Below are 144179 nucleotides of genomic sequence, written 5' to 3' on the forward strand. Positions count from 1 at the left end.
GGGAGGCTCGAAGACTTTTAAGGAAAAAAGCACGGTAAGGACTATGCTTTTACTTAGAGAGAAACAAGGAGCTATTGAAAGAGTCATACATCATTTAACAAGGACTTACCTGATTCTTAATGTGCCAAGCTTTATGCTAGATGCTGAAGACATGAGAAGAGAAAGGTTTAGAAAAGGCAAAAACTGGACTCTTCAACCTAAAGTGGTAGCACAGGTCTTCATTCAGTAATCCAATGGTGCGCCAAGCCTCATTTGGGAATACAGAAATGAGGGTAATAGGGACTAAAAATAAATAAATAAATAAATAAACAAACAAACAAACAAATAAATAAATAAATGCCTCAACCTTTTACTTACATGCAGATAATGAATTTTTCTCACAATAATGCCAAAGATACAGACAATCCTAAAGTCTAAATCAACAGTGAAGAATCAAATTAAGTTAAAAATCATTTTAGTCTTCACCATACCTCACTGGATTCCAAATATTTAAATCTGAAGAGATGGGAAGATGGCATCAGAGCAGGTTCCTTGCTTCCCTCCCAAGAGGACAATCTAAGGTGGGACAGAGGGATCATGAATGGACTCTGAAGATCCCATGACTTCGGGTGAAACTAAAGCACCTACTGCACATTGGACACCAACCCTGACTGCAACAGATGGTACACTGAGGAAATTCAACTCTATACAACCAAAGGGGGATGAAGAGAGGCACCTAAAGACTGCACCTGGGACAGGAACAGGCAGCGCAAGCCTGTGCACCCATGTTTGCTTGCAGTCATAAGGAGGGGAGAACTGACTGGTGTGGAGTCACAACTTTGAATGTCAGGAGATAAATGCAGAGATGCTAAGGTGAGCTAGCATTCAGGGTCCCCAAAAGAGAAGACAGTGCAAAGTATCACTGCCCCTATCCTCCTCAGGACTCAATCTAATTCTGTGAAGAAGTACTAAAAACCCAGCTTACAGATGTGAAGAAGAAAATCTGAAAGCCCAGAGATAAGAGTTATCAGTGTCACAAAAGTAATTTGCCCCCATGTACCACCTTCACCAACAACTGGATCCCTCTACCCCCCTCCCAATTCAGTACCTGTAAATCAGTTCTCTCTCATATACAGCAACACCTGCTGAAACTGAGTATTTTACACCCTCAGGAAAATTAAATAAATAGCAACGAAGAAAACTACAAAACAGGAAGAAGTAAAAATACAACATAATGTACCTTGAATCCTCAAGGGAATATTTCACCACATACAGAGAAAACAAATCTCCAGAATCCAACCACAAAAAAAAAAAAAAAAAAAAAGAATGGAAGAAAATTCAGAAAAGCTGATCAAATATACACAAGAAAACTCAGAAAAACAAATGAATATCCAAAGAAGTGAGATTACTCAACAGAATATAGAAACTGAAGTTTTGTGAGAAAATAATGGAGATACAGGATGTAAAAAGATCAAGAGAGGAGATTTTAAAATTCTGAAGTGAGCTATAGCAGCAGAATAGACCAAATGGAAGACTGAGCCACTGACCTTGAAGAAGTAAATGCATAAGGAATCCAGGTGGAAGAGAAAAAAAGAAATACAGAAACAAGAAAGTGAAGAAGCACTTTCCTTTCTATAAGGAAAGGAAATATAAGAATAAAGGTATTCCAGAGGGGCAAAGAAAGGGAGACAAGAACAGAGAATTTACTTATAGAAATTAAGAGGAAAACTTCCAAAGCCTGGAGAAGGAACTAAATATACAAGTTGATGAGGCTTAAAGAATACTTGGTTACCTCAATGTAAAGAGATCTACCCCAAGCCTTATAGTAGTGAAACTTCCAAGAGTTCAAGACAAAGAATATTAAAGCAGGCTCAGAGGAAGAAGCAAAAATAATGGTAATCCCAGCAGACATACATCTCACTTCTCTGAAGAAACACTGCAGGCAAGGGGAAAATGGAATGAAAATACAAAATATATAAAAAGCATCAGCCAAGAATACCATATCCTTCAAGACTCTCCTTCAAATATAAGGGAGAAATAAAGGTCTTTTTAGACAACAGAAACTGAAGTAATTTGTGAAGACTAGACTTTCCCAAAAAGAAAGGAGCACTCAAATTAAAATCAAAGAGAATAAAATCCACAAAGAATTGAAAAAGGAAATAGATAGAACCAGAAAACTAAAGGCAAAATAGCAGTAGCAGATCCTCAAATACCAACAATCACTCTAAATGTAAATGGACTGAGCTAACCAATCAAAAGGCACAGGTTTATCAGAAAACAAACCCAACTTTCTACTATCTCCAGGAAACACACCTGAGCTAAAAGATAAAGAGGTTCAGAGTAAATGGCTGAGGAAAAATCCTCCAGTAAATGGAACCAAAAGAAAGGCAGAGAAAAACCATATCAGATAAAATAGATTTATATCAGATTTATATAAGATTATTTACAATTCAAGCTAAAAGAGATAACAAGAGACAGGGAAGGACACTATAAAATGAAGGGAACTATGTATCAGGAAGACATAACACTCATTAATATATATTCACCAAACAAAGGAGCATCAAAATTTATAAGGTAAATATTATCATCTCAAAACAGATATTGGAAACAACACAATGGATAGGGACTTTAATACCCCATTTTCACTGATGGAAAACCAAACAGGAAATAAACAAGGAAACAATAGCTTTCAACAAAGAATTAGACCAAATGGGCTTAACAGAGATTTTCAGAGCACTATAGAAAAGCTGAATATGCCCTCAGAAAAGCTAAATACACATTTTTCTAAAGTGCACATGGGACATTCTCCAGGATAGACCACATACTGGGACATAAAATAAATTCATGATTAAAATGATGTCAAGTTTCTTCCCTGGTCACAAAAGTATCAATCTATAAATCAACCACAAAAAGCAGGAAAAACTTCTAATATGTGGAAATTAAACAACATACTACTGAATGACAGTTGGGTTAATGAGAAAGTCAAAGAAAAATTTAAAAATACCTAGAGACACAACCTACCAGAACATATGGGACACAACAAAAGCAGTACAAAGGAATTATATAGCAACACAAGCCCAAATCAAGAAACAAGAAAAAGTGCAAATAAACAATCTTATCTCTCACCTTAAGGAAACTGAAAGGTGAACAAATGAAAACAAAAACAAGTAAAAGGAAGAAAATACTAAAAATTAGAATAAAATAAGTTAAGCCAAAATCAAAAAGTCCAAATGATTAATGAAACCAAAAGCTGGTTCTTTGGGGAATAAAACAAAATAGACAAATCTCTAGCCAGGCTCACAAAGGAAAAAAGGGAGAGCCATAAACAGAATCAGAAACAAAAGAAGGGAAGTTATAACAGACACTTCAGGAATAGAGAGGATCAAAAGAGTTCACTACAAAATCTGTATGCTAATAAGTTGAATAACCTAGAAGAGATGGATAAATTCTTAGAAATACAAAACCAGTAGAGACTGAATCTAAAAGAAACAGAATATCTGAACAGATCAACTACAAGCAATGAAATTAAAACAGTAATCAAATGTCTCCCAATAAACAAAAGTCTATGACCAGTTTCACTAGTAAGTTCTACCAAACCTTCAAAGATGAACTAATACTTATTGTTCTCAAACTCTTCCCAAAAAATGAGAAACACAGTTTATGAGGCCAAAATTACCATGATAACAAAGATACCACAAAAAAGAAAATTACACACCAATTTCTCTGATGAATATAGATACAAAAGTCTTAGCAAACTGAATTCAACGATGCAATAAATGGATCACACATCATGTCCAAGTAGGATTTATTGCAGGGATGGTTCAACATCTAAAAATCAATGTAATTCACTTCATCAACAAAAGGAAAGATATAAATTATATGATCATATCAAAAAATGCTGAGAAAGCATTTGATGAGATTCTGCATCCACTTAGGATAAAGACCCTCAAAAATGGGGACAGATGGAAAATACCCTCACATAATAAAGGCCGTACATAACAAACCCATAGTTAATACTCAATGGTGAAAAACTGGAAGCTTTTCCGCTACGATCTGGTACAAGACAAGGATGTCTACTTTCACCATCATCATTCAACAAGGTATTAGAAGTCTAGCTAGAGCAATTAAATGAGAAGGACTTAAAATCTAAATTGGAGAGGAAAAATAAAAGTTTTAATTATTTGCAAACAACATAATATACATAGAAAACCCTGAGGATTCCACTTAAAAAACTAATTGAAACACTAATATCAGTTCAGCAAAATTGCAGGTTACAAAATCATTACACAAAACAGTATGGCACTTGAACAAAAAAATACACACAGACTAATGGAAGAGAATTGAGAGCCCAGAATAAAATCACATCAATATGGACAGATAATCTAAAACAAAGGAACCAAAAGTATATACTGGAAAAAGGAAAGTTTCTTCAATAAATGGTACTGGGAAAATTGGACAGCTAACTTAAGCCAAATGGATAAAAGCCTTGACTGTAAGACAAGAAACCATAAAATATGGAGATGAAAACTTAGGCAAAATACTCCACAACATAGGATTTAGGGATGTCTTTGTGGATTCATCTCCAATAGCAAGAAAAACAAAAGAGAGTATTAATAATTGAAACTACATCAAACTAAAAAGTTCTGCAGAGCAAAAGAAACTATCACTAAAATCAGAAAAGACCCTACTGAATGGAAGAAAATATATGCACACAATACAGCCAACAAAGGGCTGGCATCAAAGATTTACAAAGAATTCATACAACTCAAAAAAAAAAAAAGAATCCAATCAAAAAAATGGGCAAAAGAGCTAAATAGGCAGTTCTCCAAAGAAGACATACAGATGGTCAACAGGCACATGAAAAAACACTCATCTTCACTTATCATCAGGGAAATGCAAATCAAAACCACAATGAGATACTGTCTCACACAAGTGAGAACTTTTTTTTTGATTTTCCAGAAACAATATTTAGGCTTACCACATCAAAAAGATCAGAAACAAGAAGTGTTATTAGCAAGGATATGGAGAAAAGGAACACTCATGCACTGTTGGTGGGAATGTAGACTGGTCCAACTCCTATGGAAAACAGGATGGAGATTTTTCAAAATATTTAAAATAGAGATACCAAATGATCTAACAATTCTACTCTTAAGTATCTACCCAAGAACGCAAGCACATAAAAATGAAGGAATATATGCACTCATGTTCACTGCAGAACTATTTACTATAGCCAAGCTATGGAAACAACCTAAGTACCCAAAGACATGAGTGGATTACGAAGATGTGTTAAATACACACAATGGAATATTTCCCAGCTATAAAATGAATAAACTCTTGACTTCTGCAACAACATGGATGGAAATGGAGGGGACTATGCTAAGCAAAATAAGTCAAAAGGAGAAAGACAAACGTCACTTATGCATGGAATATGAGAAACAAAGGATCAGATAAAACCATACCAATTAAGGGGGGCGGAGCAACATGGCGGCGAGGAGACTCTGCGAGTAAGATCTCCCATTAAAAAAAGTTAATAGGGAGGAAAAGCGGCAGTTCCCAGTGAGAACTGGGACACGGAAGATAAACGGGTGACTCCAGCAAACTACCCGAAGAAGAAAGTGGCCATAAAAGAGGACTAGAAGGGAGGGAAGCACAGAACCCTGCTCCCCTCCCCCGCCCACAGAGGCGGCACTCTCCACCCGCAGAGAGGAGGAAAACAACAAACCAAAACGACCAACAAGAACAAACGACGCAGCAAGCGGGACTGTGAGTGGAAAGGAACTATTGCAGCCACCACACCCCGTGAACGGGAGCTGTGGAGAAGGCGCCATTAGAGAAGAACAAAGACCCCGGGAGAAGCGCACACAGCCCGGGCTGCCGGTAAGCTTGCGCAGAAAAGCGGCGCGCTTGAAAAGCAAATGCAGACCTGGATCGAGGCTGCCCAGGTACCTGCGCCTGCGACCTAGGCTTGCGGGGAGACGCACGGAGGTCCTCACTGAGGTGAAGGTCCCTCCCTGAGTAAGCAGGAACCAGACGCCCAGGCACGGGAGCGGTGCAAAAGGCGCCATTCCCGCGCCACTGAACTGGGCTACAGCCCGCGTCCTGGAACTGAGGGCTTTGAACTGAGACCCGAGGCACGAAAATTCGGGGTGTGGGTTCTCCACGACGGTGGGGCACAAGGCAGACACAGCACCCCAAAGCTGTTGAGGTGTACCCTACCATTCCCGCTCTGTTCCCTGTCCCACGGGGTGGGGGGAGGCGAAAAACAGCCCCCCAAGGACAATAGGAGAGATCTCTGGCGCCACCTAGCGACCAGGAAAAAAAAGTCACTAACACCCCATAGAACAGGAAATTTCTTAAGACTGCTTGAAAAGGGCAGAAGGCTTCTGGAGGACCCAGTGGCCAGCCGGGAAGTTAGCCCACGCCAGGCCCCTTCCGACCAGCAGTCTGAGCCCACAGAGGGAGCAGGCACCCACGTCCGGGGCAGACCGGGTGCGCAGAAGAGTATGCCTGAAACCGGAGGCGCAGGGACTGCATCCCGCTTCGCCATTTGAGAACAGGGACATTTCTTCAGTAAAAACTGCCTAAAACCAGCAGAAAGCTCCCCCAGAAGACAGAGATGGCTCCTGGAAGAGCCAGAGGGGAGCGGAGAAGTTCACCCAAGATGCCAGTCAGTCCGAGCAACACAGTGTCCCAACGCATATAACAAATTAGAAAACTGACAGTAGGGAGCAGAAGAACCACATGCAACCTAACAACTCCTCAGGAAAGAAGCACACCACAAAAAGAAAACCACTCCCCAGATTGCAACGACAGCAACTTGGAAGAACTTCTGAGCCTTCCAGAAAGAGAATTTAAAATTGCCATGATTAAAAAAGTGATAGATCAGAAGAAGGAAATTGAGTCCCTAAAGAGGGAAAACAATGGTCAGAAGAATGAAATTGAGTCCCTAAAGAGGGAAGTAAAAGAAATGCAGGAGATCAAAGAATTAATGGAGGAACTAAAGAACTCTGGGAAAAGCAATGAAAGCAGAATAGATGAAATGGAAGAACGAATAAGTACTCTTGAAGACACAGAAATAAAAAGAACCAAAACAGAAAAGGAAAGAGAAATACGAAAGAAAAAGAATGAAGAAAGACTTCGGGAACTATCTGACTCCATGAGGAAAGGAAATATAAGAGTTATAGGAATTCCAGAAGGAGAGGAGAGAGATGTAGGAACAGAGAAAATATTCCAGGAGATAATTGAAGAGAACTTCCCAAATGCGAAGAAGGAGCTGAAAATTGATATACAAGAAGCAAGAAGAACACCAAACTTCCACGACGAAAGGAAAAACACAGCAAGACACATAATAGTAAAGCTCCCAAGAATCCAGGACAAGGAAAAAATAATGAAGCTGACAAGAGGGAAGAAACAGATAACATTCAAAGGAAAGCCAATCAGGCTGACATCAGACTTCTCTGAAGAAACACTACGGGCAAGGAGAGAGTGGAGGGACATAGTCAACAGACTCCAATAAAACAGATGCCAACCAAGAATACTCTATCCCGCAAAGCTCTCTTTCCTCCATGAAGAAAGAATATGGACCTTCCCAGACAAAGAGAAACTCCAGAATTTCATTATGACTAAACCCCCACTCCAAAAAATACTACAAGGAATCCTAAAGCCAGAACCTCAGAGGGACGAATAACAATGAAAGAAGACCAAAAAAAAAAAAAGTTATTAAAAGAATAAATAAATAAAATCAAAGGAAAGACAAACATAATGGCAAATACAAATGCTAACATATCAATATTAACTCTAAATGTAAATGGACTAAACTCTTCAATAAAAAGACACAGAGTTGCAGCCTGGATTAAGAAACAAAACCCAACCTTTTGCTGTTTCCAGGAAACACATTTAGCTACAAAAGATAAAAATAGGCTCAAAGTCAAAGGATGGAAAACAATCCTACAAGCAAATGGGCCAAAAAAGAAAGCAGGAACAGCTATACTTATATCAGATAAAACAGACTTCAAACTCAAAAAAATAAAAAGAGACCCCAATGATCACTACATTATGATTAAGGGGACAATACTTCAAGAAGAAATAACACTCATTAACATATACTCACCAAACGAAAGAGCACCAAAATATATCAGACAACTGTTGTCCTCTCTGAAAACAGACATCAGAGAAAACACATACATAGTGGGAGACTTCAACACACCACTATCAACAATGGATAGATCAACAAGACAAAAAATAAGTAAAGAAACTAAAGCTCTAAATAAGGACCTAGAGCATTTGGGCTTAACAGACATCTATAGAACACTAAACCCAAAAAAAACGGAGTACACATTTTTCTCAAGCGCACACGGATCATTCTCCAGGATCGATCACATACTGGGGCACAAGACAAACATCAACAGATACACCAAGATTGAAATCATACCAACCATCTTTTCTGACCACGAAGGCATCAAACTAGAAATAAATCATAAAAAGAAGGCAAGGAACTATCCTACCTCATGGAGATTAAAAGCCACACTACTGGAAGACCACTGGACTAACGAGGAGATCAAAGAAGAAATTAAAAAATTCTTTGAATTGAAGGACAATGTATGGGATGCAGCAAATGTATGGGATGCAGCAAAAGCAGTAATAAGAGGAAAATATATAGCAATAGAAGCTCACATCAAAAAACAAGAAAGAACTCAAAGAAACAACCTAATCTCGAAGCTCAAAGATCTAGAAAAAGAACAACAAAAAAAACCCAAAACCAGTAGAAGAAAAGAAATAATAAAAACCAAAACAGAAATAAATGAAATTGAAACTAAAAAAACAATCCAAAAGATCAATGAAACCAAGAGCTGGTTCTTTGAAAAAATAAATAAAATAGACAAACCCCTAGCCAGGCTCACAAAGGAAAAAAGGGAGAAAGCACAAATACACAGGATCATAAATGAAAGAGGAGAAATCACAACGGACACAGCAGAAATCAAAAGAATAATCAGTAACTACTATGAACAGTTATATGGAAACAAGTCCAACAATCTAGAGGAGATGGACAAATTCCGACAACTCTACAATCACCCAAAGCTAGATAAAGAAGAAAAAGAACACCTAAACAGACCAATTACAAGCAGCAAAATTGAAATGGTAATCAAAAACCTCCCCAAAAACAAAAGCCCAGGACCTGATGGATTTACAAATGAATTCTACCAAACATTCAGAGACGAATTAGTGCCTATCCTTCACAAACTCTTCCAAAACATTGAGAAGGAAGGGACAATACCAAACACGTTCTATGAAGCCAATATTACACTAATACCAAAACCGAATAAGGACAACACAAAAAAGGAAAACTATAGGCCAATCTCCCTAATGAACACTGATGCAAAAATCCTCAATAAAATTTTAGCTATCAGAATCCAACAATGTATCCATAAGATAATTCACCACGACCAAGTTGGATTCATTCCAGGGGCACAAGGATGGTTTAACATCCAAAAATCAATCAACGTTATCCAACACATCAACAAAAAGAAATATAAAAACGATATGATAATATCAATAGATGCTGAGAAAGCTTTCGACAAAGTGCAACACCCATTCATGATAAAAGCCCTTGAAATTCTTGGGATACAAGGAACATACCTCAACATCATAAAGGCCATCTATGACAATCCAACAGCCAGTATCATTCTCAATGGTGAAAAGCTGAAAGCAATTCCATTAAGATCTGGAACAAGACAAGGATGTCCACTCTCACCACTGCTTTTCAATATAATACTGGAAGTCCTAGCCAGAGCAATAAGACAAGAGAAAGACATCCAAGGAATCCAAATAGGAAAACAAGAAGTCAAACTATCACTATTTGCAGATGATATGATAATATACATAGAGAACCCCAAAATCTCCACAGAAAAACTAATTCAACTCATCAATTCAGTAAAGTGGCAGGATACAAAATCACCACGCAAAAGTCAGTAGCCTTCCTATACACAAACAATAAATCTGAAGAAGAAGAAATCAAAAAACCATCCCTTTTATTATCGAAACAAAAAAAAATCAAATATTTTGGAATAAATCTAACAAAAGAGGTAAAGGAACTATACAAAGAAAACTATAAAACACTGTTAAAAGAAATAGAAGAAGACACAAAGAAATGGAAAGACATCCCCTGCTCATGGATTGGAAGAATAAACATTATTAAAATGGCCATCCTACCAAAAGCAATATACAGATTCAATGCTATTCCAATCAAAATCTCAATGTCATTCTTCAAAGAAATAGAACAATTATTGATGAAATTCATATGGAATCACCAAAAACCCTGAATAGCCAAAGCTCTACTGAAAAAAAAAAGAAGGGAATGGAGGCATCACACTCCCAGACTTCAAACTATACTACAAAGCCATAATCATCAAAACTGCATGGTATTGGAACAAGAACAGACATACAGACCAATGGAATCGAATAGAAAATCCAGAAATAAACCCACAGATTTATGGTCAACTAATCTTTGACAAAGGAGCAAAGACTATGCATTAGAGCAAAGAAAGTTTGTTCAATAAATGGTGCTGGGAAAACGCTACATGCAAAAGAATGAAGCTTGACCACTACCTCACACCATACACAAAAATCAACTCAAAATGGATTAAAGAACTAGACATAAGACCTGAAACCATAAAATACATAGAAGGAAATATAGGCGAAACACTACGGGATTTGCACATCAAAGACATCTTTACAGACACATCACCCAAAGCAGTGATAGTGAAGACAAAGATAAACAGCTGGGACTACATCAAATTAAAGAGCTTCTGCACAGCAAAAGAGACAATAACAAAAACAAAGAGAAACCCCACCAACTGGGAGAACATTTTTGTACCCAACACTAATGATAAAGGACTGATCACAAAAATCTGCAAAGAGCTGATGAGACTCAACAACAACAAAGAAAATAATCCAGTCAAAAAATGGGCAGAAGAGCTAAAAAGAAACTTCTCTGAAGAGGAAATGCAAATGGCCAACAGACATATGAAAAAATGTTCAACATCACTTGTAATCAGGGAAATGCAAATCAAAACTACCATGAGATACCATCTCACACCAGTGAGAATGGCACATATTAAAAAAAATAGCAACAACAAATGTTGGCGAGGGTGTGGAGAAAAAGGAACTCTCCTGCACTGTTGTTGGGAGTGCAAACTGGTCCAACCACTATGGAGAGCTGTGTGGAGATTTCTGGACCTACTAAACATAGAGCTTCCATATGATCCAGCAATTCCACTCCTAGGTATTTACCCAAAGGACACAGAAACATCAATTCCAAAGAGCACCTGCACACCTATGTTTATAGCAGCACTGTTTACAATAGCTAAGCTTTGGAAACAACCCAAATGCCCAAAAATAGATGACTGGATCAAGAAGATGTGGTACATATATACCATGGAATATTACTTAGCATTCAAAAAAGATAAACACATGCAATTTGCAGCAACATGGATGGCGCTGGAAGGGATCATGCTCAGCAAAATAAGCCAAAAAGAAAAAGAAAAATACCGGATGGTCTCACTCACAGCAGGAATCTAGAAAACTTAAATAAGGGACCAGGAAAATGAATATAAGAAAGTGAAAATCAAAATCAACAAACTATGAACCAGAGACACTTTTTGGGGGGTGGGCGGCGGGAGGGGAAGGATTGTGGTCAGAATGGGGCGTTTGCAATTGTATGGGGGAATATAAAAATAAAATTTATTATTTAAAAAAATAATAAAAATAAATTTAAAAAAAATAAAATAAAAAAATGAGATACTAGAAAATGAAATGGTATAAACACATTTTTATTTATAGTATCAGCAGACAAGACAAATTGTATTTCAGTAAAAGTAATCTGAACTAATGCAACACTGGAAAAAATGAATTAGGAAAACCTGCTTTGAAAGTATGCAGACAGGAGATTAATATAGAGAATGACAATTACTTGTATCACTTTTGTCATTTGCAATCATAACTAAGAAGTGTATTGTTAAATCATAATTTCCCCTTCAAAAAAGTCTATAAAAAAAAACCATACCAATTAAAAATTTGACTATAGAACAAAGGCTACTAGAAGGGGAGCTGGGGAGAGGAGAGCAAAGTTGGGAGGGAGTATTATGGTGGAGAATTTTTAGTGCCTGGGTTGTGGGTGTGGGGGTAGTAATATATACCTAAAGGGTGTGGTCCATGCCTCTAAATCATAACAGTATCAGAAACCAATCTTATCTCAACAAAAAATATTTAAATCTATTATGATAGTTTCATAGAAACTAGAGTGATTTAAAACCATGAAACCCTGCTTCCCAACATTTGATTGGCAAAATGTTTACTATTAATTGATATATTGATATGTATTTGTCATTTTGATAAACTTTTGAATCAATAACAAACTTCTATTCTTGATCTTCCATGAAACCCCTGGATTACTGAATCTTCTAATACTGCCTCTGTAACTCCTCCATTATAGTAGTAATTTTTGATGAGAAATGTGTATAGATACATACATCTATACACACACATATAAATATATGAAAATTTCATATATGTGCTTATACATATATAGAGACTGGGTTATGATCAAAATATGTTTGTATATATACATATATATATATCACATCTATAACTTTTTGATTTTCCAGAAATAATATTTAGGCTTACAATGTAAGCTACATTCTATCTTCTGTTGCACATCACTTTTTTAGTGTTAGTTGGAACCTAATAAATTTAATTTCATGATCTGCCAATGAGTTGTGATCTGAAGTTCTAAAACACTGGCCTAGGCACTTAAATAATTAAGGTACAGTTAATTTAATAACCATAATAAACTGATAATCCCACAGTATCAGCCATCCCCTTTGTCCACCTACCCCTCCCAAATTGCAGGGAATAGTAAGTTCTAGTGACTAACAAGACATGAGGATGATTCCTTACAGCACAGCCCTGTGAGACTTGCAGACTAGCCAGAAAGTAGCTAACTGTTGTCTGCTAGAGCCACACAGAACACACCTAATCTGCACTATCTGTGCATAACTTTTCAAATAAAGTCTGGGATTGAATATTCTGAAATAGTTTAGCAAGACACCTTCTACTGCTAATGGATCTCTCCTTTGGCTTTCAATACTTAGGTAAACTTATAAATGGCCATAAAAATAGATCCGTAACTATGAACTCTAGAGCAGGGCAGATTCAAACTCAACAGGCCTGCAGTATACCCCAAGATTCTGGATTTCCAACAAACTCCCACCAGATACCAAAGGCGTGGGACTATAACAAACTCTAGACAGCCCTGGGTCATTTATAGATCAGCGTGGCCCTCCCCCATGCTTCAGCAATGTGTATCAAATACACAGCAGACTCCTCAACAGAGAGCACTTGCTGTGAAGTGGTTGTTTGGGTGACATTCAATGCATGCTAATGTGGGCTTCAGTGATGGCAGTCTATCAACTGCAGTGGTGGAAAGGCCATCAGCAAAGAGTGGAGTAAAGCACACAAGTGAGGGAGTAAAAAAAATGCAGAAATCACTGGAAAGTAGGGCAGTCCTAGAAACTGTTCAAGGATGAGAAAGAAGAGAGCATCTATTTGGAAGAAACTCACATACTACCAACTTGGATACACTGAAAGTGACTTGTGTTATGTCAAAGAGGCTCACTAGGGGTCCAGCAGGATGGAAAACATGTGTTGATGATAAAACCATCTTTCAAAATAATTTTACTTGAACAAAAATGTTCCAAATAGTTTCACATTAATTGATCATTTTCACTGAAACTAGATATATGCTTCTACTACCTTCTTAGAGCTCAAGTTCAGAAACACATCTGATTGCAAATATTATCATTAGCCAAATACTTGCATTCCATTAGGTCACAGGTTTATTGCTGGCTCTTTTTTTTTAATTAGCAATTTCCTCTTTATTTTACAATATTCTTAGTAAATATTTCCCAGCATTTTCTCCATGAGCTCATAAAATAATAACCATTGCAGTCGAAACTCTACCCATTTGCATGCCACTATTAACCAACAAAAGTCTGGACATGCCCTTCTACATGTTACTAAATTCATAATGGTAAAAAACTTTTCAAGAAGGATAAAGCTACACTAACATAGCCTTCTCTTACTTGAAGTTATGTGATCTTTTCCCATTCTTGGGGTTTCATTAAACTAAGAAGCACAGAACATTGTAAACTTATTTGATAGTTTCCATACTTGCTGCCAAATTTCCATTTCTGCAAAACCAATTTCAACCAAAAAAAAAAAAAAAGCAAAGCTCACTTTCTAGTTTTTCACATTGTCCAATTTACTCAGAAGTGGGGTAAAAAGTTGGAAGGATAGTTGGAAGAAAGGAAACCAATCCTTGGCAAATAATGTAAATATCAATATATTATCTTTATTTTTAAAATCACTGCATTGCCTCAGAATCATTTCCTCCACCCAGTCATGGAACTTTTTAAAAACATGGACACTGACAAACAATGACCTTGTTATAAGCCAAAGTTAAGCTATTTTTAGGAATTTACTACCTGTTTGCTGAAGGACTTATGAAAATCCTTCCAAACCACTAACTTTGTTAAGAATTTTTATAGATTTACAATATATGCTGCATAGCGTCTAAATATTTCAGGGTTTTATTTTGTAACCTTTAATAAAGTAATACAATCTAAAATTAACCACATAGGTAAATGAAAGGGAAGCCAAAAGGGAAAGAGCTTGGTGAATTTTGTGCAGCAACACTACCTTACAAGGGAAGCCAAACAAATGCCAGGATGCAATATGTGTGTTCTGCATCAGCTACAAAGTACCAGACAGAAAATTCATTTTGAAAGGACAACATTTTGCATCCAATGACTTATTAAATTATCTTCCTTCCTCAGTGTCTTCAACAGTAAAAGCAGACATGCAGAGAAAGCCCAATAAGCACCACCATTTAAGCTTTTCAGATGAAATATAGTCCCATTTAGCCAGACTCCAAACAGCAGAGAAATTCAAATAACTGGAAGTTTTGTGGGAAGCACAATAAGGAAAGTAATTACAACACAAGACCATAACACACAAGATGGTTGGCCAACTTGCCAATGGCAGTGGCTGCTAGGACCAGGCGGGCTCGGGAAGGGGAAGGATCAAGTTAAGAGGAGAACAGGATCAAATGGAAGGAGGGGAGGGATGAAGGAGGAAAATGAAGTTCAGGGAAGAGATGCACTGAGAGGAAAGGCAAAGAGTCAGCACTGTCTGCAATCCAACAACTGAGATTCAAGATACTCTGCCACGTGATCATGTAAACAAAGGAAATCAGCATTAATACTGTGATCTTAGCCCTAGAAGGATAATCTCTCCATGAACATTGTAACAGAGTACAAGAATTAAAAAGAAAAAAAAAACTGATGAAAGAATGCATAGGTTCACACATTACCTTAAATCAAATTCAGAAAGGACAGTGACTCAGTCTGCTCAGTCTGCTCAGTCAGAGCAGGCTGTTATGATGCCCAGGAGAGCTATGAGACAATGCTCATGCATCAGTGGTCTCCAGTAAGTCAACGTAAGTGAGATGCCCCTACCTCAGATATCAGCTTCTCAGAAAGCAAAAGATGAGAGGAACAATGATGTAGCTGAACTGCAGACAATGTCTGAAGTGAAAAGTCTGTTCATCTCAAGCTCATGGCAAGGGAAGACCAAGCTGAAGGGCAGGATGTGATATATAGTGCTAGATTTCAGCCAAAGCAGACTGCCCACCTTGAGCAGGTAAGCAACACACAGGTTGCTCTCAGTAAGTGCACAACTGTACCTACTCTCTCCTGGAAAGTCTTACAATCCTGATAAAACCATCCTTGTTCTCCTGAGCTACCACCCCAAACATTTCTCTAACAATTTAAAAGTACACAGCAAAATAAAAGTGTGTATCTATATACAATTACATATGTATATTTGTGACTGTGCAGGAAATGTTACTAATACCCCTTACTTAGTCCCCAAGACCCATGGATCTTGCTTGAGAATCCCTCTTTTAAAGATGCACACATATGTGCATTTTAATTTAACACCTGAGCTACTAACAGTTCTCATCATGAGGTAATTTAAGTACTTCACTGGGTTGTTAGAAGAATTAATGAAAACATTGTATGTGAAAGCATTTGCAACTTATAAAGCATTACAAGTATATAGTAACAATCAATGAATGAAGGGATTGTTTTTTAAAAGAAAAAACAAAGCCCGGAGTTTGGTGCCTTCCTTGGTTTATTACATCAGTACAAGTGCAGGGCACAGGCCATGTGCAAGATGAAGAGAGCTATACCCTACCCTCAAGTAGTCCACAGTCCAGCCATGAATCTGGAACCTGGCAGCAGAATGACTGATCAATACTATTTATGTGGCAAATGGCTTTTCAGTTCCCAGATCCAGAGGGGAGGGGTACCCGGGCAAGCGCCTCTCTCTCACGGCCTACGGAACAACCACAAAAAAAGTGCCAGTGTTCTGACTAAAACCACACTCCTGGGGGCCATATCAGCTCCCCTAAGTCAGAATCTCCTGTGGAGGGGTCTAGGAATATGAATTTTTAACAAATTCCCCAAATAACTCTCAAAAATACAAGTATTTGAAAAACAGAAGTCTAAACCCAAATTGAACAGTTCTATGTGAGGGAATGAGAAAGGAGGCCCAGGGGATAGAGGCTAGAGGAGAGGGCAGCAGCCACAGAGATGGAGGAAATGGAAACAGGAGGAGCAGCTCTTCATAGAGGACAGTGCTCAGGGGAGCAGACTAAGGGTTCTCCAGGGCTAACAATGTGGGCCCCACCTATATCTGGGGTGACTTCAGCAGACCCTCACTGAGGGACCCATCACCAGGACCCATCAACAATAAAGCAAGGGGAGGAGAGTGAGTTTTGAGTCCTGGGGTACACACCTCATCTCCAAATAATTGATACAAGCTACCTCCCCTTTCTTAGTTAGGCAGGAGTCAAGTGAGATCTAACTGCTCTGGACCCACAGAGATGCAGCATGCTTGCTCCTGTGCGCTTGACAGATTCACTCCTGTTACATGCCTCAACAGGATGAAGACGAAATGAGCCCAGAAAAGTGCTCACCTCGCCAGGGGATATATTCTTGCAGGCCAAGAGGGGAGGAGAGGATTCCAGGCAGAGGTGAAATGGGGAGCAGAGGGAGAGGGTGCTAGAGGCAGAGGCCTAGACCAGGCTGCTGTGACCCTGTGGCCACACAGGCAGGTCTTTCATTTACCTTTTGAAGCAAGGCAGTGACAGGTCAACTGTGCCAGCCAGGGAGTTCTCAGAGGGTCCCAGACCAGGAACATCAGCACCCTGGGAACTGGCAAGAATGCAAAGTCTCAGGCTCCACTCTACACCTTCCAAATCAGAAACTACCAAATCAGATGTGCATAAAGAAAGGAGGGAGGCAGAACAACCCCAGGTATCTGACTTTGGAATCTCTGGATTGTAAGGAGCCCTCCACAAGAATCTAAATATATACTGAATGAAGTCTGAGGAAAAAGGAAGGTTGAAGGCAGAGCAATTTGTTTGGAGGCTGTTACAAAAATTCAAACAAGAAATACTAACTATATTAGTATTTAACTATAAAGTAGTATTTAACTAGAGATTAAAATATACTGTAACTATAGGTTTAGAGAAAAAATGATGAGAAAAAGTAGAAGGAAAATTATGAGACTTGGTTTTGAAGAGACAAGATGTGCAGAGAGGGAGGGAGGCAGAATAACCCCCAGTTTCTGCTCTGAAAATCAGCTTTAAATTAGGAATATGAAAAGAGAGATCTCAAGTCATTGTACAGATAAATTGGCAACATCTGCCTAAAACTTGAAATATTCAGGTCTATTTATAAGGCACCTCCGTATCTTTCAGATTCAGGAAGATTATATTTTAAATGCTTTTCTAAAACAGCACATGTGTTTTCTTCAGATAGTCTTCAAAAACCTTTTTTTCAGAAATTCATCTTGGGAAGCATTATAGACAAAAATCAGTCAGATTCTAGTCTTTGAAGAAGGAAAAGCTATAGAGAAATTATTTCACAGAATCCTAAGCACAGACATATGCAGAGAAAAGTACTAAACAGTGCTTAATGTTCATCACAACTTTTAATAGAATGAAAACAGTACAGTGTCTAATATAAAACACAAGTTAAAGAACTTTCTACCCAAGAATGTAATTTGGGCTGTGGATATTTATGAAAATAAGTACATTCTAAATTAGCTACACTCTTAAAGGGATGCTAGATAATTACACAATGGTAAACACTTCAAAAATCATTCAAAATGCTGTTGTACTTATGATTAAATATGGGTGTGTCTGGTGTCCTGAGAACTCCCTTTTAAAACAGTAGCAAGGCCTACTCTGAGGCTGCAACTCTGGGGATCTGGAAAGACATCCAACATCTCCAGGCCCTACCCTTTCCTCAGCCACATAATGCAGAATAGCCATCTGGCAGGACTGTGAGGTATGTTGTCTGCCCTGGAAAGACATCAGTTGTACAGGACCATTACGGAAACTTTTCTCACCCGTACTTGCCCCTGCTCTTGAAAATGACATTCAATCAATTAATAGCAACAAACATAGCCACACTGGTTATGGGCCATACTGTATACAACAACTGCCTGATAGACTTTTTCTGGGGTTGTATCCCCAAAAACTATATAGTGTCCCCCAAAACTATAAAGCAAGTTAACTGTATTTACAGCCTATGCACCTGTAAGACCTGCTGTGCCCATGAGACCTACTGTGCCTACCAGGCCCAGATTCACAGGCCCCAGTTGAGCACTTCTAGCCATACCCAAAATCCAGTTTCACCTGCAAGGGCCTGCCTTTAGGCCTAAGGTACACCCACAGGCTCCAGCAAACAGACCCATAAGACACATACTAAAAGCACCTTCAGCACTCCAACTAGTCCAGCTCACCTCCTGAAAGCTAGCTCACTAAGGGGCATGCCTCCAGCAGTTGACACCATAGGCTACTCTTGGTACTATGCGCTTCTGCTGGCCCAGTGAACACCACTATGGTGTGCAGATTACACGTACCACAATAACTTCATGCAGTCACTCACCAAGGCAGGATCCAATGCAACAAAAATGCCACCACCTAGCAAGACTAACAAAACCTATCCATAGAACTTCCCTGCAAAAATGTAGGTGGATGCAAGAAACAGAATGGATACACCTGGAGTCCCTAACTTGGGGAGCCAGGAAGACAGTGCTCTGGACATCATGTGACATCATCACTGGCATAATACCAAGCCCTGAGTACTGGACAGGTAGTTATGCGGCAAAAACATAGAGGTAAACAAAGACAACTAGATAAAATGATGAAACATATCACTCCCTAAATGAAAAATTAAAATATTAAAATTCTGGGAAAAGAACCCAAAGAAATGAAGATATGCAAACCACCTGAGGAAAAATTCAAGGTCAAGATTATAAAGATGCTCACAATGGGGGCATCCCTGGTGGCGCAGTGGGTTGAGCGCTGCACTGTGAAGCTGTCCACAGCTTCTGCAGTGCCAGTTCAATCCCTGCCAGCTGGCGAGAATCCTACATAGCGCAGCAGACCTCTCCTGTCGCGCCCGCTGCTCCCCTCAGCAGTGTATTTCTGTCATCTGCCTGTTCTCCTCCCTGCTCTGTCTCTGGTGAATCCTCTCACCCTCCCGCACCTCTGGCCTGTACCCCAGCTCTTATATAAAAATAAATAAAAAATCTTAAAAAAAAAGTTTCAAAAAAAAAGATGCTCACATGTCATGAAAAGAATGGATGAACTAAGAAATTAAGGAACCTCCAAACATAAGTCAATGAGTTGAAGAAAACAACAACAGAAGTATAAAATACAATAAAGGGGTCCAAGAGTAAACTGGATAAAGCAGAGAAATGAATAGTGGGTTGGAAGGCAAAGCAACAGAAACCAACTGTAGAAAGCAGCAAATTAAAAAAGAATTTTAAAAAATGAAGAGAACTTAAGAGACCTCTCACATGAAAAGGAGCAAAATTCACATTACAAGGTTTCCACAAGAAGAGAGAAAGGGACAGAAAAAATATTTAATGAAATAATCACTGAGAAATTCCAGAAATGGGGAACGCAAACAGACATTCAGGTACAAGAAATCAAGAAAGTTCTCAAAAAAAAGGAATCCAGAGACACACACAAGAAATATTACAGGGCCTCCCCGGTGGCACAGCGGTTGAGCACTGGGTTGCAAAGCTGCCTGCAGCCTCTGCAGCGCCAGTTTGATCCCCAGCTGCTCCCCGGCCACTGGAAGAGGGTCCCACATGGCGCGCAGACCTCTCTTGCTGCCCACTGCTCCCCTCAGCAGTGTACTTCGGTCCTTCTGCCTGCTCTGCTCCCCACTCTGGCTCTGGTAAATTCTCTCACCCTCCTGTGCTTCTGACTGTACTCATTGCCATTTGTTTGTATAAATAAATAAATAAATAAATAAATAAATATCTTTAAAAAAAAGAAATATTACAATTAAAATGGCAGAAATTAAATATAGAGAGGACCTTAAAAGCAGCTAGAGAAAAGCATATGTCACATACAAGAGAAACCTTATAATGCTATTAACAAGCTTCTCAACAGAAACATTGCAAGCCAGAAGACAGTGACATGGCATGCTCAAAATAAACATTCAACCAAGAATACTATAGCCAGCAAGACTGTCATTAAGATTTGAAGGAAAGGTCAAGAGATTTCCACACAAGCAAAAACAGAGGGAATTTACCATTACTAAGTTGACATTGCAAGGAATACTAAAGAGACAATTCTAAGCTGAAAAGGAAAGCCACTAAATAAAAGAAAGAACAGAAAGGGGGGAAAGAACCTTAATTTAAAAAGTACTCAGTAAAAATAGTGGGCAGAATATTTATAATGGGATGACAGTAGTAAAAATTAACTAAAAATACATCGAGTCAAAGGAGAAATAGAAAGATGTTAAATAAGATAAAAAATATATAGAACATGTGAACTGGTGGTGGAAATTCTATGGGGACTACAACTGAGAAAAAAAAGAAAAAAATTAAAAAAAAAAAACAAAGAAAGAAAGAAAAATAATGTAAAATATATATAAATAAATTTTTAAAATGAAAAAAATATATGAGCAGGGGGGAGGGGGAGGAAATGCCCAGTTCTGAAATGTATCCAAATATAAGTTGTGATCAACTCAATACAGTTTCAGTCAAGAAAAATATATAATATAAAGATGTAAAATAAAACACCAAAAACATAAGGGCGAGTAACATAAAAATTTTAGGAATATATTAAAAATACAAGTACCAGAGGTTATATTGATCAATTCAGACAAATATATACAGATAAGATCTTATTTTTTAACTTTATAGTAACCACAAGGTAAAAAATATTAAGAAAAATACAAAATAAGATGAGAAAGGAACCTAAACATACTATTAAAGAAAAACATACAACCTCAAAGGAAGAGTATAAAATAAGAAAGAAACAGATAGGAACAATTAATACAACCAGAAATGAACTAGGAAAATGGCAATGAGTACATATATATCAATTATCACTATAAATGTAAATGGACTAAATGCTCCAATCAAAAGACACAGAGTGGCTGAACAGATTAAAAACAAGATCCAACTATATGTTACCCATAAGAGACTCACTCCAGAGATAAGTACACTAGCAGACTGAAAATGAATGTGTATGGGGGAAAATATTCCACGTATATAGCGTTGAAAAGAAAGCTAGGACAACTATATACATATACGACAAAACAGACCTCAAAACAAACACTGTAATAAAAGAAAACAAAGATTATATAAAGAAAAGGGTGCCATCCATCAAGAAAATATGTCATTGACATACATAAACCCAACATAGGCGCACCAAGATTTGTAAAGCAACATTAACAGAACTAAAAAGAGAAACTGATAGTAACACAATAATGTTATAGTAGAGGACTTTGGATGGATTATTTATTAAAAAAAATCAGTCTTTCAAACGATACATTATATCAAATGGACAAAACAGATATATACTGGATATTCCATCCCAAAACAGCAGAATATACATTCTTCTCAAGTGCATATAGAACATTTTCAAGGACAGATCACATGGTGGAACACAAAACAAATCTCAATATTTTTTTTAAAGTAAAAATCACACAAAATATATTCTCCAACCACAATCATATGAAATTGGAAATTAACTATAAGAAGAAAAATGGAAAAACTACAAATACAAGGACACTAAACAACATGCCACTGAACAACTACTGGGTAATTGAAGAAATCAAAGGAGAAATCAAAATGTATCTGGAGAGACCAGGCGCACAGGGAGTGCGTCCTGCATCGCCATTTTAGAACAGGGACATTTCTTCAGTAAAGACAGCTTGAAACCGGCAGAAGGCTCCCAGAGGAGCCAGAGGTGAGCTGGGAAGTTCGCCCATGCCAGGCCCCTTCTGGCCTGCAGTCCGAGACCAGAGAGGGAGCAGGAACCCACCGCCGGGGCAGACCAGGCATGCAGAGGAGTGCGAAACCGCATCGCCTTTTTAGAACAGGGACCTTTCTTCAATAAAGCCTACTTGAAACCAGCAGATGGTTCCTGGAAGAGCCAGAGGTGAGCAGGGAAGTTCGTGCAAGATGCCGGCCAGTACCATCAACACAGTGTCCCAATGCATACAGCAAATTAGAAAACAGACAGTAGGGAGCAGAAAAACCACACGCAACCCAGCAACTCCTCAGGAAAAAAGCACACCACAAAAAGAAAACGACCCCCCAGATTGCAACGACAGTAACTTGGAAGAACTTCTGAGCCTTTCAGAAAGAGAATTTAAAATTGCCATGATTAAAAAACTGACAGAAGTCATAAAGAAAAACAACGATAAGGGAAAAATAATCAATGATCAGAAAAATGAAATTGAGTCCCTAAAGAGGGAAGTAAAAGAAATGCAGGAGATCAAAGAATTAATGGAGGCACTAAAGAACTCTGGGAAAAGCAATCAAAGCAGAATAGATGAAATGGAAGAACAAATAAGTACACTTGAAGACACAGAAATAAAAAGAACCAAAACAGAAAAGGAAAGAGAAGTATAAAGGAAAAAGACAAAAGAAAGACTTCAGGAATTATCTGACTCCATGAGGAAAGGAAATATAAGAGTTATAGGAATCCAAGAAGAAGAGGAGAGAGATGTAGGAACAGAGAAAATATTCAAGGAAAAAATTGAAGAGAACTTCCCAAACGTGAAGAAGGAGCTGAAAATTGATATACAAGAAGCAAGAACACCACCAAACTTCCACAATGAAAAGAAAAATACAGCAAGACACATAATAGTGAAGCTCCCAAGAATCCAGGACAAGGAAAAAATAATGAAGCTGACAAGAGGGAAGAAACAGATAACATTCAAAGGAAAACCAATCAGGCTGACATCAGACTTCTCCGAAGAAACACTACAGGCAAGGAGAGAGTGGAGGGACATAGTCAACAGCCTCCAAGAAAACAGATGCCAACCAAGAATACTCTATCCCCCAAAGCTCCCCTTCCTCAAAGAAGAAAGAATAAGGACCTTCCCAGACAAACAGAAACTCTGGAATTTCATTACGCCTAAACTCCCACTCCAAAAAATACTACAAGGAGTTCTAAAGCCAGAACCTCAGAGGGATGAATAACAACGAAAGAAGGCCAAAAAAAGTTATTAAAAGAATAAATAAATAAATAAAATCAAAGGAAAGAAAAACACAATGGCAAATACAGATGCTAACATATCAATATTAACTCTAAATGTAAATGGACTAAACTCTTCAATAAAAAGACAAAGAGTCACAGGTTGGATTAAGAAACAAAACCCAACATTTTGCTGTCTCCAGAAAACACATTTAGCTACAAAAGATAAAAATAGGCTCAAAGTCAAAGGATGGAAAACAATTCTACAAACAAATGGACCTATAAACAAAGCAAGAACAGCTATACTTATATCAGATAAAACAGATTTCAAACTCAAAAAGATAAAAAGAGACCCCAAGGGTCACTACATTATGATCAAGGGGACAATACTTCAAGAAGAAGTAACATTCATTAACATACATTCACCATGTGAAGGAGCACCAAAATATATCAGACAACTATTGCCATCTCTGAAAACAGACATTAGAGAAAACACATCTGTAGTGGAAGACTTCAACACACCACTATCAACAATGGATAGATCAACGAGACAAAAAATAAGTAAAGACACTAAAGCTCTAAATAAGGATCTAGAGCGCTTGGGCTTAACAGACATCTATAGAACACTAAACCCAAAAAAATCTGAGTACACATTTTTCTCAAGCGCACATGGATCATTCTCCAGGATTGATCACATACTGGGACACAAGACAAACATCAACAGATACACCAAGATTGAAATCATACCAACCATCTTTTCTGACCATGAGCATCAAACTAGAAATAAACCATAAAAAAAAAGGCAAGGAACTCTCCTACCTCATGGAGATTGAAAACCACACTTCTGGAAGACCACTGGACTAACGAGGAGATCAAAGAAGAAATTAAAAAAATTCTTTTAATTGAATGACAAGGAGGACACCAATATCCTAAATGTATGGGATGCATCAAAAGCAGTAATAAGAGGAAAAATATAGCAATAGAGGCTCACATCAAGAAACAAGAAAGAACTCAAAGAAACAACCTAATCTCGAAGCTCAAATATCTAGAAAAAGAACAACAAAAAAAAACCCAAAACCAGTAGAAGAAAAGAAATAATAAAAACCAAAGCAGAAATAAATGAAATTGAAACTAAAAAGACAATCCAAAAGATCAATGAAACCAAGAGGTGGTTCTTTGAAAAAATAAATAAAATAGACAAACCCCTAGACAGGCTAACAAAGGAAAAAAGGGAGAAAGCACAAATAAATAGGATCATAAATGAAAGAGGAGAAATCACAACGGACACAGCAGAAATCAAAAGAATAATCAGTAACTACTATGAACAACTATATGGAAACAAGTTCAACAATCTAGAGGAAATGAACAAATTCCTACAACTCTACAATCACCCAAAGCTAGATAAAGAAGAAATAGAACACCTAAACAGACCAATTACAAGCAGCAAAATTGAAATGGTAATCAAAAACCTCCCCAACAAAAGCCCAGGACCTGATGGATTTACAAATGAATTCTACCAAACATTCAGAGACAAATTAGTGCCTATCCTTCACAAACTCTTCCAAAAAATTGAGAAGGAAGGGACAATACCAAACATGTTCTATGAAGCCAACATTATACTAATACCAAAACCGAAAAAGGACAACACAAAAAAGGAAAACTACAGGCCAATCTCCCTAATGAACACTGATGCAAAAATCCTCAATAAAATTGTAGCTATCAGAAACCAACAATGTATCCATAAGATAATTCACCATGAGCAAGTAAGATTCATGCCAGGGACACAAGGATGGTTCAACATCTGAAAATCAAACATTATCCAACACATCAACAAAAAGAAATATAAAAACCATATGATAATATCAATAGATGCTGAGAAAGCTTTCAACAAAGTGCAACACCCATTCATGATAAAAGCTCTTGAAATTCTTGGGATACAAGGAACATACCTCAACACCATAAAGGCCACATATGACAAGCCAACAGCCAGTATCATTCTCAATGGTGAAAAGCTGAAAGCATTTCCATTAAGATCTGGAACAAGACAAGAATATCCACTCTCACCACTGCTTTTCAATATAATACTGGAAGTCCTAGCCAGGGCAATAAGACAAGAGAAAGACATCCAAGGAATCCAAATAGGAAAAGAAGAAGTCAAACTATCACTATTTGCAGATGATATGATAATATACATAGAGAACCCCAAAAACTCCACAGAAAAACTAATTCAACTCATCAATCAGTTCAGTAACGTGGCAGGATACAAAATCAACATGCGAAAGTCAGTAGCCTTCCTATACACAAACAATAAATCTGAAGAAGAAGAAATCAGAAAAAACATCCCTTTTATTAGCAAACCAAAAAAATCAAATACTTAGGAATAATTCTAACAAAAGAGGTAAAGGACCTATACAAAGAAAACTATAAAACACTGTTAAAAGAAATAGAAGAAGACACAAAGAAATGGAAAGACATCCCCTGCTCATGGATTGGAAGAATAAACATTATTAAAATGGCCATCCTACCAAAAGCAATATACAGATTCAATGCTATTCCAATCAAAATCTCAATGTCATTCTTCAAAGAAATAGAACAATTATTGATGAAATTCATATGGAATCACCAAAAACCCCGAATAGCCAAAGCTCTCCTGGAAAAAAAAGAATGGAATGGAGGTATCACACTCCCAGACTTCAAACTATACTACAAAGCCATAATCATCAAAACTGCATGGTACTGGAACAAGAACAGACACACAGATCAATGGAATCAAATAGAAAATCCAGAAATAAACCCACAGATTTATGGTCAACTAATCTTTGACAAAGGAGCAAAGACTATGCATTGGAGCAAAGAAAGTTTGTTCAATAAATGGTGCTGGGAAAACTGGGTTGCGACATGCAAAATAATGAAGCTTGACTACTACCTCACATCATACAGAAAAACCAACAAAAATGGATAAAAGAACTAGACATAAGACCTGAAACCATAACATACATAGAAGGAAATATAGGCAAAACACTACATGATATGCGCATCAAAGACATATTTACAGACACATCACCCAAAGCAGTGATAGTGAAGGCAAAGATAAACAGCTGGGGCTACATCAAATTATAGAGCTTCTGCACAGCAAAAGAGACAATAACAAAAACAAAGAGAAACCTCTCCGACTGGGAGAACATTTTTGCACACAACACTAATGATAAAGGACTAATCACAGATATCTACAAAGAGCGGATGAGCCTCAACAAAAAGAAAATAATCCAGTCAAAAAATGGGCAGAAGAGCTAAAAAGAAACTTCTCTGAAGAGGACATGTAAATGGCCAACAGGCATATGAAAAAATGTTCAACATCATTTGTAATCAGGGAAATGCAAATCAAAACTACCATGAGATACCATCTTACACAGTGAGAATGGCACATATTAAAAAAAATAGCAACAACAAATTGCGAGGTTGTGGCGAAAAAGGAACTCTCCTGCACTGTTGGTGGGAGGAAGTGCAAACTGGTCCAACCACTATGGAGAGCTGTGTGGAGACTTCTTGACCTACTAAACATAGAGCTTCCAGATGATCCAGCAATTCCACTCCTAGGTATTTACCCAAAGGACACAGAAACATCAATTCCAAAGAACACCTGCACCCCTATGTTTATAGCAGCACTGTTTACAATAGCTAAGCTTTGGAAACAACCCAAATGCCCAAAAATAGATAACTGGATCAAGAAGATGTGGTACCTATATACCATGGAATATTACTCAGCATTCAAAAAAGATAAACACATGCAATTTGCAGCAACATGGATGGCGCTGGAAGGGATCATGCTCAGCGAAATAAGTCAGATAGAAAAAGAAGAATACCAGATGGTCTCACTAACAGCAGGAATCTAAAAATCTTAAATAAGGGACCAGGAAAAAGAATAACTATAAGAAAGTAAAAATTAAAATCAACAAACAACTATGAACCAGAGACACTCTATGGGGGGTGGGTCTTGGGGAGGGGAGGGATTGGATTCAAAATAAGGGGGTTGCAATTGTATGGGGAATATAAAAATAAAAAAAATACATATATACCAAAAAAAATGTATCTGGATACATAAAACTAAAATATATTCCAAAATCTTTGTGATGCAGCAAAAGCAATAATAAAAGTTTACAGTAATACAGGCTAATCTCAAGAAACAAGAAAAATCTAAATCTATTCTTACACTTAAAGAAACTAGAAACAAACTTTATTTGGTTTTGTTGTTGTTTTCTCACAAATAAAGCCCAAAGTCAGTAAAGGGTGGGAGATAATAAAAGTCAGAACAGAAATAAATGAAATAGAAAACAATAAACAACAATCATAACATCAATGAAATAAAAACCTGTGTTTTTTTAAAAAATGACAAACCTGTGACCAGAGTCATTAAGGAAAAAAAGAGACAAAATTCAAATAAAAGAGGAAACATTACTACTGAAACCACGTAAATACTAAAGACCATAAGAGACAAGACTGCTCTAAATATCTATATGCCAACAATTGGAAAAGCTAGAAGAAATGGATAAATTCCTTGAATTAAAAGCTCCCCAAGATTAAGATAAAAAGGGAAAAATATCTAAACATATATATTAAAGTTAGGAAATTGAAAGTTATCAAAAACCTCACAAAATAAAAAAAAATACAGACTAGATGGCTTTACTGGTGAATTCTACTAAACATTCAAAGAAGATCTAATACCATCCCTCTCCAACTCTTCAAAGAAATCACAGAAAAGAGGGAATGCTTCCTGACTCCTCTTATATGGCCAGCATTACTCTGATACCAAAGCCAGACAAAGACAACACAAAACAAGAAAATCACAGATCAGTTCTCTAATGAATATAGATGCAAAATTCATCCACAAAATATCAGCAAACTGAATTCAACAATACATTTAAAAGATCACACATCATGTCCTAGTGGGATTTATTCCAGGGATGCAAGGATGGTTAAATATATGCAATTCTATCAATGTTGTTCATCAATCAACAAAGTGAAAGATATGGGCCTCCTCTGGTGGCGCAGCGGTTGAGCACTGGGCTGCAAAGCTGCCCGCAGCCTCTGCAGTGCTGGTTCGATCCCCGGTCGCTGGCAAGGGTCCCACATGGTGCGCAGACCTCTCCTGCCATGCCCGCTGCTCCCCTCAGCAGTGTATTTCGTCGATCTGCCTGTTCTGTTCCCCACTCTGGCTCTGGTGAATTCTCTCACCCTCCCCCACTTCTGACTGTACCCAGTGCTTGTATAAATAAATTTTTAAAATCTTAAAAAAAAATAAAAAAAACAAAGTGAAAGATAAAAATTGTATCATCTCAACAGATACAGAAAAAAATGAAAATATCATCTGTTTTTGATAAAAACAATTCTCAATATAAAGGATATAAAAATAACAGATCCATTCATAATAAAGGCCATAGATAACAAACCCATAGCCAACATCATACTCAATAGGGAAAAATTGAAGGTTTTTCCTCTAAGATGAGGGCCCGGTATTCTGAGTATTTACCCAAAGATACCCACTCTCACCACTATTACTTGCCATAGTATTGCCAGGGTCATGGCAGTTAGGCAAGAAAAAGAAATAAAAGGTATCCAGATTGGAAAGGAAGAAGTAAAACTGGCACTATATGCAGATGGCATATTGTACATAGAAAACCCAAAAGACTCCACCAAAAAAAAAAAAAAAAAAACCCTATGAGAAATAATAAATGAATACAGAAAAATTGCAGGCTACAAAATCAAGATACAAAAATCTGTTGTGTTTCTCCATGCAAACAATGAACTAGCACAAAAAGAAATGATGAAAGCAATATAATTTATGATCACAGCCTAAAGTATAAAATACCTAGGAATAAACCTAAACAAGGAAATGAAGGACCTGTGAACTAAAAACTATAAAATACTGTTGAAAGAAATTGAAGAAAACAAAGAAATGGAAAGACATTCTGTGCTCATGGATCAAAAGTCAATACTATCAAAATTACAATTCTACCTGAAGAAATATACAGATTCAACAAATCCCCATTAAGATCCCAGTGGCATTCTTCACAGAAATAGAACATAAAATCCTAAAATTTGCATGGAACCACAAAGACTTCAAATAGACTGAACAATCCTGAGAAGAACAAAAATGAGGTATCATAGCTGCCAAACCATACTACAAAAATATATTAATCAAAACAGTATGGCACTGGAATAAAAAGGCACACAGAACAATGGAATAGAATCAAGAGCCCAGAAATAAAGTCACACATATATCAGCAAGTAATTTATGACAAAGGAGCAAAAGTATGCAATGGAGAAAAGTCTCTTCAATGAGTGGTGGTAGGAAAACTGAACAGTTGCAAAAGAATGAAATTAGACCACTATCTTACACTATATACTAATATCAATTCAACGTGGATAAAATAAAAATAGATTAAAGACTTGATATAAAAATATAAAACCTGGGGCCTCCTCTGGTGGCGCGGTGGTTGAGCACTGGGCTGCAAAGCTGCCTGCAGCCTCTGCAGTGCCAGTTTGATCTCCCGCTGCCGGTGAGGGTTCCATATGGCACGACAGACCTCTCCTGCCACGCCCACTGCTCCCCTTGGCAGTGTACTTCGTCAGTCTGCCTGTTCTGCTCCCAGCTCTGGCTCTGGTGAATTCTCTCACCCTCCCATGCTTCTGACTGTACCCAGTGCTTGTATGAATAAATAAATAAATCTTTAAATATATATATATATATAACCTGAAATCATAAGATACACAGAAGAAAAATTAGATTAAAAACCTCTTTGATATCAATCATAGTAATGTTTTTGTGGATTCATCTCAACTGCAAGAAAAACAAAAGAGAATAACAACATAAATGAGACTACATCAAACTAAAAAGCTTTTGCACAGCAAAAGAAACCATCTCTAAAATGAAAAGGCAGCCTACTGAATGGGAGAAGATATTTGCAAGCCATACATCAAAGGGTTAATATTCAAAATATAGATATATACATATATATACACATACACAACTGAACAACCAAAAAACTTTACAATCCAATTTTAAAAATGGGCAGAGGATCTATACAGATATTTCATCAAAGAAGATATATAGTTGGTCAGTAGACACACACAAAAAAAGATTTTCTGCAGCACTTATCATTAGGGAAATGTAAATCAAACATGAGTTTTCACTCTGATTAGAATGGTTATCAAAAAGTCAAGAAATAATAAAGGTTGGCAAGGATGTGGAGAAAAAGGAAGCCTCCTTCACTATTTTTTTTTTTTTTTATAGAGGCATGCTTTTATTTATTTGTTTTGCTGGTTTGTTTTGTTTATACATGCACTGGGTACAGTCAGAAGCGCGGGAGGGTGAGAGAATTCACCAGAGCCAGAGCGGGGAGCAGAGCAGGCAGAAGGACTGAAGTACACTGCTGAGGGGAGCAGCGGGCGGCAGGAGAGGTCTGCGCACCATGTGGGACCCTCCTCCAGTGGCCGGGGAGCAGCCGGGGATCGAACCGGCGCCGCAGAGGCTGCGGGCAGCTTCGCAACCCAGCGCTCAACCGCTGCGCCACGGGGGAGGCCCCTCCTTCACTATTGCTAGCGATAAAAATTGGTACAAAACACTATGGGAAAAACTATGGAGGTTTCTCAAAATAGTAAAAATAAACCTACCCAATAATCCTACTTCTTAGTATTATCTGAAGAACATAAAAAACTAAATTGAAAAGATATATGTATCCCTATGTTCACTGCAGCACTATTTACAAGAGCCAAGATAGGGAAAAAACCTAAGTGCCCAAAGAAAGATGAGTGGATAAAGATGATGTGCTATTTCTACACAATGAAGTGTTATTTTTTTTTTCATTAAAAGTTGAAATCTTGCCATATGTGACAGTGTGGATAGAAGAGGTTATGGTAGGTGAAACAGGACAGAAAGAGAAAGACAAATACCATATGATTATACTCATTTGTGGACTATAAAGAAAACAAACTCAAACCCTTAAATTCTGACAGCAGACCAATCGTTACCAGAGAGAAAGGAGGGGAGAGGAATTGTGCAGAAGGGGCAGGCTGGCTGGTGGTAGGAGGTGACCGAACATCTGTTGGCAGGCAAGGTGTGAAAATTGAATCGTTGAACCTATATTGTATTGTAAACTAAATTTATCTTAATTTAAAAATAATTTTTAAAAAAATTTTTAAAGATTTATTTATTTATTTACACAAGCACTGGGTACAGTCAGAAGTGCAGGAAGGTGAGAGAATTCACCAGAGCCAGAGCTGGGAGCAGAACAGGCAGATTGACCGAAGTACACTGCTGAGGGGAGCAGCAGGCGCGGCAGGAGAGGTCTGTCGTGCCATGTGGGACCCTCGCCCACAGCCGGGGATTGAACTGGCGCTGCAGAGGCTGCGGGCAGCTTCGCAGCCCAGCACTCAACTGCTGTACCACTGGGGAGGCCCTTAATTAAAATTAAAGAAAAAAGATTCTTATATGGTGAAAGCCGAAGTTCAGCTACAATTCAATAATGACCTTCGGATAGAGAGTATAAATAGTTAAATGGACCTGAGTCCTCACATATACTCATAACAAAGAGTATAAGCCAGTCATATTTTAATCACTTTACATTACTAACTCTTTGAATCTTTATAAGAACTCTGTGAGATTGTTTAATACTTCCCTTTACAGATGGGGAAAATGAGACACAGAAAGGTCAAAGGAATCATCCAAGATCACACAGATTGAAGCAGGCAGAGCTGGGATTTGAAGGCCAACAAATGACATCAGCTCTGTCTTGGCCAGTCCCAGCCTCAATGAGCCTGGGTCTCTTTGCCTGGAACCCTTGCTGGCCTCACCAGTTGCTCTGAGATTTGTGAAAATATAGACCCAACACAGGTTGTGCTTATAGGCCTGGAGACACCCTTCTGGCAAGGTAAGCCACAACTCTGACAGTCTTCAATACAGATGAGGTCTTTAGAAATCCTGGAGCTCATCCCTAAAATTCAAAAGCAAGATGGGAAACACTGCACTTTGTAAAAACATTCTCTTAGTTTCTACCCACAAAGGTACTTACAAGGTGAATTTTTCACTAACTCTGTGAGCCTGATCAATATTGCCTTTAGGATACAGCTGCCCAAATAATTCCCAAAAGTTCTGAAGGTCTGAGGCTGAAAATGTGAAACCAACAGTGGGACTGCTTAGTCTACAACTTGAACTGAACTGGGCCTTTTACAAATATTTGCTGAAATCTACCCTGTTCCAGGCAGAGAAATTTCTCAGAATTATATTTCTATAAATGAAGAGACTTGGCACACTCTGAAAACTGTTCACCAGAAGCCAGAAATCTCAGTTCTTGGCTGAGAAGCCACATTTTTTCTTGGTAAACAATAGGAAGGAAATCTATCATCTAAGCAAGTTAAACAGCAAGAACTTATGGAACTATTTCTGTCCCGTGAGCTGGATGTTAGGGCAGAGTTTTGCTGTTCCCTGGACCCAGGAATAAAGTGCCAACACCTCAGTCTCAGTGACACTTGTCACCTCTCACTTCGGCATGCCTGTCCAAGCCATGAAAAGCAAAGCTCCCACCACTTGACCAACATAACTCTCTCCGGAAGGGAAATATGGAGGAGCCACCTATGTGACAAAAAGGAAGGATGAAAGCAATCGTGGTAGCCCAAAATGGTAAGAGGAGGGCTAGGTGGGACATCAGAAAGTCTGCAAGTACCCACAGCCAACAAATGGAAGTGTCCATTTCAAATCACTCTAGTGAGGTTTTCAGTTGTTGCACTTGTCCTTAAAGTGGGCTGCATTTGGCATGGATGTCCCCCTGCCCCTACAGAGGTTCATATCCATACTGGCTGACCCTTTAGTCAAGTGACAAACAGGGGACTCAAGGTGAGACGGGTGTGGGTGGCCATTCACATCCACAAGACAGGAGGTAAAAAAAAGACATCTGTAGGGGGAGAACGAATAGCAACAACAAATAACACAATATGGAAAAAGAAGTCAGGCAGAAGTGTCTACCTCTCTTTTTTTTCCTTTTCCTAATAAACCTGTCCTTTTAAAATGTAAAAAAATAAAATAAAATAATAGACCAAGTCAGAGAAATATTATACTTTAGAATATCACAACTTTCTGCTAATTGTCATGTGACCCATACACGCCAAGCATGAAAACATTTGGCAAGTTCACCTAAAACCACTACTACTCAACTATTTGTCAATAGGGATAGGAGAATGATTTGGAAAGCACTCTAATACACTTAAGTCATGACAATACATAAAAGAATACCTTCTGTAGTCAGGTTCCTGAGGCAAAGAAAGGTTTTAGAGTTCTCACAGGGCTTCTGAAAGGCTAGCAAAGAAACTGCTCAGACTTCAGTGAAGCAGTCGGCTAAAAGAGAACATGTTTGGTCCTATGGTCAAAAAGAAACTCAAGGCAGCAAAGAGCACATTTCCAAAACTGTGGGACACGGGCAGGCACATGAGCCACTCAACTGCCATGAATAAATTAGTAGATCAAAGCAGTGAACGCCAATACAGAGTGTGCTCTCAGGAGAGTATCTGAAAATAACTTACAACCTTTTCTAGTTACTTTTTAAAATCCCCTTTTCCATTTTCCTCTCCCGTCCCTTTAACCTCAGAACCCTTAGTGTGTTTATTGATGCCCAGTTTGGTGGGTTTTGTTTTTTTTGTTTTTTTTTTTTAAGTATTTGATATTGTCAAATAATCTGCTTTATAAATGTCTGATATTTTGTTCTTATCGTTCTGCTTTACTTTAATACAAACTCCATTATGCTGAAATGGCTGCATATCATCTTTTCTTATAGTTGAATAGTATTCCATAGTGTGGGTATGCCACTTTTTTTTCCATCCCATCATCTATGGATAGACATTTAGGCTGCTTCTATGTCCCAGCTACTGTAAATAATGCTGCTTTGAACACTGTGGAATATATGGTTTCTTTCACTGATGGCTTCCTATTCTTTAGATAAAAGCACAGGTGTAGGTTGCTGGATAATGCAGTATTTCTGTTTGTAGGTTTTTAGATTAAGTATGTATTGCTTTCCATAATAGTTGTACTAGTTTACATTCCCACCAAACAGTGTAAGAATTCCTCTTTCTCTGTATCCTCTCTGTTACTTTGTTGGTGGTCTTTTTAATATGTGCCATTCTCATGGATTTGAGATGCTAATCTCATTATGGTTTTAACCTGCATTTCTCTTATTAGAAGCAATGATTACCATTTTTTCATATGTCTATTGGCCTTCTGGAGAGCTCCTTTGCTGAATTTTCTGTTCATATCTGCTGCCCACTTAAAAATGAGGCTTTTTGCTTATTTTTGAATTGCCATTTATATCTTGGATATTAGCCCCTTAGCTATATATTAAGTGAATATTAGCTCACATTCAGTAGAGTGTATTTTTATGTTTCTTATATTTTCTTTCACTGTATAAAAGTTTTTAAGCTTGTGGTAATCCCAATTGTTTATTTTTATTTCCCTTGCCATAGAGGTTGAAGCACCAAAAACATCTATATTGCTGATGTCATCGAATATACCACCAATTTCTTTTATATTTTATTGTTATGGGTCTTATATGTAAATATTTAATACATATGGAGCTTACTTTCCTGTATGGGGTTAGTAATCCAACTTCATTCTTTTACATGTGGTTTTATAATTTCCCCAGCACCATTTATTAAAAAGATTGTCCTTTCCCCACTATATACTAGTAACTATTTTATTATAAATTAGGTACTAATATGTATGGATTTATTTTTGTGCTTTTGATTCTATTCTACTGATCTGTGTATCTATTTTTATGTCAATGACATATTATCTTTAGTATTACTGTTTTGTAATGAAGTTTTAAATTAGATTACGCTATGCCTCTATTTCCTTTTTTCAGAGTTGCTTTTGCAATTTAAGGCCTTTTGTGGTTCCATATAAATTTCAATATTCTTTGCACAATTTCTTTGAAATTACTGCTGTTATTTTGATGAGGATTGCATTAAATTTACATATCATTTTAAGCAGGATAGTCATTTTTATTATATTGATTTTCCCTATCCATGAGCATGGGATACCCTTCCATCTCCTTACGTTGTTATCTGTCTCTTTTAAGAGCATCCTGTAATTCTTGCTCTATAGGTCTTTTATCTCCATTGTTCATATCATTATCATGCATTTCATTCTTTTTGAAGCAATGACGGATGGTATTATTTTCAGAATTTCTTTTGCTTTTTGTTGTTTGTATATAAGAATGCTACATATCTCTAAATGTTTACCTTGTAACCTGTCACTGCTGTGTTCATCTATTTTCTCTAATAACTTTTTGAGGTAATCATTAGGATTTTCTATATATAATATCTGCAAATAGTGATAATTTCACTTCTTTTCTGACATGAATTCCCTTTATTTGTCTGATAGTTTTGACCAAAACTGCTAATGCTAAACAGAAATGGTAACAATGGGCATCCTTGTCTTGTTCCTGATCTTAATGGCAAAGTTTTCTGTTTTTCACCAAAACTTATTAGTTTGACTGTTGGCATGTGATATATGGCTTTATTACAATGAAGTAGGTTCCTTCTACACCCATCTTGTTTTTGTCATAAATGGGTGCTGAATTTATCAAATGCTTTTCTCTGCATCTATTTATATCACAATTTTTATCTTTGTTTGATGATATGATGTATTACCTTGACTGATTTACATATATTAAACCATCCTGCATCCTGGAATAAATCCTACTAATCATGGTGTACAATCCTTGTGCTATACCACTGAATTCGACTTGCTAGTATTCTGTTGAAGATTTTTGCATTGTTGTTCATCAGAGATTGTCCCTAATTTTCTTTTCTTGTGTTTTCTCTAGTTTCAATATTGTAATGTCAGCATCATAAAATTAGGAAACGTTCCCTCTTTTGTATTTTTAAAAGCAATCTGAGCAAGATGAGTACTTTAAAGTTTTGATAAAACTTCTTTTTAATTATCTCTTGTCCTGGGATTTTGTTTGGGGGACAATTTTTTCTTGCTATATCAAGTTCTATGCTTGTGATCTATTTGTTCACCTCATTTGTTTCTTTCTGTTTTTATCTTTGTAGACTATATTCACTAGAACTTTGTCCATTTCTTTGAGGTCAAAAAATTCATTGGCATTCTCATAGTATGTGTCTTTTGTACTTTTGTTATCTTTTCTACTTTTGTGCTAAAGAGGTAATTCCTCCTCTTTCATTTGAGATTCAGTACTGTTTGCTCTCTTTTTTTTTCTTTACTAGCCTACCTAGAGACTTACCGAATTCATGTTCTCAAAGAATCCTTAGTTTCATTGATTTTTAATATAGTACTTTTTTTATCTCTTTTGTTTGTTTCTGCTTTTTAATATTTCCTTCTATTAAATTTTGGTCTTGTTTGTTCCTTTTGTTCAACTTGCTTTAGCTGTATTATTAGAATGTCTATTTGGGATATTTCTTGCTTCTTAATGTGGGCCTGTATTGCAATCATCTTACCTCTTAAGACTGCTTTTTCTGCGTCCCATAGATTCTGGTAGCTTTTATTCTTACTTATGTCTAAAGGTTTTTTTTTTTCCTTATTTCTGCTTTTAATTCTTCATTTATCCAATTAAGCAACCTAATGATTACTCTCCATGTGTTCATAGTTTCTCCTTTTTTTCTTCTTATAGTTGATGTCTACCTTTATGCCATGATGGTGAGAAAGAGTACTTGTTATAGTTTTGATGTTTTATTTTTATTGACAGTTGACTAGTGTCCCAACATATGATGTATTCTTGAAAATGCTTTATATGCACTTGAAGAAAAATGTGCATACAGTGGATTTTGAGTGTAGTGCTCTATCGACCTATCTGGTTCAGTTCCTCATTTAAGGCTATTTCCTTATTTATTCTTTGTCATGTTATCTGTCCATTGCTTGAGGTGTGGTATTAAAATGCCCCACTATTGTGTTACCGTTTGTATCTCTCTCTAGTTCTGTTACTAATTGTCTCATGTATATCAGTGTTCCATCATTCAATGCATATACCCTTATGAGTGTTATTTCTTCATTTTGTTAGTCCCTTAGTCATAATAAAGTGTCTGTCTCTATATCTTATTACCCTTTTTAACTTAACTCTACTATCTGATATGAGCTCATAAGTTCCTGATATTTTTTTAAAAGGCTGGACTTTATTTTGGAATCCATCCAGTCACTCTATGCCTTTGACTGGGGAGTATAAGACATTTACATTTAAGATGATCATTGAGATATATATGCTTATTGTCATTTTGGTTTTTTGTTGTTGTCGTTGGTTTTTGTTTTGTTTTGTACTGCCTAGTCTTTTCTATTTTTTGAGGTTTTCCTTCTACATTTTACTAGGTTTCATCTCTTTGTTCTATGTGTTACTTCTATTAATTTTTGTTTGAGGTTTCTGTGAGCCATTGTGTTAAGTTTATGTGACCCATTTGACAGTCTGGTCCATAACTCATTCTCAACCTATATCTTCCATGTTAAATGATTTAAGTGTCTGTTGTCTCTGTATTTGATTTCCACTGCTTTAAGACTTCTTTGATTTGTGGCTTGAAGTTGATAAATTCTTTTAGTTTTTACTTTTCAATGAGGCTCCCTCTTAAACCTTCTGTCTTGAATATTAGTCTTGTAGGATATAGGATTCTGTGCTGAAATCTTTTTCTTTAAGTATTTTAAAATATCTCCTTCCAATCCCTTACATTGTTTTTGCTTAAATATCCACTAATAGTCTAGTGTTCCCTCTTAGGTTACTCTTTTTTCTCTTGATAATTTCAGTATTCCGTCCTTATCACTGGCTTTCAACTGGGTGATTTTGCTCCTGCATTTGTGGTATGTTCTTCTGTCTCTTCATTTTTAGTTTTTAATGGGTTGCGATATGGGTAGACTTTCAGGTTATGACCTTTGCACCATTTTCTGCCAGGCCATTGCTCCTAGTGTGTGATTCAGGGGTTTTAGCTTTGCTCTGTTCTAGTTATGCACATGTGGAGAAGGCAAGCCCAGCATGATCACTCTGCTGCCATTTTGCAGGACTCCACACCAACCTAATTTTAAGAGCCGCCTTTTCTCCTTAGGGAAAGACAGAATGTGTGTTGAGTCATTGACAGAGAGATAGATAGATAGATAGATAGATAGATAGATAGATAGATAGATAGGAAAGATTGATAGACAAAGTCAGCAAACAAGCTAAAGAAATAGCTGGAAGAAAGTGAATTAAAACCATCTAACGATGTATGATATAAAAATAGATACAGATATACAACAGAACGTTTTAAAGTTTGTGCTTTTTTTCAATCCACTACTCTATGAACACAACTGTAGGACGTTTTAGTACTAAAAGTGTTTACCCAAAAGTCAATTAGAAATTAGGAAGTAGCCACAAACTATGTAAATGAACCTTTCACTTAGGATGTATTTTGAAACTGTACAAGTGTTATGGAAAAACACTAGCCTCCAAATACAGAGTTTGTTTCAGAAACATTCTGTCATCCAGAATTGAACACATGAATGGAAAACTTAAATAAATATCCAAATCCAGTGAGCCTAAAGTTTTCAAGAAAAAGTGTCACATTTCAGGTGTTTCTGCCATTGTCCCAATGCTATTTTATTAGCAGATTCCATTTTAACACTAACAATAGAATTTCCCAGAATGCACTAATTAAGATAAATCAGAAACTTAAAAATGAAAAGCCCTACCATCTCTTTAGAGATGTACTTCTTTACTGTCAAGTAACATGTCCTGGAAGCACAGAAGAAATGCAGGGTTACCTACTGATAAGAAGTCTGTACATCTGTACCTCAGCATTCTGTGGCTATCTGTCCTGGTTGGAAAAACAAATGAATTTGGGATACTGGCATTTCTTTTCTGGATAATACGCTTTGAAAAAATAATAAAGAAAAAGAAATAGAAACATACATTGGAAATCTGACATGTTTTCAACCACTTTTCTGGCTAATGTGTATGTTATAATCTTAACCCATTATTATCCATCTATCAAAACTGCCCCAGGGCCTCCCTGGTGGTGCAAGGGGTTAAGTCTCAGCACTATGAAGCTATCCACAGCCACTGCAGCATGAATTCTATCCTCGGCCGGCCAAGGAGCAACCCATATGGCACAGCGGACCTCTCCTGACTCACCTGCTGCTTCCTTCAGTCAGTCTGCCTGTTCTGTTCCCCACTCTGTCTCTGGTGAATCCTCTCACCCCCTGTACCTCTGGCCTGTACTCCAGTTCTTGTATGTATAAATAAACAAATAAATCTTAAAAAAATGGTAAAAACTGCCCCTAGCTCTAAAGCAGGGCTTCTCAACTTGAGTACTACTGACATTTTGGGCTGGATTTGCTGTGCACTGTAGGATGATGGGCAGCATCCCTGCCCTCTACCAATACTAGATGCCAGGAGTACCTCCTGCCTTGCAGTTGTAAGTAATATGTCTCTAGACACTGTCAAATGTCCCCTAGGGGACAAGAACTGACTCTAATTGAAAACTGCTGCTATAAAACATCTAGATCCATCTGAAAAAAATCCTATGTGATAGTTCAGTTTCTCAAAATTGGAGGCCAGAGGCTGCACTCTGCACCCCAAACAGATAGGAACAGGAAATGATGGGTTGTGACGGGCAGTCCTGACCAGACCCAATGATCTTTGCAGGAAAACAACTGAATGCTATTTTCTACCAATGATGAGCTAAGAGCACCTTCCCTCATCTGACAACATAAAAAAACACAGGCACAGAATTCTTCTCTATCCAAGCCCTAAAAAGAATGGCTAAATTTTAAATGTATGCCTTAATATTGGGGTTTTGAAGATCATTAAAAGGGAGGTGATTTTCAAAACAGCTTTTCCACAGGAACTAAGCCACTTTCACTCCTTACAAAGCAATTCGTCAATTTAAAAACAGACGGGATCCGCATGCAGGCTCAGGCCCTGAGCGAGCCGCAGCCACCAGGCGTGCACATCCTCCCTGACTCCTCCACTGCTACTTGATTTAATGGCAGCACATTTTAACTGGAAAAGATTTGTGACAGCTCATAAACAGCTCTGAATACAAATCATTGTCAAAGGAAGTATTAACAAATTTGCACTTCTCAAGTTTCCACACAGGCAATTTTCTCATCATTCTGACAAGAGAAATGTTTAAAGAAAATGCAACAAACAGTTCTGAGATCTATGGACAATGTTTTCCAAATAGCAGCACCAACTTACATCAAACAGCTATTTCATTCAGCAGTATGAATTCCCTTTCACCCCACAGGTGCACCTGCAATACTGGATGCCCAGCCACCTGGGCTTTCCCCTCCATTCACTCAACCCTCACTTTTGATCCTCTCCTTAGGAAAGGGAAGGTTCTCTATTGCATGCCAGCACACACAACAGCTTACTGGGGTCTCATTTTCAAAGGCCTCTCTAAGAAAGCATCTATGGGGGAGCCAGACACTGTAGGGGTGATCTGTAACATAATCCTGTTCACACCACCTCCACAACCCTGCTGGCATTCACTGGATTTAAATCCAGCGGCCCTGCTGAAATGCTGATCCCAAAGCAAGAAAACTTCAGAAATGCTTAAAATTGTTCTCATTCAGTATTTCTCAAACTTTCAGATATGAGGATTCCCTAGAGACCCTGGTAAAAGGCCAGTTCTATTTGAGGGTCAGGCTGGGGCTCACAGTCTGCATTTCTAATCAGTACCCTACAAGAGTAGTTCAGACAACAGCCAGGCAAGGGACCCTATTTTAGAAGAAGAGCAATTTCTATTCCCAACATGAAGACGACTCAGCTCAAATACAGGAGTAAGCTTGTTGAGGAAGGAAACAGACTCAATTCACCCAAACTTCCCACTGCTGCATTCAAAGCAGTTCATGGCTATCAGACTTGTCAACAGAACAGACTAATCACTGTTCTATTTTCAACTCATTAAGAGTATATCAAAGGGCCTCCCCGGTGGCGCAGCGGTTGAGCGCTGAGTTGCAAAGCTGCCCGAAGCCTCTATAGCGCCAGTTCGATCCCCAGCTGCTCCCCGGCCACTGGAGGAGGGTCCCGCACGGCACACAGACCTCTCCTGCCGCCCGCTGCTCCCCTCAACAGTGTTCTTCGTCAGCCTGCCTGTTCTGCTCCCCGCTCTGGCTCTGGTGAATTCTGTCACCCTCCCACGCTTCTGACTGTACCCAGTGCTTGTATAAATAAATAAATAAATCTTAAAAAAAAAATCCCCAAGACTAAAAAAAAAAAAAGTATATAAAAAACTTGGGTGTACACAACAGCCTTTCCCCTGGGGAATCAAAGTGCTTTAAATTGAATCTTGCTTGCAAAGAAACTCCATTTGAATTCTGGACAAGATTTACATTCTATGTCCTAAATAAGCAGCACATTATTTTCTAAAAGGTTAGTGAGCACAAAGGTTAGGTAGAAACATGATGACAATGAACAGTAGTAATAAAAGTCAGCCAAATTAATAGTAATACACACTATTAACACCAATAAATTGTCTCCTCACAATAAAGACAATGCTCAAAACCACTCCTTCTCTATGTTCCCCCACCCCGAGCACACACAGCTCCAGCTGCTCAAGCAATGACTCTGGTGCACTCTTGTTTTCCTCTCCCGTCAGCAACCCCTCAAAGCTCCACCTTCCAGGTCCTAATTCATCCCCGGGGACCTGATGATGTAACAGCCTATTGTACCATCAACCCACTTCACTGCAGAGAGATTGATGAGCCCTGAGCCTAGCCACTGCTCCATTCCAAATCTAGAGTGGCTCCCTCTCACCAGAACCCTGCAAAGCCCTACAGGAGCACACAAATGCACACGCACGCACTCATACACATATGCTCACACATGCACACACACGCACAAGCACCTGACCTCCCTCCTGTCCTCTCCTCTCTCCTTGCTCTTCTCCAGTCACGTGACTGAACACCCCAGGAGAGCTGTTCCCTCAAGGTCTTTGCACAGAGCTCCGCCTGCCTAGGAATCTTCACAAACACCCACTCAGGTCACTCCCTTGGATCCCTGCACAAATCTCTCCTCACAATGAGGCCTTCCCTGACCCCTACACAGAGAATCCCACTTTCGTTAAGTGGAGTCTTTTTTAATTAAAACAACTGGGATTGTTCCTTCTGTCATATGTGTTTCCCATCCTTGTTACTTGCAGGCATTTTTATTTGCTGAGGCTCATCTGGTTCAGAGTAGACGCACCTTCAGTCCTGTCACAGCCGAGAGAGAGGGGATATGTCAGTAGCGTCTTGGAAGGGCAAATACTACAGCTGTGGTTCTAGGCCCAGCTCTGCTCCAGATCAGCTGAGCAGCCTCACAGCAGCCCTTACCCTGTTTGTGCCCCACCTTCCTAGGTCTGCAAGGGCAGACTCCACCCCATCCCCACCCAGCTTCCACAGATAGTCTAATGTAAGCACCACTTGTCATCCTTATACTTCAAACACTCCAGTGGTTTCCACAGCATACAGAACCTAGCATGATTCCAAAAAAGAAACATGTAACCGGCCCTGGGGGGTGGTAACCCACCTACCCTCTTTCAGGTTCCCCAATACTCAGGGCTGTTCCCTTGCGATGGCTGTGAGCTCCTGTTCCTGCTCAGCTCGCCCACATTCCAGGCGCCAGGAATGCCTCCCTCATGATTCTGCCCCTTGCTGGCTCCCCTGGGTGCAAGTCTACATTTATTCATAGGCCCACTGGTCACTGACTTCACCTCAAGGTGCCATCAGCGCTGTCAGGCCAGCTGAATCAGCCAACGACTGCCAGACAGACAGGTTGCCCATGACTCTGCAGTGTCCTGGTCCTGACACCATGTGTAGAGGACAATATAGCCTGTGCCCAGTCAGGACGTCTTCTGTTCACTTCTTCAGAAAAGAGATAAAACTGACAGATTCTGGTGATCAGGTTTTGAAAAGGTATCAAAAGGACTATTCTGGTTTCTCCAATTTTGTTGAATACATTCTTTCCTCCCTCCCCCCTCCCCCTTTCACACACACACACACACCCCCCACATTCCCCTTGCTGTCCCTCCCCCCTCCCCCTTTCACACACACACACACACACCCCACATTCCCCTTGCTCTCCCTCCCCCCCTTTTATTGCTGAATTCACATGGTAACATACACTACACCTCCCATCACAAATTAACCCCCATTAGCACCACATGTCATAATCAATCCCAGAAGGAACCTTGCCTGCTGGTATTAAATCAATCATAAGAAACAGTTATTAGTCATCCTAATACTAGTTTACTCTGCAGGCTTAGGAATTTCTTCAAATAGTAGGGGGAGGGGAGATAGATTTTTAAAATACTAGTCTTCTAATATTATAGTGCTAAAGAAACTAAGTAAATGCCACACTTCAGTAAACAGTTTTTGCACATTCATGCTAAGGATGGGAAACATACAAATACGTGTGTGCCCCCCCCACATACACACATACCTGCTTCTGGTCACTGCAAGGCTCCAGCAACACCACTGTCTGCTCGAGACTGCAGAGTCTGACATTTCCTCTCACTACCTCTTCCCCCATTGACCTCTGAGGCGTGACAGTGCATTGACCTGGAGACATCCACTACCTATGGCTCCCGGATGAGTGGCAGAGGTCTGATCCAGAATCCAGAGTTCAGGGGGCTAGAAGCCACTCTGACTGGGGAGCATGGAGGGAGAGGTGGCATGCCAATCTCAAGCAGTGGACCCTGAACCCTCTGGCTGCCCTGGCTTGCACACGAGCATGCAATCGTCCTGTGCCATCTGTTCCTGAGGCCCCATGGTGTGGGCAGTGGTTTGGAAAATTAGCAGAATGCCAAGATGCAAAATAAACAGAAGAGAAGCCTAACAAGACTTGAAGATACCAGACTAGGAACAAAATGCCCTCTTTTCAAGAGCCCCAAAGAGCTATCCCTGTGCAGACACCACTGTGTGTTGGAGGGAAGAGCAAAGAAGGCTGGAGCTAAATGTTTCAGATAGGTCTTACATACAAGCTAGTGATTTCTCAGTTTCTCAAAGCAGCTTCTCTGAATTTTTCCATGTTCTTTATATATTAAATAGCTCAGATACTTACCACACAAGTCACAGTCATCTCTGAGGTTCTACCCTGTTCAAGTGTAGACTGATTCATAGAAGCCATTGTGTGGCCATCAGATACAGCACCGCAGTTTTATGTGACAGATACATCAAAGTGTATCAATACTTACTCAAAATAAATGCCTACCTCTTAAGATAATTAAACAGAGAGATCAAACCTTGACACCCATATCTGTCATCTAACACTGCACACAGGGTCCCAGCAAGTTCCAATAGAACAAAACGAACCACTCACAGGTGTTGAGTATCTTTGTAATTATAACAATATTAGCCAAAAATATATATATATATTGGCCATGCCCAATGGCATATGTGAAGCAGAAGTTACCTGAGTTCAGTCACCTGGCTGACAGGCTGTGCAGCAGCTCCAGAGCAGGGCAGTAGGTCACTGCTGAGGGAGGAATGCTTATCTGCATTTGCACTTCACCAATGCTTTTTCATTACAAACCATTTACAGCGAGGAGATTTATTCCAATAAGAGGAGACACACCAATATGACTATTTCTCACTGGGAGTTCCAGTTTCCCTTAAAACAATCATATTTCTATGAATCCACAAAAAATAATATTCTCTTCAATTTTCCTTGCTTAGTCACCAGGGTTGAACGTTTATATACGCCACTAACTCACTTTGAAGAATAAGAAAGCCATCCTAACCTCCTCCAGTAGCTGGTTAAAGCTCAGGAGTTGCACATTTGATGTTCCTCAAAACATCATCTACTTGAAATATAACCACAAGTGGTCAACACTTAAAACACTAATAGCTATTAATACCTTGGTGTAAAGTAGTTTAGTAGTTAAGCTCATAAATCTAGTCTAATGATTCATTCACTCATTCAGCATCTATTAGACAACACCTTGGGGGGAAGGAAGTAATGACTGTGAACCAGAAAATAACTGGAAAAAGGCACAAGAAAGAAAGTTCTTCCAGGAGCTCTTTCTGCAGCAAGGGGGTAGCTCTTCAACCCTTTGGTACCCGGGCATCTAGGAAAGGTGGAACCAGAAGTAAGGCATCACTGTGCTTGGCCTAGCTCTTACAATCACATGTTCTCAAGAAAAGTGGGGTTAGCTGGAGTTGGAGAGGTTTTCTGAACCACTGAATTGCACTGAATAATTAACATAAACTAGAAGTTAGGAATAAAGGCTCCAAAGTGAGTACATTTTCCAACAAATTCTAGTATATATCCCTTGCATTTGGGACTTTTTTTAGGAAATCACAGCAGAAAGCAGGGGGTGGGGGAGAAAGGATCCAATCCAGTTCTCATTTAAAGGTGTCTGCAATAGCAATTCCAGAACATCAGGAAGAGACCACATAAGAACATGACCCAAGCATGCAACAAGGTACAAACTCTGCAAGTTTACTCTACGCACATCTGAAGAGCATTGCTGAGAGTTATCATTTGTTTAAAGCCAACTTATGCAATAGGAAATGAGAATTGGTGGGCACAGAAAAAGTAAGATAAGCCATATGTTGCTCATGGTTAAGAAAGGGTGACGATCAACTCAGATTCACTTTACTTTTCTACTTTTTATAGAGTTTGAAATTTTACCATAATATAGAATTAAAAATAAAATTGAGAATAAAAAAGAGCAGTAGCTAAATGCAACATGGCATACTGGATTGAATCTGGGAACAGAAAAAGGACATTAGTAGAAAAACTAGCAAAATCCAAATCCAAGAGGTTTTATACCAATGTAAAATTGATAGGTAGTCAAATTATCAGTGTTAATGTGTTGTGGAGCTTGCTTAGGATGTTATACTAGGTGAAGTTGGGTGAAGGGTATATAAGGGACTTTGTGCTCTCTTTGCAACTCTTCTGCAAATTTACAATTATTTACCCAAAAAAAATTTAAGTTAAAAAAAAATAGCAGTTACTTAGTGACAGTGAGGGGGAAGGGGGAATACGGATTTGGAAATCCTGCAGCCACCTGAAAACATAACCCATGATACCCATTACCTCTTGGCAACTAAAAGCTAGATTGGAATTTTTTTAAAGGTTTGATTAAGTGTATTTCTTTTTATAAATTTTATTTTTATATTCCCCATACAATTGCAACCCCCCCATTCTGACCCCAATCCCTCCCCTCCCGCCCCCCACCCCCCAGAAAGTGTCTCTGGTTCATAGTTTTTTGTTGATTTTGATTTTCACTTTCTTATAGTTATTCATTTTCCTGGTCCCTTATTTAAGTTTTCTAGATTCCTGCTATGAGTGAGACCATCCAGTATTTCTCTTTTTCTTTCTGGCTTATTTCGCTGAGCATGATCCCTTCCAGCGCCATCCATGTTGCTGCAAATTGCATGTGTTTATCTTTTTTGAATGCTGAGTAATATTCCATGGTATATATGTACCACATCTTCTTGATCCAGTCATCTATTTTTGGGCATTTGGGCTGTTTCCAAAGCTTAGCTATTGTAAACAGTGCTGCTATAAACATAGGGGTGCAGGTGTTCTTTGGAATTGATGTTTCTGTGTCCTTTGGGTAAATACCTAGGAGTGGAATTGCTGGATCATATGGAAGCTCTATGTTTAGTAGGTCCAGAAATCTCCACACAGCTCTCCATAGTGGTTGGACCAGTTTGCACTCCCACCAACAGTGCAGAAGAGTTCCTTTTTCTCCACACCCTCGCCAACATTTGTTGTTGCTGGTTTTTTTAATATGTGCCATTCTCACTGGTGTGAGATGGTTTCTCATGGTAGTTTTGATTTGCATTTCCCTGATTACAAGTGATGTTGAACATTTTTTCATATGCCTGTTGGCCATTTGCATTTCCTCTTCAGAGAAGTTTCTTTTTAGCTCTTCTGCCCATTTTTTGACTGGATTATTTTCTTTGTTGTTGTTGAGTCTCATCAGCTCTTTGCAAATTTTTGTTATCAGTCCTTTATCATTAGTGTTGTGTGCAAAAATGTTCTCCCAGTTGGTGGGGTTTCTATGTTTTGGTTATTGTCTCTTTTGCTGTGCAGAAGCTCTTTAATTTGATGTAGTCCCAGCTGTTTATCTTTGCCTTCACTATCACTGCTTTGGGTGATGTGTCTGTAAAGATGTCTTTGATGTGAATATCACGTAGTGTTTCGCCTATATTTCCTTCTATGTATTTTATGGTTTCAGGTCTTATGTCTAGTTCTTTAATCCATTTTGAGTTGATTTTTGTGTCTGGTGTGAGGTAGTGGTCAAGCTTCATTCTTTTGCATGTAGCAACCCAGTTTTCCCAGCACCATTTATTGAACAAACTTTCTTTGCTCCAATGCATAGTCTTTGCTCCTTTGTCAAAGATTAGTTGACCATAAATCTGTGGGCTTATTTCTGGATTTTTCTATTCGATTCCATTTGTCTGTATGCCTGTTCTTGTTCCAATACCGTGCAGTTTTGATGATTATGGCTTTGTAGTATAGTTTGAAGTCTGGGAGTGTGATACCTCCATTCCCTTCTCTTTTTTTCAGGAGAGCTTTGGCTATTCGGGGTTTTTGGTGATTCCATATGAATTTCATCAATAATTGTTCTATTCCTTTGAAAAATGACATTGAAATTTTGATTGGAATAGCATTGAATCTGTATATTGCTTTTGGTAGGATGGCCATTTTAATAATGTTTATTCTTCCAATCCATGAGCAGGGGATGTCTTTCCATTTCTTTGTGTCTTCTATTTCTTTTAACAGTGTTTTATAGTTTTCTTTGTATAGGTCCTTTACCTCTTTTGTTAGATTTATTCCCAAATATTTGATTTTTTTTTGTTTCAATAATAAAAGGGATGGTTTTTTTGATTTCTTCTTCTTCAGATTTATTGTTTGTGTATAGGAGGGCTACTGACTTTTGCGTGTTGATTTTGTATCCTGCCACGTTACTGAACTGATTGATGAGTTGAATTAGTTTTTCTGTGGAGTTTTTGGGGTTCTCTATGTATATTATCATATCATCTGCAAATAGTGATAGTTTGACTTCTTCTTTTCCTATTTGGATTCCTTGGATGTCTTTCTCTTGTCTTAGTAGATTGGAATTTAAAAGATTGTCTGATGAGAATGGATGTGTTTCTAATTATGACTCTCGAGGTCTTCAATTTACTCTGGTCTTTTTTATGCTTAGAACACCATCACTGAATCTGTGTGCAATACATTTGCTATTAGAACTTTTTTTTAAGGGTTTTCAGATTTAAAAAAGGCATCGCAGACTCGGGCACAAAATTAACCTAGTTTTAAAAATCTCAAGTTATAGATCACATGATCTACTCATTTCTAAGTGTGATTGACAGAAAGTTAGGCATGCAGACCACCAGATCCTCCCCCAAAAAAAGTCAAAATGTTGCAGGAGAAGACAGCCTTTGACATAGCTGACTTCACAGGTCACCTCCAGAGGCCAATTTCCAAGACACTGACAAAAAAGGGGGATTTCTATCACCATGGATCAAATTTCTTTACTGAATGCTGTTCATTCTAATACCTACTCTAGCCAATAAAGACCAGGCAGTCACCCTGGAGGAGCGAGAGCATCTGTGTTTTACATGATGGTGGGCCCTAAAAGGGAAGTCAGTGCACATCACCTCACCTCACCCATCAATGATAAATCACTCTCTGTCTTATTACCAAGGAAGCACTTCACAGAAATCTGACCACAGATTTCTGTGAATGATTTAGACAAATCACTAGGGGAAACAGCAAGTGTCCCAAACTTGGGACTGCAGAAATCCACTGGATGCATATTGCCAGGCTGCAGGCAGCCAGGATCATGAGGTCAAGCCCTATGGGTGGGCACAGTCTAATCTCAGTGTGGGTGAAACAATAGTCTGATGGCACTGAGGGCCGCAGACCACTGGGATGGCTGCAGGCTGCCTGAATAGCATCCTATGCTCTTCAGGGAGTGCTTTATGGGGATTTTAGATGATGTAGGTTATCTGAATTTATCATTGTTCATGCACTTTAATTAGCCTCTAAAAATACAGGGACCCAACCTTCATGCCAATCTTTGTTCACACATTGAATCCATTTTTAACAATGCATTTTAAATTTGCTCTTGAGCATCTACTTATACATCTGTCAGTGCCTGCCTTGTAATTCCAGGCAAAGACCCACTCCATAGAAATGTGACCGAGGCCCCACCACACAAGCAGCAAGGCCTATGGCTTTGTGATGCTGCTCAGCCTCAGTGCACCTGTGGACAGCCCTGTCTCCCCTCCCCCCATCTCCCAGGCCTGTGTCCCCTTGGGGGCAGCAGCAGGAGTTCTCCCCATCTTGGCCTGTCAGCTGGCAACTCTAGAAGAGGTAGCAGCAGTGGCAGGAGTTTCCCCCTGCCAGTGAATAGCATCCAGGCCACCCTGCCAGCAGGTGCTGCAGCAGTGGCTTTGCTGAGGTCCACCTTGGGGGACTGGGCTTGAGAGCCAGACCCTGCACCAGCCCAGTTTGAGGGGCTGGCCCCAGAATGCATCGGTGGTGGGCAGAGGTGGTTCCCCTGCCCCACCACCCTAGAGCATGCAGTCCTGGGGTTCTGGCACAGCAGCCCAGTGGCCCTGGGTTAGACCTGCAGAGAGAAGCACTTGGTGGTGCTGGGGCAGGTCCAGTGCTGCAGCTCCCTGGAGCCACAGGCACAGGTCAACATGATGGGTGCCCAGCAGAGCCCATCCTGGAGGAGCTGGGACCCATGTCTCAATGCTGCCTCAGGTTCCCCCACTTCCCTACCCCATCTTGTATTGTTACACCAGGCCCTGCTAAAGGGGTACCAGGTACAATGTGCCTCCAGTCTCACTGAGGTCAGCTTAGGCCACAGCTCCTTGGAGCCCACCAGCCCATGAACCTACCTGACCTCAGGGCAGATAGATTCTGTGCAGGCACCAAGCGTTTCCCCTTTGTATTTGGCACCTGGATCATAAATAGACCAATCAGATTCAAGTTCAGTTTGTGAGTTAATTATTTGGTTTGAAAATTGGAAGTAAACTAATTGGCTGATTGGTGCTAACCTGCAATAATCAGACGCTTAGGGGGGCCTCCCCAGTGGCACAGCGGGTTGAGCACAGTGCTGTGAAGCTGTCCGCAGCCTCTGCAGTGCTGTTTCGATTCCCGGCCAGCCAGGGAGCTGACCCTCAAGGCGCAGCAGACCTCTCCTGCCTCGCCCGCTGCTCCCCTCAGCAGTGTACTTCAGTCAGTCTGCCTATTCTGTTTCCCACTCTCTCTGGTGAATCCTCTCACCCCCCACACCTCTGGCCTGTACCCCAGCTCTTGTATAAATAAACAGATCTTTAAAAATAGTAATAATCAGACACTGAGGATTGAAAATGGTCCAATCAAACTTGTAGGGTGGAGGACCGTGAAAGATATATGGCAGAGCCAGAGCCATCTTCATTTCACTCTGCTCCTGGTCTCTGAAAAAAGAGAAAGTTGGCAGTTGGCCTCTAAAGAAGACAAGCATGAAGCAGTCAACCTCTGAGGGATCCACCAAACCTCCACAGACCTGCTGATCTCCATAGCCCTTCACAGAGACCCAGTTGCTGCATCTGCCTCTGGCCCTGCCTCTCACATCACCTGTAAGGAGAACCATTGGCCAAGGGTCTAGGGTCTCAAAAGCCTGTTAGCTGTTGATTCATACCAATAGCTCACAAAGCTGTTAACACTGGTGAGCCTGATCCACCTTCTGGTGGCTGGTGGTGACTAGCACGACTGGCCAGTGCCACCTAGCACTGTTAACAGTGACTGGCACTCTGTGTCCAGCCACTTTTGAGAGCTGTCCACCACTTCTGATTGTCCAGCATTGCCTCCCAATGTCATTGCTTCCATTGCTGTCCAGGCCAGCCACTGGTGCTGTCCAGCCTGGCCTTCAGACTGTTGCTGTGGGCTGCTACGGGGTCACCTGAGTGGCCTCACCTCTGAGAACCTCCAGCAGCCACTGTGAGCTGGATCCTGGCCCACCGTTGATGGGATGATGGCATCTTGCACAACTACTAAACACTGCACACAATGTCTGAGCTGAAATAGCCGGCCACTTGTGTCCTTAGAAACTCCCTTTTTTCCCTAATCTCCTGTTTGTCAAATAAACCCCATTGCTGTTGGACCTTAGGCCTGAATGGTCTTGCAATTGAGTGTACAGGTGACAACCCACAGTGACCTTGGCACTGTCCCTTGGTACCGTTTTAGAACCCATTTTAGTGTTGCATTAGAAAGGCTAATGACAGCAACAGTAATCTAAGCACTGAAACCACTACACACCAGACACATGCTCCGCATATCCTTCTGTTCTAATCCTCCCACCAGGCTTCAGGCAAGTAGATGAGGAAGTGATGAATCCCGTGCTCAGACTTACATTGCTAGGACAGAGTTCTATGTGCCTTTGCCTTTCCCTGTTAGTGGGAGGCCAGGAGTGGTAGGCTGGGCAGATGATTTGGAAAATACCATTTCTCTTCGCTCCTTTAAAGCAGAAATAATTTTGCAGTCTGTTCTTGCCTCATTTGGAGAAACTCTGCCGTCTGCATATCTCAGTGAGGCAAGGACCACAGCAAGACAGGTAAAGAGCCAGGATCTAAGATATTTGCTCAAGGGAGTGAACACCAACTCCTTCCTGCCAGAGTTGACTTGGGCATGACATTCAACCTCTGAGGTTTCTAAATTTGGAAAGCAAGAATGAAAATAATATCCATATAGCAAGTATTTGACAAAGCATTATTTGAACAATTAATTAGTAGTAGCTTTTCCTGCTAAAATAAATAGGAAATTGCTCTTCTGAGTCCAGGGACACATGTTCCCAAAAAGTCAAGGTCACTCCTCTGTACTGCTTTGTGCACATTCATGTTTTTCCCCCCAGATCACCAAAAAAATTATTAATGAGTCACATGATGTGTTTCCAAATACTTATTAAATTTAACTTAACATGAGTACTCCTATCTGTCCATAAAGACAGACAATTCCCACCATGGGGGTCAACCCATAAGCTCTGCTAGAAGCTATACATAAACCCTCAAACTCTATACATAAACCCTCAAACATAAGACTTGCTATTTGTGTGCATATGTCTGTACCTAAATGAGTATATGAGTGTGTATCTATGTGCACGCTCGTATGTATGTGTGGAAGTGAAAAGAGAGACCTAAGCTTTTGGTGGCAACACATGTAAATGTGAGTATATTAACCATAATGTACTCTATGTGGAACAATAAGCAATTTTTTAAGATTTCAAAAAGAGAGGACTAGGACTAAGATTTCAAAATTAGGAGGATTTACCATAACATTAACTTAATTTACACTTGGCAACTGTATTTAATTAGTGATTGAGAGTTGAATAGGATGAATGGATGGATGCTAATAGAAAGTTTCTCATTTATCTCACTGCTCCTCCTCACAGTTTGAGATGCTATTACGACCACTCTACAGAAGTTAATAAAGCGCCTAACCAGAGCCAGAAGTGGCAGAGTCCAAGGACAGTGCTAGCAGGACCATAGCAAGGTGGCCTTACCCCTTTAGCAAGCTAGGTTATAAAGAGCTCTGAAAGAAAGTATGATCTGGTTGAGAAGTTACCATCAGCTGGGGTCAGACACAAAGACCAAGGGCTTCTAGCATAAAGGACAGCTTCAGTGCTGATTGGAAGGTTAGTCAAAACTATTAGATAAGATTAAAACAAACTACTTGGAAATGTTATTAAAGTTAAGTGAAACAATATACCTTTTGCATTTAATTCTCACTATGTGCTCTACACATAGTAAGTTTTAGTTTTAGTTTTCCTATGTGCTATACAGACTACATAGTATTACACCACCACCATACTTTAAGGTAAAATATCAGCCTCTATGATTGTTCTTAAAAAATCTATTTCTTAATGAAAGTCATTATTAAGGCTTCCACATAGTTTTTTTGTCTCTGTGAAGCTCTGTGTCACAAAGCTCTTGCTTGCCCTGCCATAATGAGAAGACACTAATCACCCAAACACAGCTCCAGGCCTAAAACTAGAATACCAATAGGAATTAAACACCTCTTTAAAGTATGTGCTAAAACCTTAACCCCTTAACTGTAAAAGAGAGGTGAACTAATGTTGGGTTGACTTGAAATTTCCATCCCTGTGTAAAATCTGAAATACCAGAATCCCAAACAAATCTATTTCAGTGAATTTTCCTAGACCCCTAAAAAGGTTCTAATAAGTCCATGTGTCTGAAGCACACTTCTTTGATTTAATAAAGCTCTGTTTAAACATGAATTTTCTTTTTCCTAAAATCCTCAATCTTTCATTATTTTAACTTTTTAGGGCTGTACCTAAGTCACTTCAGGAAGGAAATTAGGTATGCATGAAACAATAAATAGAATGAAACTGGAGCAGGAAGAGGAGCAAATCCAAGATTCCCTGCAGGATACATATTCAGAGAGAGACAAGGTGCTGAGCTACACGCAGATGTGCTGAAACCAGACTTAGGGCTGACCAGATGCACACAGCAGAGTGATAGGCAATGGGGGCCATTGCAGACACCCTGACAAGGCTGTCCCATCTCTTGCATGTATGACGGTAACCAGAAGTTGAACCTACTCTGACCTCTGTACATGACAGTCTCTGAGATGTGAATCTGCAACATTTATTTTAAGTTACAGTAAAATATGGAGATACACCAAGCAATAGAATAGTCATTGTTATAACCTCGGTCTTCAGCTAGAGTGCTTATGATGCACTACATCCTTAACACTCTCCATAAAACCAGCATCCAGAAGACTGCACCATGAAGTGAATGGGATGTAGATGAAGGAGCAATACTTTACTACTGGAGGAAGGGCACTCTGAAGCACCACTTCAGGGACATGGGTCAGCCTGGGCTGGTGAGTTGGTCAATGAGGGTTAGACACTGTGAAGCTGGCTGACCTGTGAGGCCCACAAACTAGCCTTTTGGCAAGGAGGTGGCAGGGCCTGAGTTCACCCTCAGTTCCCTCTGCTCCTGACATCTGTTCCTCACACATGCCCATGAGCCAACAACACTCAAATCAGTTTAATCAAGGTTTCTCTTTCTATCTCCAGGCAAAATCTCTTCCCCATCTCAGTTCTCAAAGCACTAAAACTTGCTCTTCCACTGTGATAAGAAGTGTTGGGATTATGGAGGAGCCTCTCAGGGTTTTGTGAAAACAAACAATGATAGGAAATCTGCACAGTAAACCGCTGTAGAATTTTACCATCTCTGGGTCCACATAAGCCAGCACCGTGCCTTGTAAGGCACCCAACACAATACAAATAAAGGAGTAAGCAGAGGAATCTACCCAAAGGACACAAAAACATTAATTCAAAAAGACATGTGCACTCCTATGTTCACAGCAGCACTATTTACAATAATAGCTAAAGTATGGAAACAACCATTAAATGCCCCAAAACAGATGACTGAGTTAAGAAGATGTGGTTTATATACACAATGGAATACTACTCAGCAATCAAAAAAGATAAACTCATTCCATTCACAGCAATGTGGATGGAGCTAAAAGGAATTATGTTCAGTGAAATAAGTCAGAAGGAAAAAGAAAAATATCACATGGTTTCACTTATAGGAGGAACATAGGGAAACCATACAAGGGATCAGGAAAAAAAAGACAAAACCAGCAGTCAAACTATAAATTGGAGATATTCATCAGAAAAGGGGGAGGTAAAGGGATCAAAACAGGAGGAAAGCGCACAAAAGTCCATGGTGATGGCCCACGGGTGTCTTGGTGGTGGTAATGTTATGGGGATACCACCTGAGAGGAGAAATGAAACATTGTACAAAAATGAACAATGTAATAATAAATAAAGGAACAAAAAAACAAAAACACATGAAGGGGTAAGGACCAAGTATGCCTAAACCAAGGCCAATTATTTCTTCAGCAAAAAACTTGAGCCTAGACCACACTATCCTCCTATGCTACCGTGCTTCATCTACCCATTTTCCCAGCAGTCACTGAAGACAATCCAGGCACCAGGCCTTATGTTGGCCACCTGGAATATAAACCCTCCCGAGGTTCACAATTCACAGTCTATGCAGAAGGCAGGAACAAGCACAATCAATTAGTAAACAGTGTGAGCACACACAGATAACACACAAGATATGTGCATATGTGCACACATGTTCACCCAAGAGCAACACCAGTGTGTGCAGGCATGACCAAACCCTAAGGAAGAAGAGGAAGCAGGGACCAATTCAGCAGGGGGAGGGTTAAGTAGCCCCCAAACCTGCAGGAAGATCATCAGCACAGAGAGTGAGAGCTAAGCAGCACTCAGGATGGGCGATCGGGGCCTGAGCCTGCTGTTCATAACACACCAGACAGATCTGAGAAGTCAGTGAGCTGAGCACACAAGGCGGGTCACGTCAGTTTCTCCATCCGTAATGAGCCTGGAACTCTTTCCAATACACCCTGACAATGTGTGCAAGTTTTCTCCATCACTGAAATAGGTTTGGGTTGGATCTTTAAAACACTGGCCTATATAACTGTTGAGCAATGAATGAGTTTCTATGGCAAGGCCAAAATATTGACATACTTATGAATTACCTTCATTGGCCAAAGGGGAGTGCCCCCCAAACACACACTGACGTGGGGAGAAGTTGTGGTGCCAGTCACTACAAACACCACTGTTAGGGTACAATTAAGGTTAAAAACTAAGCCTCCACTCCTGACCCAGCAGGCAGGTTTGGGAGGTTGGAATAGATAGGGCTGCCATAGGGACAGGCCATAAAACCAACCACCAGGACCAAATGAACCAGCCCAGCTCCAGGAATGCAGAGGCAGAGGCCAAAACATGCTTCTGTGTCAAAGGCCAGTACCAGAGACCAGACATCCCAGCAGATAACTGGTATAAACTGGCACCCACAAAAAACAGTATAAAAGGGAGCCTCAAATCCTTCTGTGCACACAGACTTCTCCTGTCTCTGTCTCACCCACTACATCTCTTAGCAGTATATTTCCATAAATCCACCTGTTCTGTTCTCCACTCTGTCTCTGGTGAATCCTCTCACCCCTGAGCCTCCAGCTTCACCCTGACCTTCTTCCCCCAACAAACAAACCACTCCAGAACCAGTCAAGGCAGGCCCTGAGAGGAATGAACAACCAAGTCTTCTCCAGCAAAGAGGGACTGTCGAGTGGCCAAGAGGACCCCTGAGCACTTCCGCGTGCCCACTACCATGATGCAGGGTCACGCTTCTAGGGCCCCCGTGGAGAGCTAGCCACCCATGTCCTGTCCTCATTCCACACTGCTCCTGTCGGGCTTGAAAGGGTTAAAAATACAACGTGAAAAGAGAGCACAGCCTTTCAGAGACTATTTCAAGTTCCTCTGCCCGATGGCTGGCCAGAGTGAAGCCCCTTTGGATAACCACTACTTTCATTTGCTCTAAGACTATACAGTCATTAATACCTGTAATTCATCCTAACTAATCAAAATTCATTCATACTAGTTAATTCAACAGCTAATTAGAATTTAAAAGGGGGCTATTGCCCTTCAAGCCAGCTCATTTAGTAGCTATTGAAATCCTTATACAAGACTTAGGTGAAAAGGGAGAGCTGAATCTGTTTAAACTTCTAAGTGGTTCCCTCAATACCCTTCCTTCCCTCAAATCCCTCAGCTCAGTAGGCTAATCTCATTGGATTAGCTGCATTAACATTTCCAGCATCCTCTCCCCTTCCACAAGGCCCCCCACCAGCAAGCTAGGTCAGGGACACAAACATTCTGTCAAACAGGCAGTTATCAGCTGTGATCTTGGTGCTCACACTCCCTGCAGAGGCTGCCCCACGGACCAGCAGGTGGTTACGAGCACCACCATCCACTCTCACAGGGCAGTCTGACAGCCAACCCGAACACAGCTTTAAAAACGGGCATTTCTACAAATACAGGTGCAGCCCTGTGCAAGGCATTCGCTACATTTCTACCCTACCGGGGATCATCTCTTTTTGAGTCTCTCCAGGACCCTAAAACGTAGCCTACCTTTGCTTTGTACTTCAGCAGAGACTGCACCCGAGTTGGTGGGCTCCTTCCCTGCCCCACACTGCCACTCAGTTTTGTACACGTAAGCTTTCCTATCAACACACATCTCTTGTCACCCTCTTCTCTAATAAACCAGCAACCTTCTCAAACCCAGCTCATCACAGAAACAGCACACAAAGTAAGATGTAAAAGTCTCCCTTTGGTGTGAAAATTAGCAACCCAAATACAGGCCACCCAAAGGCGCTTTAAAGACCTTCAGAAATAAAGAAAGATGCAGTGTGGGTAATCTGATATATGTCTCACTGAGCCAAGGGAGTGCCAACAGGAGGTGACACACAAAGTGCCAGAGTCAGACCATGGAGTATTTTTTTTAATTTAAATTTTATTTTTATATTCCCCATACAATTACAACCCCCTTATTTTGACCCCAGTCCCTCATTTCCCCACCACCCATAGAGTGTCTCTGGTTCATAGTTGTTTGTTGATTTTGGTATTTTCTTTCTTATAGTTTTTCTTTTTCCTGGTCCCTTATTGAAGTTTTCTAGATTCCTGCTATGAGTGAGACCATCCGGTATTTTTCTTTTACTTTCTGGCTTATTTCGCTGAGCATCATCCCTTCCAGCTCCATCTATGTTGCTGCAAATTGCATGTGTTTATCTTTTTTGAATGCTGAGTAATATTCCATGGTGTATATGTACCACATCTTCTTGATCCAGTCATCTATTTTTGGGCATTTGGGTTGTTTCCAAAGCTTAGCTATTGTAAACTGTGCTGCTATAAACATAGGGGTGCAGGTGCTCTTTGGAATTGATGTCTGTGTCCTTTGGGTAAATACCTAGGAGTGGAATTGCTGGATCATATGGAAGCTCTATGTTTAGTAGGTCAAGAAATCTCCACACAGCTCTGACCATGGAGTATTTTTGAAAGCAAAGACGAAGCGGGTCCACCTCATTTGGCAATTATCAGTGGCCAGTCCTTAAGTGTCAGCCACTGGGTCCTCTCTAAAAACCCTAGATCTGCCCCCATGCTAGGGTGGCAGAGTGGTCAGATGCCCGCACAACTTGTGAAAGGCCAATATTCTGGGAATTATAATCCAATCTGCATCTCCCAGTGTTTCTGGGGACTTCAGATGAATTTTCAGAGAATGTGCTCAGTGGATGAGCATGAATAGGGAAGAGCCCATTGCCCTGTCCGTTTCCTAGACAATGAGCCATCGAGTCGTGTTTCCAGAGGACGGTGACTCCTTGAACTGCAAGCCAGGAGGGAGCCGGAGAACACCAGCCCCACACCAGGGCTCAGTCTGGTGGCTGGCCCTTAATAGTGTGTGACCTCAGACAGGTTGTTAAAATTCTCTCGGCCTCAGTTTCCTCATCTGGAAAATGGGAATGATCATAAGATTACACAACCCATTAATCATGTATGGAAGAGGCAGCAAAGCTGGCATAGAGGGGGTCTGCAATGGGGAAAACAGACCGGAGATCCTGAGTAACTCAGTGCCTGGCCCAGAGCAGTCAAGCGGTGGTACAGGGAAGACAGGACCCTGGTTACTTGGGGATAGCGCTACTTGGAGACAAAAATGGGAACAATTCAATTCTGAAATAAATGTCTTCCAGCTGCTTTTTCCATTAAGCAGAATCACCCTCCTTCCACTTAGCCCTGGTGACGTGAATTTATCACTGCCAGCTCCTAGATAAGAACAGAACAACACACTAACCAGAGTCTACAAGTTCATGAACCACAGTAACGTGGGCATCTAAGCTAGGAGATGTAGGGGTAACAGGTCATCAGCCGGGGTGGCTTCTTCAAGCTGCTTCCCATCAGGTCGCCAGAGGTAGTGGGCAAGATATGGAGGAACATGCAGTGACCTGCCAGTGCTGGAGGTGGCACACCTTCCAAGAACTTAGTACTCTTCTCAAAGGAGTCACCTGCGCCACAAGACCTGCAGCCACAACAGGCCTGCAGCCACAACAGTGCCTATCACCACTCCCATTTTCCAGATGAGGGAACTAGAATTCAGACCTGGCTAAGACCACATCCCCAAAATCAGAGCAAGCGCAGTGCCAGCTGGGGATCTCCTAACACTGAGTCTGGTGCAGCACCAGGGCTCTGAGGATGCCATCAGATTCCTATCTCCTGGGCCCAGGCAACCCCATCCAATATCTCCAAGACATCAGCCCTGAGTGCACCAGAGATAAGCAGGCCCACGAAGAGAACACAGACTGGTTTTCTTAATCACTTTGTTCTTTCCTCCATTACACGCAAAACTGAACTTCACATGCCTACATGTGTCCCACCACAATCCCAGTACAGAATGGTGTGACCTCACCTCTAGATTGAGATGGGACTGTATCAGTTCCTAGCAAGTATATGAAGGGAAAGAGACCGTGGTTTTAAGGGGCAAAGATAAGGGAATGAGATTTCAGTATTTCTGCAAAATAAAATTAACTCCAACTGTCATAAAAGTGTAACACATGCGCATTGTTCAGAAACCACCACCACTCCATCAGCCCAACTGGAAGGAACACATGGGGTCTCACAGGCAACCATGGGCACATAGAGCAGTCAGAGGCAGCAGACAGAAGTGGAGAATTTTGTTTCTACTATTAGAGGCAAGTTAAATGGTGATTTCAGTAGGGAAAAGATGGGACCGTGGTTCTGTACAAGTACTTCCACATCTAGTGAGAAGCTGTGCTGTGCATAAAACTGCCCGCTCGGCTCAGGATGGCAGTGCCAGATGGAACCACGTTCTGTAGAGAGTAAACCTCCCCGTCCCCATAGCAACTCCAGCCATGCCTCTAAAATGCTCAAGAAGGCACATATCAAATAGTTTTCCACAATTTTTCAGAAATTGACTTTTTATTCCACACCCTGAGGAAATCAAGTTCACTGGGAATTTTCTTGTTAAAGAAATAGTAACAGGTGATCATGGCAGGAAATACAGAAAAGAGGAAAAGGTAGTGTTTTTTAATCAACCTCAGTATTTCACCAGAGGACACATATCTTTAATGCCCTGATGCAGTTCCTTGCCATCTGTTTTCTGGTAGAGGTGTGCATACCAGCGTCACTGAGCCAGAGATCACCAACAGGGACAAGACTGGAGCTCAGCCCATGAGAAACCTAGCCAGGGTGGGTGGGCAGGACCGCAGATACGTGCTTTAGGTAGAAAGAAGAAGGAAAATCTGTAAAAGGAAGACCCTGACCTGTTCAACGTTGATGTCCCAACTGCAGGGAAGGTCAGTGGTGTAATGATAAATCACACACAGGCTGAAAACCAAAAGCAGAAATTGATGTATTACTCGCCACTATTTGGAATTCATCCTATTCTGATTTATCCCCCTTATTCTATATTCTATTAGGTACTTAGTTTTCACAGTTGTAGATTTTATTTTTTCAAACATTTATTTATTTAGCATACAAGAACTGGGGTGTAAGCCAGAGGCATGGAGGGGGAGAGGATTCACCAGAAAGAGTAGGGAGCAGAACAGGCAGATCCACTGAAATACACTGCTGAGGGGAGCGGCAGGCGAGACAAGAGAAGTCTGCTAGTGCCATGTGGGTTGCTCCCTGGTCAGCAGGGGATCGAACTCACTGTGGTTGATGATAGTTTGATAGTGCTGTACTTAACCCCTGCGCCACCAGGAAGGCCCGAGCTTTGGATTTTAAATCCAGCACCACAAAATGATACTTAAGAAGACATACCTAACAGAATAAAAGGAGTCAGATGGCTGGAAGATGAAGGTATCCGTCAAACACTTAGTCTCCTGTGAAAGGGTGGGGGAAAATTCATAGACCATAATTTCCTCTACTTTCAACTCTTCCTAATCTTGAAAACAAAGAAAACTAACGGATTATAGAAAAGACTCCTTGTCTAAAGAGAAAAAGGTTTTATTAAAATTAATAAATCTCATGACCTTTTATGGTAATTTGCTTGAAACATACACAATATCTCACTCATCCATAATTTACTTAGCCAACAAGTTAAACGGGATGGTGGGGGGAGGAAAGAAGAGGGATAGGGTTAAACTGAAAAACAATTGCTTCTCCTGCTTCCTGCTAGGTAGTTTACTTTAAAGTAGGCAAGTGAAAAAATGTAGGTAGCAGGGAAGGGGGCTCAGCATGACTATCACCTGAGACCATCCAGCCTTCTTCTCACCCTTCTGCTTCTGCAGCGGTAGTCCAGCCTTTCTTCAGGACTTGGTGTTTTCGCTGAGATCCACCCTGGCCACAAAGACAAAACCGAGCACCCACACTGGGCTCACCCAGGAGCGACAGGAGCAGACTGACCGTGCAGACCACCCCTGGCACACTGCCTTCATGTGGCCAAGTGGCTGCAGCCTGTGGCTGGCTGCTTGAACACCAAGAATGAAGACGGGGCCAGGGTGCCTTCTTTCTGTGGGTAAGAAGACCAGCACTTGCAGAACAGGGCAGGGCCTGCAGCAGGCCTTCAGAGAAGGGACACCTGACCCAACCTGAATGATGGACAAACTTGACGCTCAGGGGAGGAGGGAGGTGAGGGTCTGGAGAAGAACCACGATGGCCCTGCTTGGTGGAGCAGACGGTAAAGAGCACAGGGAAGGCTAACCAGAGGCAGAAGCTCTGCCACAGGAGCCTGGTTCCCACGGCCGCAATGATGGGCTGAGCCTACACTGTGGGTGAGGAGGAGGGTCCCACTCAGGAGGTTACTACAGATGCCCAAAGAAGGGACACAATGAGCAGACAGGGTGGGGAGGGTGGTAAGTGAGCAGATATGGGGCAGATTTTGGAGGCAGAACTAACAGGACTATTGAGGGATTGAAGTGGATATAAAAATAAAAGAGGCATCAAGGAGGGCTCCAAGGCTCTTCACTGGGATGGAAAGGTGAAGGCAGGTGGAAGAAATCTCAGGGACAGTGGGGGAGGCTAGCAAGGGGAATCAAAGGAATAGTGGGGAAGCAGGCATGGGAAACAAGTATGGGGGCAGGTAGTAGGGGTCAGGAGATCGTTTGCTGATACTGGCTTAAAGATACCCACTGGAGAGCAGAGGTGCCTAACAGATTTGAGTTCAGATTTCAGAGTCTAGGAGCCTGGGCAGGTCGACAACAGGACGCACTAGACACAGCGACCAACCACAGAGTGGGATGAGGCAGATTGGGATGAGGCAGATGGAGCAGCACTGGGCTCTTGGGCCTGCGTGCCAAGGCAGCTGTCATACTCCTTGCTTGGCCCTGCTCAGCATCCCTGTCACCTCCAAGAGTAAGTCAGAGAGCAACCGACATCTCTCTTCTCCCCACAGTGAATAAGCCAATGCAGCAGCAGCTCACACTTGCCTACAGCAGGGCCAGGCGCAATCAGTAGGGACAAGCCACATCCTGAGAACACAAGCACATCCTGTAGAAGGTCCTGCAGGGCAAGCTCCTCCCCATAGCATGGACCTCGATATCACAAGTACCCCACCTAACTCAAGGCACAGCTCCAAAATGAGCCTTCCTTCTACTGTCGTTATTCAGTCCTTATTGCTCACACTAACTAATGACCTACTGGAGAAAATTCAGGAAGCACTTCTTTTGCCACCTAAATACCTGAATGACTCTAATCCTTGTCGAGGGTGTCCAGGCTAGGGAAGGCTGCAGACTCAGCCTCCTGTCTCCTGGTGGGCCTGGGAGGCAGGGGCAGGTTCCCAGTACTTGGACTAGGGCACTTCCATGTGTGGTTTCCTTGAGTAGGACTCAGAAGCAACAGTTCTGAGGCCTGTGGAGAAAAGAGTAGAAAGCTGCAAAGCGAGTGTGATGGTATTGTGAACGCCTTCCACTTAGAATACCAGCAGGGACAAGAATACTCTGTGGCCACAGCAGAGGGGGAGAGGCAGAGTGACACACAGAGATAAACAGCTGAGGGCAGGAAGGGCACCCGGGGGAGAGGCGCAGGCTGAGGCGGGCTGGATCTGCAGCCCATGGAATGGAAATGATTTTGCTTAAAGGACAGAGACAGAACTAAATTTAACTTGCATCCACAGCTGAACACACCGCTACCACCACAGAAGCCAAAAGCGCCTTGAGGAAAAGGAGCACAGACTGAGAACAGCGGTTCAACAGCAGGCAAAGAGAGGGCTATACCTGCTACCCATCAGCAACAAATGATACTTCAGCTCCATGTCCATTGCAGCTGCCCACACTCACACCTGAGCAACACCCCCCTCTGCACAGTGCACCCAGGAAGGGTCTTCAAGGCACGCCCTCTCATCTCCCTGAGTCAACCATTTGTACTTTTGAATTCTATTTTTAGTGCTTTATCCTAACCTCTCAAAATTATGTCAACTGAATGGCTGCAAAGTTTGGTCCCCATGAGCTTAATAAAACACCCCGCTCTATGGCTTGGACAACAATCGGGTATCTCTTTCTATTTAGGTTATACACATTTCAAATAAAACCCAATCTGAATTCCACATGCAGCTAATAACTACTTAAGAGGAAAAATAAGGAACAGATCCATTAATTATACTTGCATATACATTTCATTGATTATTTGTTCCTTAAAGCTAAGGAACATGAAATTAGATGTCTTCTGTGAGTGGTTTAGAAAGTTTCAAATGTTTTGCAAATAGAAGGCATGACTATTACCATGTGAAATAGATAACCTGGCATCCTGGTATAAACTGTATGAAACATAGAATTTAAGCATTTTGTGAAATGTAAATAAATATCAAGTATTAAATAACTGTGGTCAAGACAGTCTCCAGTGCAAACATTTAGGTATGAAAATAGATAGAAGGTAGGTTCTCCAATAGGCTTGTTTTCTTTACCATTTACCAGCTGGTTATTTTGATTTTCAGCAAAGACTGGAGGGAGCACCCCACAGTAGAACCAGACTTGCCCTGCATGAATGCAGGTCCATGAAGCAATGTGAATTACAACCATAGTGATGGGCATTACTGTTTATCCAGCACTAAACATGACAGCACCTCCAACTCACATTCACAAACACAACTCCACTTCCCCACCTTTATTCATACCCTTCCAAGCAAGCCTTCCTCTTCCTGTCTTCTCCCAACTGTCATCCGGGCACGTGTCAACTGCCATTTCTTTTACAAAGTCTGTCCTGAACCTTCTTATCCTTCTGCTCATTCCCAGGACTCACCCTTTCCTCCCAAAACACAGGCACTTGGCTCCCTCCCACCTACTGCTCCCCACAAAGTATATTCTGGGAAGGCAGAAAAAGAATCAGCCTTTATCCCTGCAGCCCCTTTGCCATTCTCACAGACTCGTGCAGGCCCGGAAACTGTGCTCTACTCACAGTGCGGTTAAATAACATCAATTTCTTGGTAGTTACTTCTCTGAGTCAATAAAGTGGTCCTGTGAGCACTTCTTATTACCTAAAGAGAGGAGTCGAGTCCCTCCGCACAAGGACATCAGAATTCACCCTCCAGGTGCCCAAAGGCCTTGTGAACTCAGGAAAGGGAGTCTATGACAGTCAGGGCGGCAGTGTAGCTAAACGAGGTGCATGCATTTTGAGGTGATGTCACTTAAACATTAATAAACGATTTAGTATTTTCTTCTCCAACATACATCCTTAAATTTCAGGAGCAACACACAGCACCACCCACGAGGAAACCAACCCCCTCACCTCACCACAGCTCCCTCCCATCTCTGTTCTGAGCACACACTCTCAATGCTCACCAACCTGAACACAGTCCCCATTTTCGTGAGCACATACACAGATCATGTATATTTATAAATAACATACACATGCTATGGTAACAGTGCATTGCACACATTATACACAAAAGAAGTTGAAGGGAATAAAATAAAAGTAAGGTTAATGCTCTAGTGTCTGCCCTCCAGACCCCAGTGCACACAGCAATCTGGAAGCCGCCAACAGAGAATTCCTTCTTGTCCAGAACTTTCTTTCACTGAGTCTTAGTCCAAAGTCAGCCTCTCTCTGAAGCCTCTCTTGATTAACCAAAGTAGATGGACATCTCCCTCCTGGCTCATCTGAGCCCTCGTCCTCCTTGTGCAGCCACCGCCCTGTGTGGAGATAGGGCCAATACTTGGATATCACGGTCTTCCAGAAAAATGCAGAGCAGAGAAAGAGGAAAGAGAGGAGAGGTGTGATGTCATCAAAGTTTGTTATCCCTTAGCCCTGTGGCCTCTCTCTCCATGTATAAAGTCTCTCTTAATGGCTTAGATGGTGCTCCCCAACTCTCAACCTCATTATAAACCACCTGCTAGTGCCTGCTGGCTGCTCCTGTACACAGTCTGTCTTCTCCTTGAGTTCTCAAGCCCCCCAAGGCCAGGAGCTGGGTCTCCACTGTTCTAGGCTGGGTAGGTGCTTCACAAATATACCTGTCTGACTTAATGACAGCTGACACTTACTGAGCACTCACTGGGGTAGCTGGACCTCTCCCAGCTGGTTTGCACTACCCATTACTTCATTGAATCCTCTTGAAAATCTAAGAGGTGAGCAAATAGTTGTGACCTTCCCAAGGTCACAGCCTCCCAGGACAGGAGCCCAGGAGAGACAGTTCAGAGCAGCAGATGTAAGCAACCTCCTGTGGCGAAATCTTCCCGGAAGCATCAGAAAGCTCATCTGCTTAGATCCTTCCATACACACTGTGGACAACAAGCTGCCATAGATTGGGCAGCTGCCACCCAGGCCCACGTTTTCACTCTGACATTGCTTCCTTGGGTGAGTCAAGTGGGGACAGCTGCTCCCAGGCAAATGCCAGCATGGGAGCCATTCCATATGGGCATATGAAAGTGCCCTGATTTTTAAGACACAATAGATAAGCCATGTTATATAGAAGCATGCACATTACAAAGTAATGTTCCAACTCCATTTATTGTCCAACTTCATTTAGTGGAAAATATACATGATTTTTCTTAACTGAAGGACCACATAATGTAGTTATGACTTGCATATATATACACACAAATACACACACACAGTGTGTGTCATTATTTTTACATTACTCTTCAGATAAAAAAAAAAAAAAACTTTTAATCCCAGGACCTCGAGATTAGAAGTAAAAGATTTCAAATCTCATACTTAACTACCAACAGGATGAAAGTGAAGTTCTAGAAAGGGTGCAGTATTTATCTTAATAGCCCAAGTAGCAGGAGAACAAATGTTCAACCAAACCATCCAACTGTAAACATGACCTCCACTCTTGAAATCATGCATGCATTATATCCAAAAAGGCCCTCTGTCCCTAGCAGGAAAATATTCTGGCATTTGTCAGTCTGTTGAGGGAACAAGCCAAATCCTGAGAGGTTAAATTAAACAAAAATCTGTCGGCCACACACATCAAGCAACAGCAAACACAGGGTGAAAGTACACAGGTGTATTTTTCAGGTACACAAGGTGCCCTGAGCAAATGTTCCAGCCACCTATTCAATAATAGGGCTAGCGGGCAACTCCCCTGAGGACCCGAGGATCCACCCCTACCCAATCTCTGCAAGGGACCCCCCCTCAGAGGTCACTCCCCAAGAGCACTGCCATATCCCTATTGGTCAGACCATGTGGGTGGTCAGCTCTGGCCCCACCCCACACCCATGGTCCCAGCACATTTCCTTTCCAAGGCGCATGCAGGTCTGTACCTGGACAGGGGACCGTGAGCTTGAATGTCTGACCAGCAGGAGATGAGGCCTAGCAACAGCAGTTCAAGCAGAGATCTCAGCGTCTGTGCCTGGAGTTCGAGGGCTCACTAACCTGAACACAGAGGACAGAACAGTCCCCACCTGCGCCCAAAGGTCCCTGAATACTGTTCACCAGACCTCAGCATGGACAGTGCACATTCACAACATGCACCCCACGGCATGGTAAGCACCCTACACTTGCTAAACAGGTGCTCAAAGGAGTGTGTGACTATAAGGAGCTATGACTACCCAGAGATGTGGGTGGCAACCAGGGCCCCTGGAACCAGCACTGTAAGTGGGTTCCCCTCACTCTTCCGAAAGGCCTTGCTGTTTTGACTGAAAAGGCTACCTTTTGAGAAAAACAAACCAACTTGCCTTTAGTTCACTGCAGCCTACTAAAATGATTTTCCTTCCTCTCAAGCTTCAGGAGTCACAAGTTTACAAGACCAGACACTGCTAATATTCATATGCAACTCAGAAAGGTCTTAGGCCTGGGCCAGAAGCAGAAAACTCTGCCAAATTTGCAAGGAAGTAGGTGAGATACCATTGCAAAGTGCACCATTAGGTGTTGAGCATCCAACACGAAGTGAAACAAAATTTTATGTCAGCATCCCTAGGGTCATGGCTGGTGATTATTCAAAGCAGAGAGAAGTAAATGACTGAGGCAGCACACAGCTCTCCACGCAGGTAGCTGCTGGGCCCACTGCCTCTCTGGGACCTCATTCCTCCACTGTGAGTCCAAGAGCATCCCATGGGTAGGGAATCGTGGTGGCGGGGAAACCCAGTGATAGTGCTTAGCCATACAATCCTTTCATTTCATTTAAAAATATTTTATTAGACTGTTTTGTGCCCTTAACCTACCTGAGTAGAATTTAATTCAAATTTAAATCAGCACAAAGGCTTTAAATCTTCCAGATGATATCATCCACTAACATCATTGGCTTTGCCCCGAACAAAAAGCCTAGAAACAGCAAAACTGTCTTTACCTATAATCCACATGATATAAACCCCAATTTTTGTAATTAAGAATGGTAAAGAAAATTTAAACATCTTACCATTTTATACCAAATTTGCGAAGACTTTTTTCATTTCATTCAGCATTGGCAAGACTGCAGTGACCCCAGATCTGTGAGGGAATAAAAGTGCCCCTTCCTTTCTAAAAAGTTATCCGGTAATACTTTTGGAGGACCCTCTTTAAGCTCTATGCATCAACTTCCCTTTGAGGAATCTATGCAAAGGATGCAATCGAATGTTTAATGTAGTATTTATTCACAAAGCCTGATATCTCAAAATATGTTTTGAAATAACCACAGGGTAGCAATTACAGTCTTCAGAACTGTAGATTTGGGAGAATATCTATTATTTAATATTGTGAGAGTATTTAGATTACATGAAAAAATGTTCACAGTGGATGCTAAGTTTAAAAAAAATGTAAATTCTGTACATTATTTTGTAATTAATCAATGTATACACCTAGAAAGAATCTATTAACACAGATCAGATCATTCTGAAGACAGTGGAACATAGGTAATTTTGAGCATTTTTATGTCCCTCTTTGTCTCTTTTCATTTCTTCCCCATAATCTTCATTCAATATATAATCAGGGGGAAAAAATGATTTCAGAGACTAACCTGTGACACTGACTTCAGCTGTGCCTGAAAGACTCTAGATTCAAAAGTCAGGTTCAAACAGAGGGGCAGAGTGCTGCACTAAGCAGTAGGACCGACCCCCACTTCTGTCCCTACTAGCCTGTCTCACTTTGGTCTCAGAGCTAGTGACAGGCGTGAGCACTGCTCTAGGAGTCATGTCCTGGGAGCTGACAGCTGGGTGCCATCTGGAACCAGGCATGTAAAGACCAAGATGCTTAGTGCAATAGAGATGGGGAGGGCAGGACCCAGGCCTCATGGCCTCAGTCACACAGGGCATCTGTTCAACCTCATCCTGGCAAATAAGGGATGAAATGCAATGAAGGTCCAGAAACCCCTGCAATGTGCAGGCACCGCCATATTTATTCAGGGCACAGCACCAGTCAACCACCCTGGCTGAGCGCTCAGGTTCCCAGGAGTTCTATTCCAGCCCTGCTGCCCCTGGAAGGTTTGCAAGAGCTGAAGAGCCACATCGCCAGGCCCAGTGAGATGTGTGTTTTCTGGTGACTCGCTTTATGTCCCATTGTGTCACTTGTTTTGTCAGAGAAGAATAGTATTTCTCAAGAAATACACATAGACTGTGTAGCTGATGCATCTATCCCCTGATCCAGCAAAATAGAGACTCTTTAAGATAATGTTGTTGTTGTTTTCAAATGTGAGCATGAAATAGAAACAAAAATGGCAGCACTTCCCATAGAGGGATGGGCAGGATCCTTTGAGGTAAAAAGACAAGTGAGGAGGGCCCCATCCATCTCCTCCACAAGTCTCTGTTCATCACCCAGAAAACAGAGAAGACTAACATGTGGTTTTCAAGTACTCGTAGACAACACAGGGACTCACGCTGATTTTTTACTTTCCCTTTCTCTCAAGAAACTTGAGGCTCAACGTGGACAAAACAAAGCCATCGCTGGCCTAATTTTCAAAACCAAGGCTCTTGCAACAGGCAAGACAAACACAAGACACACACAAAGAGCAGAGGTTAGAAAAAAGAATGGGGACTGGGGAGGGGGGATGATTCAGAGTCACAGAAAAGGTGGGAGGGAAGAAGCCCTGGAGCTTGTGAGCTGAACAAAGTTATTGAGACCTGCAGGGGAGACAAGAAGAGAAAGACACTTTTTCTCCACTCGGCTTCTTGGTAAGTGAATCCTAATGAACTTTATGACCTGTACTTTGCCTTGTACAGCTCCGAGTCAAAGCCCAGACCACAGAAGCCAGAGGCTGTGGGTGGCACCCCACTCCACCCTTTATTTACCAGAGGTATGATGTGTGAGAAGCTGGGGGCTTCTGCTAGCCCACCTGCAGACAGGGAATGACAGCAATACCTGCCCCAGGGCCGCAGTGAGGATTACGTTAGTTACTCTCCTGTAGCACTAAGAAAAGCCCAGACATGGCGCCACACCAGTGTCTGGAAACTGCTGCTACAGTCTCTGAGCAAGAGTCCTGGTGAAAGGAGCCTAGCCAGAAGTCCAAGAGTCCTTCCCAACACAGAAAGCAGCCAGCCTCCTCTTGTGGGCTCCCCAACTCCTGCTTTCCAAACAGTAAGGAAATTCCCTCCCCAATTCTGGCATAAAGTTTGCTGGCCCCTGGGGCCACAGACCAAACAGTGCCAGTTTCTGCTACCACCAGTCTCCAGGGGCCCATTCCATTCTGAAGCCAGCCATTCTGCAGACCCCCAGCAGGGAATCCACGAACCTACACAGAGGGTTCCAGCTCCATCTCACCGAGGACAGCTAGCCGGAGGTACAGGAGGCGGATGCTTTTTGCAGAGTGGATGGAACACATTATGTTGAGGAGAAATTCTAGGTCCACTGAAGGACTAAGTAGATGATATTGCAGATATTGCTTACATCCACCCAATTACTGACCTTAACACCACTGGAGTAGCCCAGGCCCTGGAGCCTGTCTGCAAGAGAAGAGCAAGTCATTTGGCAAGGGCCCAACTTAGGAGGTGGCTTTGTAATATGAGCAGTGTGTCCGCTAACAACTAGAGCAAGACCATTAAGTTCATTACACCTGTCACTCTGCCAGCTGACTATCCAAATTGCCTGAGATGAAAGTACATTATGCCCATGGAGTGCCACCCAGCCCCCTCCAGGGGCAGCACACACACTTATCTCAGACAATTTGTTCTCAATGTCCGCACCTGCAGAAAGAAGAACGTCAGCTTGAAACTTGGCTTTGAGAAACCTTAGAGCCTGAGCAGCTAAGAACAAAGTTTAGTTTCACCCTCTCTGGGAGGAAGGTGGCAGGTCCCCTGGTGAGGGGGAGGGGAAGGCGAGAGGGTGAGGAGCAGAGCATGGGGATAGTCCCACCCAGACAAGCGAAGGACACAGAACCCTACATGGATTCTGCTGCCCTGCAGCACAGCCAAAAATAAAAATGAGAGACACACCCTTTTCATTTCCGAACCAAGTCACAGCACTCTAGGCAGCAGGCAGAAGCCTTCCACCCAGCTGCACGTCCCACGGGCTCCCTGGGAGCACAGCCCCCGCCACTAAACAGGCTGCAGAGTGCGTTTGCAGTGCGTGTTGCAGACAGCGGTAATTTATTTATCCCTGTCATGTAACATTAGCAATCTGTCTGGAGCTTGGCAAGCACCAACTTGCACTGTCATATAAACTGTCTGACAAATTTAAGTTTCGTAAATGCTTCTCTTTTCCAGCAGACAATAAAGCCTCACACACACAAAAAAAAGTTGTCATCTCCTTTTCTGTTCCTTTTTTCTCTCCCTCTTCCAGAAAAAAAAAGGTAGAAAAAGAAAGAAAACCAACAACAAAAGAACCCCGTGCAAACAGAAATGATCCCTCAGCAGGATTCTTAACCTTAAAAACCTCAACATTTTTCCAATGCCAAGAAAATGAGTAAATAAATAGACAAGGGAGGGGTGGCAGTGTGGTGGGGCTCAGCAGTGAGGGGAGCACAGAGCAAAATCGGCAAAACAAAAGTACAGTCATTAAAAATTAATAAAGGGTGTGGACATCAGCTCCCCACCCCCTTCTGCTCATGGGGATTTGAGCCAGACACACTGCATCCTCATTAAGTGGTGTCTGGCAGGCTGCCGGAGTTTTAGTGGGTTCTGGGAATGCCAATATATTAACCAGAGGACTTTCTGCATACCCTTTAGAGTTTTTATTCTAGAAAAGTCAACCATTTGGCACAGTGCAGCCTTATTTTTGTACGGGAACGCTCTCAGCTGCCAATCAAGGACGAAATTATAGCTGTGTTCTTCGTAATTTGCAAGACCTATCTGGAAAACAAGCTGGTGGAATGAAAAGTCCTCATAAAACAGCTTAAAAGGCCAAAGTGCCATTTTTAGTGGGAATTCAAAGAAAAGCAATCCACACTTATATCACATGGATATGAAACAACACAAACATTTTTCAAGTCTTCCTACCATAGAGGAAAAAAAAGATTATCAATTGGAAATAGGAACCAAATATTTCTACAGCAATTAACAGTAGAGCTACTTCCCCAGTTCTTTTATTTGGCTCACAATGAAGCAAATGATACCACAAAAAGTATCTCCCTAAAAAGCAGCAGGTCTTGTGGCCCAAATTTTCAAATGGTAGGCAGAAGCTTTACATTCCTATTTCAAAACTTAGCATTCACTTTCCATGCACACCCATAATATACGTCAAGGTGTAATTCTAGACTAGTAGATGCCATGTATGCAGAAAGTAACTTTGTCATCAGAAAACAATGGCTTCCAGGAGTTTCCTGAGACCCAAAAGAGGAAAGAAGGAACAGAGGGAGGGGAGAAGAAAGGGAGAAAGGTAGATGAGGACTACAGAGAGACTTTGCCATTGTGCATATTTAGTAGCCATGAGTCTATCCGAAGTATGTACACATTTCTGAAAGTGTCCAAGCTAAAATGGAATGCTTCCTTTTTATAGCTCTTGCTCCTTGAATTTTCTTTCTTTTCTGTTAGCTCTTTCCCAAAAGGACAGACCTATCATAGACACTCGGAACGCCTAGATTCGAAAGTAAGATGAGAAGCAGCAAGAGCTGGCCGGCTGGGCATAGCTGCCAGTGTCTCCACACTGCTTGGGTTTACACAGTTACACAGAGCAATCACCTTCTTCACAGACCATGAGAGGGTGGGGGGGCACAGTCTCTGGGCCAGTGCAGAGAGATCCAGGGGTATCTACTTGACAACAGGCCAAAAATTGCCTGCAGGCAGCAAAACTCACCCTCCTTCCTCTGTGCCCTGGCAGGCTGGTAGTTCCCTTCAGCAACCCAGATAAAATACAGACAGTGCCCTACGGGCTGCTCCCCGGGGTGCTACATCAAGACTGCAGCCACATGGATGGCGCTGGAAGGGATCATGCTCAGCGAAATAAGCCAGAAAGAAAAAGAAAAATACCGGATGGTCTCACTCATAGCAGGAATCTAGAAAACTTAAATAAGGGACCAGGAAACTGAATAACTATAAGAAAGTGAAAATCAAAATCAACAAAAAACTATGAACCAAAGACACTTTTTGGGGGGTGGGGGGCAGGAGGGGAGGGGGGGTTGCAATTGTATGGGGAATATAAAAATAAAATTTATTATTTAAAAAAAAAAAAAGACTGCAGCCCATCCAAACTGTAAACACCTCTGCAACCTGTCCCTGTGCTCAGTGCCCAGGCAAGGAAACTATTCTTAGAACACTTTCAGCATTTTGGGGAAATAAATATTTGTCTATGTATGTATATACTTTGGCAGGGAGTTGGGGGGAGTGTTGAATCTTAAACTGTGTACCAACAAATTGGAACAAAATTCCTTAGTAAGTGAAAGCACTGAATGGGTTCTTTAGGATCATGTAAACCAAGGCCCCCAGAGGATTCAAGAGAGAGCCCTAAAAGACTGTTCCGGAAAGCCTTCCATCGTAAAAACAAACCTACATGAACCAGAACCATGGTCAACCATGGTGAACTGTTCCAAGAGTACAGCAGAATGTTGAGAAAGTAGAGAGATCTTTTAAAACAAGGGCGGAAGGTAGCTCCAACTCCATTACAGCAAATCCCTTACTGGCATTTACAGTCTCAGCCCTAATTCCTAACTGTGTTCAATGTCAATAGCAAAGTGAAAGCTTAAGAGATTTAAGCTTTCAAAGAACATGAGAAATATATTCCACACATTTTAAAAAGTGCTGCTCTGCAAGGGCAATCAAATGGCATTTTAAGGGTTGATAGGAAACCAAATATTATAATTCTATAAATGTACATGGGTAATTTTCAGATCTACTCACTTGCCTATGTAGTGACTCAGATTTCACATTACGACCCTTTACTGAACATAAAGAATGTTTCAAGAGAACTGCACAGTACAAAGGCCAACCTACAGATGACAGTGAATGTACTCTAAGTACCAGAAGAGACTAACTGCTCATATGGAAAATACAGGATTTGACTTCATGCAGTGGCAGATTCTCAGTGCAAACTCTAGAGAACCAGCCTTGTGATAATTCAACACACAGTCCTGAAGCTCCAGGGAAGATACAAATGGGAGAACACAGCTCTTGGCTCTCCCAACCAGTGGAAAGGGTCACTTTCAAGGGAGTTTCTTAGCGCAGCCTGAGGAGAGGCACCAGTCTCCAGGACAGCCACAGGATCTATACATGAAGAACCAGTGCTGCTCAGCCCTTGCCCCTGCCTGCTCTCCTATAAGAAATGTCCTAACAGGAGCTCTCAGAAACAACATCCTGTACAATTTACGACATCATCTCACATATCACAACACCCAGCACACAGTAGGTGATCAATAAATATGATGACTATAATTAACATCTAGGAAGGAACACTGGGCCAAAAGTGAGCAGTCCTGGGTTGAGAAGATGCCGAAATAATTCGAAAGAAGAAAGAGGTGAGTAAACGACACACAGAGGAAGAGATAAAAAAGCAAAGCAAAATTATCCAATTCTAGCTAAATGTGAAACTCTCTGGGGAAAACAAAAAATCAAGCCAGTTTAAGTGACCACTGCTATTCAGCAGCCATTCCTCCGCTGATAGGAGCGGGAAAGTGCTGCTCTAGTCGAGGAGTCTCTCTCTGTCCTGACCCGTGGGAGCGGTGCCCGCCCACCCGCCGGGGGACCCGGCCAGCGCACGTGCCCTAGATGCCGCCCCGGCACCCCCGTCCCCGCCGTCCCCTAAACTCGGCTTCACCGGGAAGCCTCCTCCTTTTCCAATAAGAAAAAATAAAAGTTTAATAACATACAAACGCCCTCTCCGCCTCCAGAGCGCACGAGCCCTCGCCCAGCCCGCGTGCCCAGCAAGCCGGCGCACCGGCGCGCCCCCCCCACCCCGGCGCGGCGCGGGTCCGGGGAAGGCTCCCCGCGCGGGGCAGACCCCGCAGCAGAGACGGGCGACGGCCCGGCCGGGCTCCGCGCGCTTCCTGCTTATTCCCCCGAGAGGGTCAGAGAGACATTCCGCACCGCCCGCTTCCTCCGGGGCTTGGAGACCGGCCCGGGTCCGCCGTCGCGCCGACAGTCCACTTCGCAGCCAGCGCCCCCGGCCCCGCGGCCGACGCCGCGCCCGGGGCGCCCCGCGGACGCCGGCTGCGCGGGGTCTGGAAGGCGGGCCGGCCGGGGTCCCGGGGCGCCGGCTCTGGGGACTGCGGGGTGCGGGCGGCGGGTCTCCGAGCGGGTGCGGCCCGCCCCCGCCCCTTCCCGCAGGAGCCCAGGCGGGTCCCGCGCGGGGTCCCCGCTCTCCGCCGGCCCCGGCCCTGTCTGCATCGCTCGCGGAGGGGCCGGGAGCCACCGCGGGCTCGGTGAAGGCAGCCCCCCGACCCCGCTCACCCGAACTCCCGCGGTGCAGAATCAAGTCCCGCGAGCGCCGGGCACCCCGCGCCAGTGCGGCGAGAAACAGAAAGCGGGGTGCGGCCGGCGAGGTTCCTCAACAGAGCGCGCCGCGAGGGTTGGAGCGCGGGGGCTCCCGGCCCACAGCTCCCGGCGACCGCCCCGAAATGCCCGCCACGGACTCCAGCGACACCGCCTCGCCGACCGCGAACACCAGGCTCGGCGCCGGCCGCGGCCCCGGCCCCGCCGACGGCGCAGCCCGCGGACGCCCGGCCCCGAGGAGTCGCGCCCCCGCGCCCCCGACCTCCGGGCCCCCCCGGCCCCCGCGCGGCGCTGAGCCGCAGCCGGACGCTGCCCCGCGGCGGCCCCGGCCGCACCTACCTGCGGCCGCCGGGAGCGGGCGGGTGTGCGGGCGGCGCGGCTGGCGGCGCCGGGGTCCGGTCGGACGCGGGGCGGGGCGCGGCGGGGCGCGGCGGGCCGGTGGGGAGCGCGCCGCGCGGGCCTCTCCCGGAGCCGGGACCTGCCGGCGGGCCTCGGCCGCGCTCCCCGCCCCCCGCACTTTCCAGGACTCGCGGGCGGTCTGGCGGCGGCGGCTCCGCCCGGGTCGCTAGGGATCCCGGCCGCGGCGCGCGGGGAGGGCAAGGCCGGCCGCGCTCGCCCGCAGTCCCGCCGGGCCCGACCCGCAGCCTCGGGCGGGCAGAGCGAGCCGGGAGGAGGGAGCCGCCGGGCCGGGGGAGTGTCCGGCCGCCCAGCGCCGAGGGGGCGGGGGAGGGTCCCGCCTCCCGCCGCCGTCTGTCTCCCGCCCGGGCCGCGCGCGAGGCTGTGCCGCCGGCGCCCCCGGCCCCCCGCCCCATCCCCCTCCGCGGCGGGGACCGGAGGGCGCCCGGCTGCGGCCGGGGGTGGCGAGGGGGGGGGCAGTGCTGGCCCGGCGGGGGGCGGCGCCACCCCGCGCTCTTGCCTCCGGGGCCTCTGCGGGCGCGGAGCCGGGTGCGGCACCCAGGCCGCGGGACCCGGGCTCCCCGGCGCAGCCGGACGCTCGCAGCATCGGGTCTCGCGGGGCGCGCGCCCGCCGCCGCCGGCCGGGGAACTCCAAGTGCGGAGTCGGCCGCGGGGGCGCGGGCGGGAGGCGGCTCGCCGCCGGGCCGGGAGGCGGAGGGAGGGACGCGGACCTGCTCGGGGCAGCGGCTCCTTCGCGGTCTGCGTGGGCCACACCGACCACCCGGCCTCGGACGCCCGCGGGGCCGCCGGCCGCTCAGCAGGACGCAGCCTTCTGGGTTGCCAGCCCCGAGGGGCTCCCCCTGACCCCACGAGCTGATCCCCTTCGGACACCCTCCCTTAAGAGGGGAAATGGCTCACGACTGGAACGTCAGCAGGATCTTGGCTCTACTACCCTTTCTTTCTCCTTAAAAGAATCTACTTCTTATTTCTTTCCTCTCTGTGGACGTTTTGGACTTGAACTCCACTTCCCGCAGACATTTTGTCCTCCAGAAACGCTAGTGTGCACATCAGTTAACCTAAACATCTTTGGGTGTTTGGTTACTGCCTTAGCATATGGGCAATTTAACCCATGTGCCAAAATTAGACAGTTCCCCTCTGCCAAATTTAAATCCCCTGCAGACACCGAAATGCACTGACCTTGGATTTCAGACCGGGTCTAACAGGTGCAGCCATTCAAGGGGTGACAGTTTGCAACCTTTCCCTCCCCCCCCAAAAAAAAGTTGACTAGCTTTCGTATTATTTGAGAAAATAATCTTTTGTCATCTATGATTAATTTGCCAGTAACTTTTTAGTTAGTGCAATGTTGGCTTAATTCGGCTTAGAGAACCCTCAGCTCTCCTCAACTGTCATGGTAATTGCCATGTAGAACTGGATCAGTACTTGTGTTATAACTACCATTAATTGAGATCTGTGTTCCAAGCCAAACAATTGCTTTACACAGATTGTTTATTTAATCCTCCTTGTGGCAGTGGCAGCTATACCTTCCCCATTTTACAGATGAGAAAGTTGAGGCTTAGAATTAGCCACTTGTCCAGAGAACACAGAGATGAGTTTAAAATTCTTATTACCAATACATAGAAAGCAGGGCGTTGAACCATACTGCCACCTGTCTACTAAGTGCTGACATCCACTTCAGCTCAGCTCAGCCCAGCAAGGATAGTATCTGCTGCTTGCTGGCAGAGTAGGTATCAGTATGCCTGGGTCCCAGGTAACAAAGGAGCATCTGGGCCAGCAGACAACTTTGAATCTGATGACTTGAGTAAGCCTTTTGAAAGGGCGATGGATGAGTTGACAAATGCTTAATACCAGTTAACTGGCTCTGACAAGCATATACCAACTTGTTGGCATTTAACCTGCCAGAATACATATTGTGCTAGTGTCTCACTGCTGTGGGCTTGGAGGAACTGTGTTCTTGTCCTTTTGGGGTCTAAAGAGAAATGTTTTTTTCCTTCTAAACCAGAAACTACCCATGGACTGTGAAGAAGAAAATGTTTTTTCCCCAAGATCATGAAATAGTTTTTTCTTCTATTTCATTCAAGCATAATTTCCTTGTGTAGAATTTGACACTTTTAAATTGAGAGCTGTATTTAAAAAGCTTAACCTCAATTTTACCACTTATGATGAATCTTAATCTCTCATTGCCTTTTCTTGTCTTCCCTAATTATATGTAGAAACTACAAATCTCTATTTCTATTTCTAGACAGTAGCTAGGGAAGAAAGCTACCCTTGCATTTTCCACTCTGTCCCCCTTATATTTGTTTCCCATTTCAGCTGAGCTGTTCCCTCCTACACCCCTCTCAACACATGGGGGAGAGGGAGGTTGGAGGCATTTAGCTCAGTGTTTGCTCACTGTAAAACTTGACACAGTTTTATGTCAGTTCCACCCTGAAAGTAAGAATACTCTCTTGTTCCAAGGGCCCAGAAAAGTCCCACCCTGTTTTGCTCAGTCTAGTGGAGTCTGGAACTAGTATCCCAAGCTAACACTAAGGACTAACACTAAGGACTCAGTAGATATTTCTGGAATGAATGAAGTCTAGTATTGGGAAAGATAAGTAAATAATAATGAGGTAAAATATCACAAAATTGGGTGAAACTCAGCTGAAATTGGCTTCAAGTAGTGGAAGGTGAGAAAAATTCTTTCTCAATATACACCCATTGCAGTTTACTTACTCTTAGTGTCAATTATATTCTGATGATACTTAGTCCACAGAAGGTCAGTCTTCAAAGAAAACAAAAATACAAAGAGCAAATATAAGCAAATATTGGGGAAAAGAAAAGATTCTGAAGGCCCCAAATGAACCAAAAAATGAATGTGAATCACAGACAATAATTCTATTATTTGAATCTCCTATATAACATACACATGAAACTTAAACAGTCCAAAATGACCCTTCCTAACTCTCTGTACATTTTAGTTGAAATAAAAATGGTGAGGAAAAAGAGAAAGAAAAGTTTGCATTGCAAGTGGTTCTGCTGTGGACCCCATGTGAGCTCTAGGAAAGAGCCCCACCCCCAGTGCCTTGCCACTGCCACACACACTCTCCCATGTTCCTCCACACAGCCAGCCAGTCTCATTGTTCAGTCTGTAAACTAGAGGTAAGCCCTACGGCAGAATTTGCTGTTAGATTGGCCATGTCCCCATCTACATACATGTACCCTCTCTGAGATGCAGCTACCCCCCACCACTCCACAAACCTCACTCCTATGGGTTTAGGATTAAAACCACAAATCATAGAAGAGAATATTCTACAGGCAACTTCTGCTTTCACCTTGCAACAACACTCTCCTTAGGCAAAATAAAAACACAATGCCAACTCTCTTCTTGTGTGTGGAAGGGGGCGGTGAGGGAGGAGGAGGATTGCGTAAAGGAAAAGGAAAGATACAGAAAGAATGGGAATGATTTCCTGAAAGAGTGCCCATCCAGGTGTATTTGTGTATGTTATTTATACATTAGTTAATAAAAATGATGGAGCAATGATACATAGGTTTTCCAATCATTTACAACTATTAAAGTCTATAAAATCACCCCAGTCTAAGACCACAGCAGCTCACAACTTCCGTCTCCTCTGGTGCCCAGGTTACCCCCAAGTTAGCCCACACCTTGAGAGAGCACCTCTGAGCTCACCAACGCCTCCCTCAGCTTGGAGGCTTTCTGCAGCACTGACCCACCCCACCTGGGTTTCCAGTAGCCACTCCAGCCTCATTACTTTATGACACAATCTCATCAGATACTACTAGGGTTTCAGTTGTCAAAAAGTTCCCTTTGGGCCCAGTACTGGCTCAAAATGTGTGCAATAAATACTGGCTTCCTTCAGTCTTTTTTTTTTTTTTCTACTGCTAACAGGGGCAGACTCTAGGTGACTTTGTGCCATGTCACTTAGTCACACAGGGTGTGCTTCCAGCATTCCCCTCCTGTGGGATTCCAGACCAGGGAGGTTATAAAAGAAAGGCAAGTGTGAAGGGAAGGAGGAAGTCAAACAATGGCCAGTACCCTAAAGACAGCACAGACACAGGGCACAGAGATGTGCATACACGTCCCTGGCCTGCTCTCCCCATCCCCTTGGCCTGGGTGGGGGGCGGGTGAGAGTGGGGGCATTGGCACAGTCCTGTAGTGAAGGGCACCAGCCTCACCCACAGGTGCCTGCTTCATTCTAACTGAAGTTGTCTTAGTGGCTCCAGAGTGTCCCTGTGTGCATGTGTGTCTGTCCTTCTCTTCCCAATGTCATAGCTGGTTTTTGGCCCCCTGTCAGTCCTGCCAGACCCAGACTCAGTGGCCTTTTTCCTGCTTCTCACCATTGCCTATAATAAATCTCCATTTCATGGCATTTACCCAGCTTCTGCTTTTTTGACGGAGCCCTGACTGATTCAGGGTCATTCACCTGGGTATCTCCCTCTCTTAGCTAGAAATTGGCTGTTGATAGACCATAACCACCTCAACCTAGCTTTTGTTAAGGGAAGGTGTTCCATTAAAAAAAGAAAAAAACAGCCAAACTACTTGGAAAAGTACTTTATGAAAGACAATATTAAATAACCAATAAGCCCAAGAAAAGTACTCATTAGGGAAATGTAGGTTGAAAATGTAATGAAATAGCATACCCACTAGAATGATGAAATTTTAAAAGACTGACAATTGTAAATGTTCACCAGGATGAGAAACTAGTAAAACTTGCATACCCAGCAAATCCATTCCCAAGAGGATAAGAGAAAAATTAGTTTGATGTCAGCCAAAAGGTAAGTACAAGAATGTCTGTACAGTTTATTCATCAATATTAAAAAGAAAAAACTGGAAACAACCCAAATGTCCGTTAGTGGATAAAGAAGAAATAAATTGTGGTATACTCGTATATTGGAAGACTTCTAAAAATTTTAAACTGCTGGCACATACAATATGAATGAAGCCACAGAAAAAAATTTGACTGACAGATTAGCACAAAAGAATAATATGTGATTAAATTTATGTGAAGTTATAAAACAGGAGAAGCTAATTGATGGTGATGAAAGTTAGAACAGTGACCACCTCTGGATGGGAATAAGTGGGAAGGGGCAAAGGAGAATGCCAGGGAGGGGAGAGCTTGGGCATTTCTGTATGTTTAGTGGGTGTGGTTACAGCAGTATATACATATTGTCAGAATTCATTAGTTGCATGTGTTGTGTATATGTTATACATCAAACTAGAAAAGATTTGAAAGGAGAAATCTATTGAATTAGACTTGTAATGTGGAGCCAACTGAGCAGCAGGGTCACCTGTCAGACAGGAAAAGAGCAGAGAGGAGCTAAGCCCACTCCAGCATCCCCCAAAACACCTCACAGTTCTTCCTCCTGACATAGAGAAGGTCTTGACTCATTTTACTGAATAAACAACTAGCTAGTGTGGAGAATCCCTGGGCTCATATACATATACCCCTAAGATGTGCTTATGTTCAAGTAGGACAAATGCCTAAACAGACACCAAGTTTCCACCAATAAGGTGATGCCCCCTTTGAAAGCTGGCCCCACCTGGAGTGCCGGTGATATGTAATGGGACTTGAGTGTGGATTCTGGACTCTACCATCAGTGGTTTCTCTGCTCAATCCAAGTCAAGCCACAAGGCTTGAGGTAAACATTCTGTTTAATTTCACTTTGAATGTTAAGTTGACTATTGATAGCATTAAATCCTGCAAGTAAAAGCACAAAATACCAGACAGACAGAGAAAGAGAGAGAGAGAGAGAGAGACATAATATTGATACAGATATATATCAGCATGTGTTTATAGATATATGTTAGTATATATTAGTACTGCTATTGGGACCACACCCACAACACACACATCTACCTTCTGAATCTGCATATCTATATATTGTCTTTAAGATAATCTTCCTAAAATGTAACCCCATCCTTGTTATTGTGTAGGGAGTACGAGCCCCAGTTTACACCTAGATGTGCAATAAATATAATTTAATTTTCTGTGGCTTAGTGTGATTTCTGACCCTAAGCTTACATTCTGAAGAGTTGGTGGGAACTTAACCCTAGTACTTGGGGTTTCCCTTCCCCAAATTTCAGTATCATTCTGGGGTATTTGGTAATTTGGGGGGATTTCCACCATGGTGTCTATTGTCACCATTTATGTGACCAGCTAAAATGCAGTGGCTATTACTGCTTGTTCCTTGGGCACAGAAGTCCTCTGTAACAGTGAGATATGCACAGAAAAGGGAGGTTCCAAGTTCCCAGCCCCACCCAAGGAAGGGTGGAGCTGACAGCAAGAAGATGCTAGTGAAGACTTGGTAAAGGACTTGGGAGGAAGGAAGAAAAAAGGAGAATAGGGGAAGACCTGGAGGAGGCACATGGAACAGAGAGAGAGGTGAAGAAGCCACGCTGCTTCTTAGCCTTGGATTTGTCCCAGGGACCTGGGGGTCAAAGAAGGAGACACTTGAAAGAGACAAAGACATGGGTGCGAGACCCATAGGGAGGCTGACAATGGTAGCCTTTATCTTTGACTTGGGTTTTAATTTTGTTCTTTTCCTTCCAGACTTATCTGTCCCCTTCTTCCCCTTTTCTGTGGATCCCTGCCAGAAGGCGCCTTAAACTTGGGGCAGGCTTTTGGGCCTCAGTGGCCCTGTTTGGGCCAACCTTGTTTGACTGGGCATCCCAGAGGGGATGGGTGATTTGGGGCGCTTGATTTGGAAACTATACTCTTTCTCTTCTCTCTATTGCACACTAATTGCATTAAAGTTCTTTTCTATTGAAGGCCTTATGCACTAAGAGTATGCTTTGTCTTCATGTGACAGCTGGCAGAAGCCATTTAGAATGGCTGCTCCTGAGCTGCTCCTCAGTCTGTTCTGCACTAAGAATTCTTGCAACTGCCTATGATTCCATCTGCTTAGTCTTTCTCTGGGGTCTGCCACCTCCTTGGAGGTCCTTCCAGGAAGCAGGGTCTGGGAATCCCTGCTTTTGGCCTAAGCTATTTCAGTCCTTTTGACAGGAACACCATTTCTTCTCTTGATTCTAGAAACTGTTTCCAAAAGTCTTCTCTCCTGTTTAATCTTCTGAGCACCCCACAAGCCCTCCTAGAGGATTTAGATTTTGAAAGTCAGAAACCAGAAACACACTCAGGCTATTTTTTTCCACCGTACTGCATAGCTTGTTATCCCATGGAAGTACAAGGCAAGTTACCTGCTTGAATGGAGGAAGAAGGAAAGAAGGAAACACAATTATATATTTGCTAACCAGTGTGTTGGGCTAAACTCTAATGTGACCCCTTTACCCTTGTAAATGCCACTCTGTGTGCGGGCAAAACCTGTGAGCAGGGTGATAGGAGCCCTGGGGTCGGATCACAATATAAAGGAGGTTGTCTTGGGGCCTGAGGTAACACACGAGCCCTTGAGAAGCAGTTTTCTCTAGTTGGTGGCAGAAAAGGAAGGCAGAAATTCAGAGCAATTTGAAGTGGGGTCAGGTATCTGGTCCTGCCTTTGAAGATGGAGGGGCCACATGGTAGAGTGTGCAGGTCCCTCCTGGGGATGGGAAAGACCCCCAGTTGACACTCAGTCGGCCAGGTCTTGGGGCACTCAGCCCCACTGCCCTAGAGAGGGGATTCTGCTCAACCACAGAAGTTTGGAAGATAATCCTGAGCCTCAGATAAGAGTCTGGCCTGAAAGAGTCCTTGACTGGAGCCTTAGATGAGATACTAGTGGGAAAACCAGCTAAACTGTGCATAGAATTTTTATCAATGTCACTACATTTGATCTTATCTAAGTCACTACATCTTATCTAAGTCACTACATTTGATACAATTTGTTACTTTGCAATTGAAAACGAATGCAACAAATTGCTGTATCTAAAGTGTCCAACCAGGGCCTCCCCAGTGGTGCAAGGGGTTAAGATGCAACCTATGAAGCTATCAGCAGTCACTGCAGCACGAGTTTGATCCCCAGCCAGCCAGGGAGCTACTCACATGGCCCAGCAGACCTCTCCTGATTTGCCTGCTGCTCCCCTCAGCAGTGTATTTCAGTCAATCTGCCTGTTCTGCTCCCCACTCTGTTTCTTTTTTTTTTAAAGATTTATTTATTTATTTATACAAGAACCGGGGTACAGGCCAGATCTGGGGGAGGGTGAGAGGACTCACCAGAGACAGAGTGGGGAATAGAACAGGCTGACTGACGGAATACTGCTGAGGGGAGCAGTGGGCGCCACAGGAGAGGTCTGCTTCGCCATGTGGGACCCTTGCTGGCCGGCCAAGATCGAACTGGCACTGCAGAGGCTGCGGACAGCTTCATAGTGTAGCGCTCAAACACCTGTGCCCCCAGGGAAGGCCCTCCCCACTCTGTTTCTGGTGAGCCCTCTTACCCCCTGCACCTCTGGCCTGTACTCCAGTTCTTATATGCATACATAAATAAATCTTTAAAAAAAAAAAAAGATTGTCTAACCAAATGTGTTTTGTCCTGCCTGGTTAACAGTCATTTTTCAAAGGGAAGAGAAGGATGGGTGGAGAACCTACGTATGTAGGCTCTGATGACTCCGGACAGGCTCCTGGACCAGCCACCCCAGACTCTAGGGCCCCACATGCTTCTGCTAGTGGAAGAAGCCAGAGTGAGATGTTTGAGAAGCAGACAACTGACACAGGAAGCAATGTTTTAGCATCTTGCCATCCCATTTAAGCCTGTTGTGGAGAAAGGAAGAGAACTAAGGGGACCCAGCTCTGCCATCAGTTTGCTGTGCAAATGTTGGTGTGTTACTTGACCTCTCTGAGGCACAGCACCTCATCTAGAAAATCAGCCACATAGACTAGGTGATCTCAGAGGCACTTTAAGACCTTTAATGCTCATTCAGCTAATACTCATTAAAGTACTATTATGTGCCAGGTGCTGAGCCAGGCACTGAGAACACAGCTGTGAATCAGTCTGCACCTTCACCATATTGAATTTATTTTTTTAATTATATTTTCTATTTTATGTATTTTTCACATCACTCTTCATTTTTGTACAATGTATGCTTCCTCATCTCAGTTATAGTCCCCGTGAAACTCCCACCACCAACCCATCCGTGCACCACCACCACAGTCCCCTGCGCTTTTCCACCCTGGTTTTGATCCCACTCCCTTCTCCCCACCAGCAGAATGTCTCTAGTTTATACTTGCTTGTTGATTTTGATTTTCACTTTATTATAATTACTTTCCCTCCACCCCCTCATTCCCTATTTGGATCCTCTACACTCCTCCTGCAAGTGAAACCATCTGGTATTTTTCTTTTTTCTTTCTGGCTTATCTCACTGAGCATGATCCCTTCCAACTCCATCCATGTTGCTGCAAATGGCATGAGTCCAGCTTTTTTTGATTGCTGAATAGTATTCTCTTGTGCATATATACCACATCTTCTCAATCCAGTCATCTATTCTTGGGCATTTGGGTTGTTTCCATGGCTTACCTATTGTAAATAGTGCTGCAATAAACCTAGCGGTGCAGATGCCCTTTTGAATTAATGTTTCTGTGTCCTTTGGGTAGATACCCAAGAGTAGAATTGCTGCATCATATGGAAGATCCATTCCTAGCAGTTGGAGGAAACTCCACACAGCTTTCCACAATTGTTGGACCAGCTTACATTCCCACCAGCAGTGTAGGAGAATTCCTTTTTCTCCACATCCTCACCAACATTTGTTGTTACTTTTTTTGATATGTGCCATTCTCACTGGTATAAGGTGGTATCTCATTGTGGTTTTAATTTGCATTTCCCTGATTACGAGTGATGTTGAACATTTTTTCATAAGCCTATTGGCCATTTGCATTTCCACTTTAAAGATGTATCTTTATAGCTCATCTGCCCATTGTTTGACTGGGTTGTTTACTTTGTTTTTGTTGAGTATTGTCAGCTCTTTGTAGATTTTTGTCATCAGTCCCTTATCATTAGGATTGTGCGCAAAAATTTTCTTCCAATCTGTGGGGTAGGGTATCTCTTTATTTTAGTTAATGTCTCTTTTGCTGTACAGAAGCTCTTTAATTTGATGTAGTCAAATCTGTTTATCCTTTCCTTCACTATCTCTGCTTTGGGGGATGTGTCTTTAAAGATGTTACTGAGGTGTATGTCATGTAGTATTTTGCCTGTTTTTTCTCTATATATTTTGCGGTTTCAGTTCTTATGTCTAGCTTTTTAATCCATTTTGAGTTGGTTTTTGTCCATGGTGAGAGGTAGTAGTCTAGCTTCATATTTTTGCCTATAGCGTCTAGTTTCCCAGCACCATTTATTGAACAAACTGTCTTTTTTCCATTGCATATTCTTTGCTCCTTTGTCAAGGATTAGTTCTCTATAAATCTGTGGGTTTATTTCTAGGTTTTCTATTAGATTCCATTGGTCTGTGTGTCTGTTCTTGTTCCATGCAGTTTTGATTACTATGACTTTGTAGTATAGTTTGAAGACTGGGAGTATGTTACCTCCATTCCCTTCCTTTTTAGTCAGGAGAGTTTTGGCTATTCAGGGTTTATTGTGGCTCCATATGAATTTCATCAACATTTGTTCTAAGTCTTTGAAGAATGTCATGGAAATTTTAATTGGAATAGCATTGAATCTGCAGATTGCCCTTGTTAGGGTGGCCATTTTGATAATGTTAATTCTTCCATACATAAGCAGGAGATGTCTTTTCATTTCTTTGTGTCTTCTATTTCTTTTAACAGTGTTTTATAGTTTTCTTTGTATAGGACCTTTACCTCTTTTGTTAGGTTTATTCCCAAGTATTTGATTTTTTTGTTTGTTTCAATTATAAAAGGGATGATTTTCTTGATTTTTTTCTTCTTCAGATTTATTGTTTGTATATAGAAAGGCTAGTGATTTTTGTATGTTGATTTTGTATCCTGCTACTTTACTAAACTGATTGATTAGTTTGATTAGTTTTTCTGTGGAGTTTTTGGGGTTCTCTATGTATATTATCATATCATCTACAAATTGTGATAGTTTTACTTCTTCTTTCTCTATTTAGTTTCCTTGTATGTCTTTCTCTTGTCTTATTGCTCTGGCTAGGACTTTCAGTATTATACTGAAAAGCAGTGGTGAGTGTGGACATCCTCGTCTTGTTCCAGATCTTAAGTGAAAGGCTTTCAACTTTTCACCATTGAGCATGATATTGGTTATGGGCTTGTCATACATGGCCTTTATTTTGTTAAGCTAGGTTCCTTCTATCACCAGAATTTTGAGGGTCTTTATCATAAAAGGATGTCGAACCTTGTCAAATGCTTTCTCAGCATCAATTGATATGATCATATGGTTTTTATTTTTCTTTTTGTTAATGTGTTGAATTACATTAATCAATTTTCAGATATTGAACCAGCTTTGTGTCCCTGGGATAAATCCTACTTGGTTGTGGTGAATTATCTTATTGATGCATTGTTGGATTCTGTTGGCTAAGATTTTATTGAGGATTTTTGCATCAGTGTTTATGAAAGAGATTGGTCTGTAGTTTTCCTTTTTTGTGTTGTCCTTGTTCGGTTCTGGTATTAGTGTAATGTTGGCTTTATAAAATGTGTTTGATATTATCGCTTCCTTATCAACTTTTTGAAAGAGTTTATGTAGGGTAGGCATTAGCTCATTTCTGAATGTTTGGTAGAATTCATTTGTAAATCCATCTGGTCCTGGGCTTTTGTTTTTGGGGACGGTTTTGATTACTGTTTCAGTTTCACTACTTATAATTGGTCTGTTTAGGTGTTCTATTTCTTCTTTATCTAGCTTTGGATGATTGTAAAGTTGTAGGAACTTGTCCATCACTTTTAGATTGTTGAACTTGTTTGCATTTAACTGTTCATACTGGTTTCTGATTATTCTTTTGATTTCTGTTGTGCCTGTTGGGATGTTTCCTCTCTCATTTATGATCCCAATTTATTCGTGCTTTCTCCCATTCTTTCTTTGTGATCCTGGCTAGAGGTTTGTCTATTTTGTTAATTTTTTTGAAGAACCATCTTTTAATTTTATTCATCTTTTGGATTGTTTTCTTAACTTCAATGTCATTAATTTCTGCTTTCATTTTTATTATTTCCTTTCTTCTACTGGTTTTTGGAGTTTTTGTTGTTCTTTTTCCAGTTATTTAAGGAGGGAGATTTGGTTGTCTCTCTGTGTTCTTTCTTGTTTCTTGATGTGAGCCTGTATAGCCATATATTTTTCTCTAATAATTACTTTTGCTGTGTCCCATATGTTCTGGAGAGTTGTGTCCTCATTATCACTCATCTTAAAGTATTTTTTAATTTCTTCTTTGATCTTCTCATCGATCCAGTGGTCTTCCAGTAGTGTGGATTTCAATCTCCACAAGGTAGGAGGGTTCCTTGCCTTCTTTGCATGGTTTATTTCTAATTTGATGCCTTCATGGTCAGAGAAGATAGTTGGTATGATTTCCATCTTAGTGTATCAGTTGATGTTTGTCCTGTGTCCCAGTATGTGATCAAACCTGGAGAATTGTCTATGAGCACTTGAGGAAAATGTATATTCAGATTTGGGGGTGGGGGGATGCAATGTTCTATAAATGTCTGTTAAGCTCATGAAGTCTAGGTCTTTGTTCAGAGCTTTAGTGTCCTTGGTTATTTTTTGTCTCATTGATCTATCCATTGTTGTTGTGTTGAAGTCTCCTACTACATATGTATTTTTCTAATGTCTATTTTCTGAGATGATAATAATTGTCTGATATATTCTGGTGCTCCTGCATTTGGTGGGTACATGTTGATGAATGTTATGACTTCTTGATGTATTGTCCCCTTAATCATAATGCAGTGCCTGTCTAGGTCTCTTTTTACCTTTTTTAGTTTGAAGTTTATTTAATCTGATGTAAGTATAGCTGTTCCTGCCTTCTTTTTTGGTCCATTTGCTTATAGGATTGTTTTCCATCCTTTTACTTTGGTATATTTTTGTGGTTAAACATGTTTCCTGAAGACAGCAAAAGACTGGGTTCTGTTTCTTAATCCAGCCTGCAACTGTCTTTTTATTAATGAGTTTTGAACACTTACATTTAAAATTAATATTGATACATTGGCATCTGCATTTGCCATTTTGTTTGTCTTTTTGTGATTTTATTCTTTGCCTTGTTTCAATCTTGTTATTTATCCCTCTGTTGATTCTGGCTTTAGGACTCCCTGTAGTATTTTTTGGAGTGGGGGTTTAAACGTAATGAAATTCTGTAGTTTCTGTTTGTCTGAGAAGGCCCTTATTCTTTCTTCATTGAGGAAGGAAAGCTTTGCAAGATAAAGATTTCTTGGTTGGCATTTGCTGTCTTGGAGTTTGTTGAATACATCCCTCCATTCTCTTTTGCCCACAGTATTTCTTCAGAGAATTCTGATGTCAGCCTGATTGGTTTTCCTTTGTATGTTACCTGTTTCTTCCCTCTTGTCAGCTTCATTATTTTTTCCTTGTCTTGGATTCTTGGGAGGTTTACTATTATGTGTCTTGCTGTATTTTTCCTTTCATCAAGGAAGTTTGGTGTTCTCGCTTCTTGTATGTCTATTTTCATCTCCTTCTTCATACTTCAGAAGTTCTCTTCTATTGTCTCCTTGAATATTTTCTCTGTTTCTGTGTCTCCTCTCTTTCTTGGATTCCTATAACTCATATTTCCTTTCCTCATGGAGTCAGATAGTTCTCAAAGAGTTTCTTCCTTCTTTTTCCTTCATACTTCTCTTTCCTTTTCTGTTTTTGTTCTTTTTATTTCTGTGTCTTCAAGAATACTTATTCATCCTTCCATTTCATCTATTCTGTTTTTATTGCTTTTCCCAGATTTCTTCAGCTCCTTCACTAATCTTTTGATCTCTTGCATTTCTTTCACTTCCCTCTTTTGGGACTCAATTTCATTGTTCTGATCTTTGATTATTTTTCTCATTTCATTCCTTTCATTTTCATTTTCTTTCAGTTTTATAATCATGGTGATTTTAAATTATTTATCTGGCAGGCTAAGAATTTCTTCCATGTCGTTGTTGTTGGGTTCCGATGGTTGATTTTCTTTTTGTGGTGTGTCCTTACCTTGGTTGTTTGTAATTTTCCTTCTCCCTGTTGTTTGTTTCCTAATGTGTTCAACGCATTGGGACATTGTGCCACTGGTACTGACGGGCATCTCTTTGGGGTACTACACTGGGATGTACTCTCTGCCTTGCAGCAATGCATCAGGGCTGCACTTCCCTGGTGCCCGTGGTTGATCTCTATGGAGGAAAACTCTTTCAGCTCCGAGTCATGGACAGGTGTGGGGTCTGGCTCCCATGCACTTTTTGGCTCACCTCCATCTGGGGTACCTGCCTTCTCTTAGCTCTGCAGAGGTTTCCTGGAGGCCCCGACCTGCAATCCCCACCTTGCCACTATGGTGCCGGGAGCTTGTTTTTTCACTTAGCATTATATTATAAACACTTCCTCAAATCAACAGGAATTTTTTAGGACTTTTTTTGTATTCTGAATGTACCACAATCTGTCTAATTGTCTAATTGTTTTAATTACCTATTGTTAGCCAACATGTTATGTTCTTTCTTTTCTCTGTCTATAAATAATATATTTTACACTTCTTTCATAATCTGATTATTCTTTAGAAGAGACTCCTAAAAGTTGAATGTGTCAAAGAATATTTCAAAGTTCTTGATAATATTACTAAATGTTTTTTTCCAGAAAGATGATACCAACCTGCAATTTTATGGAAATAGTAGTAAGTAGTAAATTTATCTGGAAATACAACCACAATATATAAACAAGATCCAACCAAACTCAGGGACAGAAACTCTCAGTATATTATATGCCTTCAAATTGGCTAGACAGACCAAACTTAAATTTGTAAGATCAGAAGCAAGGAATTCCTTGTGCTGGACCACCTAGGACAATGATGCAGTCCCCCAGGCTGGCATTCACCACCTCAGCACCTTAAGCCGACTCTCTCTAATTTCTCACCTATTTCCCCTATCTCTTTTCTCTTTAGGAAAGGTGCTAATAATATCATTCACACTAAATGGTATAAGGTTTAATAAAAGGAAACAACATTAAATATATTAATCACTTATTCTGACTTTTTCAGCACCATTAAGTTGGTTGAAGAGGTTTTTTAGACAAATCTCCCCCATATTCCTATAATCATGAAATGTGACCTTTCTGAAGCAGTCCTATAACTTGTCTTAGTCTTATGAGTACTCAAGGACAAGGTGAATTGTAAGATGATTGGTTGATATTTCAATGACTAACAATGTATAATTTATAGTATACTAAAATATCAGTGGGAGATTAAAGTAGAAGTTCAGAATTCTGATAACTGTCTCAGTTGTGCAAGAGAAAGAAATAGGTCAATTATGTTAAAAATAATTCTGTGCCAATGACCACTATTTGAGCACCTATGAGCATGCAGGCGCCATGCTACCAAGTTAAATATTTATTTCATCTTGAAAATTAAACCTGGGGTCTCATATGTATTAAGTAACATGCCCAAACCATACAGCCACTCCATGGGGCTCTGGCTTCCACACCCTTGTCTTACTGCCATGATTTCATATCTTAGAATCAACTACCTATAGAGGTCATCATGCTGGCCTCTGAGAGTTCGGGATATCACTTGAGCCCCTGCACATGTTATTGGTGAAAAAATCATAAAAACTAGTAAAATTGTTTTTAAATGTTTGTGAAACCACGGATGGATGCTTTAGTACTTATAAGCATCAAGGTGTGCCTGACTCCGTCCCACAATGAAGAGCAGAGTCTTCTTGTGAGCAGTATCATCTCAGGGTCAAGGCCGTAAATCCAACATCCCTTCAAGGTATTGTCCATCCCATGCACTTACCAACCTGGAGGCAAATGCAGCAGTACTTGTGGCCACAGCACAGTGGAGAGACATCACTGTCACGAGCCCCTGCACGGCCCCCCTTTAGGGCCTGAAGGTCCTTGCTTGCCCTGAAGGATGGTACCTACCATCTCCCCCATGGCCTCTTCCCCTCACAATCACTATCCTTTACTGTGCTGATGCTCAGCAATGTTGAGGAGGAAAAGTTTAGAGAACAATAGTATTAAAAATACCTAATCTGTGGGAATAGTTTATCTTTTTATATCCATCCTATCATTTTTCCATCAATTAACTTTGTGATTGTTTCCTACAGAACAAAAGTCAAATCCTCAATGATATACATCTCTCAAACTCCATTATTTTAAAGGGCACACACTGGAAATTTTCACATGATTCTTGCAAATGGGAAGACTCTTCAGCCCCTCAGTCCTACCAGGCTGGAGTCACTGCGGCCACCTGTGAGCCTGCATCCTTGTGCAGCCTCCTGGCTGGTCTTAAAGGAAGGAAGAATGTGGCATGGTTTGGGTTGTTTTTTTTTTTTTAGTTTACCCTGGATCATTGCCTTGGTTTGGATGGAAACTCAAGTGGACATATCCAAATCAATTGTCATTCCTGCTGCCACTAAAGCTCTCCCACCTGAGCAGGTGCAACACTCCCTGATTCCTCTGCTCTACTAGCTTCTGCTCTCTCCTCTCCCTGTCTGGTTTATACTCACAGACCTCACAAACCTGAATGGTATATTTCAAATATGAACAAAACTGTACCAAAACTCCTGATGACTCCACCTGGCTTCGAGTCCAATCCAAAGTCCTAAGGTTCTTGTGCAAACTGAGCAGGTTCCTACCCTACACCACATCTTCTGTCTTCCCCACACTCTTTAGAAGTCAGCTGACTGATTCCTTCCCAGTCCTGACTCCTGCTCAGGGGTTACCTCTGTCCTGCCAACTGAGATTAAATAGGATCCCACACACCCTGTCTTCCACTGCCTCTCAGCCCTCTCAGCCTTTTTTATTCTTTACACAGCACCACCACAGAAAGAATTGTTTTTTTAATCTCTGCTCTTTGCAAAACCTGTCCCCTGAATTTGCTAAGATCGCCTAGATATCTGACACTGCCCTAGCATAGGGCAGTAACTACTGAGGTAACTACTGCAGAGAGAATGGCTGCAAGAAGGCCCTCAGGAAGGCTGTTGTGTTGGGCCAGATTTATTGATCATGGGGATGTGGCCTGAAGAATCTTTGAGAACCCTCCAGAGAGAAAGGCCCACGCTCCTTGGCAATGGGCTGTAGGGTCATCAGGACACCGTCTGTGTCTCTGATTCACACAGTCAGATAGAAAATACCTTTCAATCCCTAAGGCTCATGGAAAGAACCAAAGAAAGCCATGAGTTTGGGACATTGAGCATTGCATAGGAAATGCATACTGGATGGATGCCAAAGGTTGAGTTTTCTGTGGTTGTTCTGAGATCGTTCTGTGCAGGACAAAAGGCTTGAAAATCCACTGCTAGGAAAGGAGTCACACAGATGACAGGACTTCGACAGGCAGCCTCTCTGTCCTGCATCTGCAGCACTGGCAGCAAAGATGGGGGGCACTAACCAGAGCCACTCTTCACACCTGGACAGTCTGCAGGCTGCAAGCTGCTGAACTTAAGGTGAAATTTGGAGTAGGGGAGATGCCATTGTGTCTACACTGATTGACCTAGTGGTATAACTGTGTCCTTTAATAAAATAAAGGGTTAATTTCTTTAAAATTTGGGGCAAGACTCTTTTGATGGAAGGCACATCAAAACCTTTTTAAGTCCATTGCAATTTTATGGCAGCAACAGCTGATAGAATGTGATACCAAAGTAAGAACAATGTCTCCAAATGTCATAGCAGTGAAATGGGGGTATTGATCTCTGGCTGTCCAGGAATTCTAGGAGTTCTAGAAAACTCAGCATAGTAGTACAGGAAGGATAGCCCCTCACACAAATCTGGAGACTTTTAATACTACATGTAGAAAGAGATTAAAAATGGAAGTAATGAGTTGGCTGACAAGGCAAGGTTGAGGTAAATGGCAAAAGGGGTGACACAAAGCACTCTGGAAAGATTAAACTCAGAAGGAGTTAAAGGTAAGCAGCAGATGAGGCCCACATCCCCAGTGAAACTGAGGATTCCCAGTAACTAGGGACTTGCCTACAGTATAAAATAACTGAGAATCCTCCTCAAATAAGAGAGAGAAGAGAGGAGTTGGAAAAAGATTTTACATTTTCAGAGATTAAATCCTTCCCATAGATCACAAAAGAGAGACCAATTACAGGGAAATTTCACTTTAATGGCCACTCAGTTTGAATATTATCATTGCTGACTGTGGCAATTCTGTTTCAGTATGTATGAGTTAAACCCTTCGCTTTTATAGACAAGAGTACCTTTTGCCAGTGACCTGTGACTTGAAGCTTTGTGATTTGTGTAAATGTGTCTTAGTTAATTGAGCTTTAAAACTTGACTTTGAGAGTCTCAAGGTCTTGGATATGACTATTGGTATCTAAGAAAATGATCAATGACACTTAACTGTCACGAAGCATCTCTGAATTTGTTTTGAAGGAGGCAATTTTTAAAATTTGTATGTGTTCAGAAAGGATAAAATTTAATTAAAAAAAAGAATTTTAACATTAGAATAAGACAATGACAATAAAATTAGAGAAACAATATATGAACTCATGCTCCTTATTTTTTAAATTTATTTGATTACATCTTTGTTAATTTTTGTGCAGCATTTTATTTCTCCCCTCAGGTGTAGTCTCTGCAGTTCTCCCACCACCATGGTGCACATGATCCATCAACACAGACCCATGTTCTTCCCTCCCCTATTTTGACCATTCCCCTGCTATACGCCTCAGATCTAAAGTCAGCTGGCAAGTTTTGTCTTTTTATCTTAACTTTTGTTAGTTTTCTCTATAGTCCTCATATAAATGAAACCATACAATATTTATTTTTTTCCTTCTGAGTTACTTAGCTCAGCATAATCCCTTCCAGCTCCACCCACATTGCTGCAAGTAGCAAGGGTTTATACACCTTATTTTTTAAAAGAAATTTTACACTTCAAGTTCATATTCTGCACATTAAGTACAATATAAACCTATCCTTAGGACATCACAATGTGGTTTGGGCAGTATTACCTGAATTCTTTTGGAGAACTACAATTTAGCCATTCTGCTTAAAAATATCAAGAAAGCTGCCAAATTACAAAATAAGATAGCTACAATCAGAATCTTTAAATTGACCCCTCACACACATTTCTTTTACTTCACTATTGGATTAACTGTTATGCTTAACATTCTTATCTACTTTAAAGATAAATGCCATCAAGGTATTAAGCAACAAATAAAATCATTTGCATAAGGGAGATCTAGTTTGCACTTATATCATAATGTCAAAATATATGCACTAGCATCATACACTGTACTCATGTCAGAGGTGACAAAAACTAGTGTAAGCCAAAATACATATTTAATGTTGAGGGGACCCATTAGTAGTTAATCTTTGGGGTTAAGGTAGAAAAATTGAAATAGTCTTATACTGCATTTTACATCTCTCTTTTTTAAAAAAAAAGATTTATTTATGCATACAAGAACTGGGGTACAGGTGGTGCTGCAGGGGCTAATTGGATTCACCAGAGACAGAGTGAGGAACAGAACAGGCAGACTGATTGAAATACACTGCTGAGGGGAGCAGTGGGCAAGAGAAGAGAGGTCTGCTGCGCCATATGGGTAGCTCCCTGGCCTGCCAGAGATCAGACTTGTGTGGATATCTTCATAGTGCTGTGTTTAACCCCTTGCGCCACCGGGAAGTCCTGCATTTCACATGTGTTAAAAATAGGAGGCATTTTAGCAGTTGAAAATCTTCTCAGTTACATAAAACTTACTACACTAGATTTACTTTGAAATATAGTTTACAACCTGGCAAACAATAATAAATTATTAATAACATACACTGGCAAACTTTTAAGCAACTTACTCTGGACCTTTAAAATGTCCAAAACAATTGTCATAATAGCTTCTCAGTGGTATAATACAAAAATATATTCTGTAAGTTACTTAGTGATCACCAAATACTGTTTCTAGTAAAAAAAAAAATTTGCAGATGGCCTCCCTGTTGGCACAAGGGATTAAAGTGCAGCACTATGAAACTATCCATAGCCACTGTAGCACGAGTTCGATCCCCGGCCAGGGAGGTGACCCATATGGTGCAGCAGGCCTCTTCTATCTCGCCTGCTGCTCCTCTCAGCAGAGTATTTCAGTATATCTGCCTGTTCTGCTCCCTACTCTGTCTCTGGTGAATCCTCTCACCCACCACATCTCTGGCCTGAACCCCACCTCTTGTATGCATAAATAAATAAATCTTTAAAAAAAAAAAAAGGTTGCAGCACATTTGCTGACAGCCACCTACCTACTGCATGTAAGAAACCAAGTTATTGGAGTATATACTGTCTCATGAGAAAGGGCCCCAAGAGTCCTTTCACATTCACCACCATGCAATTTACTAAATCATCACTATCCTCTAAGAAAAATTCACATTCTTTTTGACCATTGAGTGTTACTAGGTCATTAAACTTTCAATCCTTATATGTCTTAGATGCTTACAACTTTCAAGAAGTAAATCTACTCTTCCATGAATGATAATTTTAAATTTGTGTTTTCTCCCAACAAGCATTATAAAAAAATCAATTCCCTGAGGGCCTGCTAGCCCAACCAGAACAGGGAGGGGGCCAGAGCACCTAGAGACCTTGCAAGCTTCTGCAGAGAACCTGCTGGCCCCTGCCCTGATTAGCAGAATAGCAGAGGTCTTGTGACTTGCTGTAAGAACCTACCAGTGCCTATCCAGAATGGACCCAGACAACACATACCCAGTCTGACAGAAGCATTACAACTTACTACAGGACCCATCAATGTCTGATGGTACTTACAATGGCCCTGTGTCTTCCCACAAGATACTTACAGGACCCAGACAGACTGGTGAGATCCAGAACCTGAGTCAGGCAATAAACCAGAGTAGCCAGAGGCCACACAATCACCCATGATACCCCACAGAGGCTCACCCAGAGATACCACCTGTCCCAGGAGCCTAAACACCCACCTGGATGATCCATGCCCCAGTAGAAGCAACCAGACTTCCTGCCCACCAGTCCTAACTGTTCAGATGATGCATGTTGTGCCCTGGTAAACACCCAGAATTAGAGGGCAAGCAGAAAGAAGAATACAATGGTCAAACAATATCTCTGGAAACATTACACCTCAGAAAGAAAATCAACCTCCAGAAACCAGCAACACTGACATGGAAGAATTTTTTTGTTGTTGTCAGATGAAGAATTCAAAATAAAATTACCATAAGTAAGAGAGCAAAAGAATTACAACAACACAAACAAAACTCAGAAAAAGAGATCGATATGAGAAGCTGCAGAAAAGAAAAAGAATGTTATGAAAAACAATAAACAAACAGAAGATCAAGACTGAAACTTTAAGTAAATAAAGGAAAAGCAGGATGTAAAGTTATCAATGGAGGAAGTGAAAAATTCTGTAAAAAGCCATGGAAATAGAATAAAAGATATAGAAGAACAAATCAGTAATTTCCAAGACACAGGTACAAAAAGAACCAAGAAAGAAAAAAAGATACAAAGGGAAAAAAATAAAGAAATACTTTGAGAATTATTTGACACCACAAGGAAAGGAGGTTAAAAAGTTATAGGAATCCCAGAAGGAGAAGAGAGAGAGAAGGGAGTTAAAAAGCCAATCAAGGAAGTAATTGAAAAAACTTCCCAAATTTTTAGAAGGTAATGAAAATAGGCATACAGGAAGCAAAAGGACACCATAACTTTTTAATGAAAAGAAATCAGCAGCAAGAGACATAGTAAGAAGGCTTCCAAGAATCCAAGACAAGAAAAAATAATGAAATTGACAAGGAGGAATGAACAGATAACCTATAAAAGAAAACTGATTAGGCTAACATTAGAATTTTCTAAAGAAACATTATGTGCAAGAAGAAACAGAGTAAGAAATTCAAAAAAATACCAAGACAAAATATGCCAGCCAAGCAGAGCTCTCCTTCCATATGAGGGAGTAGAAAGGCCTTCTCAAACAAAACTTTTGGAAATTCATTATAACTAAATCCCCACTCCAAGGGCCTCCCTGGTGGCGCAGCAGTTGAGCGCTGGGCTGCAAAGCTGCCCGCAGCCTCTGCAGTGCTGGTTTGATCCCCGGCCACTGGTGAGGGTCCCACATGGTGCACAGACCTCTCCTGCCGCATCCGCTGCTCCCCTCAGCAGTGTATTTTGTCAGTCTGCCTGCTCTGCTCTCCTCTCCGGCTCTGGTGAATTCTCTCACGCTCCCGCGCTTCTGACTGTACCCAGTGCTTGTGTAAATAAATAAATCTTAAAAAAAAAAAATCCCCACTCCAAGTAACTCTACAAGAAACCTTAGTATCTAAGCCAAAGGAGGAATGAACACTAAGAATTAAACAAGGAATTGACTAGAATCACAAAATAATAAACAAAATGGCAGTACCAGACTTCCACATATCAATAATAACCGTAAACATAAATAGACTAAACTCACCAATAAAAGACATTAAGTAGCATGTTGGATTAGAAAACAGAATGCAAACTTCTCCCGCCTCCAGGAAACACACCTGAGTTCCAAGATAAACATAAATTGAAGTAAAGGTAAACATAAATTGAAGTAAAGGTAAACATAAATTGAAGTAAAGGTACATAACTTACCAGCAAATGGCACCCCAAAGAAGGCAGGGATAGCCACATTATATCAGAATTAATAGACTTCCAGCTAAAAAAATGTGACAAGAGACATGGGTGGGCACTAATGATCAAGGGGAAAAAAACACAAGAAAAACATAATATTCATCAATATAGATTCATCAAATGGGGGAGCACCAAAATTCATTTAAAAATTACTACAGGGCCTCCCCTGGTGGCGCAGCGATTGAGCGCTCGGCTGCGAGGCTGCCCGTAGCCTCTGCAGCACCAATTTGTTCCCCCGCCGCCAGCGAGGGTCCCAAAAAAAAAAAAAAATTACTATAATATCTGCAAAGAGACATTGGAGAAAATAAGTTCTGGAAGAATTCAATACCCTACTATCACCACTAAGCAGATCAACAAGACAACAAGACAGAAAATAAACAAGGACACAATAGCCCAAAACAAATATCTAAATTGCCTGGGCCTACAGACATTTATAGGACACTGCACCCCTCAAAAAAACAAATAAGCATTTTTCTCAAATTTACACAGATTATTTTCCAGGATCAACCACATAATAGGTCACAAGACAAACATCAAGTGTAAGAAGATTGAAATCATACCAAGTATCTTCCTGGCCATAAAAGTATTAAACTAGAAATGAACTATAAAAAGAAAGCAAGGACATCCTACATTACATGGACACTGAACAACATGCTACGGGAAGACCACTGGATTAATGAGGAAATCAAAGAAGAAATAAAAACTACCTTGAGAAAAATGATAATAAAGATACAACCTTTCAGTATATATAGGACACAGCAAAAGCAGAATTAAAAGTATATAGCAATACTGGCCCACATCAAGAAACAATAAAGAACCTACTAAAGAAACAACCTATTTTCCCATCTCTAAGAACTAAAGAAAAAGAACAACAAAAAATACCCAAAAAAAGTAGAAGAAAGAAATTAATAAAAATTCAAGAAGAAATCAGTGAAATAGAAATTTAAGACAGTCTAGAAGATCAATGAAACCAAAAGCTGGTTCTTTGAAAAAATAAACAGAATAGACAAACATATAACTAGGCCCACAAAGAAAAATGTAAAAAACTCATATAGGATCACAAATGACAGAGGAGTAGTTACAATAGACACAACAGAAATCCAGAGAGAAAGAGATTACTGTGAACATTTCTATGCAAACAATTTCAACAATCTAGAGAAAATAGGCAAATTCTTAGAATTATACAATCATTAAAGGCTGAAAAAAGAATAGAAAACTTGAACAAAGCAAAGACAAGCAATGAAATTGAAACAGTAACCAAAACCAAAAGCCCAGGACTGGATGATTTTGCAAGTGAGTTTTATCAAACCTTCAATGACGAACTAGTGCCTATCCTACTCAAACTCTTTCAAAAAAATGAGAAAGAAGGAATACTATCAAATACATTTTAAGAGGCCAAATATCAAATATCACACTAATATCACACTAATAGCAAAACCAAACAAAGACAACACAGAAAAAGAAAACTATAGATCAATCTCCTTAATGAACATCGATGCTAAAATTCTCAATATAATCTTAAACCAAATCCAACAATGAATCAAAAGAATTATACATCATGACCAAGTGGAATTTATTCCAGGGACACAAGGATGATTCAACATCTGAAAATCAATTAATTCAAAATATCAACAAAAAGAAAAAGAGAAACCATACGATCTTATCAATAGATACCAAGAAAGCATTTGAAAAAGTCCAAGATCTATTTATAACGATGGCTTTTGAAAAACTTATAACAAAAGGTACATATCTTAACATAATAAAATCCATATATGACAAACTCAAAGCTAACATCATTCTCAATGGCGAAAAACTGAAAGCCTTTCCATTAAGATCTAGAACAAGACAAGGCTTTCCATTCTCACCACTGCTTTTCAATATAGTACCGGCAGTCCTAGCTATTGTAATTAGGCAAGAGGAAGCCAAAGAATGAATGCAAATTAGAAAAAATGAATTTAAAACTATCATTATCTGCAGATAATATGATAATATAAAGAGAAAACCCTAAAAACAAATCCATGGAAAAATGAATTAAACCAGTAAGCCAATTCAGTAAAGTAGCAGGCTATAAAATCAATACACAGAAATCAGTAAGTACTCCTATATACACACAATCAATCTGAAGAGGAAGAAATTTAAAAAAACTACAAATTTACAATTCTACCAAAAAAAAATTAAATGCCTAGGAATAAACTGAACAAAGGAAGTGAAAGACCTATACAAGGAAACTTATAGAACATTATTAGCTAATATATGGAAACAACCTATATGCCCCCAAACAGACAAATGGATCAAGAAGATATGGTTTATATATAATATACACAATGGAATACTACTCAACAATTGAAAAAGATAAACTCAAGCTGTTTGCGGCAACATAGATGGAATTGGAAGGGATTAAGCTAAGTAAAATAAGTCAGAAGGAAAAAGATAAATATTGGATGTTCTAACTTATAGGGGGAGTATACAGAAACTGAACAGAGCACCAGGAAAAGACAAAACTTGCAGGCAAGTCATAGACCTGAGGCATCTACAGAGCTCACACAATTCAACAAAAACAAAACAAATGACTCAGTCAAAAAATGTGCAGAAGAGGGCCTTCCCTGTGGCACAGCAGGTTGAGCCCATCGCTGGGAAGCCTCTGCAGTGAGGGTTTGATTTCTGGCCAGCCAGGGAGATACCCAAAAGGCCTGGCAGACCTCTCCTGTCTCCCCCGCTGCTTCCCTCAGCAGTGTTTTTGGCCATCTGCCTGTTCTGCTCCCTGCTCTGTCTCTGGTGAATTCTCACACCCTCCCATGCCTCTGGCCTGTACCCCAGTTCTTGTATAAATAAATAAATCTTTTTAAAAAATGTGTGCAAGTGGCACATAGGCACATGAAAAAATGTTCAAAAAAATTAAGAAAAATTGTTCAACATCACTAATTATCAGGGAAATGCAAATCAAAAACCACAATGAGATACCACCTCACACCTGTGAGAATGGCCCATATGAATAAAACCAGAATAAAATCTAGAAGTCTAATGTTGAATTGAAGCTCCCAGAGAAGAGAGTGATGAGTGAGGAGAAAGTGAGGAAGGATTGAATGAAATATGGTGGAGGATTATGGGTGCTTTGGTAGTGGGTGTGGTTTTGTAGCATAAGTTTAGAGTGGTGAACCTATATCCTCAAAATCATATACAGAGCTATAAAATAACATTATCTCAATTAAAAATTATTCAACTTTTTTTTAAGAAAAAGCAATAAATGGCTGGACCGGGATTTGAATCAAAGCAGTTTGGCTTCAGTTATCTTCTAAATGATTATGCTATAATCAGAAAGAAGTTATTTCCAATTTTTCGCTATTATTCAGAGTGCTTCAGTGAGCATCAGAGGCTTAACATTATAGAAGAAAATAGGCATCACTAAAATAATCCAGCCAACAACTAAACAAATAAACAAGTCAATAACAAGGCCGAGAGGAAGAGAGAAGTACCCAAAGTTACTATAATATTTTCATGCTATATTAAATTTATTATATAATATTTTATAATATCAGTAACATTATTTTAAAACAACTAATAATAGATTATTAATGATATTTATTATTAATATGTTACATGCAATATAATATTATATTTTATAAAATAAAAATTAATTATGTTCAGCTTATAACAAAAAGCTAACAAATGTACTAAATAAGGAAAGCATGACCAATATACCAGAAAAAAAACCAAACAAAACACTTATAATAGGCAACAGACCTGCTTCTTTAAAAAAAAAAAAAAAACTAAAAGGAACCATGTTTAAAGAAATAAAGACAAATTATCTTGAGCAAATGACAATGAGAAGACAACATTCCAGAAAATATGGGATATAGCAAAAGCAGTATTACAAAGGAAGTATAGAACAATAGAGTCCCAAATCGTGAAACAAGAAAGAACCCATATAACCAACTTTGTCTGTTATCTCAAGGAAACAGAAAAAGAAGGTAAAAAATACAAAATGCCTTAGAAGAAAAAAATAATAAAAATTACACCACAAATCAGGCTTCAAGCTATATTTCAAGCCATAAAAATTAAAGCAGCATGGTACTGGAACAAAACCAGACACACACAGCAATGAAATCAAATTCAAAGTCCAGAAATAAAACCATACATTTATGGGCAACCAATATATGACAAAGGAGTGAAGAATATATGCTGGAACAAGGAAAGCCCCTTCAACAAATTATGTTGGGATAATTGGACTGCCACATTCAAAAGAATGAAACTAGACAACCATTTCACACCATAAGCAAAAATCAAATACATGAATGTAAGAACTGAAACCATAAAATACATGCAAGGAAACATAGGCAAAACACTCCATGACATAAACTTCAGAAATACCTTAGCAGATTCATTCCTAGCAGCAAGGAAAACAAAGGAGAATATAAATAACTGGGACTATATCAAACTGAGAAGCTTCTGTACAGTGATAGAGTCAGTAACCAAAATGAAGAGACAGCCTACTGAATGGAAGAAAATATTTGCACACCATATATCTGACTAGAGACTGATATCAAACATCTACAACAAGCTCATACATCTCAATAAAAAAAGAAAAAACCCAATTAGAAAATAGTTGCAGGCACTAAATAGGCACTTCTCCAAAGAAGATGTACAGATTATCAGTCAACAGGCACATGAGAAAATGTTCATCATCACTTATCATTAGGGAAATGCAAATCAAAAGCTAAAATGAGATACCACCTCATATAAGTGAGATGGCCCATTAAAAAAATAGTAAGTGCTGATGAGGGTATAGAGAAAAAGAACACTCTTACACTGCTGATGGGAATATAGAGTGGCTCAGTCCCTGTGGAAAGCAGTGTGGATGTTCCTCAAATACTAAAATTGTATCTGCCATACAATCTGACAACTCCTCTCCTAGGTATATACCCAAAGAACACAAAAGCATTAATTCAAAAGGAAACCTGCATTACTGTTCATTGCAGCACTATTTACAACAGCCAAGATATGGAACAGCCTATGTGTTCCCAAACAGGTGGTTGGATTAAGAAGATATGGCATATATATACAATAGAATAGTACTCAGTGATCAAAAAAGATAAACTCATACCATTTCCAGCAATGTGGTTAGAGCTATAGAAGATTATGCTAAGTGAAATAAGCCAGAAGGAGAAAGATAAATACCAGATGGTGTCATTTTTATGTGGGATACAGAGAAACTTAAAAAAGGGTCAGAAAAAGACAAATCCTAAAACCAAACTTTGAAGTGATTGTAGATTTGAGGTCTCCAAGAACTGAAGGGAAGAGGGAGGCAGAGGGGAGGGATGAGAATGGGGATGAGGGGAGAGGGAAAATTCAAGAGACTATAGTGGAGGACTACGGGTGCTTCGCTGGTAGAGAGTTACAATGACCACACATGAGGGGAGAAATCCTAAATTGTCAAAATATCAACAAGGATGTAAAACAGTGGTACTTGATCAATAAAAAGCAAAAACAAATAAAAAAAAAGAATTGAATTATAAGCAATAACAATGGAGAAGAGAAGGCAGTAGATAATATATTGAAAGTGCTCAAAGGAAAAAACTGTGAACCAAGAATCCTATATCCAGCAAAACTATTTTCAGAATACAAGATGAAATAAAGACATTTCCAGATATACAAACACACAAAGAGTATTCCTAGCTAACCCACTTTATAAGAAATAACAAGAATTTTCATATTCAACCAAGTAACCCTGGAACAATAATTTGATCTTCAGTGTGGATGAAACTTGAAAATAGTATGTTAAAGAAAGAAGTCTGACACACAAGGTCATATACTGTGTGATGCTGCTTTTTATATTTAGAGTAAATACATCCATACAATAGGAAGTATATTGGTAGTTGTCAAGACCTGGAGGGAATGGAGGAGTAGAGAATAACTGCTTAATAAGTAAAGGGTTTTCTCTGGTAATGATGAATTTTTTTGGACCTGGAGAGAGGTAATAATTACACATGGTAAAGGTACTAAGTGCTACTAAAATGGTTTTTTAAAATGGTTAATTTTATGTTCTGTGAATTTCATTTTAATAGAAAAATTGAATCAAAATTTTAAAAAGGAAGTGAAAAAAAACTTAAGGAAATGAACATGATAAAAAATGAGGGAAGATGGAAGGAGATCCAACATACATTTGTCTGAAGAATAATCAAGAAAAAATAAAGCATAAGCAATCATCAGACTCAATTAAAAAAAATACTTTAAAAAAGTGAAAAGCTTTCCAGATCTGAAACAGGACATGATTCACAAATAAAAATAATTAACTTATTACAGGGAAAATTGTTGGGAAAAGATCCATATTTAGTCATATTCTGTTAACATGTTTACATTTAAGGATAAAGAGAAAAAATGTGCACAGATCCAATCAGGAAAAATGTGAGTTATCTCTAAAGAAGAGGTGGTTTCAGAATTTTTCATAGTATTAAGTTTCAGGAGAAACATCACAGGTACAGAGATTTGAAGGGAAGGATTTGTTATCTAGTTAAGTTATCACTCATTCATGTATTACACACAGGCTCAAGAAATAAATTTCTCAAGACCCTTCTTGAATTATTTGAATACATAATACATACTAAGTATATATGTATTATGAATATGCAATACATTTGAAAGTCAAATACTCAAGAAAAAAATTTACAATGTAAGGTACTGTTAGTAATATCCAAAAGCAATTTAACAGTGAAAAATACTGGGTTGCCAGAAAAATCATTATGAATCTTTTCAAGCAAAATCCGTGATGACTTTTTTGACAACCCAATATTTTTAACAGCCAACATCTAGGTGCAAAGAAATATAGCTCTGACTTATAGTGATCTCCAGGCATAGGTCCTCCTACCATGACTGATTTCCAACTTCCAATGTGACTTGACCAAAAAAAAAGTTTTTATTCTTCATCTCAGATCATATACCAAAATTAATTGTGTACGTTAACACATTGATGTAAGAAACATCAAAACCTATTACAAAGCTAAAGTAATCAAAATGTATGATACGTATAATCCAATGAAATAGAATAGAGAACCAAGAGATAAATCCTTACATATATGCTCAAATGATTTTCACAAGGATGCCAAGATCATTCAATCTAAAAAGGAAATTTTTTCAATAAAAAGTGCCAGGAATACTGGATATCCACATGTAAAGGTTTAAAGTGGAACCCTTATTTAATACCAGATACAAAAATTAACTCAAAATGTACTAATGATCTAAATGTAAGGGCTAAAACTATAAAATTCTTAGAAGAAAATATAAGAGGAAGCTTCATGATACTGGATTTCTGCATTGATACAAAAGCATAGACAATAAAAAAAAAGACAAATTTGACTACATCAAAATAAAAATCTCTGTACATCAAGTGGAACATACAGAATGGAAGAAAATATGTGTGAATATTTGATAAAAATATTTGATAAAATATTTGATAAAATATTAATGTCCAGAGAACTACAACTCAATAATGACAAGAAAGCCAACAAACTGATAAAAATAAGCTAAGGAACTTGACTAGACATTTTTCTAAAGAATAGGGCCTCCCTGGTGGTGCAAGGGGTTGAGCACCGCTCTATGAAGCAATCCACAGCCTCTGCAACACAAATTTGATCTCTGGCTGGCCAGAGAGAAACCCACATGAAGCGGCAGACCTCTCCTGTCTTGCTTGCTGCTCCCCTCAGTAGTGTGTTTCAGTCAGTCTGCCTGCTCTGTTCTACACTCTGTCTCTGGTGAGTCCTTTCACCCCCCACATCTCTGGCCTATACCCCAGCTCTTGTATGCATAAATAAATAAATCTTTAATAAAAAAAGAGTATATGCTAATGACCTGGTACATAAAAAGATTCTCAATATCACTAATCAGTGCAGAAATGCATACCAAACTGCAATATCCATACCAAACCCCATACCCATTAGAATGACTGCTACAAACAAAAAGATAAGTTTCAGTGAAGATGTGGAGAAATTGCAACACGTGAGCACTGTTGGTAGAAATGTAAAATGGGCCTGTTGCTGTGGAAAACAGTATGGATGGTGGTTGGAATATTTCTTTTTAAAAAATATTCTTATCACTTTGTTAAAATATTTAAGAGATACCAAAAAAATACAGAGGACAATATCATAAACATCCTAGTATTTTGTAATATTTACATATCATGTATATGTAATACTACATATATAGTATGTAGTAATTGCTTCAGAACTTTTTTTTAAAGCTTTTTTTTTAGAGATTTATTTATTTATTTATGCAAGCACTGGGAATAGTCAGAAGCACGGAAGGGTGACAGAATTCACCAGAGCCAGATGGGAGAGCAAAGCAAGCAGACTGACGAAAAACACTGCTGAGGGGAGCAGCAGGTGGCAGAAAAGGTATGCACACCATATGGGACCCTCGCCTGGCAGCCAGGGATCCAACTGGCGCTGCAGAGGCTGCAGGCAGCTTCACAACCCAGTGCTCAACCACTCGCCCCTGGGGAGGCCCTGCTTCAGAACTTTTTATTGAGAAGTAAAATGTTACATAGTCTTCCTTTTCCAACTTTCTTTTTCTATTCCCTTTCCTATCTTCGTAGAAATAACTTACTCTGAAGGTGGTTGTCCAGAGCTTTGAAGAATTTGAAATTTAACTCCATTTGTAAGCTAATAAATGACTTTGTTGCTATTTCTTGAGTGCTAGCAGAAGACATGAGACTCCATGGTCAGAGACAAAGGACAATTTATTACATGTCGTAATAGGAGTTTTCATATTTTAGCAACAATATTGTGAGTCCTGATTCTCACAGGGCAACACAAGCATGGCCAGGTGACACTTGATGATGCATTACAGGAAAGGAGCCCTGAATTCAGGTTTGAAGTTTTTATACTGGGAAATAAGCAGTAGCTGCCTTTGCACCAAAAGGAAACACTATCACCATCTTCCAAGTCTGCTGAAACATAAACATCTTTCTAAAAATAGTCCAAAATAAAAGGTTGTCGGTGACTCACCTGTAAGACATGCTGACATAAAAGACATATAAAAAATTCTCTGTCAACGCTAGTACATTTTTTCTATATATTTTATGGTTTCAAGTCTTATGTCCAGTTCTTTTATCCACTTTCAGTTGATTTTTGTGCACAGTGAAAGGTAGTGGTCTACTTTCATTTTTTTGCATGTGGTGGTCCAGTTTCCCATTTTGTGCAAAATGTCTGTGTTCCCTTGCATAGTCTTTGCTCCTTTGTCAAAGATCAGTTGTCCATATAAGTGTGATTTTATTTCTAGACTCTCTATTCAGCTCCATTGGTCTGTGTGTCTGTTTTTGTTCCAATACCAAACTGTTTTAATTATTATGGCTTTGTAGTATAGCCTGAAGTTTGGAAGTACGATACCTCCTTTCTCCTTCATTTTCATCACCAAGGCTTTGGCTATTCGTGGCTTTTTGTGGCTCCACACAAATTTCATCAGTATTTGTTCTATTTCTTTGAAGAATGTCATTGAGATTTTTATTGGAATAGCATTGAATCTGTACATTGCTTTTGGCAAGATGGACATTTTAATAATGTTAATTCTTCCAATCCATGAGCAGGGGATGTCTTTCCATTTCTTTGTGTCTTCTTCAATTTCTTTTAACATTGTTCTTTCCACTGTGCTCACATGGATGTTAACATTTCTATTTTTTTCACACTTACTCCATATTGAGGTGAACATCCTTGTAACATGTCTGCCCACCAAGGCAAGGGATTTTTCTCAGTGTCTGTATTAGAATGGGATTGTAGAGACTTAAAATACATTCATCTTCAGTTTTTTATTTCTTCTCTAAGCAGAGGCTTGATTAAATTAAAGTTTTCATGGCCATTTGAGTGCAGCATCCAATCCCTTCCTACCAGCAACCCCATCTCCTTTTTGAATAATCTTCTTCCTGCCTTTGCTGGAGATTTTCCCACACAACCCATCCAACAGTGTATAACTTAGACCAGGCCAATCAGATGCTCTCAGAGGTCTTAAGTGAAAGTGCTTTAAGTCAGTGGAAATCACTGAAAGTCAAATCCGTCACAACGGGGGTGCCCTGTGAGGTCTGCACTCTGCCCTAGCCTCCATTCCTGGTGTTCAGACTCCAGAGGCTCGCGGCTATGCCTGGTTCTGACCCTGCCATTGAGAAGATGTGCCAGCAGTTTCCCTTCATGCCTCAGAGAGCTGCAGTCAAATCCTGTCTCTGGCAAATAGGAATTCTGATTGTTAGACTATGGGGAAAGCAGAAGAGGGTGGGCAAAAGGAGAAAGAGGGAGTAGTGGGATGAAGAGGAAGGAGGCAAGAAGAGAAAGGGAACAAATGAACCAACTTTTGCCCTTTTTTTTTACGAAATTCACAAGACAACATCACAAGAATTTTCTAAATCACTAGAGATACTCATTACTCATCATTTTTAAGCTGATACTTTAAGATTTATTTATTTATACAAGAACTGGGGTACAGGCCAGATGTGTGGGAGGGTGAGAGGATTCACCAGAGACAAAGCAGGGAACAGAACAGGCAGATTGACTGAAATACACTGCTGAGGGGAGCAGCGGGCGAGACAGGAGAGGTGTGCCATGCCATGTGGGTTGCTCCGCCGCCAGCAGGGATCAAACCAGCACTAGAGAGGCTGCGACAGCTTCACAGTGCTGTGGTCAACTGCCTGAGCCACCAGGGAGGCCCCCTTTTGCCCTTTTTTTAATTCAGAAAGCTAACTGCCAAGTAAATGGAAAGTCTCTTTAGCAATATTAGTTAAGACTTCGCTTACAAGGTTTCAAAACATGTAAAAGGATAATGAAAACAGAGCAATTACAGTGTACTGCCTACTAAAATAATAGGCAATGCAGCTTATTTTGCTAAAAGAAAATGATTGCCTCCGGTTATGTGTTTTTTTAAATATCAATACTATAAAAATTTTCATAAAACTTTATAACTTTTTGTTTCCTGTTGTAAATTGCTTATTTAACTCTATTAGTGAATGGAGATAAAACTTTGGTTTAAAAAAAAAGGTAAATAAAATACAGCAATATGTTACATAAAAAAGAAATAAATTATATGAGGAAATAACAGAGTGATATGGTTCCCACATAGAAACCAGGATTGCTGCTGTCTGCTATCCTTATCAATTGCACAGCAAGGGGCCCTAAAACTTGTGGTTTAAAGTAGCCATTTACTTTCATGCACATTTGGGTGGGTCAAGAATTTTGGGAAGGCTCAGCGGGGCGGGTACTATCTGACCCACAGCCAGGGTGACAGCAGCCAAGACCCAAGCAGTTCCAAGATGGTTTCTTTGCTTACCTCATGCCCCTGGGCATCTCTCCTAATGGGTTTCTTATCCTCTAAGGTTTCTCACTGTAAGGTGTTTTCAGGATATTTGCATTTCTTACTTATCTATCTTCCAAGAGGTAGAAAGCTGTCAGGGCTATACCCACCCCTCCAGGCATAAATCCAACAACTCATTTTGTTAAGGACTGTGTAATAATCCATGGTTGAATGTGACTATAAATTATAAATCATTCTGTAATAGACTTTAGATGTCATTTTATCCCACTTCCCTCTGGCCATACCAGCAGACTTGCTTCCAGTCATAGCCTTACACTGCCATGTGAGGGGCTGTCGTCTGTGCTTCTGCCGTGGCAAGTTTGAGCCCACATAGCAAGAGAACCCTTGGTTGGGCTTCCCGTACCATAGCTGTGAGCACAACTCTCCAGCAGTCCTGCTCACATGGAGTGTGTGCAAGTAAGAAAGTTTTGCTGTTCTAAGTACCTAACTTTTTGATCTATTTGCTATGCTTATTTCCATTGGGTAAATTAGCACATGCTATCATGCACAGCCCTATTCATGGACATTAGGTTGTTTGGGGGTTTTTTTGCCACTGCAAACAATACCATAAAAAACTTTCTTCTTATTATAGAGCTACACCTACACATACCAATGCTTTCATTTTTATAGGATAGACACCTGAAGGTTGATTGTTGGGCCAAATAATTTAAATCCTTACTCGATATTTTTAGATTATTTCCCCCAAAAAATTACTTCCCCCAGGCCTTGTCTGTAGTCTGACCATGAGGTATGTCTACCTCTCTGTTTTAGGGTCCTCATTTTACAGTGGAAGTTAAGAATAACTGCTCCCATGAGAGCTCTGAACTTTTAAAGTGAAGGCGTTAATGGAATGTGTCCTTTGAAGTAAAGTACCATGAAATGTCAACTGTATTCATCTCCTACCTTCTCTTGAATTTTGAGCTTTTGACAGACATTAGTCTTCTCTGTGTCCTGAGTCATTGGACACGATGCTGGGAACCTAAAACATGCTTTTTTGAGCTGGGTCAAGTCCTAAGGAAGGCGCTAAAGTTTTGAGCAGGGGCATTTGTTCCTGTTCCCCAATGTTTTCCCCAAGATAGCTGCAAAGTTGTTGTCACTTAAATGATTATGAAGGATCAGGAGCTTGAAGGCTGAGACCCAGCCCCAAGAGGAACTTGTTCTGGGCATGGATATGAGGGTCAAGAGGCACCTGCATGTTCCCTGCCCAGGCCTGCCTCTCTTGTCCATAGGCCTCAGCTTTCTAACTTGTAAGATGAGGCCTCTTTTCCTTCATTCAACAGGGATTTATTAACCCTACTTGTGCCATGCCCTGTAGATGGAAAAATAGATCTAAAGGGCTCTGCCCTGGAGGTGTTTCCCTATGGAGGGAGAACAGGAAATGGGGACAGAGTGACAAGGCTAGTGGAGGGGAGGGACTAATTTTCCAGGGAAATAGGAACCTCCCAGTGGAAGGCTTTCTTCACCCTAAGTCATGTGGATGTTAGAAAGGTGCTCCCCATGATGCTGCCCCCAGGAGTGGGGCTGAAGCCATTCCCACAGCTCCCTCAACTTACTTTTGATCACTGCCCTGTGGTTCTGACTTGGATTCTCCTGCAGAACTGTCATGTGAGGGACCTCTGAGAACCCATTTCTGGCAACTACTAGTGGTTGGGCCACTTCAGGGGACTCTGCCTGTGCCAGTTGCAGAGTGGCTATGGCGGTCACAGCTGGAGCTGGTCCTCATGTTGCCATAAAGATCAGACTCTCTTGGGCCTGAGCAGACAGCATGAGCAACCACACCCAGAGCCTCAGGTGGGGGGCCAAGGGAACTTCTCCAGTTGACCTTGGGAATGGGCTGCTGTTTTTTCCTTTGGGTGTAGGTAAGAGTTGACCCCCAAATTTTTGCTCGATTGAGTGCTGTCAGTTCTTTCCATGCCCTTGGCAGCCCCAATACCTAAGGAAGGGAGGAATCCTTGATCATGATCCCCAAACACAGCTGTTTCATTCTAGCAGAATTTTATGCCACTGGATCCATCTAATACCATAGCAATAATAATAATAATAGCAAATATTTACCAAATACTTCTCTGGACCAGGCATTGTTGCTAACGGTTTACTTATATTATCTCGACTAACTTGCCAATATCTCTCTAAGGTAGGTGACACTATCAGCACCAACTCCTACTTTATAGTTGAAGAAACTGAGGCCTAGGAAGAGAGCGAGAAGTGCCCCAAGGTATATATGCTAGTGGTCAGTCAGGATGTGAACACCAGAGCTTAGATCCATGCCTCTGTTGTAAGAGGAAATATATTTTTTTAAGGATTTATTTATTTATGCAAGAGCCGGAGTATAGGCCAGGGGTGCAGGAGGGTGAGAGGATTCACCAGAGACAGAGCGGGGAGCAGAACAGGCAGACGGACTAAAATACACTGCTAAGGGGAGAAGCAGGCAAGACAGGAGAGGTCTGCTGCACCATGTGGGTGTCTCCCTGGCCAGCTGGGAATCGAACGGGCACTGCAGAGGCTGCGGACAGCTTCACAGCGCTGCGCTCAACCCACTGCACCACTGGGGCAGCCCAAGAGGAAATATTTTTAATTTCCCCAATAAACAGACAAAATATTCACATTTACCTCTCTATGTGAGCTTTGGAGAACCTCCCTAGAACACCTGTAATGTCAACATGTATTCTGCATTGGGCAGAAATATGTTTGCTCTTTTCCTGGCTGCCTAGTGGGCTCTACACTTTGTCCATGGAAGGCCCCTGAAATCAATAGGGAGGCTAACAAGGCCAGAACCTGAAGGAACTCAGCTCATATAGCAAACCACATTCCCAAGTGCTATGGATACAACTATTGTGGCCTGGAAGCCAAAGTGCCTACGTGAGGGATGACATTACAGTCCCATTAGGGAAAGTCTCATTGTATTTCATGGCTTCGTAAAGACACTTTAGGACAAAAACTGAAACCTCAATGAGAAGGAAAATTCAGTCACCATGTTTGAGTCCTAACAAAATTTCTATTCATTAGTCCTCACTTCATCAACCAGCGTCTCTCTGGGCCACTTCCTTCAATTCTACTTCCACCCTCCTCCCCTATTTACTAAAGAAAAAGAATCATCCTCTCAGGCCTCATGAATGGGTTTTCTGGACACTGAGTTCCACAGCCATTTGCCCTTGGATCTACATGCTCATAACTGCCAAGATCCTTCTCCTTGAGACCTCTACACAGATGCTGAGCCCTCCAGTTACCCTTCTGTGTATGAAGGGCACTGGTAATGTGGCCAAAATGTGGCCTTCAGTCATCAGCCACTCAGGGGGCCACCTTGACTTTGGCCCTGGACACCTTTCCTTCCAGCAACAGCCCCATACAGTGACTCCCCAACAGGGTGGCATGAAGGCCAGGCCCCAGGAGAGCTCTGAGGGTCAACCCTATAACTCTGCCTGGGACTGACTGTGGCTCTTTTGAGGCAGTGTCATCTCTGCTTTCCTTGTGCCCAGTCCAGTTTGCTTCCCTCCCACCAACCGACTCCCACCACATCTATGGACAAACTTTGTTCTAGAAAATCTTATTAAAACCTCTGTAAACAAAAACTTTCCACCCATTTTACATCCCCACCTCCTCTAACACTGCTCAGCACCCAGGCACACTAAGACTCACACTACTTCAACATCACAGTGACTCTGCAGAGCTAATCCTCCCATGTCACCTCTTTCCAGAGCTGGAAGTCTTTTGTAACTCAAGATGTTACAGTTGGGGAATTGACTGAGCAGTCATTGCAATTTGTGTAATTTCTTGCAACTATGTGTGAATCTATAATTATCTCAAAATAAAAAAGAATAGTAGTCTGGAAAATAAATTTTGTAATCACTCCATAACAGCATCTTATCTGATTCCTCTAACTTTTGTCTCCTTATTTCCTATCACTCTACAATATTGTGACTCATAAGAAAAATACATATTGATTATCTCTCATTTTTTCATTTTATTGCCAAAATAGTTCACTGTATGGATATACTATTTTTACTTATCCATTCATGAGTTGATAGACATTGATATTTCCACTTTTTGCCTGTTATGAACATCTGTGTGGACATGAGTGGAATTGCTGGGTCACATGGTAACTATGGTTAACTTTTTGAGGAACTACACAAGTCAGTTTTCCAAAGCACTTGCAACATTTTGCATTCCCTCTCACAATGGATGTAAGTTTTAATTTCTGTACAGTCTCTTCAATTCTTGTCATCATCTGCCTTTCTACTACAGCAATTCTAGTGGGGGTGTGACTTTGATTTACATTTCCCTGGTAGCTAATGTTACTAGTGTTCTCGGCCCAGTTCACGTGCCTCATTCAGGTGTTTCTTCTGCCCATAAAATCCTTGCCTTTTCTGTGTTTCCTCAAGAACTGTGGAATGGTAATATTCACGAGTTAATGATAGCTTATGGATGTGTTCACCCCCTTGGGTGTGGTGATGGTTTCCTGTGGTATACACCTGTCACAATGCACCAAATTGTATACTTTAAGAATGTACAGTTCATGATATGTCAATTACATCTTAATAAAACTGTCAAACCAGCCCCTCCCCCCTACCTCCCCCAAAATTAGTGATGACTCATGCCATGTGCCTTGAACAATTATGCCCTCTCTATCTAAAATTTCTGATACAATTTTTGTCTGAAAGCCATTTTGCCTATATGCCTTAATATTACAAAGTGTTTCAAAATTCTTTTAGGAATAAGCTTGATGTAAGAGCAGAATGGAAAGTGAATCCCTGTAAAGGTGAAGGGTCCTCAGGGAGCTGGGGAGGGGTGAGGGTGCCCAGTTCTGTGTTTCTGGATCCAGGGGAACCTGGACAGCAGCTCTGAATGATTCCACGCTGTGGTACGCAACCCTCAGTCCCTGCAGCAACTTCCAGTCTAAGCTCTTTAATTTCAAATCAGTCCCACACTTTCACGGACAAATGATGAATGCTCTAACCCTGGAAATAAATCTCTGATTTATTTACATTTATAAACAACTAGAAGTTTTAGTATTAACATTGATAAGTTTTTCTATGTAACTTGACTGTCTCAACCACTAAAAGAACTGGTAAGTGCTAATTAATACTTGAATGCAAAAGAATTATAAAATGATAATATATCAGTAATTCTAACCAGGAAGATAGTAATAATTGGCAATTAAACCCTAAACAAAGACTACAGAAAAAAGTTCATGAAGACTCAATTCTTTTGTTCTTAAAATAAATTTCGTTAAAGAAGAAACTTTTAAAAGCATGATAAAATTTCATGAATCATATTGTTTATAAGTCTTAGGCTCCATGAGAACATGAAAGCACAAAAGCAGAAGTACCTAGTCTTCAATGGTGAATGACCCAATGACAGAATCAGCACAAATGATAAAAACTATGCATATATTATAGATTGCTTAAATACTTGCAACAATAAGATTAATGCAGAGGCAGTAGAAATGTGAACATAATGATTTCTGCTATGAAGAAAATACAGTCATACAATAAACCATAACTGATGCATACACTGATTGTGTGCGTGTTAAATATATATGTGAAAATTTTACATTAGATAAAGTTATAAACTGCATAAATGACTTTTAAAAGCCAGTTTGAATGTGAACTAGCAAGAAAAAGAAAAAGTAAATATTTGGTAAGTAACACATTCATCTGAGGTGCAGCTTGTCACGTTGAGCAAGCAAATATCCCCATGAGTATTTTGAGATAAGTTTTAGGATTGACACAGGATCCCACCTACACATACCAGGTATGCAGAAGCCAGCTATCTGCTTCCTCAAACTGCTCATGTAATCCTGAATTAATTCCCCGTGTTGGTGGTTTGTTTTCAAAGTCCTGCCTCTGAGTCACAGTAACACTCTCAATTTTACCATTATGCCTGTAAATCCGCTTACACTGCTCAAGTGTCAAATGTAATTACAGGCTCTGGAAAGTTCTCTGTGAACTTGTATTACAACAGTGCCTTCAGGTGACACAAGCAGAGAATTACTCATACCTTAGCGCAATGGCTTACACTGCTTGAAAACACCTTTTTAAAGCCAAAATAATTTACTAACTTCTGAAAGTTCCTGCATTTTAAGAGTGTTATTTACATTTTGATAAACTGCGAGACTGAAGTTGTCTTTTAAATCAGCACTAGCACAAAACATCACCTCTGGGGCTGTGCCCTAGTGTTAGTGCTTCAACTCGTCCCAGTTACCCAGCCTCTGTTTCCTCATTTATAAAATGGTCACAATCAAGTCAGCCCTATTTTTTTACAGGGTAATTTTAAGAACCAAATAAAGATCATTTGAGCCAAAGTATCTGAAAGATGTAAATGCTATTTTACCTGATATCCGTGAAAGAGGTAAGAGATAGAAGAGAATCAAGCAAGAAGGAAAAGGGGAAAAAGTCTTTGTACTAAAATAAGAAGCCAGCATATAGGGTGAAATGGAATTTTTTTTTAATTTTAATTTTATTTTTATATTCCCCATACAATTGCAACCCCCTTATTTTGAACCCAATCCCTCCTTTCCCCGCCCCCCAACCCCCATAGAGTGTCTCTGGTTCATAGTTGTTTGTTGATTTTGATTTTTACTTTCTTAAAGTTATTCTTTTTCCTGGTCTCTTATTTAAGTTTTCTAGATTCCTGCTATGAGTGAGACCATCCGGTATTTTTCTTTTTCTTTCTGGCTTATTTCGCTGAGCATGATCCCTTCCAGCGCTATCCATGTTGCTGCAAATTGCATATGTTTATCTTTTCTGAATGCTGAGTAATATTCCATGGTGTATATGGACCACATCTTCTTGATCTAATCATCTATTTTTGGGCATTGGGTTGTTTCCATAGCTTAGCTATTGTAAATTGTGCTGCTACAAACATAGGGGTGCAGGTGCTCTTTGGAATTGATGTTTCTGTGTCCTTTGGGTAAATACCTAGGAGTGGAATTGCTGGATCATATGGAAGCTCTATGTTTAGTAGGTCAAGAAATCTCCACACAGCATAGTAGCTGGACCAGTTTGCACTCCCACCAACAGTGCAAGAGAGTTCCTTTTTCTCCACATCCTCGCCAACATTTGTTGTTGCTAGTTTTTTTAATATGTGCCATTCTCACTGGTGTAAGATGGTATCTCATGGTACTTTTGATTTGCATTTCCCTGATTACAAGTGATATTGAACATTTTTTCATATGCCTGTTGGCCATTTGCATTTCCTCTTCAGAGAAGTTTCTTTTTAGCTCTTCTGCCCATTTTTTGACTGGATTATTTTCTTTGTTTTTGTTGAGTCTCATCAGCTCCTTGTAGATTTTTGTGATCAGTCCTTTATCATTAATGTTGTGTGCAAAAATGTTCTCCCAGTGGGTGGGGTTTCTCTTTGTTTTTGTTATTGTCTCTTTTGCTGTGCAGAAGCTCTTTAATTTGATGTAGTCCCAGCTGTTTATGTTTGCCTTCACTATCACTGCTTTGGGTGATGTGTCCTTAAAGATGTCTTTGATGTGCATATCATGTGGTGTTTTCCCTGTATTTCCTTCTATATATTTTATGGTTTCAGGTCTTATGTCTAGTTCTTTAACCCATTTTGTGTTGGTTTTTGTGTATGATATGAGGTAGTAGTCAAGCTTCATTCTTTTGCATGTAGCGACCCAGTTTTCCCAGCACCATTTATTGAACAAACTTTCTTTGCTCCAATGCATATTCTTTGCTCCTTTGTCAAAGATTAGTTGACCATAAATCTGTGAGTTTATTTCTGGATTTTCTGTTCGATTCCATTGGTCTGTGTGTCTGTTCCTGTTCCAATACCATGCAGTTTTGATGATTATGGCTTTGTAGTACAGTTTGAAATCTGGGAGTGTGATGCCTTCATTCCCTTCTTTTTTTTTCAGGAGAGCTTTGGCTATTCGGAGTTTTTGGTGATTCCATATGAATTTCATCATTAATTGTTCTATTTCTTTGAAGAATGACATTGAAATTTTTATTGGGGTAGCATTGAATCTGTATATTGCTTTTGGTAGGATGGCCATTTTAATAATGTTTATTCTCCCAATCCATGAGCAGGGGATGTCTTTCCAGTTCTTTGTGTCTTCTTCTATTTCTTTTAACAATGTTTTATAGTTTTCTTTGTATAGGTCCTTTACCTCTTTTGTTAGATTTATTCCCAAGTATTTGATTTTTTTTTGTTTCACTAATAAAAGGGATGGTTTTCTTGATTTCTTCTTCTTCAGATTTATTGTTTGTGTATAGGAAGGCTACTGACTTTTGCGTGGTGATTTTGTATCCTGTCACTTTACTGAACTGATTGATTAGTTGAATTAGTTTTTCTGTGGAGTTTTTGGGGTTCTCTATGTATATTATCATATCATCTGCAAATAGTGATAGTTTGACTTCTTCCTGCCTATTTGGATTCCTTGTATGTCTTTCTCTTGTCTTAATGCTCTGGCTAGGACTTCCAGTATTATATTGAAAAGCAGTGGTGAGAGTGGACATCCTTGTCTTGTTTCAGATCTTAATGGGAGTGCTTTCAGCTTTTCGCCTTTGAGAATGATACTGGCTATGGGCTTGTCATATATGGCCTTTATGATGTTGAGGTATGTTCCTTTTTATTCCAAGAATTTCAAGGTCTTTTATCATGAATGGGTGTTGCACTTTGTCGAAAGCTTTCTCAGCATCTATTGATATTATCATATGGTTTTTATATTTCTTTTTGTTGATGTGTTGGATAACGTTGATTGATTTTCGGATCTTGAACCATCCTTGTGTCCCTGGAATGAATCCTACTTGGTCGTGGTGAACTATCTTATGGATACATTGTTGGATTCTGATAGCTAAAATTTTATTGAGGATTTTTGCATCAGTGTTCATTAGGGAGATTGGCCTGTACTTTTCTTTTTTTGTGTTTCCTTGTTCGGTTTTGGTTTTAGTGTAATGTTGGCTTCATAGAACGTGTTTGGTATTATCCCTTCCTTCTCAAGTTTTTGGAAGAGTTTGTGAAGGATAGGCACTAATTCGTTTCTGAATGTTTGGTAGAATTCCTTTGTAAATCCATCAGGTCCTGGGCTTTTGCTTTTGTGGAGGTTTTTGATTACCATTTCAATTTCGCTGCTTGTAATTGGTCTGTTTAGGTGTTCTATGAAATGGAAATTTTTTTAATAAATGCAATTTTAATCTCAGAGACCTTAGCAAGATCCCTCCTTACACAGAGAGAAAGGAAACACACTAAGATGCTGGCAAGATGTAAAAAATATATAAATAAATTAATTTAATTAAATTTTAGAAGAAAGATGGCAACTGGTGAAGACACCTGGCTCGCTTCCTCCAGATACTCACAACTAAACTGCTGTAGAACAAAGCCACACACAAAAAAACCACCGAGGTCTGCCTGTTGCTCCCCGGAGCAGAGTCTGGTCATCTGCCTATTCTGCTCCCCACTCTGGTGAATTCTATCACTCTCCCATGCCTCTGACCTGTACCCCAGTTCTTGTATAGACTAAATTGGGTCAGAGCCACTGGGTTTCCTTATAGAAGAGGCAAGTTTCCTTGGAAGCCCAGGCTGAGATATCTGAAACATCTACGGCCCCCTTACCCCAGAGCTAAAACCAAAACAACCAAACACTTGAACAAACTAGAGGTGAAGCACATACTAATAAAAAAAGAGAGAAAAAACAATGTTTGGCTTTTGACCTCATATCAACTGCACCCATACCCAGCACTGCATTTAGTGCTTAAAAACAGCCTAGTTGACACCAGATTATAAGAGACACTAAGACTTAGGAAAACAACCAGGGATCAGATCACTGTGGATCAGCATCACACAACTCTAGTGCCCAAAGCACAGTAGGAAGTTCAAATTCCTGATCTATTTTTGGGTATTTGGGTTGTTTCCAGGTTTTACCTACTGTAAACAGTGCTGCAATAAACATAAGTGTACAGGTGTTCTTTTGAATCATTGTTTTTGTGTCCTTTGGGTAGATCCCTAGTAGTGGAATTGCAGGGTTGTATGGTAGCTCCAGTTTTAGTAGACTGAGGAACCTCCAGACAGCTTTCCATAGTGGCTGGCTGGATCAAGAAGATGTTGCATATATACACAACGGAATACTATTCACCAATCAAAAAAAAAAGATAAACTCATGCCATTTGCAGCAATGTGGATGGAGCTAGAAGGAATTATGCTCAGTGAAATAAGCCAGAAGGAAAAGAAAAATATCAGATGGTTTCACTTATAGCAGGAATATAGGGGAACCAAATAAGACACAAGTATAAAAAAATTATAGCAGTATAATACACAACAAAGCAAAAACAGACAATTGTAAATCAGAGACATCCTGCAGGGGAGGAGGGAGAGGGATCAGACAGAGGAAGGGAGGAGCACAGGGGACTGAGGTGATGGTGCACAGGTGCATTGGTGAAGGAAACTCTATGGGGACTACACCTGAGGCGGTGGGGGGAAGCAAATATTGTTTAAAAATGAATAATGATGTAAACAAAATAAAAAAATTAATATTAAAAAAAATTCCAGGTATACTTGAGGAAATCTTTTGCGGACCTACTGCTCTGGCCCTCTTTTATACCCACTACCCCTTGTTAATACTAGTCCCCATATTGCTTCCACAGGTAAAAAAGACAATAGCCTGAAGAGCCATCCCTATTAAAACCCATAAAAAATTAAAATGAGGAGATGACACATTACAAATCCCAGAGAGAATTAAAAAACCTTGAAAAGGACATTCACTCAGTAGAATTGCAGAGAATGACAAAAGAGGAGTTCAGGACAACAGTTCTGAAAATACCTATGGAACTAAAAAAAAAAGCAAGAAAGAAAGAACGAATAAAGCGAAGGAAAATATGAGACAGTACAATTTGAAACAACAGAGTTAAGAAACACAACAGCTGAGAGGGGAAGCCGGCAGCCACCACAGGTGAAGACCGCAGGTGCAGGAAAGTGTGATTCTAACTCGCCAATTTAGAACAAGGAACATCGCTTCAGCAAAGACTGCTTGAAACTGGGAGGCTCCCCCCACAGCGAGAGGTGAGCTGGGAAGCCCCGCCCCAATGCCAGGCCCCATCTGGCAGGGAGTTGGACCCCAGAGGGGGATCCAGCAATTTGAAGCCTAGGGAGCAATCCAGGCCCCCACATCCAGGGCAGTCTGTGGGACTTTAAGACACAACTTTGGAATTAAACAAACACAGAAGGAGGAGATATTCTGTGACAGTGACCATTAATATAATCATAGTACCACTGCCTTACTGGACTTCTGGCATAACAGTATTTGACTCGATTTGACCAACAGTTTCTGAAATCCCAGAAAGAGTATGCCAAAAAGATGCTGGCCAGGTCTAGCAACACAGTGTCCCATGCATAGGACAAAAAACAAAACAAGCAGCAGGGAGAAGAAAAACTACATGCAACCTAGCAAGCCCTCAGGAAAAAGACACACCACAAAAAGAAAACCACCCACCAGACTGCAATGATAGTGAGTTGGAAGAACTTCTGAGCTTCCAGAAAGAGAACTTAAAATGGCCCTGATGAAAAAACTGACAGAAGTCATTAAGGAAAACAACAATCAGAAGAATGAAATTGAGACCCAAAAGAGGGAAGTGAAAGAAATGCAAGTGATCAAAGGATTAATGGAGGAGCTAAAGAATGCTGGGAAAAGCAGCGATAATAGAATAGATGAAATGGAAGAATGAATAAGCACTCTCAAAGATACAGAAATAAAAAGAACCAAAACAGAAAAGAAAAGAGAAGTACAAATGAAAAAGAATGAAGAAAGACTTCGGGAACTATCAGACACCATGACGGAAGGAAATATAAGTTACAGGAAACCCAGAAAGAGAGGAGAGAGACACAGAAACAGAGAAAATATTCAAGGAAATAATTGAAAAGAAATTCTGAAGCATGAAGAAGGAGCTGAAAATAGACATACAAGAAGCAAGAACATGAAACTTCCATGATGAAAGGAAAAATACAGCAAGACACATAATAGTAAAGCTCCCAAGAACCCAAGACAGGGAAAAAATAATGAAGATGGCAAGATGGAAGAAACAGATAACATACAAAAGAAAACCAATCAGGCTGACATCAGACTTATCCAAATAAACACTATGGGCAAGGAGAGAGTGGAGGGACACAGTTAGCTGACTCAATGACAACAAATGACAACCAAGAATACTCTATCCTGCAAAGATTTCCTTCCTCTATGAAGAAAGAATAAGGACCTTACCAAACAAACAGAAACTCTGGAATTTTATTACGACTAAACCCCCATTCCAAAAAATACTACAAGGATTCCTAATGCCAGAACCAACAGAGGGATGAATAAGAATGAAACAAGACCAAAAAAAAAAAAAAAAAACCTAAAAAAATAAATAAATAAAACCAGAGAAAAGTCAAACAAAATGGCAAACACAGACGCTAACATATCAATATTAGCCCTAAATATAAACGGACTAAACTCTTCAATAAAAAGACACAGAGTCGCAGGCTGGATTAAGAAACAAAACACAACCTTCCATTGTCTCCAGGAAACTCACTTAACTACAAAAGATAAAAATAGACTGAAAGTAAAAGTATGGAAAATAATCCTAGAAGCAAATGGACCAAAAAAGAAGGCAGGAACAGCTATACTTACGTCAGATAAAACAGATTTCAAACTCAAAAAGGAAAAAAGAGAACCAGACGGTCACTACATTTTGATAAGGGAACAATACTTCAAGAAGAAATAGCACTCATTAACATATACTCACAAAACGAAGGAGCACCAAAATATATGAGACAACTATTATCATCTCTGAAAACAGACATTAGAGAAAACACATATGTAGTAGGAGACTTCAACACACCACTATCAACAATGGCAGATCAATGAGACAAAAAATAAGTAAGGACACTAAAGCTCTAAATAAGGAACAAGAACTCATGGGATTAACAGACCACTATAGAACACTAAACCCAAAAAATCTGAGTACACATTTTTCTCAAGTGTGCATGGATCTCAAGCGCATTCTCCAGGATCGATCACATACTGGGGCACAAGACAAACATCAACAGATACACCAAGATTAAAATCATACCAACCATCTTTTCTGACCATGAAGGCATCAAACTAGAAATAAACCAAAAAAAGAAGGCAAGGAACTCTCCTACCTCATGGAGATTGACACCCACGCTACTAGAAGACCACTGACTAATGAGGAGATCAAAGAAGAAATTAAAAAATTCTTTGAGTTAAACGACAAGGAGGACACCAATTTCCTAAATGTATTAGACACAGCAAAAACAGTAATAAGGGGAAAATATATACCAATAGAGGCTCACATCAAGAAACAAGAAAGAACTCAAAGAAACAACCTAATCTCAAAGCTCAAAGAACTAGAAAAAGCACAACAACAAAACCCCAAAACCAGTAGAAGAAAAGAAATAATAAAAATCAAAGCAGAAATAAATGAAATAGAAACTAAAAAAAGAATCCAAAAGATCAACAAAACCATAAGTTGGTTCTTTGAAAAAATAAATAAAATAGACTAACCCCTAGCCAACTCACGAAGGAAAAATGGGAGAAAGCACAAATAAATAGGATTACAAATAAAAGAGGAGATGTCACAACAGACACAGCAGAAATCAAAAGAATAATCAGAAACTACTATGAACAATTATATGCAAACAAGCTCAACAATCTAGAAGAGATGGACAAATTCCTATAACTCTATAATCACCCAAAGCTAGATAAAGAAGAAATAGAACACCTAAATAGACTAATTACAAGCAGTGACATTGAAATGGTAATCAAAATCCTTCCCAAAAAACAAAAGCCCAGGACCAGATGGATTTACCAATGAATTCTTTTTTTAATACTTTATTTTATATAATGCTTACATCATTTTTCATTTTTTCACAATGTATACGTTTTCATTTTGGTTATATTCCCCATACAATTGCACCCCTCCTTATTTTGACCCTAGTCCTTCCTCTCCCTGTGCCCCCCATAGTGTGTCTCTGGTTTATAGTTGCTTGTTGATTTTGATTTTTACTTTGTTAATTAGTCTTTTACCTGGTACCTTATTTAGGTTTTCTAAATTCCTGCTATGAGTGAGACCATCTGATATTTTTCTTTTTCTTTCTGGCTTATTTCACTGAGCATGATCCCTTCTAGCTCCATCCACGTTGCTGCAAACTGCATGAGTTTATCTTTTTGACTGCTGAGTAATATTCCATTGTATATGTACCGAATCTTCTTGATCCAGTCATCTATTTTTGGGCATTTGGGTTGTTTCCATGGCTTAGCTATTGTAAATAGTGCTGCTATAAACATAGGCGTGCAGGTGCCCTTTGCAATTACTGTTTTTGTGTCCTTTGGGTAAATACCTAGGAGTGGAATTGCTGGATCATATGGAAGCTCTATGTTTAGTAGGTCAAGAAATCTCCACACAGCTCTCCATAGTGGTTGGACCAGTTTGCACCCCCACCAGCGATGCAGGAGAGTTCCTTTTAATCCACAACCTCGCCAACATTTGTTGTTGCTAGTTTTTTTAATATGTGCCATTCTCACAGGTGTAAGATGGTATCTCATGGTACTTTTGATTTGCATTTCCCTGATTACACTTGATGTTGAACATTTTTTCATATGCCTGTTGGCCAGTTGCATTTCCTCTTTGGAGAAGTTTCTTTTTAGCTCTTCTGCCCATTTTTTCCACTGGATTATTTTCTTTATTTTTGTGGAGTCTCATCAGCCCTTTGCAGATTTTTGTGATTAGTCCTTTCTCATCAGTGTTGTGTGCAAAAATTTTTTCCTAGTCAGTGGGGTTTCTCTTTGTTTTGGCATTTACCAATGAATTCTAACAAACATTCAGAAATGAATTAGTGCCTATCCTTCACAAACTCTTTCAAATAAATTGAGAAGGAAGGGATAATACCAAACATGTTCTATGAAGCCAACATTACACTAATACCAAAACCAAACAAAGACAACACACAAAAAAGAAAACTACAGGCCAATATCTCTAATGAACACTGATGCAAAAATCCTCAATACAATTTTAGCTATCAGAATCCAACAACAGATTCCTAAGATAATTCACCACGACCACATAGGATTTATTCCAGGGACACAAGGATGGTTCAACATCCTAAAATCATTCAATGTTATCCAATACATCAACAAAAAGAAATATAAAAACTATACAATATCAATAGATGCTGAGAAAGCTTTCGACAAAGTACAACACCCATTTACGATAAAGGCTCTTGAAATTCTCGGGATTCAAGGAACATACCTCAACATCATAAAGGCCATATATAACAGCCCACAGCCAATATCATTATCAATGGTGAAAAGCTGAAAGCATTTCCATTAAGATCCCGAACAAGACAAGGATGTCCACGCTCACCACTGTTTTTCAATATAATACTGGAAGTCCTAGCCAGAGCAATAAGGCAACAGAAAGACATACAAGGAATCCAAATAGGCAAGGAAGAAGTCAAACTATCACTCTTCACAGATGATATGATAATATACATAGAGAACACCAAAAACTCCACAGGAAAACTAATTGAACTAATCAGTCAATTAGTAAAGTGGCAGGATACCAAAACCAACACACAAAAATCAGTAGCCTTCCTATACACAAACAATAAATCTGAAGAAGAAGAAGTCAAGAAAACCATCCCTTTTATTTTTATTTTCAATAAAATTAAATACTTGGGAATAAACCTAACAAAAGAAGTAAAGGACCTATACAAAAAAAAAAACAAAAAAAACCCTATAAAACACTGTCAAAAGAAATAGAAGAAAATACAAAGAAATGGAAAGACATCCCCTGCTCATGGATTGGATGAATAAACATTATCAAAATGGCCATCCTACCAAAGGCAATCTACAGATTCAGTGCTATTCCAATAAAAATTTCAGTGTCATTCTTCAAGGAAATAGAACAAATATTGATGAAATTCATATGGAGCCACCAAAAACACCAAATAGCCAAAATCCTCCTGAAAAAAAAGGAAGGGAATGGAGGCATCACATGCCCAGATTTCAAACTATACTACAAAGCCATAATCATCAAAACTGCATGGTCTTGGAACAAGAACAGACACACGGACCTATGGGACTCAATAGAAAACCCAGAAATAAACCCACAGGTTTATGGTCAACTAATCTTTGACAAAGGAGCAAAGAATATGCACTGGAGCAAAGAAAGATTGTTCAATAAATGGTGCTGGAAAAACTGGGTTGCTACATGCAAAAGAATGAAGCTTGACTACTACCTCACACCATGCACAAAAAAAACTCAAAATGGATTAAAGAACTAGACATAAGACCTGAAACCATAAAATATATAGAAGGAAATATAGGCAAAACACTTCATGATATGCACATCAAAGACATCTTTACAGACACATCACCCAAAGCAGTGATAGTGAGGCAAAGATAAACAGCTGGGACTACATCAAATTAAAGAGCTTCTGCACAGCAAAAGAGACAATAACAAAAACAAAGAGAAACCCCACGTACTGGGAGAACATTTTTGCACACAACACTAATGATAAAGGACTGATCACAAAAATCTACAAAGAGCTGATGAGACTCAACAAAAACAAAGAAAATAATCCAGTCAAAAAATGGGCAGCAACATGGATGGCGCTGGAAGGGATCATGCTCAGTGAAATAAGCCAAAAAGAAAAAGAAAAATACCGGATGGTCTCACTCACAGCAGGAATCTAGACAACTTAAATAAGGGACCAGGAAAATGAATAACTATAAGAAAGTGAAAATCAAAATCAACAAACAACTATGAACCAGAGACACTTTTAGGGGGGAGGGGGCGGGAGGGGAGGGATTGGGGTCAGAATGGGGGGGATGCAATTGTGTGGGGAATATAAAAATAAAATTTATTATTTAAAAAAAAAAATGGGCAGAAGAGCTAAAAAGAAACTTCTCCAAAGAGGAAATGCAACTGGCCAACAGGCATATGAAAAAATGTTCAGCATCACTTGTAATCAGGGAAATGCAAATCAAAAGTACAATAAGATACCATCTTACACCAGTGAGAATGGCACATATTAAAAATCTAGCAACAACAAATGTTGGCGAGGTTGTGGAGTGAAAGGAACTCTCCTGCATTGCTGGCGGAAGTGCAACTGGTCCAACCACTATGGAGAGCTGTGTGGAGATTCCTCGGCCTACTAAAGATAGAGATTCCATATGACCCAGCAATTCCACTCCTAGGTATTTACCCAAATGACACAGAAACATTAATTCCAAAGGGCACCTGCACATCTATGTTTATAGCAGCGCTATTTACAATAGCTAAGCTTTGGAAATAGTCCAAATGCCCTAAAATAGATAACTGGATCAAGAAGATATGGTACATATACACCATGGAATATTACTCAGCAATCATAAAAGATAAACTCATGCAATTTGCAGCAACTTGGATGGAGCTGGAAGGGATCATGCTTAACGAAATAAGCCAGAAAGAAAAAGAAAAATACTGAATGGTCTCACTCATAGCAGGAATTTAGAAAACTTAAATAAGGGACCAGGAAGAAGAATAACTATAATAAAGAAATTAAAAAAAGAAAAGAAAAGAAAAAAATCAAAATCAACTAGCAACTATAAACCAGAGACACACTACGGCCGGGAGGCAAGGAGAGGAGGGATTGGTGTCAACATAAAGGGGGTGCAATTGCATGGGGAATATAACCAAGATGAAAGTGCATACATTGTGCAAAAATGAAAAATGGTGTAAGAAATACATAAAATTAAAATTAATTAATTAATTAATTAATACAGGGACATCAAATGTATACCAAAAAAAAAAAAAAGAAACACAACAGTTGATTTTAAAAATACAATTGAATGCCTCATTAACCGAAAAATGGAAGCAATGGGAAGAATTAATGAGCTCAAAAACACAATGTTGGAGAACACATGGATAGAACAATATAGAGAAAAAAAATAAAAACAAGAAAATAGTGAAAATGTTCTCTGGAGCAACTTAAAGAAAAATACATCCATATCATGGGGGTCTCCAAGAAGACGAGAAGGCAAAAAACATAGAAAATTCATTTAGGGCCTACCCGGTGGTGCAGTGGGTTGAACGCAGTGTTGTGGGGCTGTCTGCAGCCTCTGCAGTGCAGGTTCATTTCCCCGCCAGCCAGGAAGACACCCACATGGCGCAGCAGACCTCTCCTGTTTCGCCCGCTGTTCCCCTCGGCAGTGCTTTTGGTCCGTCTTCCTGTTCTGTTCCCCACTCTGTCTCTGGTGAATCCTCTCACCCTCCTGCACCTCTGGCCTGTACCCCAGCTCTTGTATAAATAAATAAATCTTTAAAAAAAAAAGAAAATTCATTTAAAGAAATAATCACTGAAAGCTATCTCATGAAATGAAGCAGACTTTGTGATCCAAGAAACCCAAAGAATTCCAAACAAAATAACATATTCAGACATACACCAAGACACATAATAATAAATCTGTTGAGAACCAATGACATGGACAGAATATTAAAAACATCAAGAAAAAAAAGGTAACTTGTCAGCAGACATTTTAGTAAAAACATGACAAGCATGAGGGAACTGAAAGGAGATATTTAAAGTACCTAAAGAAAATTTCTTCCAGCCCTAAATTCTTTACCCAATAAGATTAACATTCATGATAGAAGGGAGAGTAAGGAGATTTACTGAAAAGCAAAAACTGGAAGAATTTATCAACACCAAGCCATATATTAAAGAAATCCTGAAAGGTTATTATAAAGTAACAAAAAGTGTTTATCAACACCTAAATCAATTAACCTGAAGAGGAGGAGAATAGTAACAATGGTCCCATTAGCACCAGTCAGAGACCAGATCTTCCAATGGGTTACATGAATAGCCCATTATGTACTAACTTTAGAAAACCCTCAAGCAAAAGGTAACAGAAGTAACACATAAGCCAAAAGAAATGGAACTTAAACAAAACATAACAGAAAGCCCTCAAATAATTTTTAAAAAGGCAAGACAAACCAAAACAAAAATAACAAAATTACAATGAGCACTTATGTTTCAATAATCATCATAAATATAAATGGCCTGAACTCACAGTCAGAAGATGTAGAATGGCTGAGTGAATTTCAAAACAAAGTCCAACCTTCTGCTGTTTACAAGAAACTCATCTTCACAAAAGAAAAGCATATTTAGAGAGTTCAAGGTTGGAAGACAGTCATACAAACAAATGACAACCAAAAAAGTCAGGAAAAGCTATATTTACATCTGATAAAATAGACTTCCAATTAAGAAATATAAAAGGAGACCAAGAAGGACACTATATTATGATTAAAGGTGTAGTACAACAAGAATAAAAACAATATATATATATATATGCACCATTGATGGAGTACACATAAGAAAATTAATAACAGAATTTAAAAGTTCTTGAAAACATGTTATTGCCACATATGGACATATTAACAAGACAAAATATGAAAAAGGAAACAATAGCTTTAAAAGCGGCACTAGATCAAATAGTTCTAACAGACATCTGCAAAACACCCCCCACAAAAACTACTGTATATACATTTTTTTCAAGTGCACATGGTACATCTTTAAGAATAGAGCATATGCTTGGTAAAGATGTCTATTGTCAATAAAACTAAAAAAAATGTAATTATGTCTAGTAATTTCTTTGACCACAATACCCAAAATTAAGACTAAAATACCTAAATACCTAAAACTAAGAAAAAAAAACGGAAAGAACAAAAACATTACTAAAGAACATGCTGTTTAATAATGATTGGATAAAAGAGGAAATCAGAGTAGAAATTTAAAAATACTTACTTTGAGATAAGGGGAAATGATGATGTCAGAATCTATGGAATGCAGCAAAAGCAGCCCTAAGGGGAAAGATAATTGTAATACAAGCCAAAATTAAGAAGCGAGAAAAACCCCAATAACTCATCTATTTTGTATTATTTATTTATTCTTTTTTATTGCATAGTTAATTTTTGGACAGTATATGATTTCTCCTCTCAGGTTTGGTCACTGCACTTCTCCCACCACCAAAGCACCCATAGTTCATCACTATAGTACCCTGAGTTCTTCCCCTCACCCACTGTTTTCACCCTTTCCCTAGCCCTCCTTTCCCAGATACCTTATAGCTAATGGTCATTGTAAAAGTTTGTCTTTGTCTGGCCCTTTGTTTGGTTTCTCCATATTCCACATATAAATGAAACCACCCAATATTTATCTTTCTCTTTCTGACGTATTTCATTAGCATAATTCCTTCCAGCTCCATTCATGTTGCCACAAATGGCATAAGTATTTTTTTTTGATCAGTGAGTAGTATTCCTTTGTGTATATATACAACATCTTCTTGATCTATTCACTTGTTCTGGGGCATTTAGGTTGTGTCCATGTCTTAGCTATTGTAAATAGTGGTGCTATAAACATAGAGGAGTGAAGGTTCCCTTCAGAATTAGTGTTTTTGTGTTCTTTGGGTAGATTCCCATGAATGGAATAGCTGGGTCAGATAGCAGATCCACTTTTAGTGTTTTGAGGAATTCCACACAGATTTCCATAGTAACTGGACCAACAGTGTAAGAGGGTTCCTTTTTATCTGCAATTTCTCCAGCACTTGTTTCTGTTGTTTTATTTGTTCATTTGTTTGTTCGTTAGTTTGTTTGTTTGTTTGTTTGTTTGTTTTTTAATATGGGCCATTCTCACTTGTGTGAGGTGATATTTCATTGTGGTTCTGATTTGCTTTCTCTGATAAGTGATGAACATTTTTTCATGGTCATTTGCATTTATTCTTTGGAGCAGTTCCTATTTACCTCTTATTCCCATTTTTTGATTGGGTTGTTTGATTTAATTTTGTTGAGTTGTAGTTCTTTGCTATCAGTCCTTTACAATTGTTTGTTGTACAAACATTTTCTCCCACTTAGTAAGGTAGCTCTTCATTTTGGTTACTGTTTCCTTTGCTGTGCAGAAGACTTTTAACTTGATGTAGTCCCAACTGTTTATATGCTCCTTTGTTTTCCTTGCTGCTAGAGATAAAGCCTCAAAGATGTTCCTGAAGTTCATGCCATGGTATGTTTTTCCTATGTTTTCTACTATGTATTTTACAGTTTCAGCTCTTATATCCAAGTCTATGTCCATTTTGAGTCGAATGGTGTGAGATGGTGATCTAGTTAAATTCTTTTGCATGTGACAGTCCAGTCCAGCATGATTTATTGTAGCGACTTGTCTTGTTTCAGTGCAAATGATTTGCTCCTTTATCATAGATTAGTTGACCATTAAATCACACATATATGTGTGATTTTATTTCTGGGCTCTCAATTCTATTTCATTGGTCTGTGTGTCTGTTTTTTGTTTTAGTACCATGCTCTTTTAATTATTATGGTTTTGTAGTATCATTTGTATACTGGAAATGTAATACCACCATTTTTCCATTTTTTAGTCAGGGCAACTTTGGCTATTTGATTTTTTTTTTTTTTGTAATTCCATATGAATTCCATATTTCCTTGAAGGATGCCATGGGTATTTTTATTGTGATTGCATTGAATCTATAAATTGTCTTGGCTAGGAGGGTCATTTTGATAATGATAGTTCTGATTAATGAGCAGAGGATATTTTTCCATTAGTTTGTGTCTTTTAGTTCTTTTAACAATGTTTTATAGCTTTCCTTGTATAAGTCCTTCACCTTCTTCGTTAGTCTTATTCTAGGATTTAACTTTTTATGGTACAGTTGTAAATATGATGGTTTTCATTATTTCTTCCTCTCCAGGCTGATTGTTCGCATATAGGACAGCAATTGATTTTTGCTTATTCATTTTGTAACCTGCCATTTTGTTGAACTGGTTTATTATTTTAATTAATTTTCCCATGGAATATTTAGGGCTCTCTCTACATGTTATCATGCCTACTGGCCACAGCAATGACTGAGAAGCAAGTTTTATGACAGATCATCAGCTGACCCATCTCTACTGGAGTGGGAGGAATCCACTCCACTGGGTGAGAGATGATAGGAAAGCTGGTATGTTCACCTTTTTTTCTGCATGTGAGTGCACCTCAGTTAAAAGGGTATGTTGGGTACACTCGAAAGAAGAAGGGGGTCTTTAGATCTAGATCAACAAGTTATGTTTCTCTGATTTTACTTGTGACTGAGGTTGTAGAATGAAATTTGCATGTGTCCATGGGTCTGTTTCCAATGAGAAAAGACTTTAACTCTCCTGTACTCCTTTTGAAATATTTTGTTATATAAAGAACATATTAATAAAGCAAATTATAAAATCTATTACAATAAAGAGACATTCTGATTGATTTAAAGAAGTTAATGAGTGCTTACATAAATTTAATCTTCCCAGAAAATATAAAAACTTAATTTCTAAACTTTAATGTGCTAGCTTTTTAAGAGAAAATCTTTCTCTCCAAAACATCTATCCTATGCAACAGTTTTCTATAAAAAATTAAGTTAATACAATCAAAATGATTAAACAAATTGCACTAGGCTGATAAGTCTGGTTTAAGATAGTTAATAAAACTTTCCAAATTCCTTAACTTTAAGACTTTGAATTAATAGTAAGTTAGGTTTGTGATGGTAGAAGATAATCCTTAAATACTTCTTATGCTCCTCCTCAGTGGCAGAGAGCCACCTTACTGAAGACCTGCCTTCCTGGGACACCAAGGCAATTGAGTGAGGTAGGAAGTTTATAGCCCCTTGTAATATTGTGACTTATAAGGAATATAATTCAGATGATAAAAATAATCTTTTTTGAGGGCAGAGGTATCTCTTATTATGTTAATGAAGGTAACTTTTAGAAATACCAAAGGACCTGGTCTGGTTGAAAGGGAAACTAACTTGATTCATGGCCCCATTCCCTGAATTCCTGGGAGGGGAGAGGGGCTAGAGGTGGAGTCCAATCGCCAATGACTGTGAGTTAATCACTCCTGCTTATGTAATGAGCCTCCAGAAAAAAAAAAAAAACCCAAAAGAGGATTTTTTGAAAGTTGGTGATCACATGGAGATTTGGGTAGAATGGCATCCCTGGAGATGGTATAGAAGCTCCCAACCTTTCCCCATATCATCCCTTATGCAGCTCTTCCATCTGGCTGTTCCTGAGTTATACCCTTTATAACAAATTGGTGATCTAATGAGTAAATGGATTTCCTGAGTTCTGTGTGTTGTTCCAGCAAATTTATCGACCATAAGGAGGATGTCCTGGGAATCTGATTTATAACCAATCATTCAGGTGGAGGACTTTGGGTGTTTTGGTGGTGGGACAGCTATATTTGAGGGGAGAAATCTTAACATTGTGAAAATATTAACAAGAATGTAAAACAGTGGTACTCCATTAATAGACAAATTCAATTAAATTTATAAAATATATAACCAGTCATTCAGAAACACAGGGAACAACCTGTGCTTGCAACTGGCTCCTGAGGTCTGAGGAGGAAGTCACTAGACCCTCCTATCTGTAGTCATTTGTTCAGAAGCACAGGTGACCACCTGGAGCTTGCAACCTGTGTTTAAAAAGGAAGATGGTCTGGGGAAATGAAGCCTGTAACCTGATGCTATCCCTGGGCACATGGTGTTAGAATTGCTTGCTAGTGCAGGGATCTCCATAAACCCTGAACTGGGTCCAGGAACCCTAAACAGCCCCCAACAGTCAGTCACTACAGGACCCCCTTCTCTGTCATGTCTGACCCCAGAGACCCCTCCTGGCCTTACCTAGGTTTGACTGGACTTCTGCCCAAGTCTGCTTCCATCTCCTTCTTCCCAAGGCTGGGACGCTGGAAACCATCTGCATGCGCAGCTCTAATTCAGCAACTGCACCCAGAGGACCCACCTGCAACATGCCTGTGTGAAAGTGAACAGTTCTCAATCTCCAATCTCTGAATTCTATTAGCAAAGTTGAAGTTAATGGCTTTGGTTAACAGTGCTAATTAACTTGGGTGATTGAGACTCTAACAGGAACAATAACAACAAGAAATATGACCATGCTTTTGTTTTGTCTGAAGTGAAGTGTTTGTTTACCCTAGAATGTAAATTACACACCTTGAATTTTTTTGCTTGTTTTGTTTTCAGTTAGAAAATTAAAATTATTTTAATTAAACTTTATCTTATATTGCTGTTTATTTTTGTACAATATTTGATTTCACTGCTCATGTGTAGTACCTATAAATCTTCCACCACCACATCACCAGTGAACCATCACCATAGTCCTTTGTGTTCTGCCTGCCCCTGTTTTGATGCATCTCCTTCCCCCTCACTGCTCTATGCCTCAGGTCTATAGTTGGTTTTCAAGTTTTGTCTCTCTCTCTTTTTTTTTTGACTTTTTGTTTGGTTTCCGTATATTCCCCCTATAAGTGAAACAATCCGGTATTTTTCTTTTTCCTCTGACTTATTTCACTGAGCATAATCCCTTCTAGTGCCATTCATGTTGCCGCAAATGGCATCAAAAGATTATTTCTTTTGATTGCTGAACATTGTGTATATATATATCACATCTTTCTTGATCCAGGCATCTGCTTTTGGGCATTTTGGTTGTTTCTATATCTTAACTATTGTAAACAGTGCTGCAGTAAACATAGGCATGCAAGTTTTCTTTCAAATTAATATTTTTGTGTCCTTTAGGTAGAGTCCTTGGAGTGCAATTGCTGGGTCATATGATAGCTCCATTTTTAGTAATTTGAGAAACCTCCACATGGTTTTCCATAGTAATTGCACCAGTTTGCATCCCCACCAGCAGGACACACCTTGAATTACATAAAATTTATGCAAGTTTTGAAGAAAGCAAATTTTATTTCCCTGGTTTCCAAATATCTGAAAATAATCTGCAAAAGCCTGAAAATGAGTTAAAATTTTGGCAAATTTTTTCATATTTAATGCATTTGTTAATAAGGGAAAAAAGTATGACTTTTTTGTCACCAAATATTGCATATTTTGGTTTTCCCTGTTAAAATAACAAATTGGTCTTAAGGTATTTTCTCTGCTATTTAAAAAAATCATAATTACTATAGTGATATTTCTTCAAAATGAATAAATAAAAACAATGTTGAGCAAAAAATTAAGAGTATGATTCCATTTACAAGTTCAAAGCCTTAGAAAACTGAACAACATATTTGTGATATGAGAGTGTGAGTATGTGTGTGTGTGTGTGTGTGTGTGTGTGTGTGTTTGGGAATCCAGATTTAAAATAACAGAGAGGCAAATGTGTGACTAGCCTGACACTCAGAAGGGTGAGTCTTGGGACAAGAGGTTCCCAGCTGGTACCAGAGTGGTGAGCTTGCAGCCATGTCTGTGGAGACACTCTGGTGTGCACCCTGGAGTGGGCCAATGAAACCAGCCTAATGGAAAGGCATATTCACCTGGCCTCTAGTCTGGGACAGTCTGGGCACTGTTGGCCCATGGTCATGAGAATGAGGACAGGCTGGCATCTCTGTGAAACCTGCATACATGACAACTACTGTCCTACTCTACCTCCCCACATCACCCCATTTCTCTTGGGGACCCTCTTATCCAACACTATGCAGAGAGGGGATTCCAGAAGTTTGGTTCTGACTGAGTCAAGTGGAGACCAGGCCAAGTCAAGATGGAATTTACTATCTCAACAGAGAGAAGAGCCTTACAGAAGTGCCCCACCAAGCAGATCTTTACTGATACTGCAAAGATCAGTCATGGATACAGAATTTTAAGCTGACATTGCTTAGTTACTGTCAGATGATACAGGGAACCGAGTTAGGGTTTCTGAGCATTTCCTTTGTTCAGAAGCAGAGAATTTAATGTACTATTGGGTTGTCAAAAAAGTCATGACGTATTTTTTCTATGCAAAAAAAATGTGGCGTGACTTTTCCAACAACCCAATAGATCCTTTAGAATAAGAATTAATTAAGGAGGATTGAAAAAAGAAGATTGAATGGATGAATAAGGGAAATCTGTTTTTTTTTTTTCCTGGATCAGTATAAGATGAAGCCCTTTCCTTTTCTTCTTGCTCTAACCCTAGACTACACTTTTGAAGTTTTTTATGTCTTATTCTTAGTTATCACTTAGGATTGATAAGCAGATATTTTTACTGAGTGTCTATAATTTGTATGGCATTATTTGTCTAAGTTCATAAAGAATCTGTCCTCCTTTTTATCAGGATGTTATTTGACAAAGTGTGCGGCCTTGTTTGAATTTTCTGTTGTGTGATAATTAATTGAGAATAAGTTTTATTTGATTATGTGTGACAAATCCATCACTGAAGATCAATTTGGATTTCAGATGTGGAATTAATACTTCTAAGGCCCATAAAGGAAGGGAAAAGTGTGGTGCTTCTCTCTGCTACAGAGAGCAAGGGAGGCAGTTTTCTGGCAGGCCAGACATCTTATAGGATTTTAGAGCCACTGGGACAGTGTGATTCACCCTTTTTTAGAGTTCCTGCAGGCAGAACTGGATGGAGATTCATTTCTTGGGTTTAGTTTCCTAGAAGAACATATATACTTTCCTGATGAAATCTCCATACTACATGGGGCCCTACCTGGCATAATTAACACCTGAGGCTGTACTTGTACCAATAAGTTCAAAAAACAATCAAGAATAATACTGGGAGATTATTGAGGATTATTGATGATTATGAGGAGAAATGTTAAGAAAAGAATGATATCAAATCTGAAAATAGGAAAAATATTGATGGCCTGTTCTTTCAATGACATACTGAAACACTGAATAACAGGACCACTTAGGGTGTATGTCTTTGTTTTAACTTAATTTTTCTAAAGACCACGGTACTTTACAACCTGAATAGGGTAGATGTTAATTTTTAGGAATTGATAGCAATGCAAAATTTACCCTTATCCAAAAGCAGTGCAGTAAATTTTGCCCTAGAAAGTTACAAGTAGTCACTGTCCAGCAGTAAAGACAGCAGCACAGAGGTTAGGATTTTATTGACTTGAGCATTGACCTGTTTGTATATAACTTATCAATTTTATTCTAACAACTTCCCAGTAATGAAAATACTTTTTAAACCAGCTCTGCCAACATGCTTGTTCCTTCATTCATGATAAGCAAGTCCTTGTGTTTATTCTTAAGAAACAAACTGTTGGCGCCTTACCTCGTGGCATCAGGATACTTCCCCCTCCCGTGATTGGCTGTGCTCCTTTCGGCCCAGTGCGCATGAAGACCTCCGGCACACCAAATAAGGGCATGTGCCCTTCCGGGATTAGCTTCTTTTGGCCCAGTGCGCATGACAGCCTCCGGCGCACCAAATAAGGTTATGTGTTTGATCATTGGCTAGGCACTGTTGGCCTGCTTCTTCCACTTCCGGTCCCCAGCTATAAAGCCCCGCTGAAACCGAAAGTAAACAAGACCTGCGATAGCTGAACCAAGAGTGTGCGTGTCTCCCTCCGTGGTGTACCCCTGTTCTTCAGGTCACTGCTCTCCCCTCAAGAACCTCGTTGACCAGTCCGCGGGCTCAGACAACAAACAAACAAACAAAAAACCACAACATAAACAAAGGCCCCATTAGAGTGGGTGCTGTTGTTTTCTGTTCACAGCACTGACTCTTGTGTCTCTAGATTTCTGGGGTTCACTCCAGAGTGCATAGGTTCTGGAGCAGCAATAAAATTTACCAGCATCCCTCATGTCCTCCAGTCCCTGGCAGGCATCAGGCCCTGGCAGCTGCTGCTGGAGCAGTTCCAGGATTCAGACTACATTGGTCTCAGGAGCTTCGGCAGTGCTTGTAATGGGGTGGTCACAACTGGAGTGAGCTCCTCTCCTGGATTTCAAATCTTCCTCCACCACACTCATGGCTCTACTCCAGCACAGCCACTGTTCCAGGTATTTGGCCTAGTTGGATGCCTTGCCTGACGAACAACTGGCCCTGACCTATCTCAACACTCGGTGGTTCCTCTGAGAACTAATAATTTTCTGACAAAAGCTCAAGAAAGCATGGAAGTAGCTCAGACACCATCTGTACAATAAAATCCATTCTGAAAACCAGTTATGGCCCAAATTAAGTTCCCATCCTTTCTTGACGGAAAAGAAACGCCACACCTGAGTGAGTATGAAGTCCTCACACAGGGAGAGCAGGAGGCAGGGAGCACTGATTGGCGGAGCAGCCGTCTTCTGCTGTGGAGCGCCATGCTTGTGCGCAGTCGCAGAAATCACAGGCGATGGTGTGGGCGGGCTCCCAGGACTTCATCTATCATCTAAGACAATAGGGGTGTAGGGGCAGAAGGAGCCTTTCCTGAGTTCCTGTCCTTACGCCAGGGTGGCTCCCCAAGGAGACTCCTCTCACTCCAGTCGCCAATTAGGTACCTCTGGTGGATTTTCTATTTTGTTTCTTTGACTCTGCTGCATCTACCCCATGGTCCTGTATCTGCAGCTATGCGTGCCTGGGCTCCTGCAGTGCCCTTTTCCCTGGATGCGAAGACGATGGGGTCACTTGCCTCCTGAAGACTCTCCCTTGTTCTTACAAGTCTGATGGCCTCATTCATTGGCTGCTAGGCCAATCCTCCAGTGGGTGGCCCCTGTGTGAGCCTTGGCCTGGCACATTCCAGAGCTATTGGCATTTCCCACACCGTGTGCCTGGAGCCCCAGCAAGTGCTCTCCCTCTTTACTTCCCGCTATTCTCTGACCAAGGCTGGAAGTGATTGAAGACTTTCTCGACCTCAAAACCACTCCCATGGACAGGTCTTCCAGCTGAGCCAGGCTTACTCAGCTTTGCATTGCAGCATCCAACATGTGTTCCAAACTGTGCTAAGGAATGTGCTCCAAAATGTGCTAAGGAAACACATCAAGCTTAGTCTGTCATGTTTTATAATAGAAAAAAGGAAGTTGTAAAGAAGTACTAAATTTTCCCAAGGTCAGTAGGCAATCAATGACAAATTAATGGGATATTGGGGGCCACTGTAAAATCTAGAATTCTCGGTGGCTGGAGGGGCCATGTTGGATCTAACCATCAAGGTTATATTCAAGTATATTCAGCTACACATGTAGGAAAGTTCTCAGGTAAGTAAAACAACCATGAGGGGGAGAAAAGGGAGTAGGGCTAGGGCTCAGTCCCTGCCCACAGACCCTTCTGGAGTGATAGGTGGGAGCCATGGTACACTGCAAGGCACGTGACAGAGTTCACTATCTGGAAGTTGGGAGGAAGAGAAAGGCGTGAAGAACAAGAGCAATAACTACTTCCATAAAGAAGATGTTTGCCTTCTCCAAAGTGGTCTCCTCCCCCCCACTATTGGGAGGCCAAAGGCTGGACACCTGCTTCAAGTGGGCAAGAACTTTCCCTGGAGAGAAATCTAGGCCATATGGAGTACCTATCCACCTTGCCATTTTAGAACAGGGAACTTTCTTCAATAAAGACTGCTTGAAACTGGTAGAAGGCTCCCAGTGGAGCCAGAGGGAGAAGGTTCCCTGCACAGTCAGAGGTGAGCTGAAGGCCCCCACAAGCCTGGTCCTGCCTGGCAGGAAGTCAGAGCCAAGAGGGGGATCCAGTGATTTGGAACCCAGAGTGCAATCCAGCTGCCTCACCTCCATAGAAGTTTGTGGGACTTCAAGACACACCTTTAAACACAGAAGGAGGAGATATTCTGTGACAGCGACCATTAATATACTCAAAGTACCACTGCCTCACTAGACTTCTGGCATAACAGTATTTGACTTGTTTGGACTGCCAGTTTCCGAAGCCCCACAAAGAGCACACCAAAAAGATGCTGGCCAGGTCCAGCGACACAGTGTCCCACCACATACGGCAAATTAGAAAACAGGAGCAAGGAGAAGAAAAACTACATGGAACCTAGAAAGCCCTCAGGAAAAAGACACACCACAAAAAGAAAACCACGAGCCAGATGGCAATGATAGTGAGTTGGAAGAACTTCTGAGCCCTCCAGAAAGAGAATTTAAAATGGCCGTGATGAAAAATTGACAGAAGTCATTAAGGAAAACAACGCTCAGAAGAATGAAATTGAGTCCCTAAAGAGGGAAGTGAGGGAAGCTCAGGAGACGAAAGGATTAACAGAAGAGCTAAAGAATACTGGGAAAAGCAGCGATAACAGAACAGATGAAATGGAAGAAAAAATAAGCACTCTCAAAGACACAGAAATAAAAAGAACCAAAACAGAAAAGGAAAGCGAAGTATGAATGAAAAAGACTGAAGAAAGACTTTGGGAACTCTCTGACTCTATGAGGAAAGGAAATATAAGAGTTACAGAAATCCCAGAAGGAAAGGAGAGAGACCAAGGAACAGAGAAAATATTCAAGGAAATAATTGAAGAGAACTTCCCAAAAGTGAAGAAGGAGCTGAAAATACATACAAGAAGCAAGAAGAACATGAAACTTGCATGATAAAAGGAAAAATACAGCAAGACATAATAGTAAAGCTCCCAAGAATCCAAGACAAGGAAAAAATAATGACACTGACAAGAGGGAAGAAACATAACGTGCAAAGGAAAACCAATTAGACTGACATCAGACTTCTCTGAAGAAACACTACGGGCAACGAGAGAGCGGAGGGACATAGCCAATAGACTCCAAGACAACAAATGCCAACCAAGAATACTCTATCCCACATAGCTTTCCTTCCTCTATGAAGAAAGAATACAGACCTTCCCAGACAAACAGAAATTCTGAAATTTCATTACGAGTAAACCCCCACGCCAAAGAAATACTATAAGGAGTCCTAAAGCCAGAACCACAGAGGGATGAATAATAGCAAAACAAGGCAAAAAAAGTTATTAAAAGAATAAATAAATAAAATCAGAGGAAAGACAAACACAATGGCAAATACAGACTCTAACACCCAATATTAACTCTAAATGTAAATGGACTGAACTCTTCAATAAAAAGACAAAGAGTCGCAGGCTGAATTAAGAAACAAAACCCAAACTTTTGCTGTTTCTAGGAAACACATTTAACTACAAAAGACAAAAATAGACTCAAATTAAAAGGATGGAAAACAATCCTACAAGCAAATGGACCAAAAAAGAAGGCAGGAACAGCTATACTTACATCAGATAAACCAGATTTCAAACTCAAAAAGGTAAAAAGAGACCCCCAATGGTCACTATATTATGATCAAGGAAACAATACTTCAAGAAGAAATAACACTCATTAACATATACTGACCAAATGAAGGAGCACCAAAATATATCAGACGACTATTATCATCTCTGAAAACAGACATCAGAGAAAACACATATGTAGTAGGAGACTTCAACACACCACTATCAACAATGGATAGATCAACGAGACAAAAAATAAGTAAAGACACTAAAGCTCTAAATAAGGATCTAGAGCACTTGGGCTTAACAAACATCTATAGAACACTAAACCCAAAAAAATCTGAGTACACATTTTTCTCAAGCACACACAGATCATTCTCCAGGATTGATCATATACAGGGGCACAAGACAAACATCAACAGATACACCAAGATTGAAATCATACCAACCATCTTCTCTGACCATGAAGGCATCAAGCTAGAAATAAACCATAAAAAGAAGGCAAGGAACTCTCCTACCTCATGGCGATTGAAAACCACACTACTGGAAGACCACTGGACTAATGAGGAGATCAAAGAAGAAATTAAAAAATTCTTTGAGTTGAATGACAAGGAGGACACCAATTTGCTAAATGTATGGGATGCAGCAAAAGCAGTAATGAGAGGAAAATATATAGCAATAGAGGCTCACATCAAGAAACAAGAAAGAACTCAAAGAAACAATCTAATCTCAAAGCTCAAAGAACTAGAAAAAGAACAACAAAAAAGCCCTAAAACCAGTAGAAGAAAAGAAATAATAAACACCAAAGCAGAAATAAATGAAATCAAAATTTAAAAAAACAATCCAAAAGATCAAGGAAACCAAAGGCTGGTTCTTTGAAAAAATCAATAAAATAGACAAACCCCTAGCCAGGCTCACAAAGGAAAAACGGGAGAAAGCACAAATAAACAGGACAAATGAAAGAGCAAATGAAAGCACAAATGAAAGATGAGAAATCACAATGGACACAGCAGAAATCAAAAGAATAATCAGGAACTACTATGAACAGTTATATGGAAACAAGTTCAACAATCTAGAAGAGATGTACAAATTCCTACAACTCTACAATCACCCAAAGCTAGATAAAGAAGAAATAGAACACCTAAACAGACCAATTACATCAGCGAAATTGAAATGGTAATCAAAAACCTCCCCAACAAAAGCCCAGGACCTGATGGATTTACAAATGAATTCTACCAAACAGAGACGAATTAGTGCCTATCCTTCACAAACTCTTCCAAAAAATTGAGAAGGAAGGGACAATACCAAACACGTTCTATGAAGCCAACATTACACTAATATCAAAACAGAACAAGGACAACACAAAAAAGAAAACTATAGGCCAATCTCTCTAATGAACACTGATGCAAAAAACCTCAATAAAATTTTAGCTATCAGAATCCAACAATGTATCCATAAGATAGTTTACCACGACCAAGTAGGATTCATTCCAAGGACACAAGGATGGGTCAGCATCCGAAAATCAATCAACATCATCCAACAAATCAACAAAAAGAAATATAAAAACCACATGATAATATCAATAGATGCTGAGAAAGCTTTCAACAAAGTGCAACACCCATTCATGATAAAAGCCCTTGAAGTTCTTGGGATACAAGGAACATACCTGAAGATCATAAAGGCCATATACGACAAGCCAACAGCCAGTATCATTCTCAATGGTGAAAAGCTGAAAGCATTTCCATTAAGATCTGGAACAAGGGCCTCCCCGGTGGTGCAGCGGTTGAGCGCTGGGTTGGGAAGCTGCCCGCAGCCTCTGCGGCACCGTTTCGATCCCCGGCTGCTCCCCGGCCACCAGAGGAGGGTCCCACATGGCGCGCAGACCTCTCCTGCCGCCCGCTGCTCCCCTCAGCAGTGTACTTCGGTCCTTCTGCCTGCTCTGCTCCCCGCTCTGGTTCTGGTGAATTCTCTCACCCTCCCGTGCTTCTGACTGTACCCAGTGCATGTATAAACAAAACAAACAAATAAATAAAAATAAAAAACATGCCTCTATAAATAAAAAATAAAATAAAATAAAAAAAAAAGATCTGGAACAAGACAAGGATGTCCACTCTCACCACTGCTTTTCAATATAATACTGGAAGTCCAAGCTAGAGCAATAAGATAAGAGAAATACATACAAGGAATCCAAATATGAAAAGAAGAAGTTACTCTATCACTATTTGCAGATGATATGATAATATACATAGAGAACCCCAAAAACTCCACAGAAAAACTAATTCAACTAATCAATCAGTTCAGTAAAGTGGCAGGATACAAAATCAGCATGCAAAACTCAGTAGCCTTCCTATACACAAACAATAAATCTGAAGAAGAAATTTTTAAAAATCCCTTTTATTATTGAAACAAAAAAATCAAATACTTGGGAATAAATCTAACAAAAGAGGTAAAGGACCTATACAAAGAAAACTATAAAACACTGTTAAAAGAAATAGAAAGACATCTCTTGCTCATGGATTGGATGAATAAACATTATCAAAATGGCCATACTACCAAAGGCAATCTACAGATTCAGTGCTATTCCAATAAAAATTTCAATGTCATTCTTCAAGGAAATAGAACAAATATTGATGAAATTCATATGGAGCCACCAAAACCCCCAAATTTCCAAAACTCTCCTGAAAAAAAGGAAGGGAGTGGAGGCATCACATGCCCAGATTTCAAACTATACTACAAAGCCATAATAATCAAAACTGCATGGTATTGGAACAAGAACAGACACATGGATCTATGGAACTGAATAGAAAACCCAGAAATAAACACACAGATTTATGGTCAACTAATCTTTGACAAAGGAGCAAAGAATATGCACTGGAGCAAAGAAAGACTGTTCAATAAATGGTGCTGGGAAAACTGGGTTGCTACATGCAAAAGAATGAAGCTTGACCACTACCTCACACCAGACACAAAAACCAACTCAAAATAGATTAAAGAGCTAGACATAAGACCTGAAACCATAAATATATAGAAGAAAATATAGGCGGAACACTACATGACATTAGACATCTTTACAGACACATCACCCAAAGCAGTGATAGTGAAGGCAAAGATAAACAGCTGGGACTACATCAAATTAAAGAGCTTCTGCACAGCAAAAGAGACAATAACAAAAACAAAGAGAAACCCCACCTACTGGGAGAACATTTTTGCACACAACACTAATGATAAAGGACTGATCACAAAAATCTACAAAGAGCTGATGAAACTAGACATAAACAAAGAA

The sequence above is a fragment of the Talpa europaea genome (assembly GCF_964194135.1).
Source record: "Talpa europaea genome assembly, chromosome: 13".
NCBI classification, from domain to species: Eukaryota; Metazoa; Chordata; class Mammalia; order Eulipotyphla; family Talpidae; genus Talpa; species Talpa europaea.